Raw genomic sequence first — 144,179 nt, 5'->3', positions numbered from 1 at the left:
AAGGCCAGCATACCAAAAGCTTTCGTCACCACCCTATCCACATGAGATTCTACCTTCAGGGATAAACTATGCCCCATTATTCCTAGATCACTCTGTTCTACAGTATTCCGCAATGCCCTACCATTTACCATATATGTCCTATTTAGATTATTCCCACCAAAATGTTGCAACTCACACTTATCAGCATTAAACTCCATCTGCCATCTTTCAGCCCATTGGCCTAAATCTCTCTGCAAGCTTTGAAAACCTACTTCATTATCCACAACGTCACCTACCTGAGTACCAGTACTTAGTAATCCTAATTTACCGACGGGATGCGAGCAGTAGGGAGGAGTTTGGGCCTCAAATAAGATGTTGAATCAGCCATGATGAACTGCCGGAGCAGACTCAATGGATCAAACAGCCTCTTTCTGCTACTCTGTCGATGGGTCTTATAGCTTTCCACCCCGGTGTTTATCAATCATCCAGATCTTCATTATAATCAAAAAAATCTTTACTTCCACCGGCCACCGAGATGGGACTCAAACAATTACAATCTACCCGAACAGAATAAAAGAAACAAATATATATCGATGTATTCACCTGAAATAACGTATTTTGAAAATCGTGCAGGATCGGGCTGTACAGCCGTCGCATGAAACGTTTATTGCTGATTCTGGAACAGTTCTTAAACTTGATATAAGGTGTGGAAAAATCCCAGCATGTGAACACAACCTCAGGGATACAAACACCAGCATGGCGAGAAGAAGTTTATCACTGAGCTAACGAATTCTTGATCACTGATACAACCCGCAGGCTGTAGTCTGGTTGGAAATGAAAAACTGAAAAAAATATTAACAATGTTCTATTTCCTTGTGGGAATATTTCCAAGTAATGGCCTTCGCCCTTCATTTCAAACAATGAGCAGAGGAATATTTGGCTGGTTTAGGAGTTGTGGGTTAGCGATAAGGTTAATTCCTGATGAAAGCTCTCGGCCCGAAATGTCGACTCTTTGCTGTTTTGTGTTTCTTCAGAGTTTTGTGTGTGTTGCTCTGGGTTTCCGAATCAGAAGATCTTCCTAAGTGCAGGACGTTGCCGGTTGCGTTTCTGTGAAACTCAGAGCTCCTTGTCTCTGTGCAAGCTGCGGCCCTGTATGTTGGCCAAGTTCCCCCACGTACGCATTTCTCAGAACAGGGTGCGGCCTTTCTGCTGAAATCAGTTCAACCGGTTGGACAGTCGCCGCCCACATGCAGATGTGAGCCAAGATAGCATGATGTTATGTTTAACCATTTCTGTTTTCAGCAGACTCCATGACACAATGGAATATAAAATATGATGCAAGGTAATTCTTACAGTTGCTTCCCAAATTTCTGCGAGTCTTACACCATTTCTTCAAATAAATCAGTAGGAGACATTCTCCTTTCTAAACACCATCGTCATTCAGTGTCCTTTCTTCTTATAGAGAGAGAGAGAGCGACCGGTGACGGGAGCCCCAGGCAATTTGAGACCTGTGCAGACATGCTGGTTTGCGATGAACTGGAAGGTGTCTAATACCATAGTGGGAACGTTTGCTTATGGTGTACGTGATGTGGTTGGGGGTTTAAACCGGAGTGGAAGAGGGCTGATATTCGTAGAGCCGGGGCTGATACTGGAGAGTTGTCACAGCTAGATATTTAGACCTTTGGCAAATGTTTGAGCACAGTTCGACTAATGTTCGACTGGGCTGCGGACAGTTGGATGATAGAATCATAGTAGAAAAGTTTAGGAGGCACAGGAGGGGACTTCAACTAGATTTAAAGGCGGAGGGGTACCAGAGTATTAGAGCAGATAGTGAGGTGGAGGAGGATGAAGGTCGTGCGAGTACTGCAAGTATAGTGCATGGAGTAAAGTCAGATCTAACATATAGACAGGCTTTGAGCAAAGAGAAGCAGAATAAATGGTATAAAGTTAGTAATGTAGCAGGGCTAAACTGTTTGTTCTTCAATGCAGGAAGCTTCAGGAACAAAGGTGATGAACTGAGAGCTTGGATACGTAAATGGAATTCGGGTGTAATGGCCATTACAGAGACTTGTCTGGCACTAGGGCAGGAATGGATTCTCAATTTTCCTGGATTTCAGTGCTTTCAAAGGGATAGAGTGGGAGGGGGAAGGGGAGTGCGGGTGTCATTACTGGTCAGGGATACTATTACAGCTACTGAAAGGGTGGGTAATGTAGCAGCTTCCTCTTTTGAGTCAGTATGTGTAGAAATCAGGAACAGGACGGGAGCAGTTACACGACTGGGGGTTTTCTACAGGCCCCCTGGAGCGGCAGAGATACCAAGGAGCAGATTGGGAGGCAGATTTTGGAAAGGTGCAAAAATAAGAGGGTGGTTATCATGGGTGACTTTAACTTACTTAATATTGATTGGCATCTGATTAGTTCCAATGATTTAGACGGAGCAGAGTTTGTTAAGTGTGTCCAGGATGTTGACAGGGCGACCTAGGGTAATGCCTTACTAGATCTAGTGTTAGGTAACGAACCGGGTCAGGTCACAGATCTGTAGTTGGGTGAGCATCTGGGGGACGGTGATCACCTTTCCCTGGCCTTTAGCATTATCATGAAAAAGGATAGAATCAAACAAGACAGGAACATTTTTAGTTGGGGAAGGGCAAATTATGAGGCTATAAGTCTAGAACTTGCGGCTGTGAATTGGGATGATTGTTTTTACAGGGAAATATACTATGGACATGTGGTCAATGTTTAGAGATCTCTTGCAGGATGTTAAGGGTAAATTTGTCCCAGTGAGGAAGATAAAGAATGGTAGGGTGAAGGAACCACAGGTGCAATTGAGGAGGAAAATCTACTCAGATGGAAGAAGGCAGCATACGTGAGGATTCGGAAGCAAGGATCAGATGACTCTATTGAGGAATATAGCGTAGCTGGAAAGAAGATTAAGAAGGAGCTGAGGAGAGAAATAAGGGGCATGAGACGGTCTTGGGGAGTAGGGTAAAGATAAATACGAAGGCATTCTTCAATAATGTGAAGAACCAAAGGTTGACAGGAGTGAAGAAAGGACCGATTAGAGATAAAGGTGGGAAGATGTGCTTGGAGGGTGTGGAAGTGAGCGAGGCCCTCAATGAATACTTACTTAACCATATATCCATATAACAATGACAGCACGGAAACAGGCCATCTCGGACCTTCTAGTCCCTGCCGAAAGCTTACTCGCACCTAATCCCACCGACCAGCATTCAGCCAATAACCATCCATTCCTTTCCTGTCCATATACCTATCCAATTTTACTTCAGGTAACAATATAGAACCTGCCTCTAACTCTTCTACTGGAAGCTCGTTACACACAGTTACCACTCTCTGAGTTAAGAAGTTGCCCCTCGAGTTACTCCTAAACTTTTGCCCCTTAATTCTCAACTGATGTCTTCTTTGAATCTCCTCGGTTCTCAGTGGAAAAAAGCCGATCCACGTCAACTCTATCTATACCCCCCATAATTTTAAATGCCTTCATCAATACCCCCTCAACCTTCTACACTCCAAAGAATAAAGACCTAACTTACTCCAAATTCCAACTTACATCATTATCCTCAACGCCACCTATCTTAGTACCAGTAGATACTAATCCTAATTTACTGACGTGATACGAGCAGTAGTGAGGAGTTTGGGCCACAGATAAAAATTTGAATCAGTCATGATGATCTGGCGGAGCAGTCTCAATGGACCAAACAGTCCCATTCTACGACTACATCTTTCGGTTTTATAGCTTTCCACCCCGGTGTTTATCAAGCACCCAGACCTTCAATATAATCAAAAAAAATCTTAACTCCACCGGCCACCGAGAAGGGATCCAAACAATTACAATCTACCCGAACAGAATAAAAGAAACAGATATATATCGAAGTATTCACCTGAAGAAATGTAGTTTGAAAATCGTGCAGAATAGGGCTGTACAGCCCCCGCATGAATCGTTATTTGCTGATCGGGGACAGTTCTTAATCTTGATATAAGGTGTGGAAAAATCCCAACATGTAAACACAACCTCAGTGAGTCAAACACCAGCATGGCGAGAAGAAGTTTTTAACTGAGCTACTGATTTCTTGATCACTGATACAAACCGCAGACCATAGTCTGGTTGGAAATGAAAAGCCAGAAAAATATGGTATCAATATTCTATTTCCTTGTGGGTATATTTCCAAGTAATGGCCTTCGCCCTTCATTTCAAACAATGAGCTGAGCAATATTTGGCTGGTTCAGAAGCTGTGGGTTAGGGATAAGGTTAGTTCCTGATGAAAGGTCTCGACCCAAAATGTCGACTGTTTACTGTTTTGTGCTGTTCTGAGTTTCTTCAGAGTTTTGTGAGTGTTGCTCTGGGTTTCCGAATCAGAAGATCTACCTAAGTGCAGGACGTCGCCGGTTGCGTTTCTGTGAAACTCAGAGCTCCTTGTCTCTGTGCAAGCTGCGGCCCTGTATGTTGGCCAGGTTCCCCCACGTACGCATTTCTCAGAACAGAGTGCGGCCTTTCTGCTGAAAACAAGTTCAACCGGTTGGACAGTCGTCGCCCACCTGCAGCTGTGAGCAAAGATAGCATGAACATATGTTTAACCCTTTCTGTTTTCAGCAGACTCCATGACACAATGGAATATAAAGTATGATGCAAGGCAATTCTTGCAGTTGCTTTCTGCGAGTCTTACACCATTTCTTCAAATAAATCAGTCGGAGACAGTCTCCCTTCTAAACGCCATGTTCATGCAGTGTCCTTCCACATCCACTCTATATGTGTCCTCCGGCCCTAGACTCCCCCACTATAGGAAACATCCTCTCCACGTCCACTCTATCTGTGGCCTCTGGCCCTAGACTCCCCCACTATAGGAAACACCCTCTCCACGTCCACTCTATCTGTGGCCTCTGGCCCTAGACTCCCCCACTATAGGAAACATCCTCTCCTCATCCACTCTATCTGTGTCCTCTGGTCCTAGACTCCCCCACTACAGGAAACATCCTCTCCACATCTATTCTATCTGTGATCTCTGTTCCTAGATTCTCCCACTATAGGAAACATCCTCCCCACATCCAATCTATCTGTGTCCTCTGGTCCTAGACTTCCCTACTTCAGGAAACATCCTCTCCACATCCACTCTATCTGTCTCCTCTGGTCCTAGGCTCCCCCACTATAGGAGACATCCTCTCCACATCTATTCTATCTGTGATCTCTGTTCCTAGATTCTCCCACTATAGGAAACATCCACTCCACATCCACTCTATCTGCGTCCACTGGTCCTTGGCCCCTCAGACGGCGTTGGCACGTTTCTGCCAAAGGAACATAAGAACATAAGCAATATGAACAGGAGTTCGCCATCAGACCCGTAGTGCCTGCCCAGGGCCGCTTCTGGCTCTCAAAATTCCATTTTGGGGCGACTTCGTATTCAGAATTCGCGACCGTGAGATGATTGAATTCTTTCACAGCAGTTACACTCGAACCCACACCCCGCACCTCCGCTGGCAGACACGCTTCAACACTATCTGAGTGAAGAGGCTCCGCACAGCGTGTTATCCTCTGCCTCTCCATTGCCCACCCTTGTCATTTTCTCGAAGAACTCTCGCAGATTTCCGTATTCAGAAACCATGCTGACTTTGACATCATTGATCTATGGTCTTCTGGAATCCCGAAACATCGTCCTCAATAATGCACTCTAACACGTTCCCAGCGACTGAGGTTCAGCTGGTCCATGTGACGTACACGCCGGAAGACCTTTCGTTTCTCTCACAGGTTTTCCTTCGTAATAGCAATGGCACTTCCTCCTCTGTCCCCTGATCCTCACCGACCACCGCCAGCTAGTGGCCTCCCCAGTGAAGAATGACACAGTGCCCATTAAGTTAGAACATGGAACATAGAACAGTACAACACAGTACAGGTTTGTACCGACCCTTAAACCCTGCCTGCAACGTAACCCCCCACCTTCAATTCCTCCATATATCTGCCCAGTAGTCTCTTAAAGTTCACTGGTGTATCTGTCTCCATCACTGACTCAGGCAGTGCATTCCACGCACCAACCACTCTCTGAGTAATCCCATCCCTTAACTCAAAGCCATGTCCTCTTGTACTGAGCAGTGGTGCCCTGCGGAAGAGGCGCTGGCTGTCCACTCTGTCTCTTCCTCATAATATCTTGTATACCTCTATCAGGGGAGAAAAATACCAGAGGTCGTGGGTTAAGGGTGAAGGGAGAAAAGTTTAAAGGGAACATGGTCGGGAGGGTTTCTTCACACAGAGAGTAGTGGGAGTGTGGAATGAGCTGCCAGATGAAGTGGTGAATGCGGGCTCACTTGTGACATTTAAGAAGAACTTGGACAGGTATATGGATGAGAGGGGTTTGGAGGGATATGGCCCAGGTGCAGGTCAGTGGAACTAGGCGGAAAAATGGTTCGGCACAGCCAAGAAGGGCCAAAAAGCCTGTTTCTGTGCTGTAATGTTCTACGGTTCTATGGTTCTATGTCTCCTCTCATCATCCTTCTCTGCAATGTGTAAAACACTACCTCCATTAATCTCTTGATCATAATCCCATACTCTCTAAACCAGGCATCATCCTGGTAAATCTCCTCTGTAGCCTTTCCAATGCTTCCACATCCTACCTATAGTGAGGCGACCAGAGCTGGATACAGTACTCCAAGTGTGGCCTAACCAGAGATTTATAGAGCTGCATCATTCCCTCGTGACTCTTAAACGCTATCCATTGACTTAAAAAATCTCCTCCGCACTACCAAGTGTACTGCCCATTTAGTTGTAATCTGCCTTGAAGTTTGTCCTTCCAAAGTGTACCAATTCTCCGGGTTGAATTCCATCTGCCACTTCTCAGACCGCTTCGGCATCATATCGATGTCCATTTGCAATCTTCGACAATCCTCTACACTATCTACAACACCACCAACCTTTGCGCCGTCTGCAAACTTGCCAACCCACCCTTCTACCCCCACATCCAGGTCATTAATAAAAAACACAAAAAGTAGAGGTCCCAGAACAGATCCTTGTGGGACACCACTAGTTACAAACCTCTATTCTGAATGTACTCCCTCCACCACGACACTCTGCCCCCTGCAGGCAAGCCAATTCTGAATCCACCTGGCCAAACTTCCCTGGATCTCACGCCTTCTGACTTTCTGAATAAGCCTACCGTGTGGAACCTTGTCAAATGTCTCACTACTATCCATGTAGATCACATCCACTGATCTACCCTCATCTGTATGCCTGGTCACTCCCTGAAAGAACTCCCACAGGCCTGTTAGACACGATCTTCCCTTCACAGAGCCATGCTGACGGTCCCATAGATCCTGTCTCTAAGAGTCTTATCCAACAACTTTCCCACCACAGACGTAAGGCTCACTTGTCTATAATTACCTGGACTATCCCTACTAACTTTTTTGAACAAGGGTACAACATTCTCCTCCCTCCAATCCTCCAGTACCATTCCTGTGGACAACGAGGACATAAAGATCCTAGCCAGAGGTTCAGCAATCTCTTCCCTTGCCTCGTGAAGCAGCCTGGGGAATATTCCGCCAGGCCCCGGGGACTTATCCGTCCTAATGTATTTTAACAACTCCAACACCTCCTCTCCCTTAATATCAATTAGCTACAGAACATCACCCTCACTCATATTGTCCTCACCGTCAACAGGTTCCCTCTCAGTGGTGAATACCGGAGAAGCATCCATTGAGGACCTTTGGTAGCAAAAACAGGAAGGCAGATTACTATCTGAATGGTGTGAAGTTCGGACAAGAAGAAAACATCGAAATCTAGGTATTCTTGTTCATCAGTCACTGAAAGTAAGCATGCAGGTACAGCAGGCAGTGAAGAAAGCTAATGGCATGCTGGCCTTTATAACAAGAGGAATTGAGTACAGGAGTAAAGAGGTCCTTCTGCAGCTGTACAGGGCCCTGGTGAGACCCACCTGGAGTATTGTGTGCAGTTTTGATCTCCAAATGTGAGGAAGGACATTCTTGCTATTGAGGGAGTGGAGCGTAGGTTCACGGGGTTAATTCCCGGAATGGCGGGACTGTCGTATGTTGAAAGATTGGAGCGACTGGGCTTGTACACACTGGAATTTAGAAGGATGAGAGGGGATCTGATTGAAACAAAGACCATATGTCACCGCTTTCTATTAATTTCATTTCAAGTTTTACCGACAGAAGGACGCCGCCCACTCTGCCTTCCCGCCCGTCCTTCCGATGCAATGTGCACCCTTGGGCATAAAGCTCCCAGATATAATTTCCTTTCAGCTGTGATTCCGTGATGCCTACGACATCATACCTGCCAAACTGGAACGGCGTGACGTCCATCTACCTTACTCCGAAAAGGGCGACATAACCGAGAGGAAAGAGTGGCAGAGAGAGTGAGGCGGAAGTTAGAATTATACCTATGAGACTGGGTTGGTTAGCGCAGGGGGAAAACGGGACAGGAAGGGCGAAGGGGATTGGCTAAGAGGATGGGGAGGGACAGATAGTGCAGAGGCGTGGAGGGAAGGTATGAGGCGTGGGGAGGCAGGAAGGGGAGGGTCTATAAAAGCAGAGACGGGAGCATTGGAAGACAGACAGAGAAGGAGAGAGAGAGAGACGCTGACGGAAGGATTGCAGAAAGACACAGAGCAGCTGAAGATGTCAAGCACAGTGCTGAAGGCTGATGATAAAGTGAAGGATATCCTCACAAAGGTGATTTGTCAGACCTCCTGCACTCGCTGTTATTGAGGAGTGGGGGTGCGCGGAAGAGACGGGGGTGATGGGCAACGGGTCTGGGGGATGGGGATAGAGGAGGTTGAGGGAGCTGGGAGAGGATAGGGCCAGAGAGAGTCACGGGAGAGACAAGGGAAAGACTGGTGGGTTAGTCAGGGGCATGGAGAGAGAGAGAGAGAGAGTGAGAGAGAGAGAGAGAGAGAGAGAGAGAGAGAGAGAGAGAGTGTGTGAGAGAGAGAGAGAGAGAGAGAGAGAGAGAGAGAGAGAGAGAGAGAGAGAGAGAGAGAGAGAGAGAGAGAGAGGAAGTGGGAGTGAAGGGGGAGAGGGGAGAGACACAGGTGGGAGACGGGGCGAGATAAACGGTGGATACGAAGGGTGAAAGAGCTTGACAGAAATAATGGAGTAGAGACAGGTCTCGGGGAGAGTTCATTCAGCCCCGGCACCAGATCCTGAACGCGGTCAGTGAGATCCAGCGGCCGGAAGCCCCTCTTGCAGGCGGGGACGGTAGTGGCATTGGGGGTGTGGATGCATTCCCGTCAGTTGTGAAGACTGAAAGCGTAGACCATCTGCCTACTGGAGAGAAGAACTAAAATCTGAGGAGCCAAGGGAATGGGGCGTCCTCATGCAGGATGCCGTCCTGGTGAATTTGCAGGTTGGGACGGCAATGGCCGCTTTCGTTTGGAGAGGATTGATAGATAAATCATGAGCGTCCATCAAACTGTTCCAACATCACCTGTCTGTCTCGGAAGCTCTGTCTCTCAATAACCGTGCAACTTTTCAGCAACCGTCGTATTCTGCAGTTCCTGCTTGTGTTTCATCTTCTCATCCCTGGTTACAGCTTCGAGAGGACTGGGACATGGAAGGTGACATGTTCCCTCAGAGAGCAGACAAAGAGTACGGCGTGGCTCCGCTGGCAAAGCATGGCATTAAATCATTAGGAAGATTGTCATCGGATTAGAAGACATAGAAACATGGAACGCCCACATCACAATCCAGGCTCTCCAACCCACAAAGTTGTGCTAAACATCTACCAACCTTAGAAATCACCGGGCTTACCCATAGCCCTCTATTTACCTAAACTCCATGTACCCGTCCAAAAGCCTCTTAAAAGCCCCTATCGTATCCGCCTCCACCACCGTCTCCGGCAGCCCATTCCACACACCCACCACTCTCTGAGTGAAAAACCTACCCCTGACATCTCCTCTGTACCTACCCCCCAGCATCTTAAACCTGTGTCCTCTTGTGGCGACCATTTCAGCCCCGGGAAAAGCCTCTGACTATCCACACGATCAATGCCTCTCATCTTCTTATACCCCTCCATCTGGTCACCTCTCATCCCCCGTCGCTCCAAGGAGAAAAGGCCGAGTTCACTCAACCTATTCTCATACGCCACCCTCCCCAATCCAGGCAACATCATTGTAACTCTCCTCTGCACCCTTTCTATCGTTTCCACGTCCTTCCTGCAGTGAGGCGACCAGAACTGAGCACAGTACTCCAAGTGGGGTCTGACCAGGGTCCTATATAGCTGTAACATTACCCCTCGGCTCCTAAACTCAATCCAGGCAACATCCTTGTAAATCTCCTCCGCACCCTTTCTATGGTTTCCACGTCCTTCCTGTAGTGAGGCGACCAGAACTGAGCACAGTACTCCAAGTGGTGTCTGACCAGGGTCCTATAGAGCTGTAACATTACCTCTCGGCTCCTAAACTCAATCCAGGCAACATCCTTGTAAATCTCCTCCACACCCTTTCTATGGTTTTCACATCCCTCCTGTAGTGAGGCGACTAGAACTGAGCACAGTACTCCAAGTTCGGTCTGACCAGGGACCTATATAGCTGCAACATTACCTCTCGGCGTCTAAACTCAATTCAAAGTTTGGTGAAGGCCAATTCACCATATACCTCAATAAGCCTTGCATGGGGAACCTTATAAAATGCCTTGCTAAAATCCATGTAACCATATAACAATTTAAACACGGAAACAGGCCATCTCGGCCCTTCTAGTCCGTGCCGAACGCTTACTCTCAACTAGTCCCACCGACCTGCACTCAGCCCATAACCCTCCATTCCTTTCCTCTCCATATACCTATCCAATGTTTCTTTAAATGACAATACCGAACCTGCCTCTACCACTTCTACTGGATGCTCTTTCCACACAGCTACCACTCTCTGAGTAAAGAAATTCCCCCTCGTGTTACCCCTAAACTTTTGCCCCTTAACTCTCAACTGATGTCCTCTTGTTTGAATCTCCCCTACTCTCAATGGAAAAAGCCTATTCATGTCAACTCTATCTATCTCCCTCATAATATTAAATACCTCTATCAAGTCCCCCCTCAACCTTCTACGCTCCAAAGAATAAAGACCTAACTTGTTCGACCCTTCTCTGTAACTTAGGTGCTGAAACCCAGGTAACATTCTAGTAAATCTCCTCTGTACTCTCTCTATTTCATTGAAATTTTCCCCATAATTCGTTCAACCAGAACAGTAAACAATACTCCAAATTTGGCCTCACCAATGCCTTGTAGAATTTTAACACTACATCCCAACTCCTGTACTCAATGCTCTGATTTATAAAGGCCAGCATACCAAAAACTTTCTTCACCACGCTATCCTCATGAGATTCCACCTTCAGGGAACTATGCACCATTATTCTTAGATCACTCTCGTCTACTACATTCCTCAATGCCCTACCATTTACTAGCTATGTACTATTTTCATTCTTCCTACCAAAATGTAGCATCTCACATTTATCAGCATTAATCTCCATCTGCCATCTTTCAGCCCAATCTCCTAACTGGCCTAAATCTCTCTGCTAGCATTGAGAACCTACTTCATTATCCACAACGCCAACTATCTTAGTATCATCTGCATAGTTACTAATCCAATTTACCATCCCATCATCCAGATCATTAATACATATCACAAACAACCCTGGACCCAGTTCAGATCACTGAGACACACCACTAGTCACCGGTCTCCAACCTGACAAACTGTTATCCACCACTACTCTCTGGCATCTCCCATCCAGCCACTGTTGAATCCGTTTCACTACTTCAGTATTAATACCTAACGATTGAACCTTCCTAACTAACCTTCCGTGTGGAACCTTGTCAAAGGCCTTACTGAAGTCCATATAGACAACATCCACTGCTTTGCCCTCGTCAACCTTCCAAGCAACCTCTTCAAAAAATTCATTAAGATTTGTCAAACATGACCATCCACCCACAAATCCATGTTGACTGCTGCTAATCAGACCCTGTCTATCCAGATAATTATATATACCATCTGTAAGAATACTTTCCATTAACCTACCCACCACTGACGTCAAACCGACAGGCCGATAATTTCTAGGTTTACTCATAGAACCATTTTTAAACAATGGAACCACATGAGAAATACGCCAATCCTCTGGCACCATCCCCGGTTCTAATGACATTTGAAATATTCCTGTCAGAGCCCCTGCTATTTCTACACTAACTTCCTGTCAGGACCTGGAGATTTATCCACTTTTATGTTCTTTAAAAGCGCCAGTACTCCCTCTTCTCTAATCATCATAGTTTCCATAACTTCCGAACTTGTTTCCCGTACCTTACACAATTCATTATCGTTCTCCTTCGTGAATACCGAAGAAAAGAAATTGTACAAAATCTCCCCCATCTCTTTCGGCTCCACACATAGCTGTCCACTCTGATTCTCTAAGGGACCAATTTTATCCCTCACTATCCGTTTGCTGTTAATAAAACTGTAAAAAGCCTTTGGATTTATTTTCAACTTACTTGTCAAAGCAACCCGGTATCTTCTTTCAGATTTTCTAATTTCATTTTTAAGATTCTTCTTACATTCTTTACATTCCTCAAGCGCCTCATTTACTCCATGCTGCCTATATTTATTGTAGATATCTCTCTTTGTCTAAACCAAGTTTCCAATAACCCTTGAAAACCAATGCTCTCTCAAACTTTATCCAGTCCTTTCAAACTAACAGGAAAATAAAGATTCTGTAACCTCAAAATTTCACCTTTAAATGACCTCCATTTCTCTACTACATCCTTCTCATAAAACAAATTGTCCCAATCCTCTCCTACTAAATCCTTTCGCACCTCCTCAAAGTTAGCCTTTCTCCAATCAAAAATCTCAACCCTGGGTCCAGTCCTGTACTATGTACTTGATGATACTAAGGCAGGTGGTGCTGTGGATAATGAAGTAGGTTTTCAAAGCTTGCAGAGAGATTTAGGCCAGTTAGAAGAGTGGGCTGAACGATGGCAGATGGAGTTTAATGCTGATAGGTGTGAGTTGATACATTTTTATAGGAATATTCCAAATAGGACATACATGATAAATAGTAGGGCTTTGAAGAATGCAGTGGAACAGAGTGATCTAGGAATAAGGTGTACACTTACCTGAAGGTGGAATCTCATGTGGATAGGGTGGTGAAAAAAGTTGTTGGTATGTTGGCCTTCATAAATCAGAGCATTGAGAACAGGAGTTGGGGTGTAATGTTAACATTGTAGAAGGCATTAGTGAGGCCGAATCTGGAGTATTGTGTACAGTTCTCGTCACTGAATTAGAGGCAAGATGTCAACAAATTGGAGAGAATACAGAGAAGATTTACTAGAATGTTACCTGGTTTTCAGCACCTAAGTTACAGGGAAAGGTTGAACAAGATAGGTCTCGATTCATAGTAGCGTAGTGGGTTAAGGGGGTCTTGATAGAGGTATTTAAAATACAGAGGGTGATAGATGGAGTTGACGTGGATAGGCTTTTTCCACTCAAAATAGGGGAGATTCACACAAGAGTACATGAGTTGAGAGAGAGGGAGCAAACGTTTAAGGGTAACACGAGGGGGGAATATCTACTCAGAGAGTGGTAGCTGTCTGGGAATCTATATTTGGGGAGTATGGGATCAGAGGACACTGATAGAGTCGATGTGGAGAGGATGTTTCCTGTAGTGGGGGAGTCTAGGACCAGAGGACACAGATAGAGTGGATGTGTAGAGGATGTTTCTTGTAGTGGGGTAGTCTAGGACAAGAGGACACAGATAGAGTGGATGTGGAGAGGATGATTCCTATAATGGGGGAGTCTAGGACCAGAGGACACAGATAGAGTGGATGTGGAGAGGATGTTTCCTATAGTGGGGAGTCTAGGACCACAGGACACTGATAGAGTGGATGTGGAGAGGATGTTTCCTGTAGTGGGGGAGTCTAGGACCAGAGGACACAGATAGAGTGGATGTGGAGAGGATGTTTCCTGTAGTGGGGGAGTCTAGGACAAGAGGACACAGATAGAGTGGATGTGGAGAGGATGATTCCTATAATGGGGGAGTCTAGGACCAGAGGACACAGATAGAGTGGATGTGGAGAGGATGTTTCCTATAGTGGGGAGTCTAGGACCACAGGACACTGATAGAGTGGATGTGGAGAGGATGTTTCCTGTAGTGGGGGAGTCTAGGACCAGAGGACACAGATAGAGTGGATGTGGAGAGGATGTTTCCTGTAGTGGGGGAGTCTAGGACCAGAGGACACAGACAGAGTGGATGTGGAGAGGATGTTTCCTATAGTGGGGGAGTCCGGGACCTGAGGACACAGATAGAGTGGATGTGGAGAGGATGTTTACTATAGTGGGGGAGTCTAGGACCAGAGGACTCAGATAGAGTGGATGTGGAGAGGATGTTTCCTATAGTGGGGAGTCTAGGACCACAGGACACTGATAGAGTGGATGTGGAGAGGATGTTTCCTGTAGTGGGGGAGTCTAGGACCAGAGGACACAGATAGAGTGGATGTGGAGAGGATGTTTCCTGTAGTGGGGGAGTCTAGGACAAGAGGACACAGATAGAGTGGATGTGGAGAGGATGATTCCTATAATGGGGGAGTCTAGGACCAGAGGACACAGATAGAGTGGATGTGGAGAGGATGTTTCCTATAGTGGGGAGTCTAGGACCACAGGACACTGATAGAGTGGATGTGGAGAGGATGTTTCCTGTAGTGGGGGAGTCTAGGACCAGAGGACACAGATAGAGTGGATGTGGAGAGGATGTTTCCTATAATGGGGGAGTCTATGTCCAGAGGGCACAGATAGAGTGAATGTGGAGAGGATGTTTACTGTAGTGCGGGAGTCTAGGACCTGAGAACAGAGATAGAGTGGATGTGGAGAGGATGTTTCTTGTAGTGCGGGAGTCTAGGACCAGAGGACACAGATAGAGTGGATATGGAGAGGATGTTTCCTATCGTGGGCGAGTCTAGGATCAGAGGACACAGATAGAGTGGATGTGGAGAGGATGTTTCCTGTAGTGCGGGAGTCTAGGACCAGAGGACACAGACCGAGTGGATATAGAGAGGATGTTTCCTCTAGTGGGGGAGTCTAGGATCGGAGGACACAGAGAGAGTGGATGTGGAGAGGATGTTTCCTGTTGTAGGGGAGTCTGGTACCAGAGTACACAGATAGAGTGGTTGTGGAGAGGATGTTTCCTATAGTGGGGGAGTCTAGGACCAGAGGACACAGATAGAGTGGATGTGGAGAGGATGTTTCCTGTAGTGGGGGAGTCTAGGACCAGAGGACACAGAGAGAGTGGATGTGGAAAGGATGTTTCCTGTAGTGGGGGAGTCTAGGTCCAGAGGACCCAGTGAGAGTGGATTGTCGATGACCCCTTTAGGGATTACGGATTGTTCTGTACACCTATATTTTCTGAGCGGGTCTGAATTCCTTCGTGATCCCGGGTGTATCTGAGCGGCCGGTGCCATCTCTTCTTCGCTCTGGTTCCTCGTCTGGTGAAACTCAAGCCGCTTACCGTGAGCAATTTCACTCCTTCAGGACTCTGTGTTGATTGCCTCAGCTCTTGTTAGTTTATTTAGGTGTGATCTTTGTAAGAAATGTTTAGTTTGGTTTATGATGCCGAAGTATCTGTGATTCCTCTCGTTGTGTTCGCACTTGCACTGGCCGTCTGCATCAGCTGTCAATCCACCTCGCCGCCACTAGAGGGGGCCGGAGTTCATTCAGCCCCGGCACCAGATCCTGAACGCGGTCAGTGAGATCCAGCGGCCGGAAGCCCCTCTTGCAGGCGGGGACGGTAGTGGCATTGGGGGTGTGGATGCATTCCCGTCAGTTGTGAAGACTGAAAGCGTAGACCATCTGCCTACTGGAGAGAAGAACTAAAATCTGAGGAGCCAAGGGAATGGGGCGTCCTCATGCAGGATGCCGTCCTGGTGAATTTGCAGGTTGGGACGGCAATGGCCGCTTTCGTTTGGAGAGGATTGGTAGATAAATCATGAGCGTCCATCAAACTGTTCCAACATCACCTGTCTGTCTCGGAAGCTCTGTCTCTCAATAACCGTGCAACTTTTCAGCAACTGTCGTATTCTGCAGTTCCTGCTTGTGTTTCATCTTCTCATCCCTGGTTACAGCTTCGAGAGGACTGGGACATGGAAGGTGACATGTTCCCTCAGAGAGCAGACAAAGAGTACGGCGTGGCTCCGCTGGTAAAGCATGGCATTAAATCATTAGTAAGATTGACATGGGATTGGAAAACATAGAAACATGGAACGCCCACATCACAATCCAGGCTCTCCGACCCACAAAGTTGTGCTAAACATCCCAACCTTAGAAATCACCGGGCTTACCCATTGCCCTCTATTTACCTAAGCTCCATGTACCCGTCCAAAAGCCTCTTAAAAGCCCCTATCGTATCCGCCTCCACCACCGTCTCCGGCAGCCCATTCCACACACCCACCACTCTCTGAGTGAAAAACCTACCCCTGACATCTCCTCTGTACCTACCCCCCAGCATCTTAAACCTGTGTCCTCTTGTGGCGACCATTTCAGCCCCGGGAAAAGCCTCTGACTATCCACACGATCAATGCCTCTCATCTTCTTATACCCCTCCATCTGGTCACCTCTCATCCCCCGTCGCTCCAAGGAGAAAAGGCCGAGTTCACTCAACCTATTCTCATACGCCATCCTCCCCAATCCAGGCAATATCATTGTAACTCTCCTCTGCACCATTTCTATGGCTTCCACATCCTTCTTGTAGTGATGCGACCAGAACTGAGCACAGTACTCCGAGTGGGGTCTGACCAGGGTCCTATAGAGCTGTAACATTACCCCTCGGCTCCTAAACTCAATCCAGGCAACATCCTTGTAACTCTCCTCTGCACCCTTTCTATGGTTTCCACATCCTTCCTGTAGTGAGGCGACCAGAACTGAGCACAGTACTCTAAGTGGGTTCTGACCTGGGTCCTATAGAGCTGTAACATTACCTCTCGGCTCCTAAACTCAATCCTGGTAACATCCTTGTAAATCTCCTCCGCACCCTTCCTCTGGTTTCCACGTCCTTCCTGTAGTGAGGCGACCAGAACTGAGCACAGTACTCCAAGTGGGGTCTGACCAGGGTCCTATAGAGCTGTAACATTACCCCTCGGCTCCTAAACTCAATCCAGGCAACATCCTTGTAACTCTCCTCTGCACCCTTTCTATGGTTTCCACATCCTTCCTGTAGTGAGGCGACCAGAACTGAGCACAGTACTCTAAGTGGGATCTGACCTGGGTCCTATAGAGCTGTAACATTACCTCTCGGCTCCTAAACTCAATCCTGGTAACATCCTTGTAAATCTCCTCCGCACCCTTCCTCTGGTTTCCACGTCCTTCCTGTAGTGAGGCGACCAGAACTGAGCACAGTACTCCAAGTGGGGTCTGACCAGGGTCCTATAGAGCTGTAACATTACCCCTCGGCTCCTAAACTCAATCCAGGCAACATCCTTGTAAATCTCCTCCGCACCCTTTCTATGGTTTCCACATCCTTCCTGTAGTGAGGCGACCGGAACTGAGCACAGTACTCCAAGTGGGGTCTGACCAGGGCCCTATATAGCTGCAACATTACCTTTCGGCTCTTAAACTCAACCCCACGATTGATGAAGGCCAATACACCGTAAGCCTTCTTAACCACAGAGTCAACCTGCGCAGCTGCTTTGAGTGTCCTATGGACTCGGACCCCAAGATCCCTCTGATCCTCCACACTGCCAAGAGTCTTACCATTACTACTATATTCTGCCATCATATTTGACCGACCAAAATGAACCGCTTTTAACTTATCTGGGTTGAACTCCGTCTGCCACTTCTCAGCCCTGTTTTGCATCCTATCAATGCCCCGCTGTAACCTCTGACAGCCCTCCACACTATCCACAATACCCTCACTCTTTGTCATTATCAAATTTACTAACACATCCCTCCACTTCCCCATTCAGGTCATTTATAACATTCAGGGGTCCCAGAACAGTTGCCGGATGCACACCAATGGTCCCCGACATCCATGCAGAATATGACCCGTCTACAACCACTTTTTCTGTGGGCAAGCCAGTTCTGGATCCACAAATCAATGTCGCCTTGGATCCCATGCCTCCTTATTTTCTCAATATGCCTTGCATGGGGAACCTTATAAAATGCCTTTCTAAAATCCATATAACCATATAACAATTACAGCACGGAAACAGGCCATCTCGGCCTTTCTAGTCCGTGCCGAACGCTTACTCTCTCCTAGTCCCACTGACCCGCACTCAGTCCGTAACCCTCCATTCCTTTCCTGTCCATATACCTATCCAATTTTACTCTAAATGACAATACCGAACCTGCCTCTACCACTTCTACTGGAAGCTCGTTCCACACAGCTACCACTCTCCGAGTAAAGAAATTCCCCCTCGTGCTACTCCTAAACTTTTGCCGCTTAACTCTCAACTCATGTCCTCTTGTTTGAATCTCCCCTACTCTCAATGGAAAAAGCATATCCAAGTCAACTTTATCTATCCCCCACATAATTTTAAATACCTCTATCAAGTCCCCCCTCAACCCTCTGCGCAACAAAGAATAAAAACCTAACTTGTTCAACTTTTCTCGGTAACTTAAGTGCTGAAACCCAGGTAACATTCTAGTAAATCTCCTCTGTACTCTCTCTATTTTGTTGACCTTTTCCCTATAATTCGGTGACCAGAACTATACACAATACTCCAAATTTGGCCTCACCAAATCCTTGCAGATTTTTAACATTACATCCCAACTCCTGTACTCAATGTTCCGACTTATAAAGGCCAGCATACCAAAAGCTTACTTCACCACCCTATCCACATGAGATTCCACCTTCAGGGAACTATGCACCATTATTCCTAGATCACTCTGTTCTACTGCATTCCTCAATGCCCTACCATTTACTATGTATGTCCTATTTTTTCATTATTCCTACCAAATGGTAGCACCTCACACTTATCAGCATCTGCCATCTTTCAGCCCAATTTTCCAACTGGCTTAAATCTCTCTGCTAGCATTGAGAAACTACTTCATTATCCACAACGCCACCTATCTTAGGATCATCTGCATACTTACTAATCCAATTTACCACCCCATCATCCAGATCATTAATACATATCACATACAACACTGGACCCAGTACAGATCCCTGAGACACACCACTTGTCACCGGCCTCCAACCAGACACCACTACACTCTGGCATCTCCCATCCAGCCACTGTTGAACCCATTTCACTACTTCAGTATTAATACCTAACGATTGAAACTTCCTAACTAACCTTCCGTGTGGAACCTTGTCAAAGGCCTTACTGAAGTCCATATAGACAACATCCACTGCTTTGCCCTCGTCAACTTTCCTAGCAACCTCTTCAAAAAATTCATTAAGATTTGTCAAACATGATCATCCACCCACGACAATTATTCCTCTGAATAGCAATGACTTGCTGCCCGTCGCCGCCTGACCCCAGTCCCACAGTGTTACATGTCTCTCATCTGTTAATCACTGGGTTACTTGGCATCACTCACAGCCGGGGCTCTGCTCAACTCATCGGCTTGACAATAATGAATGTGTTCCCTTTGCAAGTTATACTTGGCATCGACAGCCTCATCTTCTGCTCACTTACCTCTTCAGATCACTGTAAACAGATCGATCGCCCAGAACCAGTCCCTGTTAAACGTGAGTAAATCGTTGTGATTAGCAAAAGTTAATAACAAACGCAGTCTGTGATAGAGGAGAATTGGCAGAACACCGAAAAGGACTTCCTCACATGTAACAAATCGGCTCGGAAAGACCGTGGGACAGAGGGATCAGGGTTAAGAGAGATCTTATTAGGTATCAGAGGAATCGGGAGAGATCGGGAAGACCATGTGACACAGGAGAATAATTTGGCCATTCGGCCCCCGCAGGATGCTTCACCATTCCATCGTAGCTGATTCGTTACACCTCTCAACCCCAATCACTTGCCTCTATATCTAATGTTTGACACCGTGTTGACGTGGATAGGCTTTTTTCCATTGAGAGCAGGGGATTCAACTGTGGCTGGATGGGAGATGCCAGAGAGTAGTGGTGGATAACTGTTTGTCAGTTTGGAGGCCGGTGACGAGTGATGTGCCACAGGGATCTCTACTGGGTCCAATGATTGACATGTACAGTAACGATCTGGATGATGAGATGGTAAATTGGATTAGTAAATATGCAGATGATCCTAAGATAGGTGGCGTTGTGGATAATGAAGTAGGTTTTCAAAGCTTGCAGGGAGATTTAGGCCAGTTAGAAGAGTGGGCCGAAAGATGACAGATGAAGTTTAATGCTGATAAGTGTGAGGTGCTTCATTCTGGTAGGAATAATCCAAATAGGATATACATGGTAAATGGTAGGACATTGAGGAATGCGATAGAACAGAGTGATCTAGGAATAATGGTGCATAGTTCCCTGAAGGTGGAATCTCATGTGGATAGGGTGGCGAAGAAAGCTTTTGTTATGCTGGCCTTTATCAATCAAAGCATTGAGTATAGGAGTTGAGATGTAATGTTAAAATTGTACAAGGCATTGGTGAGTACGAATTTGGAGTATTGTGTACAGTTCTGGTCAGCGAATCATAGGAATGATGGCAACAAAATAAACAGAGTACAGAGGAGATTTACTAGAATGTTACCTGGGTTTCAGCACCTAAGTTACAGCGAAAGGTTGAACAAGTTAGGTCTTTATTATTTGGAGCGTATAAGGTTGAGGGGGACTTTATAGACGTATTTAAATTATGTGGGGGATTGATAGAGCGGAATAATCAATCTTCCCTTTAAAACTGAGAGAAACTTCTCCAGCCAAAGAGTGGTCGATCTGTGGAGTTTGTTGCAACAGATGGTGATTGGGGCTGTCACTGGATATATTTCCGGCAGAGTTTAATATATTATTGATCGCTAGCTATTGTCATTTTTGTTAGCCAGAACTATCAGAGGATTATTGAATACAGCATGTTAAAAGCAGACTTTACAATTTTAGATTCTTCATTTCAAAATGGCTGCAGTGTTAACCTTTTTCAAAATTATACTCACAGCATACGATGTTGAGTTTGTTATTTCCCTTTTCGGTTATTTTCGGTGAGCCACTTCCTCCGTTTCCAGGGTAACGGCCCACCAGAGCTGCAAGAAGAGTTGCACAATGTTTTTATCGCTCTGTGGTCACCGCCTCTCAGCGTAGAGACAGTGGCCTCGGGAGCAAATGTAACAGAGTGATAGTGGGAGGAAAGGATGCTGTGAGCATTGGCTGTATGGAATGAACTGAGAACATAGAATCAGAGAAACATAGAGAACCCATAGCATAATACACAGGCCCTTCGTCCAACAGTGCTCTCCCAAACATGAACATACGTTAGAGATCTCCTAGGGTTAACCACCAGCCTCTTCTTTTTATCTCCATGTACCTATCCAAAAGTCTCTTTAAAGGCCCTGATGTATCCGCCACCACCGTCGCCGGCAGCCCATTCCACGCACTCACCACTCTCTGCCTAAAGAACTTACCCCTGACATTGCCTCTGTAACTTCTCCCCAAGCATCTTAAAACTGTGCCCTTTCGTGTTAGCCATTTCAGCCCTGAGAAAAAGCCTCTGCCTATCCACACGATCTATGCCTCTCATCATCTTATACACCTCTATTAGGTCACCTCTCATCCTCCATCTGTCCAAGAAGAAAAGGCCAAGTTCACTCATCCTGTTCTCATAAGGCATGCTCCGCAATCCAGAGAAATCCTTGTAAATCTCCTCTGCACCCTTTCTATAGCTTCCACACCCTTCCTGTAGTGAGGCGAACAGAACTGCACTCCAAGCACAGTACTCCAAGTGGGGACTAACCAGGGTCTTATATAGCAGTAACATTACCTCTTGGCACTTGAACTGAATCACAAGGTTGATGAAGGCCAATACACCGTATGCCTTCTGAACCACACAGTCAGTCTGCGCAAATGAAATCAGACCCCAAGATTCCTCTGATCCTCCACACTGCCAAGAGTCTTACAATTCATACTATATTCTGCCATCGTATTTACCTTCTAAAGTGAACCACCTCACACTTGTCTGGGTCAGACTCCATCTTCCACTTGTCAGCCCAGTTTCGCTTCCAATCGAGGTCCTATTATCACCTCGACAGCTCTCCACACTATCCACCATACCTCTGACCTTTGTGTCATCAGTAAATGTACTGACCTATCCCTCCACTTCCTCATCCAGGTCCTTTATAAAACTGACGAAGAAAAGTGGTGCCAGAACAGATCCCTGAGGAACAGCACTAGTCAGCGACGTCCAGGCAGAATATGACCCATCTACAAACAATTTTGCGTTCTGTGGGCAAAGCCATTTCTGAATCCACAAAGCAAAGTCCGCTTGGATCCCATGCCTCCTTACTTTCTTAATAAGCCTTGCATGGGGTACCTTATCAAGTGCCTTGCTGAAATCCATATTCACGACATCAACTGCTCTACCTCCATATATGTGTTTAGTCACATCCTCAGAAAATTCAATCAGGCCGGTAAGGCACGAGCTGCCCTTGACAAAGCCAAGCTGACTATTCCTGATCATGTTATGCCTCTCCAAATGTTCATAAATTCATGAAACAGGGCATGTGAAGTTGAATTCCTTACTTCCTATTTTCAGTTAGCTCTGCTGAGCCCGTTCCTCCATCACCTCCAAAAGCCCAGCAGAGCTCCAGAGTGTTGAACATATTTATCGCTCTCTGGTCACCGCCCCTCAGTGACCTCAGGAGCCGGTGTGGGTGCCCGGATGCCTTGAGCATTCACTGTATGGAATATATAACGTTTCTATCGCAGTAAAGAGATAACTAATGAATGTAGGGATTGCATCCATGCAAATCAGTTTAGGAAGTCACAAACAGGGTTCAACAGGGATCACTCCCTCCACAATTCCCTTGTTCATTCATCCCTCCTCACTAATCTTCTTCCAGATACTTATACCTGCATAAGCCTAAGTGCTACACCTGCCGTACCCCTCCTCCCTCATCTCCATTCAGAGACACAAAGCAGTCCTTCCGGATGAGGCAACGCTTCATCTGCGAATCTATTGCTGGGGTCATCTATTGTGTCCCGTGCTCCCAATGCGGCCTCCTTCACACTGGTGAGACCCGCCATAAACTGGGAGACCGTTATTTTTTAGCATCTCTGTATCATCTGCCACAAGGGGGACTTTGCAGTGGTCAAACGTTTTAATTCTGATTCCCAATCCGACGTTTCGATCAGACCGCCCTCAGGGTGGAGGAGCAACACCTTAGTGATCGTTTTCACAAAAAAAAAGGCCGGCAGGTGTGTGGAGACGGAAGGGATGGAGGAAATATGGATCGGACAGAAACATGTGGCTGAGATGGGAGAGCAGCCGCCATCTTGTTGATGGTTAGAGGGGCTGAATGGCCTCCTCCTGCTGTTTTTCACTTGATGTTTCAGTGTTCCTGTCCAGTGAGGCTCCGGAGGAATGTGAATAGAAAAAAAGTGTTTAGAAACATAGAAGTGATTTCAATGAAACCTGCACAATTCCTTTCCGGGTGGGAATTGTATGTCGTACCGGGATGGGAATCGAACCCTTAACTCTGAGAACCGGAAGATGGTGCCATGGGGACGGGAAAGATCCAGAGGAAAACACTAAAAACGTAGCTGGTGTAAATATGGAATAATGTGGGGAATGCGGCAGGTAGGTCGGACAGTGTGTGAGGGGCGAGGAGCAGAGTCACCGGTTTCTCGCTCCCATTTCAAACGCAGATCTGCAGCATCTCAGGTTTTCGCTTCCGAGGCCCCGCCCCCGCTCTCACAGTCTCCGGATGGGCGGGGTTTTCTTTCCGTTCTCTGTTGAAGCTGATCGTCTGTGGGGAGCCGGTGGACGGATCTCGCTGCTCTCCGGACAAATTGATGAACTTCTCATCGGTCAGTTTTGAGGCCGGTCACTGGGGTTGAACGCAACCGACAATTTCCCATCGGTGAGTACTGAAGTCGATCCCGGGGGCGGGGAAGCTCATGTTGGGCAGAGAGTCCCGTTAACTTCCTCGAACTGGCGGCCTCGTCCCGCTTCCTGGATACAACCTGTCGTTGTCGGTCCGGGTTTTGGGACCTTCACACCGAACCGCCTGAGATGAGCCGCCGCTCAGCCCCTGGTGTTCTGGTCCCAGGTCCGGGATGAGGTGGTGATGCCGAGACTGAACCCATCCATTAAGATGTACCTGGTGAACTTTACCTCCATCACCCGGCCCGCTATCGGATCCAAACTCCACCTGGATCGACGCTTGGAGACGATAATTGTTTTACATATTTCCAGCACACTGGAAGCGGCCGTTCGACCCGGTGTGTTCTTGCAGACAGAGGGTTAAATTAAGCCATCGCACCCTCGGGACACTGCTCCACGTGTATGAGAAGTTTCATCTTTCCCCGTTCAGACAGGACAGTAAGATCCAGATATATATCAACCTTCTTGTTCAACCTATGTCCAGCCTGTATCCCACTACCTCAATGATATATATCAACCGTCTTGTTCAACCTCTGTCCAGCCTGTATCCCACGACCTCAATGATATATATCAACCATCTTATTCAACCTCTGTCCAGTCTGTATGCCACCAGCACAATGATATATATCAACCTACTTGTTCAACCTCTATCTAGCATGTATCCCTCCACCTCAATAATATATATCAACCATCTTGTTCAACCTCTGTCCAGTCTGTATCCCACTACCTCAATGATATATATCAACCATCTTGTTCAACCTCTGTCCAGCCTGTATCACACCACCACAATGATATATATCAAGCATCTTGTTCAACCTCTGTCCAGTCTGTATCCCACCACCTCAATGATATATATCAACATCTTGTTCAATCTCTGTCCAGCCTGTATCCCACCACCTCAATAATATATATCAACCATCTTGTTCAACGTCTGTCCAGCCTGTATCCCACTACCTCAATATGTATCAACCATCTTGTTCAACCTCTGTCCAGCCTGTATCCCACTACCTCAATGATATATATCAACCATTTTGTTCAACCTCTGTCCAGTCTGTATCCCACTACCTCAATGATATATATCAACCGCCTTCCTCAATGTTTGTCCAGCCTGTATGCCACCAGCTCAATGATATATATCAACCATCTTGTTCCACCTCTGTCCAGTCTGTATCCCACCAGCACAATGATATATATCAACCTTCTAGTTCAATCTCTGTCCTGCCTGTATGCCACCAGCTCAATGATATATATCAACCTACTTGTTCAACCTCTGTCTAGCATGTATCCCACCACCTCAATAATATATATCAACCTTCTAGTTCAATCTGTCCTGCCTGTATGCCACCAGCTCAATGATATATATATCAACCTGCTTGCTCAATGTTTGTCCAGCCTGTATCCCAATGCTGCAATGTTATATTTCAGCAATCTCTCTTCTAATCTTTGTCTTCATTGTGAAGTTTAGTATTGCCCCTTTCTAATTATTTAGTTATTTATTTGTGTGCCTGCCTGTTTGTTTATTTATTTATTTATTTATTTAGTTAGTTATTGTTCGCTCGGAATACCAGAGGTTTAGTTGGACACAACACGTGGCAGGGTAAAAGCAACCATTTCAATTTTAGATTCACCTTTACAAAATGGCTGCAGTGTTAATCTTTGTCATAATGGAACTCATAGCATCTGATGTTGAGTTTGTTATTTCCTTTTTCGGTTATTTTAGTTGAGCCACTTCCTCTGTTTCCAGGGTAACGACCCGTCAGAGCTGCAGCAAGTGTTGCACTTTTTATCGCTCTGTGGTCACCGCCTCTCAGCGTAGAGACAGTGGCCTCGGGAGCAAATGTAACAGAGTGATAGTGGGAGGAAAGGATGCTGTGAGCATTGACTGTGTGGGATGTGTTACACCAGCGTCAGAATGAACTCAGAACTAACAAATTGTTTGGGGTGGGGTGGCATTTACAGTTCAGGGTGGCAATCAGTTACTATCTGTGCATTAAAATGAAGAGGGAGAAAATACTACAGTTGCAGGAAATTTAAAGTAAGGAAGGGAAAATACTGGAGACGCTCAGCAGATCGGCAGCATCTTGGACAGTCTCAGTTCTGGAACTGGGTCTTCCACCATTTGTCCTTTCAGAGACGTAGTCTGATGTACTGAGCTCCCAGCATTTTCTACTTAATAATTTTACATTTTTTTCCTGCTACACTGCAGGAAACATGGCAGCCCGCTCTGCTGGGCAAGATCCCACGCAGCGATGACATAGAGATCAAATGTGCTCTGTTTAGCTGCTGGGGTCAGGCTGAAGTGTATCCGCGTCCTCTATACAGACCGGGGAACCAGCCTGAGCACCGGACCCGGCAGAGGGTCATTAGGTTCCAATTCCACCTTAGTTTGTGAATCGGAAATGGCAGGAACTCCACGGCAAATTGCCGGCACCAAGGCGTCTTTGTATGGGTGATAATATTGGGCTGATGAATCTGATGATATGAAATTGCCAGAAAACGGGCTACAGTCCAGGCTGGTAATTCTGCAGCTGGGATCGGAATTTTCTCAGTCTGCAGTGAAGCTGAAATCCCGGGCGGTTGGGCATTGGTTATGGGGAAATCACCGTCAACACTGTCCAATAGGATATCATATCTGTCAAGTATTTTGGAGATTATTTAAGAATGAACTAGGGCGTTAGGTGAAGTTGGGCAGTGATGTTGTTCATCTGAACTTTGGTAAAGTCTGTAACAAGATCCTGCATGGCAGCTGATCGGGGAGGTTCGGTCACGTGGGATTCACAGGGGGCTGGCGAGGAGGATTCACACCGGGCAAGAGAACAAGAAGGAGAGGGGGATGAATGTAGATGGTTCTAACGAATGGAGGTCTGTGACGAGTGGGATGTGAGTGTCAGTGTTGAGATCTCTGTAATTTACTATTCATGCCATTGATTTGTATATGAATGTACATGGCTACACAGAGTATTATGTACCGTTGTGTTCACCCTACTGTAGTAAATATATTATCAAGCTGGAGAGGGTGCAGAAGAGATTGCTGAAGATGTTGCCTGGACTACAGGGCCGAGTCATAGGAAGCATTTGGCTGAGCTGGATCTTTAGTTCAGATGAGAATGAGGGTGACATTGTAGGAGTTCATGAAATCAAGATGGAATATAAATAATGAGGTTGGTCGTAGCATTTTCCCCAGGATTCAAGATTCAAAAATGATTGATGTCATTCTAGTAATGAAGAGTAAAAGAGAACAAAATAATTCATACTCTGGATCCAAAGCAAGACAGAAAATAAATAATGATAGAGACCACAATAATAAACAAAACACAATACATCAAGTATGATAGTTTAAAACGATTGATTGTCTGTCCATAAAGTGACGTTAATCACAGAAGTGTCTGGACATATGAGGCTGACATTGATAATTCTTCTGCATGTGTCTTGCGCGTTACACGCTTGGGCGATCATGGGTCTCCACATCCGATGACTCCTCACAGCGTCAATGATATCTTGCACACTTAGATCTGTTAGTTCTTTCACAGTGTCCATATATTTTCTTCTTTATCTTCCTCTTCCGTGTTTCCCAGGCATAGGGCCTTGCAATGTAAGGCATTCTATTTCGCCCTTTCTGATGACATGGTCCAGGAATTTCAGTCTCCTCTCATTTAATGTTCTCATTAAAGATCTTTTTGCATGTGCACGTTGGAGTACCGCCTCATTAGTTACCCTATCTCTGTATGATATTTTCAGCATTCTTCTAAATAAAAACACATTTCTGTTGCTTCTAAGTTTTTTTGGAGTTCAGGTGTTACAGTCCATGTTTCGGAAACATACAGAAAGATTGACCAGATGTAACACTTTAGTAGCCTAAGCCTTGTTTTCATAGAAATGTGTCTGTTGGTAAAAATGGGTTTCATTTTTTTGGAAACACGAGTGAATCTGCAGATGCTGGAAATAAATAAAAACACAAAATGCTGGCAGAACTCAGCAGACCAGACAGCATCTATGGGAGGAGGTAGAATGATGAAGGGTTTCGGCCCGAAACGTCATCACTACCTCCACCCATAGATGCTGTCTGGCCTGCTGAGTTCTGCCAGCATTTTGTGATTTTATTCATTTTTGGACGTTGGTTTTGGCAATGGCAATTCTTCTTTTTATTTCTACTTTACTTCTAGCATCTTGTGATATAAAGCTACCAAGGTAATTAAAGCCGAACTTTTGTTCAATCGCTTGGTTACCGATGGACAATTGGCAGTTGGGAGTATCCTGCCCTTTTTATATTTCCATATATGTGTTTTATTTTACCGTTGATGGTTAGACCAAAATCTGCACTTGTTTGTACTAATTTGTCTGGGAGGATTTGTAAGCCTTCTGCAGCACTTGCTATTAGGGGGATATCGTCTGCATATCTTATATTGTTGATGCAAACACCTCCAATTTTTATCCCATCTATGTCTTCTATTTCTCTGAGAATCTTTTCAGTATAAATATTAAATAATTCCGGTGAGGCAACGCATCTCTAACTCCCCTTTGAATTTTAGTCTAACTGCTTATATTATCATCAATTTTTACAGCCACTGTTTGATTCCAATATAAATTTTGAATAAGTTACTGGTCCCTTCCCTCAATGTTTAGTTAAATGAGAATTTGAAAAAGTTTTTCATGTTACACTTTGCCGAATCCTTTAGTGAAATCAATAAAAAATGAAAAGACATCAATTTGACACTCAATTGCCCTTTCTGAAAGCATTTGTAGTATGAAAATTGTGTTCCTTGTTCCTCTATCCTCCATCAGCCCATATTGCAGTTCAGAAGTTTCTGGCCTTAACTTGTTTTTAATTCGACTCAGAACAATTATCAACAAAATCTTTATTATGTGACTCATAAGACTGATTGTTCTATAATTTTCGCAGTCAATAGTTCCAGGAATTTTAGGCAGAATTGTAAATACTGATTTCAAGAGATCGTCGGGCAATTATCCAGACTCATATATGCCATTAAACTCTTCAAAATGAATATCCATGCCCAGATCTTCCGGGGCTTGTATCATTGCCACTGAAATTTCATCAGGTCCAGAGACATGGTCAACCTTTGCCCCTTTTCCACTGAACTCTCACATGGTTAGCTTGCTCACCAGTGTGGAATAGGCCTTCACATACTCCTTTCATAGGATTTATCTTATCACCAATGTTTTCCAAACTTAGCCCATTCTCTGAACTTCCACACACTTCTTTATTTCTGAGCAAGTCATTAATTCTATCTTCAGGACCTTCATTCTATTAGTTTTCATTTTAACATCTGCAAGCGATCCCCCTTTGTCCAACCAACACTTTTGGTTCAGTCTCTCCAAATCACCTCCTTGAATAACATCAGGCAGTTGTTCACCTTCAAATTCCAAAACAAACTGTAATAGATTCACAGGCACCTTGTTAACAAGCGATTTTTCCTTCAGCCTGGTTACTGCTTCTCAAACCAATCCAGACATTAAATTTTCTTTATTCAATTTAGGAACAACACCTTTCCCTTCTCCTTCAATAATATTCACATCACCAGCTTTCATCTCCTCACTAACTTTTAACACATCTTCTAATACAAACAACAGAGAATTCTCACTTTCCACTGGTACCAAGTTTAACCCTTTCTTCACTAAACCTAGTCCATCTGACCCAGAAGGACTGCATTCCTTTTCAACTGAATCAGATACCTCAGACTTTTTCTGAGCTTCAACACTAGGTTCAGTATCCTGTGACTCCACAGGTACTTCAACAACCTGAACACAAGCAAACGGGACATCTAGGCTTCCAATATCAGTCCCCTTTTCAAATTCTAAGTTCCCCTGATCCTCCCAGTTACTTTCTGGGCAATTCCCATCCGGAGTAAACTCAACCCTGCGGGTTAAAACAACTCCATCTGCTAACCCAGCAGACTCCTTCAAGGTAATGGCATCCTTTTCATCTAGGACTGCCCTTATATCATTATCGGGAACACATTTAAATTTTTCAACTTCTTCAAACAGTTCTGCCAAGCCAGACAGATCATCGGTGTCCAACCCTGGACCTTCTTACTGCCTCAACTGTTTCTCATCCTTACTCTGTGCCTCTATAAATTCCCTCTTGGCAAAGGTTAAATCTACCTCCTCTCCTTTACCTTCTTTCACCTCCCTATTCTCCGATTTACCATCCCCTAACCCCTCTAGATACAGGGTCGGTAAAAACGTCTCAGCCAAATCAACAGTGGACTCATTTAAACTGTCTTCTTTCTCAGCCGCCTTTCTCGACATGCTGCGAGTGATTGCGCATGCGGGAGAGATCTGAGAATTTAGGGCCGGGTCCTCAGCACTCACAGGCTTGCCTGTCAGCTTCACTGCTGAACACACGTCACCACCTGTTAAATCATTACAAGAAGGACGTCCACGCCGTCTCTCGGTAATTCTCAACGCACCCCTACTTCGACTGGTCCAGATACCAGGTCACATTGTAAAATGATCCTGTGCAAAGGTACAGCTTCTGTCCCTTTTCCTATGCCTCTTAATACCACCTCTCCAGTTTCTGGACCGAAATCCAGCACCTTACTTAGGATCAATGACTGGTCAGCCCCAGTATCCCTCCAGATCCTCACTGGAACTGGGGTTTCTCCTTCTTTCACAGACACCGTCCCTTCCGAAATAAATTTCTGACGGCCCTTTCGGACTCTTATCTACCTTTGCCTTCCTCGTTGATCTGCTGACCGACTCAATGCATCCTGTAGGGATTGCTGTTTTCCCTTTTCCCGTCTCCTTCTTCGGAGCAAAGCACTTAGATGCAATATGACCAACCTTTCCACAATTATAACAGGTCAAGCCAGGAACCTTCCTGCCAGCTTGCTTGTCCTCCTCCTTACCTTTACCACTAGCTCCCTGCTTATTCTCTACCTTAGCCCGTGGACTTTCTCTACCGTCTCTACTGCCTTTCTGGTAACTCTTATTTGGGGGAAACTTTGTCTTGTGGTTTAGGGCATATTCATCTGCTAACCTGGCAAATTCCGTTATAGACTTATTCGACTTCTCGTTCAGATACATCCGGATATTATCCGAAACACAACCTTTAAATTCTTCAATCAGAATTAACTCTCTTAAACGATAGAAATCCTCCTCCACCCTTTCTGCAGCGCACCAACGATCCAAGAGCACACCCTTCTCATAGGCAAACTCTGTATACGTCTGATTCCACTGTTTCTTTAAATCACTGAACTTTTGTCTATACGCTTCAGGTACAAACTCATAGTCCCGAAGGATAGCCTGCTTTACTTCCTCATAATCCTCAGACTCTTCCATGGACAATGCCACATATGCCTGTTGAGTCTTTCCTTTTAATACACTTTGTAACAACGCCACCCACTGATCTCTGGGCCACTTCTGATTCACGGCCACCTTTTCAAAATGCAAGAAGTAACTATCAACGTCCGTCTCTCGAACGGAGGTACTAAACTAAACTCCCTACTTACATTAAACTTATCCGCTCGATCTGCCCCGCTACCCATATGTTGCCATCTCTCCCTCTCGAACTGCCGTTGTTTCTCTTCCTCCTCCATCCTCCTTTCAGATTCCTCTTTCCTCCTTCCAGCTGCCTCATCTGAAGTTCATTCTGCCTCTGCTTCTCCTTCTCAACCAACTCAGCTCTTCCTTTCTCCCTTTTCGCCTCCAACTCCTTTAGCAGGATCTCATACTCCATTTTCCTCTTCTCCATCTCCAACCTTATTTTTTCTATCTCTAACTGAGCCGCCCGATCGACTGGTTTCTTCTTAGGAAACAGGTTCAATGTATCAAGCGCGAACACAGCCTTGGATATATTATGCTGGGCTATGGCTCTCTGTATCTCCCACTTTCTCATCGACGATTTCACCGCCGAGAGACTTAATCGTCTTGCAACACTCACCAAATCCACCTTCCTGGCATTCTCCAATGCCCCCAAAGTCGGGTTCTTTATAAATTTGTCTATTCCCATCTCTGCTGGTTCCCGTCTGGTTACTCACGCAAACAGATCAGATAACGGACATAGCCGATTTCTCTGCCCCCCACCCCCAATTTTGGAATCAAATCCCGGACGAGCCCCCAATTTGGTTATGTACCCCGTAACTGGGTGTCTAACCAGCAGAGAAAGAAGTATCCATTGGAGTCTGGTGGTACTATTTTCAAACAGTGTTTATTAGTAAAATACGCAACTCAATATCAATAATGCAAATATATAGATAATACACGTTAGCAATACTAAACCGAAAAGTGTGGGTATAATAATAAGCAATAATAAACAAGCTCTATCAATGTCTAGTGGATAATGAATTGTCATATGTGAATATAACATACAGTTCAGTTCATACTTGCTGAGGTAGATGTTGGTCGTTGTGTTGTAATTGTTGGAGAGAGAGAGAGAGAGAGAGAGAGAGAGAGAGAGAGAGAGAGAGAGAGAGAGAGAGAGAGAGATGTAACAGCTACAGGCAGGCAAACCTTCCTTTACGTTCTTGATCCGTCGATGTGTTGTGGCCATTCAGGTATGACCCCTCTGTCCTTCTGTGGTGGACTCGTCACTCTGTCATGAGTGGGCACACACACAAGCCCCCACCGGCCCTGCTATAACACTGTGAGTTAAACTGACCGATCCTTTGTTCGGTCTCCGATGCCCCACACCTTCACGTGGGTTCCAACATTCAAGCAGTGCTCAATAGTGTGTTCCTGGTGTGTCTGAAGGGAGTCTCCCCAGACCTCACTTTTATCCCTTCTCAGGGGGTTTCAGTTGTACATCAATTTTGAATGACTGTGTCCATCAAACCAGCCCACTCCAGCTGTCCACTGAGGAATTTTAATGAACAGAATGGTACAAGGTGAACAACCCTCTCAGAAGCCATGTCTTTCAGAAGTCAGAATATGGTGGATCAACAAGTCTCACTCCCCTGCTTTATCTCTCTCTCTTATCTGTAGCAGATGTTCCAATTCCAGCATGTTTTCTCTTACATCTCTCTCTCTCATTAACAGCATAGCAACAGTAACGGTTTGTGATTCTCCAAAAGGCGGGGGGGGGGAGATGGGCAACTCTGCACCCTTCTGCCCATCAGAGCTGTTCATCCTTCGTAACACTGGCAAGTCCACATCTGACATGTGGAGGGTGTTTAAAGTCCATCTGCACGGAGTATAGGGTATTTTGAAGTACGGGAGGAGACAGTGTTGGGTCTCTATGTTCGGTGCTCAGTGACGCTCTCTTGCTCTCCGCTGTTGGAGTGCGTGGTTATTTGAGTTCTTGCCGCTTTCCTGTCGGATTTAATCAGTCTGCCCAATCTCACTGAGTTCTCTCATTAACGGGGCCTTTAGAACCGCTGTTCACTGGATTTTCCTTTGGTTTGATTCCGGACCATTCTCAGTAAACCGAGAGATTTATACTTGAGAATCCAAGCTGCTGATCAGTTTCCGTAACCCTCATACCACCCGGTCTGGCACCAACGATCATTCCACGGTCAACGTCACTTACCTCACATTTATTTCCTATTCAGATGTTTGGCCTGAATAACAACTGAACCCGTTGACCATATCTGCATGTGCTTGTGCTTTGAGTTGCAAGCAGATGATTAACAGATTCGTATTAATGAGCTGGAATAGAGTTGTACCTAACAAAGAGGCCATTTAAAACATTTCCCATTTAAGCAAACCCTCACCCATCTCGAATATGCACACGGATGAGATCTGGGCCTGATTGTTGATGATCTGCATGTTTGTAACAACAGGTTGTCGCTGGCAAGGCAGTGTTATAAGGTGGGGAATATCTGGAGAGAGAGACCCGTCACTGTTCCCTCTAAACTGCGCGTCTGCGTAACCACAATGCTCCCACGAACGGAGCCTTTGTTGCAGCGCAGATGGAATTAAACACTGTCGTATAAACGTTTATGAAACCTGAGTTTTTCTTTGTTGTACTACATTTTTATCCTATCCTTTAATTAGTAATTAAAATCAATAGCATGTTTTTTTTCTCTTGTCTGTCTTAATCCTAAAATATTCATGGATGCATTTTACAAAAGAGGACGCATCTATGGTGTTGTGCTTTTCTCAGTCCGTGTGAAAAGTTCCATCTCAGAGCAATGGCTGATCCACGCAGCTGCAAACATAGTCATTAGATGGAACATTGGAGACCGACCCACATTACATTCTATGCATATTAATCACGATTGAATATGGTACATTATCGTGCTTCCTGTTATAGAGGAGATGTTATAAGTCAATAGAGTGGACAAAACAGTTTCACCGGGAGCCTCTCTGGTATCCAGGAAATAGTAATGAACAACACAAGAAAAATTAATAAGTGTGTCATGTTGTAGTGATTGTAGAAATGTGGAATTACCATGAACTGCAGCAACATGCCCTTGATCCCATTGGCTGTTGCAATCTGCAGTGATATACTTACCCTCGAATATATCGTCGCGTCGGCTTCTGCAGAGAACAGACCATTTATAAAGGAAAATATCCCAACACTGCATTTTATTCAGTCCAAACTAGCACATGGCAACCCATAATTTAGCTTGACAGACCTTGGCCTCATCAAGTACTTTTCTGCTAATTACATTGTCAGAACCTGTGAACGTGACATTAAGCAGAGGTGGAAATTCAAAGTTATGCTCCCATGGATGTTGTGCAAGGGCCTTCAGCAAAGCATTTGACAAGGTGCCACATGGCAGCTTGGTCTCGATGATCAGGTTCCACGCTGTCCGGAGAGAGCAAATTGGATGTATTCAAAATTAGCTTCAAGGTAGCAAGCAAAGAGTGCTGGTTGAAGATTTCTCCTCGCAATGGAGGCGTGTAATTAGCAGTGTGCCGTGGGGCTACAAGTTGGGACCTTTGATATTCGTTATTTTATAGCAATGATTTGGATGCGGTTGCACAAGGATTACTTGACTGGTAAGTTCGCAGAATGCACAACGTTAGTATTTGTTGTTCACAGAGAAGATTATCGTAGCATCTAGGGGATCTAAATGGACAGGGTCTGGTAAAGAGATTGCAAACCCAATCTGATCAGCAGCGGATTCATGCAGATGTTGGGGATCATGTGGAGGAAACAGCCAGAGGAAGTGGATGAGGCAGGTGCAGTTCCATAAATCAAAAAGCAGTTGGGGTGTGTAGATGGAGTGAAGAGGCCAGAAGGGAGATGGCCCTATCACAGGAAATTCTGACCATCTCAGTGGGCACTGTGGTTGGCATTGTGTCGTTGGGCTGAACGCTCTGAATTTGCATTTTCTTGCTCTGTGACTCTGTCAGTAGATGCACCAGGTATCAGTGGACAGATATGGTGTGGAAGTGGTTACTAACAGGGAATGTTTGGTCCCCATGCCAAATGCTACAGGGGATGGAAATACTGTCATATTTGCAAAGCAGTCGTACTCTCTGACTCACTGTCTGCTTGTTGTGAAATTTAGAGCCTCACCACCAGGTGGAGCTGTCCTGCAGAGCGACCAAAGTGTGAACAAGACGACGACAATCAACAATCGTCAGTCAGAATCAGAATGGACAAAGGTATGATCACAGGGGTCTTTGAATTAAACTTTTATCGCGTTTGTACAGAATAGTTCAGATGAAAGAACTGACAGAGGTGTTAACAGTGCATAGAAGAGTTTCATCCAGCAGTGTCATTTATCCCACTGGTAAAGCGGCCTTGAGTAACTGATCAACCTAACAGTTCCAGCGCAGGGACCTGACACCAGTAATGATCGAATCACTCCGCTCACCGCACAAACCTTCAGCTGAGTGAAGGGAGCAGGGACTCCTGAATCAGGTGGTCGTGAGTGAAACACAGACAGGAATGTGACAGTGATCTTGTGGTTTATGTGAATGTTCAGGGTCAGGGTCCGTTTCACCTCCAGACAGGCCCTGACGTGTAAGACATCTTCAACTTTCACTTATAAAATTCAAAAGCAGATGATAGGAGCATTTCAGGGATTACCGAGATTCTATGATAACACAGTATTTCAGGTTTTGGAGGGAAAGCTACCAACTCACCCTGGTTTTTCTTGCCTGCTACGCAAAGGAGGAGGGGTGTCACCGAAATCTGTTTTCTGTAGCGGAGCGGAGATCATTGCCGGTGCTGGGAATGGCTGAGGATCAGAAGGCAGCTCATTGTAGATACATTTGTGAACTGCTTCGCAGTTTTAACACCCCAATGAATGTCTGGGCTGTGGAGAAATGGTGAACCTGAGTTTCTAAATATTTCCCTCCTGATATGACGTTCTACCTGAATTTAAATTCCCAGGATCTTGGCTGGAAAACCCGGCATAACCAATGACCAAATGTCTATGTCACCTGTAGACATTGTGATTGTGCTCAAATCTGAGATTCCAGTTGGAATAAAAACAATGCTCCAGCCTGGAAACGGGTCCTTCGGCCCATATAATTCATGCTGATCTAAATGCCCCACTTTCCTGCAGTTTTCCCAAACTTCCCTCGTAAACTTCCTCTCCCCTTTTTCCTGCCCAGATGCTCTCAATTTTGTAATTTTATTTGTGTTTGCGGCCTCCTCCGGATGCATGTACTTTATACCCATCAGCCACCACGTGGAAAAATGCCCCTTTGGTCCCTTTTAAATCTCTGTCCTCGAGTCTCAGACTCCCTTACCCGGGCAAAAAGACTGTGACCATCTACCCTATCTGCACCCCTGATTACTGTATGTGTGTGTATATGTGTGTGTGTGTGTGTGTGTGTGTGTGTGTGTGTGTGTGTGTGTGTGTGTGTGTGTGTGTGTGTGTCTGTATGTGTGTGTGTGTGTGTGTGTGTGTGTGTGTGTGTGTGTGCGCGTGTGTGTGTGTGTGTGTGTGTGTGTGTGTGTGTGTGTGTGTGTGTGTGTGTGTGTGTGTGTGTGTGTGTGTGTGTGCGCGTGTGTGTGTGTGTGTAAGATCACCCTTCAAGCTCCTGAGCTCCTGGGCAAGCTGTCCCAGCCCAACCATATAACACTAAAAACAACACCCTAGCCCAGTACCGTAGTGTTCATTCTTCACTTCACACTTTCCAGCTTCATCACCTCCATCCTATAGATTAGCAACTGCAACTACACACAAAGCTCTAGAACCAAGACTTTGCCAATGACATGCATAGTTGTTACATGATGATCTGCGGGTGGGGAACAAGATGGGAACCAGGGGAGAGGACAGCATAGATCGCAAGGAAATGATCAGCCTGCGACCCAGGGGACCGGAGGACGTGCGTCTCAAGGGAATGGTCAGTCTGTGACCAAAGGGACTGGAGAAAGCAACTCCAGTCCCCTTGTCCAGTCTCCAGCCCCTCGTGTGACAAAGCAAGTGGAGAATGTGTGATCCAGCAGACTGGACCATGTGTAATCCCGTTGCTGGTCTTTGCGTGACACAGACTCCTGCACAGTTAGTGACCGAGGGAGATTTTAGCTTGTGGAAGATGATCACAGTGATATTTCCCAGTATCACCGGACACGGGTGCATTATGATCCCGTGGTCATCCGGGCGTTCAACTGCTGTGATTAGTATTACTGTGCCGATTGTGCTATTTTACTGGGAGTAAATGTGTCCGGTCACCGGCTTATCGGGATGGTCACCTGACAGGATGTTCGGTTCACATTAACCAGCTCAGTTCCACTCCAAATCTGGTCAGCCAGAGTCTCGGCTCCTTTGCAATCTGAATCAGTTTTGCTCAGATTTAAATCACACTTGTATAACCTGCAATTCATCACCAATTTCAGGTGGGAAATTGAAACGAGCAGCGAAAAGACTGAAGAGGATTTTACCAGGCAGATCATCGAGGGAAGATGATCTGAACACGGGAAGCAAGGTACCAAAGCAGGGTCAGATTGAGAGCGATGTCCCAATGGAATGCGGTCTGGCCGCAGAGGAGGAGGAGCAAATTCAGCCCAGAGAGAGTGGCGTCAGAGACACCAATCAGGACCCTGGAACCGGCACAAGTGAGGCGACTACCTGTCAGCCCAGAGACAGTGACGTCAGAGACACCGATCCAGACCCTGGAACCGGCACAAGTGAGGTGACTGTCTGTCAGCCCAGAGACAGTGACGTCAGAGACACTGATCAGGACCCTGGAACCGGCACAAGGGAGGCAACTATCTGTCAGCCCAGAGACAGTGACGTCAGACACACTGAGCAAGACCCTGGAACCGGCACAAGTGAGGCGACGGCCTGTCAGCCCAGAGACAGTGACGTCAGAGACACAGATCAGGACCCTGGAACTGGCACAAGTGAGGCGACTGTCTGTCAGCTCGGAAGCTCATTGAACACAGAACTGTCAAGTCCCCAAGAAGGAGCAGGTGAGTGAAATATGAGGGAGATGTGTTCACAGAATGCGGCAGGGTGGAGGGTAAAGGTGTGACCTTGTTGGAGGGTTGGTCAGAGGAGAGGGAAAATGTGTGGGTGTGGTACATGTGGTGCACTGGGCAGCCGTTACCCCACGACAGGAAATGTACTACCTGCTCTGAGGATTTTCAGGATGTGAATTGGAGAAAATGCAGCTGTCCAGATGAGGAGAGTGTTTCCGGGATGTGAATCAGGGGAAATGTATTCGCCAGGATGGAGAGAGTATCTCTGGGAAGCGAATATTACCAACAGTCCCAACATTTATGCCCATCCAAATTGAAATAGGTGAATGGGTTGGATGGGGGATGGACTGGTTTATATTAAATATTGTCCTTCTATTATGTAATGCCTAGAACACTGTTGGGTAGGCTTTAAGGCAAGTGTTAAGTTACATTCAAGTCAAGTCAAGCCTTTTATTGCCATTTCGACCGTAACTGCTGACACAGTACATAGTAAAAATGAGTTGCTTTTCAGGACCATGGTGTTACATGACACATTACAAAAACTAGACTGATCTATGTAAGAAAACAGAGGAAAAGAAAAAAAAACACACAACAACTACACTAAACTACACACCAATCTAGGACGGCATAAAGTGCACAAAACAGTGCAGACATTACAATAAATAATATACGTGACAATCGGGCAGTAAGGTGCATGCCAGACTCTGGGTATTGAGGAGTCGGATAGCTTGGGGGAAGAAACTGTCTCATAGTCTGTCGGTGAGATCCCGAATGCTTCGGAGCCTTTTCCCAGACGGCAGGAGGGACAAGAGATTGTTTGAGGGGTGCATGGATCCTTTATAATGCTGCTGGCTTTACGGATGCAGCGTGTGGTGTAAATGTCCGTGATGGCGGGAAGAGAGACCCCGATGATCATCTCAGCTGACCTCACTATACGCTGCAGAGTCTTGCGATCTGAGATGGTGCAATTTCTGAACCAGGCAGTGGTGCAGCTGCTCAGGATGCTCTCAATACAACCCCTGTAGAATGTGATGAGGATGGGATGTGGGAGATGGACTTTCCTCAGCCTTCGCAGAAAGTGGAGACGCTGCTGGGCTTTCTTTGCTATGGAGCTGGTGTTGAGGGACCAGGTGAGATTCTCCGCTAGATGAACACCAAGAAATTTGTTTTGTTCACATTGAGAGACAGTTTGCTGGCTCTGCACCAGTCTGTTAGCTGCTGCACCTCCTCTCTGTAAGCTGACTCGTCGTTCTTGCTGTGTGTTGCAGCACAGTCGTGGGTCAGCAGAGTGAACAGCAGTGGTCTGTGCACACAGCCGTAGGGGGACTCCGTGCTCAGTGTGATGGTGTTGGAGATGGAGAATTAATCCTATTTTGTATCTGGAGGCAGGTTCAAGACACGGTTTTTTTGTTGAGTTGGGTGAGAGCAGTGGAGACGAGGGATATCTGAGTTCAAGCCTACATTTTCCTTTTTATATTCACAGAGCCAGAGTTTATAATCTCCGACCTCCTGGCACAAGGGGAGGAATATCGACTGTACCAGCTGACAAAGTTCTACAGGGACAGACTCAAACAAGCAATTGAAGAAAAGGTTGAGAGACTGGGTTGGATGTTGACAAAGGAGGGACATTTCAGTAGAGAAGAAAATGAGGTGAGTGCAGTTCGTGTATTGTCACTGATCTGCTGGTATCAGAGGGAATAGTGATCAACATTAATCTCCTGCACGTTTTTGGAGATCGGCTTGGGAATGGAGACTTTGATCTCTGACTTGTCTCTCGCAGATCTGGTTTCAGTTTTTAAGGTGGGGAGCACTGGGAACTGCAGGTTTAGCATCACCTTTTCCTGTATCACCTGCTGTATTTATCAGTGTGAAGTAAGAGCAGTGGCTGCATATCAGGACTTCCAAAAGGCATCCGGTCTGAAACTAATTTCAAATCTTGGCTGAACCGTCGGGTAGCTTCACCTCATCTCATTAATCCAGAATGAGTATTAAACTGTCAATTGGGCCAACCGGCTTCACTGCGGTACCTGAGGGAGGGAAACCAGCTAACCACAGCTTGTCTTGGTTCCGTGAGTTCCCAAACAATGTGTGGCTGACTTGTCATAGTCGCAGCAAAGTACAGTACAGAAACAGGCCTTTTGGCCCATCTATTCCATGCCAGACTACATAATCTACTTATTCCCTTTGAATGGCCATGGCGCTCTATACACTCATTACGCAAGCATCTATTCAGAATTCTCTTCACTACTACTTGCCCTGCTAGCTAGTTTTGCACTCTCACCACCCTCTGAGTAAACCGGTTTCACTTTTGTACCCTTTGAACTTTTCACCTTTCACCCTTTAGTGATAACCTCTTGTTGTAGTACCTCTTTACCTCAGTACAAAATGCCTGCTTGCATTTATCCCACCTATATCCCAATGTAATTGTGTACACTTGTATCAAATCTCCGCTCAACCTTTCATGTTCCAACGAATAAAGTCCTAATCAGTTCACTCTTTTCTTATAACTTAGGTCTTCCAGTCCAGGTTACATCCTTGTAATGTTTTTTCTGTACTCTTTCAAACTTATTTCCATCTCTCCTGCAGGTAGGTGTGCAGAACTGCACATAATATCCAAATTAGGCCTCTCCTACATCTTATACAACATCATATCGGACACGATATTTTCATTTACCAGGGTTAATCCGCTAAGAAACTTTCTTTTAGAGCCTATCAACATTTGCTGCCACTTTCAATGGCTTATGTACCTGTATTCCCAGATCACCTTGTTCTACCGGTCGCTCAGTAAGATCTACCCTGATTGGTCCATCCAAAGTGCAACATCTTGCACCTGTCTGTATTAAATTGCATCGGCCCTTTTTAAACCCATTCTCCGGTTGGTCCAGATCTCACTGCAAGCTTTTGTACTCTTCCTCTTTGTCCACTGTGCCTTCCCAATGTTGGAGTCATCAGCAAATTTGCTGATGCTCTTAACCATAATTTCATCCAGATCATTGATATAGATGACAAACAACAACAGGCACAGCACCGATCCCCGTGACACTGCACGAGATACAGGCGCCAATCAGAAATGCAACAGTCTATAGTGACACTCCGGATTCTTTCCAAAAAGTTAGTGTCTAACTTTACCTTGAATGCTAAGCAACTGAATCTTCTAGACCAACCTCCTATACGGGACCTTGTCAAATACCGTGCTGAAGTCCATGTAGACAATATCCACAACCTTGCCTTCATCAACGTTCCTGGTAACTTCCTCGAAATACTCTGCGATTGATTGGATGTGAAAGATCACGCACAAAGCTGATATCTTATGACCACAAACATCAATAGTTTGACCTAAAAGGACAGAAGAAAGCACAAAACATAAAATAAATCTGGTGACTTGCTGATATCCCATGATCCCAAAAGATCAACAGGTTCTCCTGAAAGGGAAGAAGATCAATAGGATTTCCTGAAAGGGAAAGGGCAAACAAAAATAAATCTGCTAACTTGCTGAATATCTGACTAATGAGAGACAGGGACACACCATTTCAGGTCACTCTCCTTGGAGCTCACAAACAGTGATTGTCTTGTCCGAGATCTGACCTATTCAGCCATGAGTGGTATTAGAAAACCAACTGTGTTACACCCGTGAGTAACTCTGTTCTTTTTGGGATTCATTGGCGCTGTCTGTAATCAATCACACAGGCATTATCCAAAGGCAAGAGGAAATCTGTAAATATGATGCTGATCGATAAATTTATCATCTGGAGACGTCTGATTTACTGGTTAAATTTCTTTCACAACTGTAACTCCTCAAACCTGGTAGCAGTGAAACTGAAGAATTATTTTACAGTGCAGTGGGCCATCAGGGAATTATGCTGATTTATTTCAGTACAGCACAGTACAGGCCCTTCGGCCCACAATGTTGTGCTCACCCTTAAACGCAGCCTCTCTTATTTCTCAGAGCAAGGTCCTCAGCCCATCCATATTCAGTTACCTTAATTCCATCATAGATGTATGTTGCTTGAAGACTATTCAATGTTTAACTCATAATTCCTCAGTTAATCAGGAAGCCCATGCCGGCATTCAGGAAGTCATTACCATTTCACGGTACTAGTGCCAGGCAGTAACCATCTCCATTATAAGATAGCCGCACTGACATTTATTAATCTTCTTTTGTCTTTACACATCATGAGACCATAAGGCATCAGAGCACAATTGGCCATTAGGCCCATCGATTCTGCTCCGCCATTACATCATGGATGATTTACTATCCCTCTCAACCCCATTCTCCTGCCTTCTCCCAGTGAACTTTGCTGACCAGACGAGTCAAGAAGATACCAACCTCTGTTTTAAATATACCCAATGACCTGGTCTCCACAGCTGTCAGTTCCAATGGATTCTGCAGATTCACTACTCCTAGGTTAAATAATATCCTCTTTTCTGTTCCAAATGGACATCCTTCTAATCTGAGGCTGTTCCGTCTGGTTCTAGACTCCCACACTTAGAAACGTCCTCTCAATGTCTTTCGATATTCCGCAGGTTACAATTAGATTCCCCCTCATCCTCCCACCCTCCAGCTATTACAGGTGCATCCAGGATCAATTCCCATCAAAATCTGGTTTAATATCACTGGTTCTGTTTGTTTAGATTCCTCTCTGGATGTTTCACAATGCCAACACATATTTTCTCTGATCAGGGGATCAAAATATGCGACTGCGGTCTGGCCAGTGCTTGTTCTTATATTCTGATCCTCTCGAAATGAATGCTAGCTTTGTATTTGCCTTTCCTAACACAGACTCAAACTGCACGGAATCCTGCACCGGGTCTCCAGAGATTCTTTACAACTCCGCTTTCTGAATTTTCTCCCAGATTCAAAAATAGTCTACGTCTTCATTATTTCTGCTAAAGTATATGGCCACGTACCTCACTATACTACATTCCAATTGCCACTGATGTGTCCATTTCTTCATAGGTCCATGTCCTCCCGCGAAATCCCTGCTTCCTCAACACATCCCCTCCCTCTCTGATCTTCGTAACACCTACAATAATGGCCATAAAGCCTACAAATCATTGACATAACGGAAAAAGAAACTGTCCCAAAACCAACCACTGCAGAACACCTCTGGTCACCAACATTCGACCAGAAAAAGCCCTATGTGTTCCCATTCTGTGCTTCCTGGCAGTCAGACAAATCTGTCTGGAGAAAATCTTGGATCCTCTATCCATGCCAGTGTCTTTCTTGTCCTACTGTCGGCCATTGTTAAACGGCGCCATGTGGGACACCTGGTCAAAGGTCCTCGGGAAGTCCAAGTAAACAACTTGCACTGACTCTCTGTTGTCGACTCAGCATGCTGTTCTCTCAAAAAATTCCAACAGTTCTGTCAGGCAGGATTCCCTTCCATGGATGTTGGCCTTTTTCTTATCATGTGCATCCAAATACCCCGAAACCTTATCCTCAATTATCGACTGCTGACATCTTCCCAAATGCTGATCAGACTAACTGACCTATAGTTTAAAATGATCAGTCCTCCGGAACCATTCCAAAATCTAGTGATATTTCAGCGATCATTACTAATGTCTCCACAATCTCTTCAGCCACCTCTTTCAGAAGCAATCGGGTGAGTTGATCTGGACTCATCTATCTTCAGAACTTTCAGCTTACCAAACGCCTTCTCCGCAATAATTGCAAATACACTCACTTCTGCCAGCTGACATTCTCAAATATCTGGCACGTTCTAGTGTTTTTACAGTGAGGACTAATGCAAAATGCCGACCAATATCTTCCGGCATTTCCTTGTCCCCTGATAGTGGTCCAATTTTTCCGGTGGTCCAATATCCACTCTCCTCTCTTTCAATCTTCATATATCAGATGTACGTTTTGGTAAGCTATTTTACATCATTCCCTAGCCTGCCTTCCTATTTCATATTTTCTCTACTTACAGTTTTTGAATTGCCTTCTGTTGATTTGTAAAAACATCCCAGTCCTCCAGCTTTCTGCTATATTTTGTAATACTCTGTGCCCTCACCTTTGCTTTTGTGCTGCTTTGACTACCTCGTCAGCCACGGTTGATCATCCTCCCTTTAGAATAATTCTTCATTTTTGTGATCATTTGTCCTGCACCTTCTGAATTGCTCCGAGAAACTTCAGCCATTCCTGCTCTGCCATTGTCCCCGTTAGTGTCATTTTCGAATTTATTATTGCCCAGCTCCTCTCTCATGCTGAAGTATTTCCTTTATTCTACTATAGCACTGATATCTCTAACTTCACCTTCTCCCTTTCAACTTGCTGGCTGAGTTTTGCTATTTTATGATCACTGCCTCTGAAGGGTTTATTCAGCTGAAGCTCCCTAATCAAATCTGGTTCAATTCACAACACAGAATCCAGATCTGCCTTTCCTATAGTGGGCTCAACCATAGGCTTCTCTCAAAAGCCATCTCATAGGCATTCTACAAATTCCCTCACTTGGGATTCAGCACCGACCTGATTTTCCAAAGCTACCTGAATATTGAAATTCCCTGTGACAATTTTAGCATTGACCTTTTTCCATGCTCTTCTCTCCCCCGTTGTAATTTGTAGCCCACACCCTGGCTACTGTTAACATGCCTGTATATAATTTCCATCAGGGTCATTTTACCTACGCAGTTTCTTAACATCCACATCGTCTAATCCGACATCACCTCTTTCTCAGGACTTTTCATTTTTAATGACAGCAGCTTCGACCCAACACTTTCACCTACCTGTGTATCCATTTGATTCAATATTTATCCTTGGGTTTAAGCACCCAACTATAAAATTTTGTCAGCCACGATTCAGTGATGCCCGCCATCCACTTGTTTTTGCTCTCTCTCTCCCCTCTCTCCCGTTCTTGTTGTCACATCTTGTTGATATAATGCTGCACATTGACAGATCAAGGAAATTAATCACATTGCATCTACTGTAGGGTGTCAGGAAATCCTTATTCTTACACACTATTGATTTAGAATTTCCTTCAGTTACTGTTTCTCTGTTAATGACTGAACCCAGGGAGGATGAGGAGCAGCCCAGTGACTGCATCTGTTCTGAAGCTACCAGGGCCATGAACAGATACTTTCCTGCACATTCTCCATGTCTGTCTGTCTGCTCCACAGTAAGTCCATTGTTTCCATTTGTAGAAAGTCACTGAGCTGACAGAGAAGGGAAACCGGGCAGAGAGTTCCAGACTCTTCCTCAGTCTGGTGAATGGCAAAGGCTCCCGGGCCCGGAGGGCGATGTGGGAATCCTTTCTGATGTGGAGGACTGAGTTACCGAAGTTGGACAGAATACTGAGGGAAATACAGGAACTCGGTATGTTAAAACCACGCTCTGAACACAAAGGCACATTGAGATAAACATTTTAGTTATTTTAATTATTTTAGCTCTGTTTCCATGGATTTTTTTTTTCATATTTAAACAGGTCCTGATCCACAAGAATACTTCAACATCGGCCAAGGTTTATATGAATTACCCACTCAGCTGATGGGTGAGTGATCAAATGCACAGTTCAAACCACATCTCAAGTGTTAGTCTGTGACTTGGCAAAACCTGGGAATCAAAGTTCGCCATTAATCATTCACTGATCTCTGGATTTTAGTAACAGTTCAACGAGTGTCTCTTTGCAGCCTGAATATTCTACAATATACTTTTCTATTAATCCAGCTGTTGGTTCTGCTGAAGCCTTCACTCCAGGTCCTCACGCTCTGGGAATCCCAACACACCCCAGGCAGGCTCCTGATACACTGTATGACCCAGTCCAGGTGACTTTTCTATCTTCAGACCTTTCATCTTCCAAGCCCCTTTTCCTTTGTAATAGGCCTACACGCAATTCTGTTCGCTGATGTTCTTTACCTTTTGGAATTCTGCCAGTGCCTTGCACAGAGTTTGTCTGGCATTTCCTTTTCACCCGTTACTGCAACTACAACAGCAGTTTCTAGTGGTCCGATATCGACCCTCTCCCATTTTCCACTCTTTATATATCCGGGAAAGAAAGGAAAAATACTTTGGTATCCTTTCTTATATTATTGACCATTTCCTTGCATTTCCTGCACATTCATGTATAACTAGAAGCATCTATAACATAGTTGCCTCTGACATGACCCTGGTCACTAGACCCTAGACACTAGAATACTACAGCACAGTACAGGCTCTTCCACCCTGGATGTTGTGCCGACCCATGTATTCCTTTAAAAAGAGTACTAAACCCACACTGCCCCGTGACCCTCTATTTTTCTTTTATCCATGAGTCTGTCCAAGAGGTTCTTAAATACCCTTAATGTTTTAGCCTCCACCACCATCCCTGGCACGTTGTTCCAGGCACCCACAACCCTTTGTAAAAAACTTACCCCTGATGTCTCCCCTAAACTTCCCTCCCTTAACTTTGTACATATGCCCTCTAGTGTTTGCTATTGGTGCCCTGGGAAACAGGTTCTAGCAATCCACCCCATCTATGCCTCTCATAATTCTTTAGACCTCTATCAAGTGCCCTCTCATCCTTCTACGCTCCAAAGAGAAAAGTCCCAGCTCTGCTAACCTTGCTTCACATGACTTGTTCTCCAAACCAGGCAGCATCCTGGTAAATCTCCTCTGCACCCTCTCCATAGCTTCCACATCCTTCCTATAATGAGTTGACCGGAATTGAACACAATACTCTAAGTGTGGTCTCACCAGAGATTTGTAGATTTGTAACTTGGCCTCTCTACTCTTGAGCTCAATCCCCCTATTAATGAAGCCGAGCATCCCACAGGAGTTTTTAACTATCCTTTCAACCCGTGCAGCGACCTTAAGGGATGTATGGATTTGAACCCCAATGTCCCTCTGTTCATTCACACTCTTAAGTAACCAACGATTAAACTTGTACTCAGCATTCTGGTTTGTCCTTCCAAAATGCATCACCTCACACTTATCCGGATTGAACCCCATCTGCCACTTTTCCGCCCAAATCTGCACCCTGTCTATATCCTCTTGTAACCTTCAACAACCAGCTCCATCCACAACACCTCCAATCTTCATGTCATCCACAAGTTCACTCACCCATTCTTCCACCTCTACATCCAGGTCATTTATAAAAATCACAAATAGCAGGGGTCCCAGGACAGATCACTGCGGCACTCCATTAGTCACCGACCTCCAGGCAGAATACGTTCTTCCACTACTAAACTCTGCTTTCTTCCAATTATTTATTATTTATCCAAACAGCCAAGGTTCCAATTATCCAGTGCCTCATGATTTTCTGGATGAGTCTCTCGTAAGGGACCTTGTTAAATGCCTTGCTAAAATCCATCTAGAGCACATATTACACCGTACCTTCATCAATTGCTATTTGTTACCTCGTCAAAAAACTCAATTAGCCTCGTGAGGCACGATGTTCCCTTCACAAAGCCATGTTGACCCAGACAATAAATTCCAGGCGTCCACAACTCTGTTAAAAAACTACCCACAATTGCTGTAAATTTACCCCATCTCACCTTAACCAAATGCCCTCTGGTATTAGACACCAGTCATATGAAAACAAAAACAACAAGCAAAATACAGGCTATCGACCCAGACTTATATCTCTCAAACTTGTACACCTCAGTCAGATCTCTATTCTAACTCCAGAATAAACAAACCAAGTTTATCAAAACTCTACTTGTAGCACATGTCACCGAATCCAGGCAACATCCTGATGAACCCATTCTGCACCCTCTCCAATTCTTCCAAGAGCTGGACAATCAGAAGTGAACACAATACTCCAGATGCTCCCTAAAACCATAAGACCTAGTAGCAGAATTAAGCCATTTGGCTCAGTGAATTTGCTCTTCAATTTCTCCCAGTTTGTCCCCGGCAGCCAGGACAATTCCCCACAGTTCTCAAGCATGTTAATATTCTGTATGAGTCTCCCTTGTGGGACTTTGTCTAACACTCTCACAATATACAAGTAGACAATATCCATGTGTAATTACATGCATCACCTTTGTCACCTCCTGGAGGAAGTCAATCAAGCTGGCAAGACACAAACCCGACTCAAAGCCTTTCTACTTAACCCCAAACCACCTCATATATCCTCTCTGTCATACTCCCATGGGGGAGAACATATAAAAGGCTGAAGGTATGTACCACCAGTCTCAACGACAGCTTTATTCTGCATTTCTAAGACTACTAAATGGTCACTTACTATGTTATTATTGGCTGTTAATAATAATAAGACAATTTTATATCTAAAATTATAGCATCTTACGTCTTGTAACTAATAACAACTCAGATAACAACTTAGATAACCACAATATACTCACAGGAGAGCAGACAGAATACAATAATTCTAAACAGATTATGTAATTCTATTTCAAACGCTGTGGAAAGCAGAAAACTTTCACTGTTATATTGTCAATCAGAAAAAAATCACATCTGATTCTGTTCCTCGTGTGTTTAAGAGAAGTTCCAAATTTATATACAATTCATACAATGCTTGTGAAATTTCTAGAAATGATGAAGCATTCGCTTAAAATAATCGTCCCAGTAACAACCAGAGAGGAACAACGACCACTATCAAAATAAATGGAGGGATTTTCCAGAGCGACTCACTGAGCCCACTATGGTTTTGTCTCGCTTTAAGCCCACTCATAATTTACTGAAACAGATAAAAATCAGGTATCTAATCAGAAAAAAATACGAATTATACCTTGACACAGCTATACATTGATGATTTGAAATTATTTGCTCGCATCAGTAAAGCTGAAATAAACAATTCAAATAATGGAACTAATTTCCATATATACAAGCATGAACTTTAGACTAGAAAAGTACAGAACATGATTAAACATAAAGAAAGGTACAATAGAACCGGTAGAATATCAAACAGAGCATCAGGATGCAATGCAACAGAATATGAAATGAATATTTAGGATATCAATAAGCAAAGAAGATAGATCATCGTGTGATAAAGGAAAACCTTCCAACAAAATTTACTTCAAGGCTGAAGAAAATCTGCATTTACTGCAAGGCTGAACAAACTTTGAATTTACATCAAGGATCAAGAAAATCTGCAAAACAGAGCTGAACAGTAAAAATATAACAAAGGTAGTAAACGCTCACTGTGCCCATATTGATGTATAATTTTGGTAAAATCTCCTGGTCTGAAACAGATCTGGAAAATATGCAAAAAAATAAGAACTTAGATAACAATTTCTGGAAAATACCATGTGCACTGGAGCGCACTTGGATTGATATGAACGAGGATGATGAATAACAGATCTAAAAAAAAATGTGACAACAGCCAGATAAAAAATTTCAGGATCAGGGTTAATATCATGGACATGTCGTGAAAATTGTTTTTCTGCTCCAGCAGCACGATTACGATAAAGTGTGGGCAGTGAGTCTGTATTTATGTATACAATTGTGGAAATAGAATTGTATCAGCGTGAATTAATCAGTCTGATGGCCTGGTGGAAGAAGCTGTTCCGGAGCCTGTTGGTCCTGGCTTTTCCGCTGCGGTACCATTTCCCGGATGGCAGCAGCTGGAACAGTTTGTGCTTGGTGTGCCTTCAGTCCAGAATGATCCTTCGGGCACTTTTTACCCCGTCACTGAAATTACCTGAATAGTAGGAAGTTCACACCTACAGGTGCACTGGGCTGTCCGCACCACTCTCTGCAGAGTCCTACGATTGAGAGAAGTACAGTTCCTATGCAAGGCAGTGATGCAGCCAGTCAGGATGCACAAATTGTGCTCATATAGAAAATCGTTAGCATTTAGGAGCCCATTCCAAACGTCCTCAACCATCTCAGCCATCTGTTTTTCTGTTTTCCTTTTTTTTGTTCAGACTAGAGAATATGCCAGGCAGGATGTTGGAATGCTCCTCTTGCAGGATGTGGGAAGTCAGGGAGACCTCCAGTGTCCCTGACAACGATACCTGCAAGAAGCGCATCCAGCTGCAGCTCCTAACAGACCGTGTTAGGGAACTGGAGCAGGAGCAGGATGACCTCCGTATCATCCGAAAGACTGAGCAGATTATAGATAGTAGCTTCCAGGAGGTAGTTACACCTAAGGAACAGGGCACAGGTAATTGTGTTACCGTCAGGTGAGTGAAGGAGAAAGGGCAGTTAATGCAGAGATCTTCTGTGGCCATTCCCCTCCAAAGTAGGTATTTGGATACTGTTGGGGGGCGGGGTGAGGATGGCTTACCTGGGACAAGCTGTGGCAGCCGGATCTCTCGCACTGAGTCTGGCTCTGCAGTGCAGAACGGAGGGAGGAGGAAGAGGAGAACAGCAGTGATAGGGGACTCCATAGTCAGGGGTTCAGACTGGAGATACTGTGGTTGTGACAGAGACTCCCGGATGGTATGTTGCCTCCTGGGTGCCATGGTCAGGGATGTCTCTGATCGCGTGCACAGCATTCTGAGGTGGGAAGGTGATCAGCCAGATGTTGTGGTACACATCGATACCAATGACATAGGTAGAAAGAGTCAGCATGTCCTAAAGAGTGAGGACAGAGAGCTTGGTAGGAAGTTGAAAAACAGGAGATAGAGGGTAGTAATCTCCGGATTGCTGCCTGCGCCACGTGCCAGTGAGGGTAAGAGTGCGATGCTCTGGCAGATGAACACGTGGCTGAGAAACTGGTGTAGGGGGCAGGGTTTCAGATTTCTAGATCATCGGGACCTCTTCAGGGGCAGGTGGGACCTGTACAAGAGAGACGGGTTACATCTGAACTACAAGGGACCAATATACTTGCAGGGAGGTTTGCTAGTTTTATTGGGGAGGGTTTAAACTAGATGGGAACCAGAGTGCCAGAGTAGATAGTGGAACGGGGGTAAAAATAAATGATGCTGGTAGTTCATGCAAAGTCACAAATAGCAAGGTTGTGTGTGCCGGTAATAATCTTCTGAGGTGTGTATATTTCAAAGCGTGGAGTGTTGTGGGAAAGGCAGACGAGCTGAGGGCCTGGATTGACGCATGGAGTTATGACATCATAGCCATTACTGAAACTTGGCTACAGGAGGGGCAGGACTGGCAGCTCAATGTTCCAGGGTTCTGATGTTTCAGACGTGATAGAGACAGAGGGATGAAGGGTGGGTGATGGCTTTGCTAGTCAGGGAATATATTAAAGCAGTGTTTCGGCAGGACAGATTAGATGGCTTGTCTACTGAGGCCATATGGGTGAAGCTGAGAAACAGGATGGTACGACCACATTAATAGGGTTGTATTATGGACTACCCAATAGTCAGGGAGAATTGGAGGAGCAAATCTGCAAAGAGATAACAGACATCTGCAGGAGACAGAAATATGTGATTGTAGAGGATTTTAATTTTCCACACATTGATTGGGACACCCATACTGTTAAACGTCTTGATGGGTTAGAGTTTGTAAAATGTGTTCAGAAAAGTTTTCTAAATCAACATATAGATGTACCAGTTAGGGAGGAATCAATATTAGATCTTCTATTTTGAAATGAGTTAGGGCAGGTGACGGAAGTCTGTGTTGGGGAACACTTTGGTTCCAGTGATCATAACGTCATTAGTTTCAACTTGATCATGGATAAAGACAGATCTGGTCCTCGGGTTGACGTTCTAAACCTGAAAAGGGCCAAATTTGAAGAAATGAGAAGGGATCTAAAAATCGTAGATTGGGACAGGTTGTTCTCTGGCAAGGATGTGATTGGTAAGTGGGAGACCTTCAAAGGAGAAATTATGAGAGTGCAGAGTTTGTATGTTCATGTCAGGGTTAAAGGCAAAATGAATAAGAATAAGGAGCCTTGGCTATCGAGGGATATTGGAACTGTGATAAAGAAGAAGCGAGACGTATAACATGTATAGGCAACACGGAGGAAATAAGATGCTTGAGGAGTATAAAAAGAGTAAGAAAATACTTAAAAAAGAAATCAGGAGGGCTAAAAGAGGACATGAGCTTGCTCAGGGTAAAAGATAATTTTAATAACTTCTACAGGTATGTTAAGAGCAAAAGGATAATAAGGGATAAAATTGATCCTCTTGAAGATCAAAGTGGTCGGCTATGTATGGAACCAAAAGAAATGGGAGAGATATTAAATAGTTATTTTGCATCTGTATTTACTAAGGAAACTAGAAAGGAGTCTATGGAAACAAGGCAAACAAGTCGGGAGATCATGGAACTTATACAGATTAAAGAGGAGGAGGTGCTTGCTGTCTTGAGGCAAATCAGAGTGGATAAATCCCCAGGAGCTGATAGGGTACTCCATCGGACCTTGAAGGAGACTAATGTTGAAATTGCAGGGGCCCTGGCAAAAATATTTAAAATGTCGATATCCACGGATCGTGTGCCAGGGGAATGGAGGATAGCTCAAGTAGTTCTGTTGTTTAAAAAAGGCTCAAAAAGTAAGCCGTGAAATAATAGGCCAGTAAGTTTGACATCCATAGTAGGTAAATTATTGGACTAAGAGATAGGATCTCCAGGTATTTGGATAGACAGGGACTTATTAAAAAAAATGTCTGTATGGCTTTGTGCGTGATGGATCATGTTTAACCAATCTATTAGAATTTATCGATGAAGTTACCAGGAAAGTGGATGAAAGGAAAGCAGTGGATGTTGTATACATGGACTTCAGTAAGGCCTTTGGCAAGGTCCCGCATGGGAGGTTAGTTAGGAAGATTCAGTCGCTAGGTATACATGGAGAGGTAGTAGATTGGATTAGACATTGGCTCAATGGAAGAAGCCAGAGAGTGGTAGTGGAGGATTGCTACTCTGAGTGGAGGCCTGTGACTAGTGATGTGTCACGGGGATCAGTGCTGGATCCATTGTTATTTGTCATCTATCTCAATGATCTGGATGAGAATCTGGCAAATTGGATCAGCAAATTCACTGATGATACAAAGATTGGAAGTGTAGTGGACAGTGAGGAAAGTTTTCAAAGCTTGCAGAGGGATTTGGACCAGTTGGAGGAATGGGCTGAAAAACGGCAGATGGAGTTTAATGCGGACAAGTGTGAGGTATTGCACTTCGGAAGTTAGAATATACAAGGTAAATGGTAGGACTCTGATGAGGGCAGTAGAACAGAGGGATCTGGGAGTATAGATACATAATTCCCTAAAAGTGGCGTCATTAGTAGATAGGGTCGTAATGAGAGATTTTGGTAAATTGGCCTTTATAAATCAAAGTACTGAGTATAAGAGTTGGAATGTAATGGTGAGGTTGTATAAGACATTGGTGAGACCGAATTTGGAGTATTGTATGCAGCTTTGGTCACCTAATTACAGGAATGATATTAATAAGGTTGAAAGAGTGCAGAGAAGGTTTACAAAGATGTTGCCAGGACTTGAGAAACTGAGTTACAGGGAAAGTTTGAATAGGTTAGTACTTTATTCCCTGGCATGTAGAAGAATGAGAGGTGATTTGAGAGAGGTGTATAAAACTATGATGGGTATTGATAGAGGGAAGACGAGCAGGCTTTTACCACTGAGACAAGGGGAGAAAAAAAAAACAGAGGCCATGGGTTAAGGGTGAAGGGGGAAAAGTTTAAAGGGAACATTGGGGAAGGTGCTTCTTCACACAGAGAGTGGTGGGAGTGTGCAATGAACTGCCAGATGAAGTTGTGTATGCGGTCTCACTTTTGACATTTAAGAAAAACCTGGACAGGTATATGGATGAGAGGTGCATGGAGGGATGTGGGCCAGGTGCAGGTCAGTAGGACTAAGCAGAAAAATGGTTCGGCACAGCCAAGAAGGGCCGAAAGGCCTGTTTCTGTGCTGTAATGTTCTATGGTTCTGTCTGAGGTGAAAGAGGTGCTGTTGTGCCTTTTTTCACCACACAATTAATGTGGGCAGACCACATGAGGTCCTCAGTGATGTGAATGCCGAGGAACTTGAAGCTGTTCACTCTCTCAACCCCAGATCCATTGATGTCAATAGGGGTTGGCCCGTCTCCATTCCTCTTGTCTTTGCAACATTGCATCCAGCTCCTTTGTTTTTGCGACATTGAGGGAGAAGTTGTTTTCTTGTCAACACTGTGTCAGGGTGATGACTTCTTCTGTGTAGGCTGCCTCGTTATTATTTGAGATTTGGCCAATAAATATAGTATCCTCAGCAAATTTAATTAGCAGATTGGAGCTGTGGGTAGCGACACAGTCATGCGCATACAGAGAGTAAAGGAGGGAGCTTAGGACACAGCCCTGAGCGGCTCCTGTGTTGAGGGTCAGAGAGGCAGAGGTGAGGGAGCCCACTCTTACCACTTGCCGGTGATCTGACAGGAAGTCCAGGACCCAGCTGCACAAGGCAGGGTGAAGGCCGAGGCCTCTGAGCTTCTTGTCAAGCCTGGAGGGAATGATGGTATTGAATGCTGAACTGTAGTCTAATAACATCATTCTCACACAAGCATCCCTCTTCTCCAGATGTTTAAGGAGGTGTGCAGAGCAATGGCTGTTGTGTCATCTGTTGATCGGTTGTGTCGGTAGGGGAATTGTAGGGGGTCCAGTATGGGTGGTAACAAGCTGCAGATGCAGTCGTTGACCAGTCTCTCAAAGCATTTGCTTATTATTGAGGTGAGTGCGACAGGACGCCAGACGTTCAGATATGTTGCCTTAGTCGTTTTAGGTACAGGAACAATGGTGGATGATTTGAAGCAGGAGGGAACTCTACACTAGGAGAGGGTGAGATTAAAAATATCCATAAATACACCTGCCAGTTGTGCCGCGCGCATCCTGAGTACCCGCCCTGGGACGCCGTCCGGTCCCGCAGGCTTGCGACTGTCCACTCGTTGGAAACACCTGCGAACTTCAGCCTCAGAGATGACCAATGTGCAGGTCGCTTTGTCGGCTCTCCCCGGGGTCTCAGTGTTGGCGATATCGAACCGAGCGTAAAGAGACTTAGATCCTCTGGGAGACAGGCAGCGATGTTGGCAGCACCACTGCACTTAGCTCTGAAGTCTGCATTGGGGTGCAGAGCTTGCCATAAGCTGTGTGTGTTGTTGGTGGAGAGCTGTGCCTGAATACGATCTCTGTATTGTCGTTTCGCTGCCTGGATGACTTTGCACAGTTCGGAGCTGAATTTCTGGAGCTCCTGCTGATCACCGGCAATGTAAGCAGTCAGTCACACGGCAAGTGCTGTTCACACGGAACTGTTGGTACAAATTTTGTGGTTTGGGCAGTCCTGACCGATTTCTGAAGGAAATCATCTCCCCTCTGTGACAATAACACAGAAATGGGGGATGTTGTTATTACACAGCTGTGATAATAACAGCCGGGAACTCCATTGACAGCCGGAAAGGTTTACACAACAGCACCAGGTACTCCAGATCCGGGGAACAAAAGGGTTTGAGGGCATGGACATTCCGGGGTTCCACCAAGCATTAATGATCATGAAACATACCCTAAATCCTGTTCTCTTCCCAAATAGGGTGTGTGTGTGTGTGTGTGTGTGTGCGTGTGTGTGTGTGTGTGTCTGTGTGTGTGTGTGAGTGTGAGTGTGTGTGTGTGTGTGTGTGTGTGTCTGTGTGTGTGTGTGTGTGTGTGTGTGTCTGTGTGTGTGTGTGTGTGTGTGTGTGTGTGTGTGTGTGTGTGTGAGTGTGTGTGTGTGTGTCTGTGTGTGTGTGTGTGTGAGTGTGTGTGTGTGTGTCTGTGTGTGTTTGTGTGTGTGTGTGTGTCTGTGTGTGTGTGTGTGTGTGTGTGTGTGTGTGTGAGTGTCTCTGTGTGTGTGTGTGTGTGTGTGTGTGTGCTTGTGTCTGTGTGTGTGTGTCTGTGTGTGTGTGTGTGTGTGTGTGTGTGTGTGTGTGGTGTGGTGTGTGGTGTGTGTGTGTGTGTGTGTGTGGTGTGTGTGTGTGTGTGTGTGTGTGTGTGTGTGTGTGTGGTGTGTGTGTGTGTGTGTGTGTGTGTGTGTGTGTGTGTGTGTGTGTGTGTGTGTGTGTGTGTGTGTGTGTGTGTCTGTGAGTGGGGGTTGGTGGTACTGGATGACGATACGATTGTTGGTGACGGTAGGGGCCAATTCCGAATCTGTGGACTCGGGAGCAGTTGGGACAGAGGGACAGCTGGGATGCAGGCGCTTGGGTTGTTGGAATCTTCTTGTATCCCCTCTTCTTTTCAGCAGTAGCTCTTCTGGGTTCCTCAAAATTCTTGGCTTTTCCGTGGATCAGCGGCTGCCACTCGTTGACCTCCATATTTGCCTGAGAGAGCCTCTGCTTAATTTGGCCCTTGTACCTCCTGCGCGGGGCACCACGATCTCTCTTGCCCTGAGAGAGTTCTCCGTAGTGTACTGCTTTCGGTAACCTGGAGTTGTCCATGCGAGACATGTGGCCTGTCAGACGGTGGATCTGGCTGAGCAGCGAAGTGGCTTCAGGGCCTGGAAGTTGAACATATATAGCTGTGCATGTCTGTGTGATTATATGAAATATTATACTAAATAAGTAGTGCAGAAATAGAAATTTAAAAAGAGATTAGTGAGGCAGTATCGATGGGTTCAATGTCCATTCGGAAGCTGCATGGTAGAGGAGAAGTTGCTCCTGAATCGTTGAGTTTGCACCTTACTCCGTTCCTCGTGAACCAGACGGTGATGCAGACAGTTACAATGCTCTGCAAGTTACACCTGTAGAAATATTCAAGTGATGTTGAAAACTCCTGATGAAATATTGCCACTGTTGTGCCTTCTCTGTAGCTGCATCGATATATTGGGTCCAGGTTAGATACTCGGAGATATTGACAGCCAGGAATTTGGAATTGCTCACTCTTTCCACATCAAATCCCTCTGTGAGGACTGGTGTGTCGTGCTCCCTCATCTTGCCTTTTCTGAAATCCACAATTAGCTCCATTGACATAGACGTCGACAAGGAAGCGTCGAGCTCCTGTCTCAGATTTGGAGACTTCTTCCCAGAAACAGAAGGGATCATTGTAGCAATACAGGACAAGGTTGTTGACACATGTAGTTATCAATAATACAGAATAAACGACTAATAGGTCCAAGACGATATATGCTGAAAATTATAAGAGTAACTACAAACAATCCGACTTTAAAAGATCCTGCAGTTCAGCTGAATCTCATTACTTGCACAAGCAAAATAAAATGGCGAACAACATTCACAAAAAGATTGCTTAAACTACAACTGATGAAAAACCCTATAATTTACTAAACGTACAAGCCTCTTCCACTTTTGGAGTTAGAGTCCTTCATATCACACTGCATCCGATCATTATTTCAGATAGGATAATATATGATCTGTGTTCGGATGTAATTTTACAGGATAAACAAGCAAAAGCAACCTTTTCAATATATATAGCCATTCCAAACACACATAACTTACAGAAATGAATTAGTAAAAAAAAATATACCAGAAATATATTGAATTGAAAGGGCAAAATGAAAGACTATGGAACACGAACAGGGTATTATTTATCCCAATCGTAATATCGATAACTGGTATCATCCTAAAGGCTTTACAGAATAGTATTAATAAATTAGGCCCACACGGCGATTCTTGTGTAAATCTTCGAAAACCCATAACACTATACACCACGAGAATAGTCTGAAATCTCCTATCAATTGAGACATGTGTGTGCTTGGCTATGCCTGTACCTCAAGTTTTACCAGTTTAGGCTAAGATAATAATAATAATAATAATAATAATAATAATAATTATAATAATAATAATAATAATAATAATAATAATAATAATAATAATAATAATAATAATAATAATAATAATAATAATAATAATAATAATAATAATAATAATAATGACTTATTTATAAAGCACCTTCCATCCAGACGATGCCATTCAAACCGCATCACAACGGGATAAAGTGCAAACTAGAAAACAAAAGACAGAATGTGTCAGTCCTAATATACACCTCAGACTTCTGCACAGTACTGTAGTCTAAGCTGTTGAATTCTACAGTTTAGGAACATAGTCCCAAAAAAACTCAACGCTGACATCCCAATGATCCTTTGGCCTTCTACCTTATCGTCTGCCTGCACTGCATTTTCTCGGCAACTGAAACACTGTTTCCCTGAACTATTCTGTTCCATTTTGCCTTGTACAACCTCATTGCACCGATGTGATGTAATGATCTATTTGGATCGCATGCAGAAAAGTTTTCCATTTTACAGTGGTGCATGTCACAATAATAAACCAATTTACCGATTCAATGTCAATACTACAGCGCCCCTTGGTTGCTTAAGATTGTTATAACCGGGGGGGAGGGGGGGTGACAGTGCGGATGAGCTGCCACGACCTATTAAATACTCCCTGTGTCGAGTAGCCTCTGTCCAGCTCTTGGCCTTCACGTGCGGTTTAGCCACTAATACCGGTGGAAGCGTTTCTTCTGACAGGAGAAGAGGCAGAGGTGGGTTACTGGTGCCTTACAACCAGTCACTTTAGGCAGATGGGGCTTGTCGGCTGTGATTGGCAGCTCACCCAGGAACAAGAAAACTCTGATCTCAAAACTCCACTGCTTTGCAACTGTAACCCCTCATGGGGAAGAGTTTGGGAGTAAACCCAGTGGAAAAGCCTGGAGCTGGAGTCCCTGAGTCAGTGTTAAATGGTGTTCAACGCAGACTGGCATCTCCTGCGACACCTCTGGTGCCAAGCTGTGTCAGTCTATGTCGTTCCTTTGTGCACAACAGATGCATGGAGAGAGGGAGCTTGCTACTTCGGCAGAAGCTTCCTCTCCATATCGGAGTGTCCCGGCTTGCAGGGGCAGGACATCCATGGTCGACTCTGACAGACAGAGGCCTCATTAGACAGAGCCCCATACCCCTACAGCAAGACTGATGAGTAGCAGTTGCCAAGACTTCACCACCCTCTCCCACAGACACAATGTACATCACTGAGACAGACCCTTGTGGCTTCTTCCATTAACAGAGATTCCATCTTTCCACCAATCCTCCATCACTGCGATTGAAAACTACCCATTTTCATTCCTGTCATTCCGATGGGTTATCGATCCGCAACTTCACTGTGATTCTCGCCCAGACGTTGCCCGACTTGAGTATTTCCCGCGTATTCTGCTCCTGTTTTGATGCAAGAGCAGTGGACACCTGTGACTCCCCAGTGTGCAGCCTTGCCAAAATGCACAGTGACCTGCAACAGATCAACATTAACATCCTCTGTTAATGAGGCAGACAATGCTTTAAATATAGTGAAATGTTGTTGTAACGGGAGTGCAGTCAGGATTGCAATAGGGTATTCAAGATTCAAAAACTTTATTGTCGTTCCAACCGTACATCAGCACTGCAGGGCAGAATGAGACAGCGGTTCCCAGGAGCAGTGCAATCATAACATAACAAACACAACACTAAATAATAAACACAACAATAAATAATAAAACACAACAACCACATGTCGCTTTAAATCAAGTTATAAGTGTCCGGTGCAAGTTAAAAGTGTCCAAAGCAGAGTCAGATAGAGCAGCTATTTAGCAGTCTGACTGCCTGTGGGAGGAAGCTGTTTAGTAGCCTTGTGGTATTAGTTTTGATGCTCCTGTAACGTTTGCCTGACTGCAGAAGAACAAACAGTTCATGGAGAGGGTGTGAGGGGTTTTTAATTATGTACCGTGTCTTCTGGAGGCATCGACGTTGAAAGAGGTCTTGGAAGAAGGTAGGGATACCCCAGTGACCTTCTCTGCTCCCCTAACCACACCCTGCAAGGCATTGTTGTCAGCAGCACTGCAGCTGGAGTCCCAGGTTGTGATGCAAAAGGTCAGCACACTCTCAACCACGCCTCTGTAGAATGTAGTTAAGATGTTAGTGGGGAGTGATGCTTGTTTAAACTTCCTCAGAAAGTGCAATCAGGGGAATGTACACCTTCACAAATAACTAGAACCAGAACATGAGGATTGGACATTTTCAGGGACATCCATTGCTGTCAATTCCGTGTCTGTGAACAGAATTTTACTTTCTGTCCGAATATCCATGGAAGCATTGAATTTATTCATGTAATCTCAAACACTGAATGCTGAAATACCATTATAAAGTTCTTTGTCAGATAAGCCATTTAACGTTTTGAATATGTTCTCTGTTCCCATGGAAGATGTTCAACAGAAACACAAGGAGACTCTGCGGACACGAACTGAAACACTGAGAGTGAACACGATCCTGATGACGGAGAAGGTGAAGGTTTTCCAGCTGGCTGATCGATACGCTGAGCTCACGGTCATTTCTACTGTTCGAGATCGGACACTGGTGGAACATGAGCTGCTGGCAAGAGGCAGAGACCATGAGGATTATAGAGAGGAACAACTCCGCAGACACCTGGAAAAAATCCGTACTGATCAGTTATTCCAGAGCAGCTTTTCCCGGAGTAAATCCAAATCTGGGAGTTCAGCAGCAATGGCCGGAGTCCCGGGGATCGGGAAAACAACGATGGTACAAAAGATTGTTTATGACTGGGCCACGGGGGAAATATACCAACAGTTCCAGTTTGTCTTCAGTTTCAAATTCCGAGATTTAAACACCATTAATTGTAGAATAAACCTGAGGGAGCTGATTCTGGATCAGTATCCTTACTTTGGGAATATCCTGAGAGAAGTCTGGAAGAATCCAGAAGGATTACTGTTTATATTCGATGGTTTAGATGAATTCAAACACAAAATCGATTTTGCGGACAGTCGGAGGGATACAGAACCAAAGCACCAGTGCCCAGATCCCGAGTGGTGGTGTGAAGTGTCTGACATTGTGTACAGTTTAATCCAGGGCAATCTGCTCCCAGGGTGTTCAGTGCTGGTGACCACCCGCCCCACTGCGTTACATTTATTGGAAAAGGCGGATATCAGTGTCCGGGCTGAAATCCTGGGCTTTGTTGATGAGGAACGGAAGGAATATTTCATCAGACATTTTGAAGATCAGACGGTGGCCGAAGCTGTTTTCAAACATGTGAAGGAGAACGAGATCCTGTACACCATGACCTACAACCCCTCCTACTGCTGGATCCTCGCTCTGGCACTGGGCCCCTTCTTCATACAAAGAGTCAGGGACCCACAGCGAGTTCCCAAGACCATCACCCAACTGTACTCCTACTATATTTACAACATCCTGAAAAACCACGGCCGTGCGATTGAGAGACCCCGCGATGTGTTACTCAGGGTTGGTCAGATGGCCTTCAAAGGAGTGTCCGAGAAGAAGATTGTGTTTACAGATGGAGATTTGATCAAGTACAATCTTCAGCCTTCCCAGTTCCTGTCCGGGTTCCTGATGGAGCTTTTGGAGAGAGAGGATTCTGCCCAGAGCGTGGTGTACACATTCCCACACCTCACCATCCAAGAGTTTGTAGCTGCGGTCGCACAATTCCTGAATCCACATCCCGGGAATATCCTGAAATTCCTCACTGAAGCCCACAACACGACAGATGGGCGATTTGAGGTATTTCTCCGTTTTGTTGCTGGTCTCTCCTCCCCAATGACAGCTCGGGGCCTGGTGGAGTTTCTGGGTCCATTTCCTCATGAAACAACCTGCCGGGTGATTGACTGGGTGAAGGAGGAGGTTAAACGTCAGAGTGGAAACACGGAGAGTGAAGCTGGTAAAAGGAGCCTCCTGAACACATTGCACTACCTGTTTGAGTCTCAGAATCGTGGACTGGCTCAGGCCGCACTGGGATCTGTGGAAACACTTTCATTCAGTAGAATGACACTGACCCCGATTGACTGCGCGGTCCTGTCTCATGTCATCGGATTCTGTGATACAATAAAGCACCTCGACCTGGAGTACTGCCACATTCAGTGTGAAGGAATCCAGCGGCTGGGACCTGGGCTGCACAAGTGCCAGGATTTGAGGTAACTTGATTTATCTCTCACTCGGAACTGTGAAACTGTTCTATTGTGTCATTTCAATGTAAAGTGATTTGGGTTAAACTGTGATAAATCAGATTGCTATGAACTGTGACTAATGCCCAGGGGATCGGTCAGTAATTCCCCAAGGACGTGTGGGTTCTGTGGTTGCTTGTGAAGGGATGTTGAAGACTTCATCAGATCAGTGAACAACGACCATTGGTTTAATGGTAGTAAATCACAGGAATGGCCGTGTTTCCTGCTGCCTGTGACACGTCCATTGACAATGTTCCTTCTCACTGTTACTGACACCCAGACTGACACTGACTGCAGCAGGTGGGTCAGAGATTCACACCCCCTTCCCGGTGAGGGACAAGAGACCGTCTGCAGACTGTCCCAGTGAGAAGGAAATAAATACCATTGTGAGGTTGTCCTCCCCTGCCATTGATAGTGTGTGACTTTACTCACTACCAGATACACAGAAAGCGAGGCCCCATCACCTCTGGGTCTCTGTTCAGACCCAACACACACGTACAAATATTTTCTGCATCCTCTCGTCTTGTCGGATTATCGTTTACCCTTGGAATCCTCCTGTGGGACCTCTTATCCCAATCGCCCTTCGATTCTTAGGGATCTCGTCCCCATCCCCATTCCTCCTGTGGGCTCTCTATTACCCTTTGCTCATCCTCCAGTGGAATGTCTTTTCCACAACCCCCTTCCTGCCGTATCTTTCTTCTCCATTCCCCTTCCTTCTGTGGGTTCTCACTTCCCCATCCCCCTCCCTCCTATTGGATCTCTCTTCCACATACCCCTTCCTATTGTCAGATCTCTTTTCCCCATCCCCCATCCGTCTATGGGATCTCATTTCCACATCCGCCTTCCGCCTGTGGGATCTCTCCTGCCCATTCCCCTTCCTCCTGTCGGATCTCTCTACCCCATCTCCCTTCCTACTGTGGGATCTCTCTCCCCCATTCCGCTTCCTCCTGTGGGATCTCTCTTCCCCATCCCCCTTCTTCCTGTGGGAACTGACCTCCCCATATTCCTTCATAGAATTGTAAAATCATAGAACACTAGAGCACAGAAAACAAGCCATTCGGCCCTTCTGCTCTGTGCCAATACTTTATTCCGCTAGTCCCATTGACCTGTACCCTGTTCATAGCCCTCCAGACCTCTCCCATCCATGGACCTATCAGATTTATTCATAAAACGTAAGAGTGTGTCCGCATTTTCCACATCAGATGGCAGCTCGTTCCACACTCTCACAACTCTTGGAGTGAGGACGTTCCCCCTAAGCCTTTCCCCTTTCACCCCGAAGCAAAGTCCTTTAATAATTTATCTCTCCAAATCTGTGTGGAAAGAGCCCATTCGCATCTACCCTGTCTATACCCCTCATAATTATGTAAACATCTATCAAATCTCCCCTCATTCTTCTGCGCTCCAAGGAATAAAGTCCTAACCTGTTCAATCCTTCCTTGAAACTCAACTCCTGAAGAGCTGGCAACAACTTCGCAGATCTTTTCTGCACACTTTCAGTCTTACTGATATCCGTAATATAGTTCAGTGACCGGAACTGCAAACAACACTCCAAATTTGGCCTCACCAATGTCTTATACAACCTCACCATAACATTCCAACTCCTATACTCAACTTAGATTTATGAATGCCAGGATGCCAAAAGCCTTCTTTACAACCCTGTCTCCCTGTGACGCCACTTTCAGGGAATTATGTATCTGAACTCCCAGATCCCTTTCTTCCTGCGCACTCCTCAGTGCCCTACCATTTACTGTGTATGTTCTACCTTGATTTGTCCTTACAAAATGGAACACCTCACACTTGTCTGCATTAAATTCCATCTGCCATTTTCTGGCCCATGTTGCCAGTTGGTCCAGATCCCTCTGCAAGCTTTGAAAGCCTTCCTCGCTGTCCACAACGCCTCCAGTCTTAGTGTCATCAGCAAACTTGATGATCCAATTTATCACAGTATCATCTAGATCACTGATATGATTACAAACAACAATGGTCCCAGCACAGATCCCTGAGACACACCACTAGTCACAGGCCTCCAGTCTGAGAAGCAATGATCCACTACCTCTCTCTGTCTTCTCCCACACAGCCAATTTCGAATCCAATCTACAACCTCCCCATGGATACCTACTGTCTGAACCTTCTGAACTAACCTCCCATGTGGGACCTTGTCAAAAGCCTTACTAAAGTTCATGTAGACAACATCCACAGCATTCTTCATGTGCATTCTTGGTAACCTCCTCGAAAAACACTACAGGATTCATTAAACACGATCGGCCATGAACAAAGCCATGCTGACTATCTTTAATCAGCCCTTGGTTGTCCAAATCCTTGTATATCCGATCTCTCAGAACACCTTCCAATAATTTACCTAATACCGATGTCAGGCTCACTGGCCTGTAATTACCTGGTGCACTTTTGGAGACTTTTTCAAACAATGGAACAACATGAGCTACCCTCCAATCCTCCGGCACCGCACTTGTGGCAAAATGCATTTTAAATATTTCTGCCAGGACCCCTGCAATTTCTGTACTAGTCTCTCTCAAGGTCCGAGAAAATATCATGTCAGGCCTGGGGGATTTAATTACCCTTATTTGCTGTAAGGCAGTAAGCACCTCCTCCTCTTTAATCTCTATATGTTCCATAAAACATAGAATAGTACAGCACATTACAGGCCCTTCGGCCCACAATGTTGTGCCGACCCTCAAACCTGTCTGCCATAAACCCCCCACCTTAAATTCCTCCATATGCCTGTCTAGTAGTCTCTTAAACTTCACTAGTGTATCCACCACTGAGTCAGGCAGTGCATTCCACGCACGAACCACTCTCTGCGTGAAAAACCTTCCTCTAATATCCCCCCTTGAATTTCCCTCTCCTTACCTTAAAGCCATGTCCTCTTGTACTGAGCAGTGGTGCCCTGGGGAAGAGGCGCTGGCTGTCCACTCTGTCTATTCCTCTTAATATCTTGTACACCTCTATCATGTCTCTTCTCATCCTCCTTCTCTCCAAAAGTAAAGCCCTAGCTCCCTTCATCTCTTATTATAATCCATACTCTCTAAACCAGGCAGCATCCTGGTAAATCTCCTCTGTACCCTTTCCAATGCTTCCACATCCTTCCTATAGTGAGGTGACCAGAACTGGATTCAGTACTCCAAGTGTGGCCTTACTAGAGTTTTATAGAGCTGCATCATTACATCGCGTCTCTTAAACTCCATCCCTTGACTTATGAAAGCTAACACCCCTTAAACTTTTTTAACTACTCTATCTACCAGTGAGGCAACCTTCAGGGATCTGTGGACATGTACCCCCAGATCCCTCTGCTCCTCCACACTACCAACTATGCTGCCATTTACTTTGTACTTTGCCTTGGAGTTTGTCCTTCCAAAGCGTACCACCTCACACTTCTCCGGGTTGAACTCCATCTGCCACTTCTCAGCCCACTTCTGCATCCTATCAGTGTCTCTCTGCAGTCTTCGACAATCCTCAACACTGTCCACAACACCACCAACCTTTGCGTCGTCTGCAAACTTGCCAACCTACTCCAACAACCAGGTCGTTAATTAAAATTACAAAAAATAGACGTCCCAGAACAGATCCTTGCAGGACACCACGAGTCACAACCCTCCAATCCGGTTGTTCTACTTCCACCATGACCATCTGCCTTCCGCAGGCAAGCCAACTCTGAATCCACCTGGCCAAGCTTCCGTGGATCCTATGCCTTCTGACTTTCTGAATAAGCCTACCGTGTGGAACCTTGTCAAATGCTTACTAAAATCCTTGTAGATCACATCCACTGCACTACTCTCATCTATAGGCCTGGTCAGCTCCTCAGAAAACTCTATCATCTAGTTAGGCACGATCTGCCCTTCACAAAGCCATGCTGACTGTCCCTGATCAGACCATGATACTCTAAATGCCCATAGATCCTATTTCTAAGAATCTTTTAGAAAAGCTTTCCCACCACAGATGTAAGGCTCACTGGCCTTTAATTACCTGGACTAGCCCTACTACTTTTTTTGAACAAGGGGACAACATTCGCCTCCCTCCAATCCTCCGGAACCACTCCCGCGGACAACGAGGACATAAAGATCCCAGCCAGAGGCTCAGCAATCTCTTCCCTTGCCTCGAGGGGCAGCCTGGGGAATATTCCGACAGGACCCGGGGACTTATCCAGCCTAACAGCTCCAACACGTCCTCTCCCTTAATATCAACATGCTCCAGAACATCAAACTCACTCATATTGTCCTCACCGTCATCAAGTTCCCTCTCATTGGTGAATACCGAAGAGATGTATTCATTTAGGACCTCGCTCACTTCCACAGCCTCCAGGCACATCTTCCCACGTTTATCTCTAATCAGTCCTACCATCATTCCTGTCATCCTATTGTTCCTCACATAATTGAAGAATGCCTTGGGGTTTTCCTTTCCCCTACTCGCCAAGGCCTCTCAGCCCCCTTCTTGCTCTTCTCAGCCCCTTCTTAAACTCCTTTCTTGCTACCCTATATTCCTCAATAGACCCATCTGATTCTTGCTACCCTATATTCCTCAATAGACCCATCTGATCCTTGCTTCCTAAACCTCGTGTACGCTGCCTTCTTCCACCTGACTAGATTTTCCACTTCACTTGTCACCCATGGTTCCTTCACCCTACTATTCGTTATCTTCCTCAGCGGGACAAATTAATCCCTAACATCCTACAAGAGATCCTTAAACATCGACCAAATGTCCATAGAACATTTCGCTGCAAAAACATCATCCCAATTAACACCCGGAAGTTCTAGTCTTATAGCCCCATAATTTGCCCTTCCCCAATTAAAAATTTTCCTGTCCTCTCCGATTCTATCCATTTCCATGATAATGCTAAGGCAGGGTGCGGTGATCACTGTCCCCCAGATGCTCACCCACTGACAGATCTGTGACCAGACCCGGTTCGATACCTAATACTAGATCTGGTATGGCATTCCCCCTAGTCGGCCTGTCAATATTCTGCGACAGGAATCCATCCTGGACACACTTAACAAACTCTGCCCCATCTAAACCCTTGGAACTAATCAAGTGCCAATCAATATTAAGGAAGTTAAATTCAGCCATGATAACAGCCCCGTTACTTTTTCACCTTTCCAACATTTGCCTCCCAATCTGCGCCTCGGTATCTCTGCTGTTACCAGGGGGTCTATAGAATACCCCCGGTAGAGTAACTGCTCCCTTCCTGCTCCTGACTTTCACCCATACTGACTCAAAAGAGGATCCTGCTACATTACCCACCCTTTCTGTAGCTTAATAGTATCCCTGACCAGTAATGGCACCCGTCCTCCACTTTCCCCCCCCCCCCCCCCCCCGTCTCTATCCCTTTGAAAGCACTGAAATCCAGGAATATTGAGAATCCATTCCTGTTCTGGTGCCAGCCAAGTCTCCGTAATGGCCACTACATCATAATTCCATGTATGTATCCAAGCTCGCAGTTCATCACCTTTGTTCCTGATGCTTCTTGCATTGAAGTACACACACTTTAGCCCTTCTATCTTACTGCCTTTCTACCCTTTATTCTGCTGCTCTTTCCTCAAGGACTCTCTGTGTGTCAGATCTGGCTTTACTCCATGCACTTTTTTCACTGCTCTATCGCTCCGGGTTCCATCCCCCTTGCAAATTAGTGTAAACCCTCCCGAACCATGCTAGCAAATCTACCAGCAAGGATATTGCTCCCCCTTGAGTTCAGGTGCAACCTATCCAATCTGTACAGATCCCACCTTCCCCAGAAGAGACCCCAATGGTCCAAAAATCTAAAACCCCGTCCCCTGCAGCAACTCCTCAGCCCCGCATTCAACTGCCATCTCATCCAATTCTTACCATCACTATCACGTAGTACTGGCAACAATCCTGAGAACGCCACCCTTGAGGTCCTGTTCTTCAGACTTCTGCCTAGTTCCCGAATCTCACCCTTCAGGACCGCATCCCTCTTCCTGTCTATGTCATTGGTACCAATATGTATCACGACTTCTGGTTGCTTTCCCTCTCGTACCAGAATGTCATGTACCCGGTCAGAGACAACCCGGACCCTGGTACCCGGGAGGCAACAAACCATGCGGGTTTCCTTCTCACGTCCAAAAAATCTCCTGTCTGCCCCCCTGACTATAGAGTCTCCAATGACGACAGCTCTCCTCCACTCCGTCCCACCCTTCTACACCACAGGGTCAGACTCAGTGCCAGAGGCCCTGCCACCGTGGCTCACACCTGGTCGGTCGTCCTCACCAACAGCATCCAGGACGGTAAACTTATTATTCAGGGGAATGGCTACAGGGATGCTCTGCACCTCCTGTCTACTCTCCTTCGCTTTCTCCCCTCGGACTGTCACCCAACGACCTGCTTCCGGCAGCCTAGGTGTGACTACCCCCCTGTAGCTCTCATCTATGGCAGCCTCATTCTCCCTTATGAGTCGAAGGTCATCCAGCTGCTGCTCCAGATTCCTCACACGGTCTTCCAGATCGCCCAGCCGCATACACTTCTGGCAGATGTGACTCTGCGGGAGCGGGGAGATCCCCCAGGACTACCACATCTCACAGGAAAGGCAAATCACCGTCTCAGGAGGCGGTAAAGACATGTTAAAGCCTCAAATCTCCACTCACTCACTGGCTGCTTTCCACGGGCCGCTCAGCTTGAGCTACCCCTCTATTTATTTGTTCGAGCTTTTCAAACTGCTTGGATAATCAGCTGTTTTCTGCTGAGTCTGAGCTATTCAAATCTTGGTTGTCCTGATTTGCACATTCCAACTGCCAAAACTGCCAGAATCTCTCGAGTCAAAGCCTCAGATTTCCACTCCTTCACTGGCCCACTAACTCATGGCCGCATTCCATGACACTACTGTTTGTTTCCTTTAATTCCATATCCGCTCTGCCAGTTTCCTGAGTAGACACTGACGCAAAAAAAAAACTGTTTAAGATCTTCCCCATCTCATGATACTCCACACATAGACCACATAGACAACCGCTCTGATCTTCTACGGGACCAATTGTGTCCTTCACTATCCTTTTACTCTTAATATACTTGTAGAAACCCTTCGGGTTTACCTTCACATTATCTGCCAACACAACCTCATGTGTTCTTTTTGCCTTCCTGATTTCCTTCTTTAGTATTCCCTTACAGTTTCTACACTCCTCAAGTACCTCATTTGTTCCTAGTTGCCTGTACCTGCTAAACACGTACTTAACCAGATCGCCAATATCCCTATTCCTGTTAACTTGGCCTTTACTCCTGGCAGGAACAAGCAAACTCCTGATGTAAGCGCAGTTCTGTAACTCCACTTACTGAATACATCACTGCCAGAAAACAACTTATCCCAATCCACTCTTCCCAGATCCTCTCTCATTTCCACAAAATTAGCCCTTCTCCAATTCAGAACCTTAACTGGTGGACCAGTCCTATCCTTATCCATAATAATCTTGAAACTAATGACATTATGGTCACTGGACCCAAAATGTTCGCTTTCACATAATTCTGTCACCTGAATTAGATCAGTTACTGAACCCTCTCTCGTTGGTACCTCAATATATTGATTTAGAAAACTTTCCTGAAAACTCCACGCCATCTAACCCTTTCTCAGAGTGGGAGTCCAGGTCAATATGTGGGAAGTTAAAATCCTCTACGATTACAAATTTCTGTTTCTTACATTGGTGTGCTAACTCTCTACAGATTTGCTCCTCCAACTCTCTCTGACTATTGGACCGTATATAATAATACCCTATTCCTGTGGTCACACCTTTCCCGTTCCTCAGCTCCACCCATACGGCCTCTGTAGACGAGCCCTCCGGGCTGTCCCGTCTACGCACAGCTGTGAGATTCCCCTGACTAGTAATGCCACTCCTCCCCCTTTCATCCCTCCCCCTCTATCACGTCTGAAACAACGTAACCTCGGAACATGAAGCTGCCAGTCCTGCCCCTCCTGCAAACCAAGTCTTACTAATAGCAATAATGTCGAAATCATCCTGTGCCAATCCACGCCCTAAACTCATCTGCCTTACACACAATACTCCTTGCATTGAAATAGATGCACCTGAGAACATTTCTATCACGTACAAACCATTGATATCTGTCGAAACAGGCAGTCCTCGCATGACCATTATTCTCCTCCACATCACTATCTGCTCTAAAACTCTGCCCCGTCCCCCTGCAACCTTGTTTAAAACCCCCGGAGCAGAACTTGCTAACCTACCGGCAAGGATGTTAGTCCCCCTCCAGTTCAGGTGCAAACTGCCCAATTCGAACTGGTCCCACCTCCCCTGGAAGAAAGCCCAATTGTCCAGAAACATGAACCTCTCCATCATGCACCATCCCCTCAGCCACGTAATTAGCTACATTATTTCTAGCCTCACTAGCACGTGGCACGGGTAGCAATACATCTGTGGGATCTCAGTTTACCATCCCCATTCATCCTCGGGGTCTCTGTACCCACTCCCCCTTCCTGCTGTTGGATCTCTCATCCGCATCCCCATTCCTTCTGTGGGATCTCTCTACCCATCCCCATTCCTCCCATGGGATCTCGCTTCCCCATCGCCCTTCCTCCTGTGGGATCTCTGTTCCCCATCCGCCTTCCTCCTGTGAGTCATCCGCTCCTTTGCCCCCTCTTTCTGTCGGATCTCACTTTCCCATGCTCCTTCGTCCAGTGGGATCTCTATTCTACATTCCCCATCACCTTCCTCCTGTGAGACCTCTATTCCCCATCACCTTCCTACTGTGGGTCCTCACTTCCCCATCCCTTTACCCCAGTGGGATCCTTCATCTCAATTCCGCCTGTGGGACCTCTCTCCCTCATCCAACTTCCTCCTGTGGGATCCCTCTCACACATCCGACTTCCCCCTGTGAGACCGCTCTCCCCCATCACCCTTCCTCCTGAGGTATCTCTCTTCCACATCTCCCTTTTCTCCTGTAGGATCCGACCCCCCATCCCCCTTCGGCCTGTGGGACCTCTCTCCACCATTCCCCTTCCTCCTGAGGGATCTCTCTTCTCAATTTCCCTTCCTGATGTGGGACCTCTATTCTCGATGCCTTCCTCCTGTGGGATCTCCCATCCCCAACCCTTTCCTCCTGTGGGATCTTTCTTCTCCATCCCCCTTCTTCTTGACATATCCCTCTCACCCATCCCCCTTATTCCTGTGAGAACTGTCTTCACGATCCCTTACCCCTGTGGGATCTTTCTTCCCCATCAACTTTCTCGTGTGAAATCTCTCTTCCACATAGCCCTTCCTCCTCTATTCCCCATCCCTTTCCTATTCTGGGATTCTTCTCCTCCATCTCACTTCCGCCTGTGGGATCCCTTTCCCATATCCGCCTTCCCCCTGTGGGACCTCTCTCCCCCATCTCCCTTCCTCCAGTGGGATGTCTCTTCTCAATCCCCATTCCTCATGTGGGACCACTATTCCCCATGACTTCCTCCTGTGGGATCTCTCTACCCCTCCCCCATTCCTCCTGTCGGATCCTCCTCCACCATTCCCTTTCCTGCTGGGGGACCTCTCTGCCCCATCCCCCTTCCTCGTGGGATCTCTCTTCCACATTCCCCTTCCTCCTGTGTGATCACTCTCCCCCATTCCCCTTGCTCCTGTGGGATCTCTCTGCTCCATACCCCTTCCTCCTGTGGGATCTCTCTCCCCCATCCACCCTTCTCCTGTGGGATCTTTATTCCCCATCCCCCTTCCACCTGTGGGATCTCTCTTCCACTTGCCCCTTCCTCCTGTGGGATCTCTATACCCCATCCCCCTTCCTCATGTGGGACCTCTATTCCCCATGCCTTCCTCCTGTGGGATCTCTCTTCTCCATCTCCCTTCCTCGTGGGATCCCTCGTCCTTATCCCCCTCCCCCTGTAGGACCTCTATTCCCCCATCCCCCTTCCTCCTGTGGGACCTCTATTCCCTATGCCTTCCTCCTGTGGGACCTCTCTTCCTCATCCCTTTCCTACTGTGGGATCACTCTCCCCCATCCTCCTTCCGCCCGTGCGATCTCTCTTCCCCCATCCCCCTTCCTCCTTTGGGGTCTCTATTCCACAACCGCCTTCCTCCTTTAGGATCTCCCTTCTTCATCCCCCTTCCTCATGTGGGACCTCTATTCCCCATGCCTTCCTCCTGTGGGATCTCTCTTCTCCATCCCCCTTCCTCTTGTGGGATCCCTCTTCCCCATCACTATTCTGCCTGTGGGACCTCTCTCCCCCATCCTCCTTCCTTCTGAGGTAACACTCTTCCCCATTCCCCTTGGTCCTGTGGGATCACTCTTACCCATCCCCCTTCCTCCTGTGGGATCTCCTTTCCACATCCCTTTCCTACTGTGGGATCCCTCTCCCCCATACCCATTCCCCATCACACCTCATTCCCATTCCTCCTGAGGTATATCTCTTCCCTAATCCCCTTCCTCCTTTTGGACCTCTCTTCTCTATCTCCCTTCCTCCTGTCGGATCTCTCTTCCACATCCCCCTTCCTCCTGTGGGATCTCTCAACCCCATCCTCATTCCTCTTGTGGGTACCCCCTCCCCCATACCCCTTCCTCCTGTGGGATCTCTCTGCCACAGCCCCGTTCGTCATGTGGGATCACTCTCCCCCATCCCTTTCCCCCTGTGGGATCACTCTCCCCCATCCCCCTCCCGCTGAAGGGCCTCTCTTCCCCCATCCAGCATCCTCCTATGGGATCTCCCTTTCACATCCCCTTCCTACTATGGGACCTCTATTCCCCATGCCTTCCTCCTGTCGGATCTCCCTTCCCCATCCCTTTCCTACTGTGGGATCCCTCTCCCCCATTCCCCTTCCCCATCTCACCCCATTCCCCTTCCTCCTGAGGTATCTCTCTTCCCCATTCTCCTTCCTCCTGTAGGACATCTCTTCTCCATCCCCCTTCCTCCTGTCGGATCTGTCAACCCCTTCTACGTGGGATCCCTCTCCTCCATCCCTTTATTCCTGTGGGATCCCTCTCCTCATCCCCCTCCTTCCTGTGGGATCTCTCTGCCACATGTCCCTTCCTCCTGTGGCATCTCTGCCTCCATCCCCCTTACTCCTGTGGGATCCTTCTCCTCCATCTCCCTTCCACTTCTGGGATCTCTCTTCCACAACCCTTACTCCTGTGGGATCTCCCTTCCCCATCCCTTTCCTCCTGTGGGACCTCTTTCCCCCATCCTCCTTCCGCCTGTGGGACCCCTCTCCCCCATCCGCCTTCCTCCTCTGGGATCACTCTCACACATCCCCCTTACTCCTGTGGGATCTCTCACGCATCCCCCTTCCTCCTGTGGGATCTCTCTCCCCCATCCTCCGTCCTCTTCTGTGATCTCTCTTTCCCATCTCTTACTCCTGTGGGATCTCTCGTCCCAATCCCTTCATCCTATGGGATCTCTGTTCCCCATCCCCTTCCTCCTGCTGGACTTCTATTTCCCATGCCTTCCTCCTGTGGGATCCCTTTCAGCCAACCCCCATTACTCCTGTGGGATCTCTCTTCCACATCCCCCTCCCTCCTGTGGGATCACTCAAACCCATCCCCCTTCCTCTTGTGGGATCCCTCTCCCCCATCCACCTTCTTCCTGTGGGATCTCTCTGCGACATCATCCTTCCTCTTGTGGGATCTCTCTTCCCCATCCCCCTTCCTCCTGTGGGATCTCTCCCCCCATCCCCCTTCCTCCTGTGGGATCTCTCTTCCTCATCCCCCTTCCTCCTGTGGGATCTCTCTTCCCCAACCCCCTTCCTCCTGTGGTATCTCTCTCCCCCATCCCCCTGCCTCCTGTGGGATCTCTCTTCCCAATTCCCCTTTCTCTTGTGGGATCTCTCTTCCACATCCGCTTCCTTCTGTGTCTTTCCATCCTTTACCTTAGGTGATGTCTCTTCCTCCATCTCCCATCGACATTTCCCGATTCTCAAATCTTCCTCACTGTTTGACTTTCTCCCCTTCACCCCTGCCCTTTCCGACTGTCTCACGTCAGGAACACTTTTCTAAACATTGGGGAATGAGAGAGAATATGTGGAGTTTACAGGGTCACACCGCCAGACGAAATTACTGACATTCGGTGAATTCATTGGAGCTGGGCAGTGAGGGACATTGACAGTGATGGGATCTACGATCAGTGAATTACTGAAGGGTTTAATGTTTCCTGAAATATCCGGGTGAGAGAAATGCCCTCAGACGGACGATTTTAATCACAATGTTCCTCAATTTGTCTGTTTGTGTTTAGTCTGAACAATAATAAACTGGGGGATTCAGGAGTGAAACTGGTGTCTGCGGCTCTGAGGAACCCGGAGTGTAAAATACAGAGACTGGGGTAAGTACCAGACTGTGGGAGATTGTGTTTACAGTCGCTGGGTGTCTGACACTGAACATTAATGTGATCAGTAATTGTGTTACTGATAAACACTGGGGATTTGTACCGTCTCCTGTCTCTCTCTGTCCTTCACCCTCACTCTCTCTCATCTCCAGGCTGATCCGTGTCGGTCTCATAGATTCTGGTGCCGAGGATCTCGTCTCCGCTCTCAGTACAAAACCATCACTGACGCTGCTGAACCTGTTATCAAACTCGCTGAGAAACTCGCCTTATAATCTTCCAGATTCATATCATTACCTAGTTTTTGAACCTTTCGTAAGCTCTTCTTTTCTTCTTCACTAGATTTACAACAGCCTTTGTGCACCACAGATCTTGTACCCTACCATCCTTTCCATGTCTCATTGGAACGTACCTACTCAGAACCCCACACAAATATCCCTTCCACCTTTTCGACATTTCTTTGGTCCGTTTCCCTGAGGACATCAATTTCCAATTTATGCTTACAAGTTCCAGTCTGATAGGCTCATAGTTCTCCTTACTCCAGTTAGAGGTTTCCCTAGCTTGCCTGTTCCTATCCCTCTCTAATGCTATGGTAAAAGAGATAGAATTGTGGTCACTGTCTCCAAAATACTCTCCCACTGAGAGACCTGACACCCGGCCAGGTTCATTTCCCAATACCGGATCAAGTACAGTCTCTCCTCTTGTCGGCTTATCTACGTATTTTGTCAGGAAACCTTCCTGAACACACCTAACAAACTCCACCCCGTCACAAAACTTAACTCTAGGGAGATGCCAATCAATATTTGGGAAATTAAAATCTCCCACTTCAACAACCCTGTTATTGTTACTCCTTTCCAGAATCTGTCTCCCTATCCGCTCCTCGATGTCCCTGTTACTGTTGGGAGGTCTATACAAAAGACCCAGTAGAGTTATTGACCCCTTCCTGTTCCTAACCTCCACCCACAGAGACTGTAGACAACCCCTCCATGATGTCCTCCTTTTCTGTAGCCGTGACACTATCTCTGATCAACAGTGCCATGTCCCCACCTCTGTGGCCTCCCTCCCTGTCCTTTCTGCAACATCTAATGCCTGGCACTCGAAATAAACATTCCTGTCCCTGCACCATCCAAGTCTCTGTAATGGCCACCACATCATATCTCCAAGTACTGATCGACGCTCTGAGCTCATCTGCTTTCTTCACAACTCTCCTTGCATTAAAATAGGCACACCTCAAACCATCGGTCTGAGAGCGTCCCTTCTCTATCACCTGCCTATGCTCCCTCTCGCGCTGTCTCCAAATCTTCTCAATTTGTGAGCCAACCTCCCTTTCCGCCATCACTTCATTTCAGTTCCCACCCCCTCCCAGCAATTCTAGTTTAAATTCTCCCCAATAGCCTCAGCAAACCTTTCCAACAGGATATCGGTTTCCCTGGCATTCAAGTGCAACCCGTCCTTTTTGTGCAGGTCACAGATGCCCCAAAGGAGGTCCCAGTGATCCGGAAATCTGAATCCCTGCCTACTGCTCCAATCCCTCAGCCACACATTCATCCTCCACCTCGTTCTGTTCCTGTACTCACTGTCACGTGGCACAGGCAGTAATCCCGGGATTACTACCTCTGCCGGTCCTGCTTCTCAACCTCCTTCCCAACTCCCTGTAGTCTGTTTTCAGGACCTCTTCCCTTTTCCTACCTATGTCACTGGTACCAATATGTACCACGACCTCTGGCTGTTCTTCCTCCAACTGCAGGATATCTTGGAAGTGTTCTGAATCATCCCAGACCCTGGCACCTGGGAGGCAAACGAGCATCCGCGTTTCTTTCCTGCGTCCACAGAGTCGTCTATCTGGCCCTCAAACGACAGAGTCACCTCTCACTACTGTCTTCCTCTTCCTTTCCCTGCCCTTCTGAGCCACAGGGCCACTGTTGCCTCCACCAGGTGGGCTGTCCCCACCCCTCTCCAGCAGTACTTGACCAGGGGTACTTATCGTCAAGGGGAATAGCCACAGGGGTACTCTCTAGTACCTTCCTCTTCTCCTGACAGTGACCCACTTCTTCAGTCTCCCGTGGCCCCGGTGTGACCACCTGCCTGCAACTCCTCTCTATCACCTCCTCGCTCTCCCTGACCAGACGAAGGTCATCGAGTTACATCTCCAGTTCCCTAACTCGGTCCCTAAGGAGCTGCAGCTCGACACACCGGGTGCAGATGTTGCCGTCCGGGAGGCTGGGAGTCTCCAGGATCTCCCACATCTGACACCGAGCACAGAAAACCAGCCTCACACACACACTCTCTGTCTGTATTGTAAACAGATAACCTACCTCGCCTCGACCCTTTATCGCCGAAGCCCCGTTGAGCCAAAGCCTTCCTACTCTGTCTCCCGCTCCTCTGACGCTCGCTCTGTAAATCTGTCTTCCTTTTATACACTTCTCGCTGTTCTCACTGGCCGACCTGCCCAGTCGTGCTGAATAAAAAAATCAGTAAATGTGTTACTGATAAACACTGGGGATTTGTACCGACTCCTGTCTCTCTGTGTCCTTCACTCTCACTCTCTCTCATCTCCAGGCTGAGGGGTGTCGATCTCACAGACTCTGGTGCCCAGGATCTCGCCTCCGCTCTCAGTACAAACCCATCACTGACCGATCTGGACCTGAGTTATATTAAACTGGGAGATTCAGGAGTGAAACTGGTGTCTGCGGCTCTGAGGAACCCGGAGTGTAAAATACAGACACTGGGGTAAGTACCAGACTGTGGGAGATTGTGTTTACAGTCACTGGGTGTCTGACACTGAACATTAATGTGATCAGTAATTGTGTTACTGATAAACACTGGGGATTTGTACCGTCTCCTGTCTCTGTGTGTCCTTCACCCTCACTCTCTCTCATTTCCAGGCTGTGGGAGATTGTGTTTACAGTCACTGGGTGTCTGACACTGACATTAATGTGATCAGTAATTGTGTTACTGATAAACACTGGGGATTTGTACCGTCTCCTGTCTCTCTGTGTCCTTCACCCTCACTCTCTCTCATCTCCAGGCTGATGAATGTCGGTCTCACAGATTCTGGGGCCGAGGATCTCGTCTCCGCTCTCAGTACAAACCCATCACTGACGCTGCTGAACCTGATATCAAACTCGCTGACAGACTCTCCTTATAATCTTCTAGATTCTTATCATTACCTAACAAACTCCACCCCATCAAAACCCTTCGCTCTAGGGAGATGCCAATCAATATTTGGGAAATTAAAATCTCCGACTCCAACAACCCTGTTATTGTTACTCCTTTCCAGAATCTGTCTCCTTATCTGCTCCTCGATGTCCCTGTTAGTGTTGTTGCCTCCGCCAGGTGGGCTGTCCCCACCCCTCTCCAGCAGTACTTGAACAGGGGTACTTATCGTCAAGGGGAATAGCCACAGGGGTACTCTCTAGTACCTTCCTCTTCTCCTGACAGTGACCCACTTCTTCAGTCTCCCGTGGCCCCGGTGTGACCACCTGCCTGTAACTCCTCTCTATCACCTCCTCGCTCTCCCTGACCAGACGAAGGTCATCGAGCTGCATCTCCAGTTCCCTAACTCGGTCCCTAAGGAGCTGCAGCTCGACACACCGGGTGCAGATGTTGCCGTCCGGGAGGCTGGGAGTCTCCAGGATCTCCCACATCTAACACCGAGCACAGAAAACCAGCCTCACACACATACTCTCTGGCTGTATTGTAAACAGATAACCTACCTCGCCTCGACCCTTTATCGCCGAAGCCCTGTTGAGCCAAAGCCTTCCTACTCTGTCTCCCGCTTCTCTGACGCTCGCTCTGTAAATCTGTCTTCCTTTTAAACTCTTCTCGCTGTTCTCACTGGCCGACCTGCCCAGTCGTGCTGAAGAAAAAAATCAGTAATTGTGTTACTGATAAACACTGGGGATTTGTACAGTCTCCTGTCTCCCTGACTCCTTCACCCTCACTGTCTCTCATCTCCAGGCTGATCCGTGTCGGTCTCACAGATTCTGGTGCCGAGGATTTCGCCTCCGCTCTCCGTATAAACCCATCACTGACGCTGCTGAACCTGATATCAAACTCGCTGACAGACTCTCCTTATAATCTTCCAGATTCTTATCATTACCTAACAAACTCCACCCCATCAAATCCCTTCGCTCTAGGGAGATGCCAATCAATATTTGGGAAATTAAAATCTCCGACTCCAACAACCCTGTTATTGTTACTCCTTTCCAGAATCTGTCTCCTTATCTGCTCCTCGATGTCCCTGTTAGTGTTGTTGCCTCCGCCAGGTGGGCTGTCCCCACCCCTCTCCAGCAGTACTTGAACAGGGGTACTTATCGTCAAGGGGAATAGCCACAGGGGTACTCTCTAGTACCTTCCTCTTCTCCTGACAGTGACCCACTTCTTCAGTCTCCCGTGGCCCCGGTGTGACCACCTGCCTGTAACTCCTCTCTATCACCTCCTCGCTCTCCCTGACCAGACGAAGGTCATCGAGCTGCATCTCCAGTTCCCTAACTCGGTCCCTAAGGAGCTGCAGCTCGACACACCGGGTGCAGATGTTGCCGTCCGGGAGGCTGGGAGTCTCCAGGATCTCCCACATCTAACACCGAGCACAGAAAACCAGCCTCACACACATACTCTCTGGCTGTATTGTAAACAGATAACCTACCTCGCCTCGACCCTTTATCGCCGAAGCCCTGTTGAGCCAAAGCCTTCCTACTCTGTCTCCCGCTTCTCTGACGCTCGCTCTGTAAATCTGTCTTCCTTTTAAACTCTTCTCGCTGTTCTCACTGGCCGACCTGCCCAGTCGTGCTGAAGAAAAAAATCAGTAATTGTGTTACTGATAAACACTGGGGATTTGTACAGTCTCCTGTCTCCCTGACTCCTTCACCCTCACTGTCTCTCATCTCCAGGCTGATCCGTGTCGGTCTCACAGATTCTGGTGCCGAGGATTTCGCCTCCGCTCTCCGTATAAACTCATCACTGACGGATCTGGACCTGAGTTATAATAAACTGGGGGATTCAGGAGTGAAACTGGTGTCTGCGGCTCTGAGGAACCCGGAGTGTAAAATACAGACACTGGGGTAAGTACCAGACTGTGGGAGATTGTGTTTACAGTCACTGGGTGTCTGACACTGAACATTAATGTGATCAGTAATTGTGCTACTGATAAACACTGGGGATTTGTACCGTCTCCTGTCTCTGTGTCCTTCACCCTCACTCCCTCTCATCTCCAGGCTGAGCAATGTCGGTCTCACAGATTTTGGTGCCGAGGATCTCGCCTCCGCTCTCAGTACAAAATCATCACTGATGGAGCTGAACCTGAGTTATAATAAACTTGGAGATTCTGGAGTGAAACTGGTGTCTGCGGCTCTGAAGAACTCGGAGTGTAAAATACAGAGACTGTTGTAAGTACCAGACTGTGGGAGATTGTGTTTACAGTCACTGGGTGTCTAACACTGAACATTAATGTGATCAGTAATTGTGTTACTGATAAACACTGGGGATCTGTACCGTCTCCTGTCTATCTGTGTCCTTCACCCTCACTCTCTCTCATCTCCAGGCTGAGGGAGGTCGGTCTCACAAATTCTGGTGCCGAGGGTCTCGTCTCCGCTCTCAATACAAACACATCACTGACGGAGCTGGGCCTGATATTAAACTCTCTGACAGACCGATCTGTCCCCGCTCTCCGCCGCCTCATACAGACCCTCCCGAGTCTGGAGTGGATCCGGTGAGTGTTTGTGTTAATGTTCAATGTGATAAAATATCAGCGGATCCGCGGGTTTTCTGGTGATATTTGTCTGTGAGTGTTATTGAAACATTAACCCCGGTCCCCTGTTACTGACACTGTTGTATAATTCTGTTTATTTCATCTTTATTCTCCCATCTGTTTTAGCCTGGAGCGGAATCGGTTCAGTGAGACCGGGATGAAGGAACTGAGATCTCTACAGGGAGTCAGACCCGGACTGAGAGTGGTCCTGTGAAGATCTGAATGTGTGAACATCCTCGCCCGCGGGATGGGGACATTTGGCCGACTCCCCGCCCTCCCCTTTAATTCCAGCCCTTACCTTTAACGGCCGCGCGCCGGGGCTGATTCCCAACGGATTTAACGGACTCGGCTCGGGCCGCGCGCTGTGGGCGTCGCTCGCAGCAGCCCCGCAGTGACGTGTTTCCGCCTGATGGCCGGCGGGGCAGCTTCCGCCGGATGTGCGTGTTGGAGACTCCCCACGTGGCTACCCGGGGAATTACCCGGACAGGAAGAGCCCGGGGTCCGGGGCTCAGTCTGGGACACCGGTGTCCCGGGGTGGGGGGGATGGTCCCGGGAGAGAATCCTTTTGCCCCCTTTGCTGAGGACGGTGCATTCGGCAGCCTGGCCGATATAATGATGTTAAATGGACAAATCCCTCGGCAGTGACCCTGGATCTGCAGCGATCCCGGACACGGCCCCGAAGTGTGATTTTATAATCAGTTTTATAATTTTATAATCAGTTCCCCGATGCAGAGTGACGGTGAGAAACGGGACTGATTATTCAAACGGTCACTTCTTGTCGCCGGTCAGTTATATCGTTTTGAAGTCTGACGTAAAAAAATTAAATGAAGGTTTCTTATTGCTGTATTGCTGTATTCACACTTACGGATAATAAAATTTGCTGTAAATTACCAAAAGATTTGTGATAAAGAAAGGATTATTTCTCATGTAACCATATAACACTTACAACACGGAAGCAGGTCATCTCTGCCCTTCCAGTCCGTGCCGAACGCTTATTCTCACCTCGTCCCACCGACCTGCACACAGCCCATAACCCTCCATTTCATTCCTGTACACATACCTATCCAATTTTACTTTAAATGACAATGTCGAACCTGCCTCTACCACTTCTACTGGAAGCTCGTTCCACACAGCTACCACTCTCTGAGTAAAGAAATTCCCCCTCGAGTGACCCTTAAACTTTTGCCGCCTAACTCCCAACTCATGTCCTCTTGTTTGAATCTCCCCTACTCTCAATGGAAGAAGCCTATCCACATCAACTCTATTTATCCCCCTCGTAATTTTAAATGCCCCTACCAAGTCCCCCCTCAACCTTCTATGCTCCGAAGAATAAAGACGTAACTTGTTCAACCTTTCTCTGTAACTTAAGTGCTGAAACCCAGGTGACATTCTAGTAAATCTCTTCGGTACTCTCTCTATTTTGTTGACATCTTTCCTATAACTCGGTGACCAGAACTGTACACAATACTCCAAATTCGGCCTCACCAATGCCTTGTACAGTTTTAACATTACATCCCAACTCCTATACTCAATGCTCTGATTTAGAATGGTCAGCATACCAAAATCTTTCTTCACCACCCTATCCACATGAGATTCCACCTTCAGGGAAATATGCACCATTATTCCTAGATCACTCTGTTCTACTGCATTCTTCAATGCCCTACCACTTACCCTGCATGTCCTATTTTGATTAGTCCTACGAAAACATCAACCCTAAATGTTTTAGCACATTCACGGTCCCAAAACAGATGAAATAAACCACAACCAGAAGTCAATAGACAATAGTGCAGGAGTCGGCCATTCGGCCCTTCGAGCCAGCACCGCCATTCACTGTGATCACGGCTGACCGTCCACAATCAGTACCCTGATCCTGCCCTCTCCCCATATCCCTCGACCCCGCTATCTATAAGAGCTCTATCTAACTCTTTCTTGAAAGCATCCAGAGACTTGGCCTCCACTGCCTTCTGGGGCAGAGCATTCCACATATCCACCACTCTCTGGGTGAAAAAGTTTTTCCTCAACTCCGTTCTAAATGGCCTACCCCTTATTCTTAAACTGTGGCCTCTGGTTCTAGACTCCCCCAACATCCGGAACATTTTTCCTGCCTCCAGCGTGTCCAATCCATTAATAATCTTATATGTTTCAATCAGATCCCCTCTCATCCTTCTAAATTCCAGTGTATACAAGCCCAGTCGCTCCAATCTTTTAACATATGACAGTCCCGCCATTCCGGGAATTAACCTCGTGAACCTACGCTCCACTCCCTCAATAGCAAGAATGTCCTTCCTCAAATTTGGAGACCAAATCCGCACACAATACTCCAGGTACTCCAGGTCTCACCAGGGCCCTGTTCAGCTGCAGCAGGACCTCTTTACTCCTATACTCAATTCCTCTTGTTATAAAGGCCAACATGCCATTAGCTTTTTTCGCTGCCTGCTGTACTTTCATGCTTACTTTCAGTGACTGATGAACAAGGACTCCTAGATCTCGTTGTACTTCCCCTTTTCCTAACTTGACACCATTCAGATAGTAATCTGCCTTCCTGTTCTTGCCAACAAAGTGGATAACCTCACATTTATCCACATTAAACTGCATCTGCCCACCCACCCAACCTGTCCAAGTCACCCTGCATTCTCCTAACATCCTCCTGACATTTCACACTGCCACCCAGCTTTGTGTCATCGGCAAATCTGCTAATGTTACTTTTAACCCCTCCATCTAAGTCATTAATGTATATCGTAAATAGCTGCTGTCGCAGCACCCAGCCTTGCGGTACCCCACTGGTCATTTCAAAGGGAATAGAATATAAAAGCAGACAGATAATACTGAGCTTTTATAAGACACTAGTCAGCCGCACTTGCAGTATTGTCAACAGTTCTGGGCCCTGCGTCTCAGAAAGGATGTGTTGTCGTTGGATAGAGTCCAGAGGAGGTTTGCGAGGATGATTCAGGGAACGAAGGGGTTAACATACGAGGAGCGTTTGGCAGCTTTGAGCCCGGACTCACTGGAATTTAGAAGAATGCCGGGGTGTCTGTGTGTGTGGGGGGGGGGGGGGGTGGGATCTCATTGAAACTACCGAACGTTGAAAGGAGTGGATAAGGTGGGCATTGGAGAGGATTTTCCCTATGGTGGGGGATATCCAGATCTAGATCTCGTTGTACTTCCCCTTTTCAGCAAGAACGACGAGCTTACAGAGAGGAGGTGCAGCGGCTAACAGACTGGTGCAGAGCCAACAACCTGTCTCTGAATGTGAACAAAACAAAGGAGGTGTTTGTTTACAAACAAAGAAGGGCGCGGAGTGACCACTCCCCGCTTTAAGGTGAGGGGAGGGAAGTTCAAGGGGGATATTAGAGGAAGGTTTTTCACTTAGAGAGTGGTTGGTGCGTGGGATGCACTGCCTGAGTCAGTGGTGGAGGCAGATACCCTGGTGAAATTTCAGAGACTACTGGACAGGTATATGGAGGAACGTAAGGTGGGGGTTATATGGGAGGCAGGGTGTGAGGGTTAGCACAACATTGTGGGCCGAAGGGCCTGTAATGTGCTGTAGTGTTCTGTGCGTTTCTGGAGCAGCCCCTGTAGAGCTATTCTGGATTGGGCGTTGCTCAGTGAACCGGAATTGATCAGAGGGCTCAGTAGTTGGAGGCGGTGGTGTGGCTCTGCCGGTGAAGACTGGCATTATATCAGTAGAAAGATGTGACATCGGATCGGAAGATGTTGAGTCCTTGTGGGTTGAGTTAGGACACTGCACGGGTCAAAGGACGTTGATGGCGGTTATACACAGGCCTCCCAACAGTAGCTAGGATGTGGGCCAAAGGTTACAATGGGAATGGACCCTGGTCAGACCCCACCTGGAGTACTGTGCTCAGTTCTGGTCTCCTCACCACAGGAAGGACGTGGGAGCCATAGAAATGGTGCAGAGGAGATTTACAAGGATGTTGCCTGGATTGGGGAGCATGCCTTATGAGAATAGGTTGAGTGAACTCGGCCTTTTCTCCTTGGAGTGACCTGATAGAGGTGTACACGACGTTGAGAGGCATTGATCCTGTGGATAGTCAGAGGCTTTTCCCCAGGGCTGAAATGGATGCCACAAGAGGACGCAAGTTTCATGTGCTGGAGGGTAGGTACAGAGGAGATGTTAGGGGTGACTTTTTTACTCAGAGAGTGGTGAGTGCGTGGAATGGGCTGCCGGCAACGGTGGTGCTGACGGATACGATAGGGTCTTTTAAGAGACTTTTGGATAGGTACACGGAGCTTAGAAAAATAGAGGGCTATGGGGAAGCCGAGTAATTTCTAGGGTAGGGAAATGCTCGGCACAACCTTGTGGGCCGAAGGGCCTGTATTGTGCTATAGGTTTTCTATGTTTCTATGAAATAGAAAAGCTGTTTAAAAGGGCAATGTTATGATAGTCATGGGAGATTTTAACATGCAGGTCGATTGGGAAATTCAGGTTGGTAATGGATCTCAGGGGAGAGAGTCTGTTGAATGCCTAAGAGATGGCGTTTTACAGTAATTTGTCACTGAGCCTAGACACTAGATTGGGTGTCGTGTAATGAACCGGGGGTGATTAGTCAGCTTGAGGTAAAAGAACACTTTGGACCCAGTGACCCCTGAGGAGCCTTGTCCACGTGACCTTTAATGTTGTGCCCAATCAAAAGCCCATCAGCCTCTGTCTTAGATACACCCAACGGCCCGGACTCCACTGAGCCAGCGGTAATTCATTCCACACGATCACCACCTTCCGGCCAAAGAAATTTCTCCGCATCTCTGTTTTAAATGGACGCCCCTCTATTCTGAGTCTGTGCCCTGTTGTCCTAGACTCCCCCACCATGGGGAGCATCCTCTTCACATCGACTCTGTCCCGGCCTCACTCCTCTGATAACCCTTTCATTCCCAGAATCATCCTCGCGGACCTCCTGTGAAATCCTTCTGAAGCCAGCACGACTTTTCGTAGGCGAGGGGCCCAAAGCTGTTCACGGTGCTCGAGGCGAGGCCTCGCCAGTGCCTTATAAAGCCTCGGCATCACGTCCCTGCTCCAAGAGTCTGGACCTCTTCAGATGAACACGGACATGGCGTTTGCCACCCTCACCACTGCCTGCAAGGTGAACTTTCTGCGCACGGACTCCCGCCTCCCTTCGCATGTCAGACTTTCCGATTTTCGCCCCAGTTAGAAAAGAGTCTGCTCAGTTACTTCAACTACCAACGTGCATGACCCCGTGCATTCTCCGACATTGTGTTTCCTCTGCCACTCTCTCGCCCGTTCTCCTCATCTAAGCCTCTGCATCCTACCTGTTTCCTCAACACTACCTGCCCCTCCACCGACCTTCGCATCGCCTGCAAACTTGGCAACAAAGCCGTCCATTCCGTCGTCTGAATCATTGATATACGGCACAAAAAGAAGAGGCCCCAACATCGACCCCTGCAGAACACCACCAGTCACCGGCGTCCGACCAGAAAAGGATCCTTTCATTCCCACTCGCTGCCTCCTACCAATCAGCCGATTCCCTAACCGTGTTAGAAACTTCCCTGTAATGCCACGGGCTCTTAACTTGGTGAGCACCTTGTTAAAGGCCTTCTGAAAGTCCAGATATACAGCATCTGCTGCATCCCCTTTACCTGTCCTACCTGTAATCCCCACAAGGCATTCCGACAGACTCATCAGACAAGATGTTCCCTGAAGGAAACCCTGCTGACTTTGTCCTATCTTGTCCTGTGTCACCAAGTACTCCATCACCTCACCCCTAACAATTGACTCCAACGTCTTCCCAACCGCTGGGGCCAGGCGAACTGGTCTGTAATTTCCTTTCTGCTGCCTTCCTCCTTTCTTAAAGAGCAGAGTGACGTTTGCAGCTTTCCAGCCCTCCGGCACCATGACAGAGTCCGACGAGTTTTCAAAGATCGTTTCTAATGCCACCACAATCTCCACCGCTAATTGTTTGCAGTTTTGGTCCCCTGATCTGAGGAAAGACATTCTTGCCATAGAGGGAGTACAGAGAAGGTTCACCAGATTGATTCCTGGGATGGCAGGACTTTCATATGAAGAAAGACTGGATCGACTAGGCTTATACTCACTGGAATTTAGAAGATTGAGGGGGGATCTTATTGAAACGTATAAAATTCTAAAGGGATCGGGCAGGCTAGATGCGGGAAGATTGTTTCCGATGTTGGGGGAGTCCAGAACGAAGGGTCACAGTTTAAGGATAAAGGGGAAGCCTTTTAGGACCGAGATGAGGAAAAACTTCTTCACACAGAGAGTGGTGAACCTGTGGAATTCTCTGCCACAGGGAACAGTTGAGGCCGGTTCCTTGGCTATATTTAAGAGGGAGTTAGATATGGACCTTGTGGCTAAAGGGATCGGGGGTATGGAGAGAAAGCAGGTACGGGGTTCTGAGTTGGATGATCAGCCATGATCATACTGAATGGCGGTGCAGGCTCGAGGGGCCGAATGGCCTACTCCTGCACCTATTTTCTATGTTTCGATACCTCTTTCAGAACCCCAGGGTGCAGTTCCTCTGGTCCGGGTGACTTATGTACCTTCAGGTCTTTCAGTATTTTGAACAACTTCTCTCTTGTAAGAGTAACTGCACCCACTTCTCTTCCTTCACTCAGTACAACATCAGGCTCACTGCTAGTGTCTTCCACAGTGAAAACCGATACAAAATACTCATTCAGATCCTCTGCCATCTCCTTGGCCCCCAATGTTATTTCTTAGGCCACAGTCATCTCTCTTTTGACTTTTTCATACTTGAACAATCTTTTACTGTCAAATCTGACTATTGTTTGTGAGCTTGTTTCCATGTTTCACCTTTTCCCTTCTGATGATTCTTCAGTTGCTCTCTGTCGCGTTTTGAAAGCTTCCCAACTCTCTGTCTTCTCGCCATTTTTTGCTTTGTTGGATGCCCGCTCTCTTTTTGCTTTAACATTAGCTTTGACTTCCCTCGTCAGGCCCGGTTGTACTATTTTGCCATTTGAGCATTTACTTTCTTTGTTTCTGGAATACATCTTTCTGGCACCTTCCTCATTTTCCCCCAGAAACTCACCCCGTTGCTGCTCTGCTGTCATCCCTGCCAGCATCTCAACCCTATAACCATATAACAATTACAGCACGGAAACAGGCCATCTCGGCCCTTCTAGTCCGTGCCGAACTCTTAATCTCACCTCGTCCCACTGGCCCATATAACCATATAACAATTACAGCACGGAAACAGGCCATCTCGGCCCTTCTAGTCCGTGCCGAACGCTTACTCTCACATAAACACACCGACCTGCACTCAGCCCATAACCCTCCATTCCTTTCCTGTCCTTATACCTATCCAATTTTACTTTAATTGACAATACCGAACCTGCCTCTACCACTACTACTGGAAGCTCGTTCCACACAGCTACCACTCGCTGAGAAAGAGGTTCCACCTCGTGTTACCCCTAAACTTTTACCCCCTCACTCTCAACTCATGTCCTCTTGTTTGAATCTCCCCTGCTCTCAATGGAAAAAGCCTATCCACGTCAACTCTATCTATCCCCCTCATAATTTTAAATACCTCTATCAAGTTCCCCCTCAACCTTCTACGCTCCAAAGAATAAAGACCCAACTTGTTCAACCTTTCTCTGTAACTTAGGTGGTGAAACCCAGGTAACATTCTAGTAAATCTCCCCTGTACTCTCTCTACTTTGTTGACATGTTTCCTATAATTCGGTGACCAGAGCACCTTAAAACTCTGCCTCCCCGTGCTAGCCACTTCAGCCCCGGTGAAAAAGCCTCTGACTATCTGCACGATCGATGCCTCTCATCGTCTTGGACCCTGTTCCAGGCCTATTTCATTTTCCAGTTTTGATTTCATATATGTCGAGAGGATCGGAGTTGACGACACTGATGATTTTGTATTTTTGTGAGATATTATAAACAGCCCTTTTTTCTCTTTTTAACTTTTTTTTCTCTTATTTGTGTTTTTTCTACTAGTAGTTATTAGATTTTTAGATTAGTTTTTTGCATAATGATTTTTTTCTTTTTTCCTTTTTCTTTTTTCTTTTTATTCTATTTTATGATACACCAGCGTTTGCCTTGTCTATTTGTATATTGTGTCATTTACGATGTGGGAATACTCATTTATACTGTAATCATTGTTCTTGTAATCTTTTATAGTTAGTTGAAATATGTACGCTTGCAATCCCATTATCTATGTGCCAATTTTGTTTAGTTGTTATTAATAATGATTATAAAAAGATGGAAAAAGAAAGATGCCTCTCATCGTCTTATACGCCTCTATTAGGTCACCTCTCATCCTCCGTCTCTCCAAGGAGAAAAGGCTGAGTTCACTCAACCTATTCTCATAAGGCATACTCCTTAATCCAGGCAACATCCTTGTAAATCTCCTCTGCACCCCTTCTATGGCTCCCACATCCTTCCTGTAGTGAGGCGACCAGAACTGAGCACAGTACTCCGAGTGGGGTCTGACCAGGGTCCTATATAGCTGCAACACTACCTCTCGGCTCCTAAACTCAATTCCACGATTGATGAAGACCAATGGACCGTACGCCTCCTTAATCACAGAGTCAACCTGCACAGCAGCTTTGAGTGTCCTATGGACTCGGACCCCAGGATCCCTCTGATCCTCCACACTTAATTTCTCAATAATCCTTGCATGGGGTACCTTATCAAATGCCTTGCTGAAATCCATATACACGACATCTACTGCTCTTCCTTCATAATGTGTTTAGTCACATCCTCACAAAATTCAATCAGGCTCGGAAGGCACGACCTGCCTTTGACAAAGCCATGTTAACTATTCCTAATCATATTATGCCTCTCCAAATGTTCATCAATCCTGCCTCCCAGGATCCTCTCCATCAACTTACCAACCACTGAAGTAAGACTGACTGGTCTATAATTTCCTGGGCTTATTGTGTAGATGTACAAAACAAATACAAATTCAATTTTTCTACTCCAAAAGAAAGTTATACAAAATTGTAAATAAGACAAGTTATTATGAGCCAACCAATCCACTATTTATTCAACTAAACACTTCAAAATTCAGAGATTTTGTGGTTTTAAAAAAATAAACTCCCCCAAATGCTGTTGCCAACTTCGACAGAGACACAATACATCATCTGCAGCTTGATGTGAAAAAGACTATGGAGCTGGTGGTGGACCTGAGGAAGGCTAAGGCAACGGTGACCCCTGTTTCCATCCAAGAGGTCAGTGTGGACATGGTGGAGGATTACAAATACCTGGGGATACGAATTGACAGTAAAATGGACTGGTCAAAGAACCTTGAGGCTGTCTGCAAGAAGGGTCAGAGCCGTCTCTATTTCCTGAGGAGATTGAGGTCCTTTAACATCGGCCGGACGATACTGAGGATGTTCTACGAGTCTGTGGTGGCCAGTGCTATCGTGTTTGCTGTTGTGTGCTGGGGCAGCAGGCTGAGAGTATCAGACACCAACCGAATCAACAAACCCATTCGTAAGGCCAGTGATGTTGTGTGGGTGGAACTGGACTCTCTGACGGTGGTGTCTGAAAAGAGGATGCTGTCCAAGTTGCATGCCATCTTGGACAATTACTCCTATCCACTCCATAATGTACCGGTTAGGCACAGGAGTACATTCAGCCAGAGACTCATTCCACCGAGATGTAACACTGAGCGTCATAGGAAGTCATTCCTGCCCGTGGGATCAAACTTTACAACTCCTCCCTCGGAGTGTCAGACACCCTGAGCCAATAGGCGGGCCCTGGACTTATTTCCACTGGGCATGATTAACTTATCATTATTTAATTATTTATTGTTTCATAGTGCTATATCTCTACACTATTTTTGGTTGGTGCGGCTGTAACGAAACCCAATTTCCCCTCGGGATCAATAAAGTCTGTCTCTGTCTGCCTGAAACCACCCTGACCAACAGCGCCACCGTGTGGTCCGCCGGCTGCACCGCCGCTGAGGGCGGCCCAGCGAATCGTCGGGATGGAGCTCCCGGGACTGGACGCCATCTATCCCAGCGGACTCAGTGACCCGCTGCCGTCCAGCCAAAGGTTCGGGACACTGAAAGCCGGAGCAAGTAGACTGAGGAACGGCCTCCGTCACACCACTCCCACAGAACAGTGACGGAAACTGTGAGCACACACACCGACCCAAATACTCGCACTGGCGGCACTTTGTGCATCACTCTGATAATCTGGTGCGGCGGCAACTTATTTTCTGCTACTTATCTATTTAATACTGTTTTTCTATCACTGTCTTGTTTTTATCTACCGTTTTATTTAATTGCCCGAGGAAGCTAAACAGAGTTTCACTGTACCAAGGTGTAATGGCAATAAAGATCATTCGATTCAACACAAATTATGTATAAAGTCAGAATGGATGTTCACCATAAAGTATTCAAAGTTTGTTTAAAATGAGAGAGAGAGACTGGGGGAGAGAGAGAGGGGGACTGGAGAGAGAGAGGGAGGGACTGGGGGAGAGAGCGAGGGACGGGGAGAGAGGGGGGACTGGGGGAGAGAGAGGGGGACTGGAGGAGAGAGAGGGAGGGACTGGGAGAGAGAGCGACTGGGGGAGAGAGAAGGGGACGGGGAGAGAGCGAGGGACTGGGGGAGAGAGAGCGAGGGACTGGGGAGAGAGAGGGGGGATGGGGAGAGAGAGGGGGACGGGGAGAGAGAGGGGGACGTGAGAGAGAGGGAGGGACTGGGGAGAGAGAGAGGGGGACGGAGAGAGAGAGGGAGGGACTGGGGGAGAGAGAGGGAGGGACTGGGGAGAGAGAGAGGGAGGGTCTGGGAGAGAGAGCGACAGGGGGAGAGAGAAGGGGACTGGGGGAGAGAGCGAGGGACTGGGGGAGAGAGAGCGAGGGAATGGGGAGAAAGAGGGGGGACGGGGAGAGAGAGGGGGACTGGGGGAGAGAGAGGGGGACTGGAGAGAGAGGGAGGGACTGGGGAGAGAGGGGGACGGAGAGAGAGAGGGAGGGACGGGGAGAGAGAGGGAGGGACTGGGGAGAGAGAGAGGGGGACGGGGAGAGAGAGGGAGGGACTGGGGAGAGAGAGAGGGGGACGGAGAGAGAGAGGGAGGGACTGGGGGAGAGAGAGAGGGGGACTGGGGGAGAGAGATCTAGGGACTGAAGGAGAGAGAGGGAGGGACTGGGAGAGAGAGTGACGGGGAGAGAGAGGGGGACGGACGAGAGAGGGACTGGAGGAGAGAGAGAGGGGGTCTGGGGGAGAGGGACTGGGGGAGAGAGAGCGAGAGACTGGGATAGAGAGGGGGGACGGGGAGAGAGAGGGGGACTGGGGGAGAGAGAGGGGGACTGGAGGAGAGAGGGGGACGAGGAGAGAGAGAGGGAACTGGGGGAGAGAGAGAGGGGGACTGGAGGAGAGAGAGGGGGACTGGGAGAGAGAGCGAGGGACGGGGAGAGAGAGCGAGGGACTGGGGAGAGAGAGTGGGGACTGGGGGAGAGAGACGGGGACTGGAGAGAGAGGGAGGGACTGGGGGAGAGAGAGAGGGGGACGGAGAGAGAGCGGGAGGGACTGGGGGAGAGAGAGGGAGGGACGGGAGAGAGAGAGTGGGGGACGGGGAGAGAGAGGGAGGGGGACGGGGAGAGAGAGGGAGGGACGGGGAGAGAGAGGGAGGGACTGGGGGAGAGCGACTGGGGGAGAGAGAAGGGGACTGGGGGAGAGAGCGAGGGACGGGGAGAGAGCGAGGGACTGGGGAGAGAGAGTGGGGACTGGGGGAGAGAGACGGGGACTGGAGAGAGAGGGAGGGACTGGGGGAGAGAGAGAGGGGGACGGAGAGAGAGCGGGAGGGACTGGGGGAGAGAGAGGGAGGGACGGGAGAGAGAGAGGGGGACGGGAAGAGAGAGGGAGGGACTGGGGGAGAGAGAGTGGGGGACGGGGAGAGAGAGGGAGGGGGACGGGGAGAGAGAGAGAGGGGGACTGGGGGAGAGAGAGGGGGACTGGAGGAGAGAGGGGGACGAGGAGAGAGAGAGGGAACTGGGGGAGAGAGAGAGGGGGACTGGAGGAGAGAGAGAGGGACTGGGAGAGAGCGAGGGACGGGGAGAGAGAGCGAGGGACTGGGGAGAGAGAGTGGGGACTGGGGGAGCGAGACGGGGACTGGAGAGAGAGGGAGGGACTGGGGGAGAGAGAGAGGGGGACGGAGAGAGAGCGGGAGGGACTGGGGGAGAGAGAGGGAGGGACGGGAGAGAGAGAGGGGGACGGGAAGAGAGAGGGAGGGACTGGGGGAGAGAGAGTGGGGGACGGGGAGAGAGAGGGAGGGGGACGGGGAGAGAGAGGGAGGGACGGGGAGAGAGAGGGAGGGACTGGGGAGAGAGAGGGAGGGACGGGGAGAGAGAGAGGGGGACGGGGAGAGAGAGGGAGGGACTGGGGAGAGAGAGGGGGAGGGACTGGGGAGAGAGAGTGGGGGACGGGGAGAGAGAGGGAGGGGGACGGGGAGAGAGAGGGAGGGACGGGGAGAGAGAGGGAGGGACTGGGGAGAGAGAGTGGGGGACGGGGAGAGAGAGGGAGGGACTGGGGAGAGAGAGGGGGACTGGGGGAGATATGCAGGCTGATAGAGTGATAGGGAGATGGATACGGGGCTGAGATTGCGAAAGACTGCGGGAGAGGAAGAGGGGAGCTTTTTCGGTTTGAACTGGCCTGGGGGGGGGGATGATTGTGTTGAACGCTGAGCTGTAATCTACAAACGGCAGCCCGGCCGAGGTATGAGGGCCAGTGAGATCGGGTCCGTCGTCGTTTTTCAACCATCTGGGTGGCAATGTGATTTGCAGATGACACCAGGCATAGAGGACAGTGAGGGAGACTATCACGGCTTCTAAGGGGATCTGGGGGTGTTTGGACTGTGAGGGAGTCCATCACAGCTCACAGTGGGATCTGGACCGGCTGGTCAACATGGCTGACAAATGTCCGATGGAATTTAAAGCAGACGAGTGTGAGGTGTTGAACTTCGACAGGACCAGCTAGGGTGGGTCTCACACAGTGAACGGGAGGCACCGAGGAGTGTGGTAGGGCGAAGGGATCTGGGAATACAGGTCCACGATCCATCGAAAGTGGGGTCACGGGTAGACGGGGTCGTAGAGAAAGCTTTCGGCACATTGGCCTTCACAAATCCAAGTGTTGAGAACGGGAGACGGGAGGTTGTGTTGAAGACGTTGCTGGGGTCTAATCTGGAGTATTGTGTGCAGTTTTGGTCACCGACCTACGGGGAAGATGGAAACGAGGTTGAAAGAGGACAGGGAAAATCTACAAGGACGTTGCCGGGTCTGGAGGGCCTGAGTTATCAGGAAAGATCGAACAGGTTAGGACTTTATTCCCGGGAATGGAGAAGATTGAGAGGAGATTTGATAGAGGGATACAAAATTATGAGGATATTAATAGGGTAAATACTAGCAAGATTTTTTCACTCAGCCAGAGGTCAGGGGTTAAGGGTGAAAGGCGAGAGGTTTAAGGGGAACGTGAGGGGAGACCCAGGGAGGTGAGGGTGTGGGACGAGCCGCCAGCACAAGGGGTGAACGCGAGCTCGGTTTCCGCGTTGGAGGGAGGTTTGGACGGGTACCCGGACGGGAGGGAGTGCGGAGGACAGTGGTCCCGGTGCAGGTCGATGGGGGTCGGCAGGTTAAACGGTGTTAGCATGGAAGAGATGGGCCGGATTCACTGCTGTCGTGTGCCAGGACTGTACGTACAGACGCAGAGATACTCACCTTCCCGGTCCAGAGAAATGGATGCTGATCGGAAGTACAGAGGGTTCAGCAAAACTCAGCAAAACCTCTGAGAGAGAGAGGGAGAGTGAGGGAGGGAGAGTGAGAGAGGGAGAGTGAGGGAGGGAGAGTGAGAGAGGGAGAGTGAGGGAGGGAGAGTGAGGGAGGGAGAGTGAGAGAGGGAGAGTGAGGGAGGGAGAGAGAGAGAGGGAGAGAGAGAGAGGGAGAGTGAGGGAGGGAGAGTGAGGGAGGGAGAGTGAGAGAGGGAGAGTGAGGGAGGGAGAGTGAGGGAGGGAGAGAGAGAGAGAGAGGGAGAGTGAGGGAGGGAGAGAGAGAGTGACAACGGGAGAGAGGGAGAGTGAGGGAGGGAGTGGGAGAGTTAGGGAGAGAGAGTGACGACGGGAGAGTGAGACAGGCAGAGTGAGAGAGGGAGTGTGATGGAGGGAGAGAGAGAGTGAGAGAGGGAGAATGACAATGGGAGAGAGGGAGAGTGAGGGAGGGAGAGTGAGAGAGGGAGAGTGAGGGAGGGAGAGTGAGAGAGGGAGAGTGAGGGAGGAAGAGGGAGGGAGGGAGAGAGAGAGAGGGAGAGAGAGAGAGGGAGAGTGAGGGAGGGAGAGAGAGAGTGACAACGGGAGAGAGGGAGAGTGAGAGAGGGAGAGTGAGGGAGGGAGAGAGAGAGTGACAACGGGAGAGAGGGAGAGTGAGGGAGGGAGTGGGAGAGTTAGGGAGAGAGAGTGACGACGGGAGAGTGAGACAGGCAGAGTGAGAGAGGGAGTGTGATGGAGGGAGAGAGAGAGTGAGAGAGGGAGAATGACAATGGGAGAGAGGGAGAGTGAGGGAGGGAGTGGGAGAGTTAGGGAGAGAGAGTGACGACGGGAGAGTGAGACAGGCAGAGTGAAGACAGGGGACTGAGAGTGAGAGAGGGAGTGTGAGAGGGAGAATGACAATGGGAGAGAGGGAGAGTGAGAAAGGGAGAGTGACGGAGGGAGAGTGACGACAGGAGAGAGGGAGAGTGAGCGAGGGAGAGGAATGGAGGGAGACGGAGAGTGACGACGGGAGAGTGGAAGAGGGAGAGTGATGGAGGGAGAGTGAGACAGGGAGAGTGACGGAGGGAGAGTGTGAAAGGGAGAGTGACGGAGGGAGAGTGAGAGAGGGAGAGTGATGCGGGAGAGAGTGATGGGGAGAGTGAAAGGGGTAGACTGAACGGGAAAAGAGTGACAGGGAGAGTGATGGGGAGAGTGACGGAGAGAGTGATGGGGGAGAGTGACGGGAGGAGAGTGACGCGGCAGTGACGGAGCAAAGTAACGAGGGTTAGTGCCGGGGGGGGGGAGTGGTGGGGGGAGAGTGACGGGGGTCTAGTGACGGGGAGAGTGATGACAGGAGAGGGAGAGTGAGACAGGGTGAGAGAGAGAGAGGGAGAGTGAGAGTGAGGGAGTTAGAGTGAGACAAGGAGAGTGCAGGAGGGAGAGTAACGAAGGGAGAGAGGGAGAGGGAGACTGAGGGCGGGAGAGTGAGAGGGAGAGTGACGGATGGAGAGTGAGATAGGGAGAATGACAGGGAGAGGGAGAGTGAGGGCGGGAGAGTGAGACAGGGAGAGCGGAGGGATAGTGACGAAGGGAGAGAGGGAGAGGGAGACTGAGGGCGGGAGAGTGAGACAGGGAGAGTGACGGGGAGAGTGACGGGGAGAGTGACGGCGGAGAGTGACGGGGGAAAGTGATGACAGGAGAGAGGGAGAGTGAGAGGGTGAGAGAGAGAGAGAGGGAGAGTGAGAGTGAGGGAGTTAGAGTGAGACAAGGAGAGTGCAGGAGGGAGAGTAACGAAGGGAGAGAGGGAGAGGGAGACTGAGGGCGGGAGAGTGAGACAGGGAGAGTGACGGATGGAGAGTGAGATAGGGAGAATGACGGAGGGAGAGAGGGAGAGGGTGAGGGCGGGAGAGGGAGAGGGGGAGCGACGGGGAGAGTGACGGGGAGAGTGACGGCGGAGAGTGACGGGGGAAAGTGATGACAGGAGAGAGGGAGAGTGAGACAGGGTGAGAGATAGAGAGGGAGAGTGAGAGAGGGAAAGTGAGAGAGGGAGAGTGAAAGGGGGGGAGTGATGGGAGGAGTGACGGCGGGAGAGTGATGGGGGATTGAGACAGGGCGGAGAGTGACGGGGTAGCAACGGAGGGAGAGTGATGACAGGAGAGAGGGAGAGAGAGGAGAGTGAGACAGGGAGAGCGACGGGGAGAGTGACGGGGGAATGTGATGACAGGAGAGAGGGAGAGTGAGACAGGGTGAGAGATAGAGAGGGAGTGAGAGTGAGGGAGGGTGAGAAAGGGAAAGTGAGAGAGGGAGAGTGACAGGGGGAGAGTGATGGGAGGAGAGTGACGGCGGGAGAGTGATGGGGGATTGAGACAGTGCGGAGAGTGATGGGGTAGTAACGGAGGGAGAGTGATGACAGGAGAGAGGGAGAGAGAGGAGGGAGAGTGACAGGGGAGAGTGAAAGTGAGAGAGGAAGAGTGACGAGGGGTGGGAGGGAGGGAGGGAGAGTGATGGAGGGAGATTGATGACGGGAGAGTGATGGAGCAAGTGTGACGATGAGAGAGTGACGCCAGGAGACAGGGAGAGTGAGGGAGGGAGAAAAATGGTGGGAGATTGAGAGAGGGAGAGTGATGGAAGGAGAGTGCCGACGGGAGAGAGGGAGAGTGAGACAGGGAGAGTGACGGAGGGACAGGGGGAGTGGGGGAGGGAGAGTGAAGACGGGAGAGAGGGAGAGTGAGTGAGGGAGCGAGAGTGAGACAGTGAGAGTAACGCAGGTAGACGGAGAGTGACGATGGGAGAGTGGAAGAGGGAGAGTTTGGGAGGGAGAGTGACGGAGGGAGAGTGAGAAAGGGAGAGTGACGGAGGGAGAATGAGACAGGGAGAGTGATGCGGGAGAGAGTGATGGGTAGAGTGAGAGAGGTGGACTGAAAGGGGGAGAGTGTAAGGGGGAGAGTGACAGGGAGAGTGATGGGGAGCGTGACGGAGAGAGTAATGGGGGAGAGTGACGGTGGAGAGTGAGGGGGGAGAGTGACGGGTCTGAGTGACGGGGCAATGTAACGAGGGAGAGTGCCGGGGGGAGAGTGACGGGGGTAGAGTGACTGGAGACAGTGACGAGGAGAGTGATGACAGGAGAGGGAGAGAGAGGGAGAGTGAGAGTGAGGGAGGGAGAGTAAGATAGGGAGAGTGACGGGGAGAGTGTCGACGGGAAAGAGGGAGAGGGGGAGTGAGGGAGGGAGAGTGAGAGAGGGAAAGTGAGAGAGGGAGAGTGACAGGGGGAGAGTGACGGAAGGAGAGTGACGGGTGGGGGAGAGTGATGGGGGAGAGATACGGCGGAGAGTGACGGGGGAGTAATGGGGGAGAGTGACAGGGAGAGTGATGACAGGAGAGAGGGAGAGTAGAGGGAGAGTGAAGAGGGAGAGTGACAGGGGAGAGTGACACGGTGAGATTGACATTGAGAGAGGGAGACTGACGAGGGGAGGGAGGCAGAGGGAGAGTGATGGAGGGAGAGTGATGACGGGAGAGTGACGAAGGGAGACTGATGGAGCAAGAGTGACAATGGGAGAGTGACGACAGGGGAGAGGGAGAGTGAGACAGAGAGAGTAACGGAGGTAGACGGAGAGGGACGACGGGAGAGTGGAACACGGAGAGTGAGGGAGGGAGTGTGAGACCGAGAGAGTGACAAAGGGAGAGTGAGACAGGGAGAGTGACGGAGGGAGAGTGATGGGGGAGAGTGACGGGAGGAGATTGACGGGGGGAGAGTGACGGGGCAGTGACGGGGAGAGTGACGGGGAGAGTGACGGGGGAGCGTGACAGGGAGAGTGATGACAGGATAGAGTGTGAGTGAGAGAGGGAGAGTGAAGAGTGAGAGAGGGAGAGTGACGAGGGGAGGGAGGGAGAGGGAAAGTGACGGAGGGAGAGTGATGAAGGGAGAGTGATGGAGCAAGAGTGACGATGGGAGAGTGACGGCAGGAGAGAGGGAGGTTTAAAATGAGGGAGAGTGAGACAGGGAGAGTAACGAAGGGAGAGTGACGGAGCAAGAGTGACGATGGGAGAGTGACGACAGGAGAGAGGGAGATTTAAAATGAGGGAGAGTGAGACAGGGAGAGTAACGGAGGTAGACGGAGTGTGACGACGGGAGAGAGGAAGAGGGAGAGTGAGGGAGGGAGAGTGACGGAGCGAGAGTGAGCGGGTCAGAGTGACGGGGGTGAGTGACAGGGGGAGAGTGACGGATGGAGAGTGACGGAGGGAGAGTGATGACAGGAGAGAGGGAGAGTGAAGAGGGTGACAAGGGGAGAATGACACGGGGAGAGTGAGTGAAAGAGGGAGAGTGACGAGGGGAGGGATGGAGAGGGAGAGTGACAGAGGGGGAGTGATGACGGGAGAGTGACGAAGGGAGAGTGATGGAGCAAGAGTGACGATGGGAGAGTGACGGAGGAAGAGGGAGACTGACGAGGAGAGGGGGAAAATGTTGAATTTCCCCTTGGGGTTGAATAAAGTATCTATCTATCTATCTATCTATCTATCTATCTATCTATCTATCTATCTATCTATCTATCTATCTAAGAGTGACGATGGAAGAGTGACGACAGGAGAGAGGGAGAGTGAGCGAGGGAGAGGAACGGAGGGAGAGGGAGAGTGAGAACGGCAGAGTGTGGGAGGGAGAGTGATGGAGCGAGAGTGAAGACGGGAGAGATAGAGAGTGAATGTGAGGGAGGGAGAGTGAGACAGAGAGAGTAACGGAGGTAGACGGAGAGTGACGACGGGAGAGTGGAAGAGGGAGAGTGAGGGAGGGAGAGTGAGACAGGGAGAGAGTGATGGAGAGAGTGAAAGGGGTAGACTGAACGGGGAAAGAGTGACAGGGAGAGTGATGGGGAGAGTGATGGAGAGAGTGATGGGGGAGAGTGACGGGAGGAGAGTGATGGGGAGAGTGACGGAGAGAGTGATGGGGGAGAGTGACGGGAGGAGAGTGACGCGGCAGAGTGACGGGGCAAAGTAACGAGGGAGAGTGCCGCGGAGAGAGTGATGGGGGGAGAGTGAAGGGGAGAGTGACGGAGGTAGAGTGACGGGAGAGAGCGACGGGGGTCTAGTGACGGGGAGAGTGACGGGGGAGAGTGACGGGGAGAGTGATGACAGGGGAGGGAGAGTGAGACAGGGTGAAAGAGAGAGAGGGGGAGTGAGAGTGAGGGAGTTAGAGTGAGACAAGGAGAGTGAAAGAGGGAGAGTGACGAAGGGAGAGTGACGGGGAGAGTGACGATGGGAGAGAGGGAGAGGGAGAGTGAGGGAGGGAGAGTGAGAGAGGGAATGTGAGAGAGGGAGAGTGACAGTGGGAGAGTGACGGGAGGAGAGTGACGGCGGGAGAGAGACAGTGCGGAGAGTGACGGGGTAGTAACGGAGGGAGAGTGATGACAGGAGAGAGGGAGAGTGAAGAGGGAGAGTATCAGGGGGAGAGTAAAAGTGAGAGAGGGAGAGTGACGAGGGGAGGGAGGGAGGGAGGGAGAGTGATGGAGGGAGATTGATGACGGGAGAGTGATGGAGCAAGAATGACGATTGGGGAGTGACGACAGGAGACAGGGAGAGTGAGGGAGGGAGAGTAACGGTGGGAAAGTGAGAGTGACAACGGGAGAGAGGGAGGGCGAGGGGGAGTGAGATAGTGAGAGTGAGGGAGGGAGAGTGAGACAGGGAGAGTGATGGAAGGAGAGTGCCGACGGGAGAGAGGGAGAGTGAGACAGGGAGAGTGACGGAGGGACAGGGGGAGTGTGGGAGGGAGAGTGATGGAGGGAGATTGAAGACGGGAGAGAGGGAGAGTGAAAGTGAGGGAGCGAGTGTGAGAGTGAGAGTAACGGAGGTAGACGGAGAGTGACGATGGTAGAGTGGAAGAGGGAGAGATTGGGAGGGAGAGTGAGAGAGGGAGAGTAAGAGAGGGAGAGTGATGCGGTAGAGTGTGATGGGGAGAGTGAGGGGGTAGACTGAAAGGGGGAGAGTAACAGGGAGAGTGATGGATAGAGTGATGGGGAGAGTGACGCGGTAGAGTGACGGGGCAGAGTGACGAGGCAAAGTAACGGGGGAGAGTGCCGGGGGAGAGTGACGGGGAGAGTGACGAGGAGAGTGACGGGGGAGAGTGAGGGGGGGAGAGTGACGGGAAGAGTGTTGACAGGATAGCGAGAGTGTGACAGGGTGAGAGAGAGAGAGTGGGAGATCTAGTATTAGGTAACGAACCGGGTCAGGTCACAGATCTCTCAATGGATCAGCATCTGGGGGACAGTGACCACCGCTCCCTGGCATTTTACATTATCATTAAAAGGATAGAATCAGAGAGGACAGGAAAATTTTTAATTGGGGAAGGGCCAATAATGAGGCTATAAGTCTAGAACTTGCGAGTGTGAATTGGATTGATGTTTTTGCAGGGAAATGTACTATGGACATGTGGTTGATGTTTATGGATCTCTTGCAGGATGTTAGGGATAAATTTGTCCCGGTGAAATAGACAAGGAATGGTAGGGTGAAGGAACCATGGGTGACAAGTGAGGTGGAAAATCTAGTCAGGTGGAAGAAGGCAGCATACATGAGGTTTAGGAAGCAAGGATCAGATGGGTCTATTGAGGAATATAGGGTAGCAAGAAAGGAGTTTAAGAAGGGGCTGATAAGAGCAAGAAGGGGGCATGAGAAGGCCTTGGCGAGTAGGGTAAAGGAAAACCCCGAGGCATTCTTCAATTATGTGAGGAACAATAGGATGACAGGAATGATGGTAGGACCGATTAGAGATAAAAGTGGAAAGATATGCCTGGAGGCTGTGGAAGTGAGGGAGGTCCTCGATAAATACTTATATAACCATATAACTATATAACGATTATAGCACGAAAACAAGCCATCTCGGCCTTTCTAGTCCATGCCGAACGCTTACTCTCACCTAATCCGACTGACCCGCACTCAGCCCATGACCCTCCATTCCTTTCCTGTCCATATGCCTATCCAATTTTACTTCAAATGACAATACCGAACCTGCTTCTACCACTTCTACTGGAAGCTCGTTCCACAAAGCTACCACTCTCTGAGTAAAGAAATTCCCCCTCGTGTTACCCTTGAACTTTTGCCCCCTAACTCTCAACTCATGTCCTCTTGTTTGAATCTCCCCTACTCTCAATGGAAAACGCCTATCCACGTCAACTCTATCTATCCCCCTCATAATTTTAAATATCTCTATCGTCCTCCCTACGCTCCAAAGAATAAAGACCTAACTTGTTCAACCTTTCCCTGTAACTTAGGTGCTGAAACCCAGGGAACATTCTAGTAAATCTCCTCTGGACTCTCTCTATTTTGTTGACATCTTTCCTATAATTCGGTGACCAGAACTGTACACAATACTCCAAATTCGGCCTTACCAATGCCTTGTACAATTTTAACATTACATTCCAACTTCTGTACTCAGTGCTTTGATTTATGAAGGCCAGCGTTCCAAAAGCCTTCTTCACCACCCTATCTACATGAGACTCCACCTTCAGGGAACTATGCACTGTTATTCCTAGATCTCTCTGTTCCTCTGCATTCCTCAATGCGCTACCATTTACCATGTATGTTCTATTTGGATTATTCCTGCCAAAATGTAGAACCTCACACTTCTCAGCGTTAAACTCCATCTGCCAACGTTCAGCCCATTCTTCTAACCGGCATAAATCTCCCTGCAAGCTTTGAAAATCCACCTCATTATCCACAACACCTCCTACCTTAGTATCATCAGCATACGTACTAATCCAATTTACCACCCCATCATCCAGATCATTTATGTATATTACAAACAACATTGGGCCCAAAACAGACCCCTGAGGCACCCCGCTAGTCACCGGCCTCCATCCCGATAAACAATTATCCACCACTACTCTCTGGCATCTCCCATCTAGCCACTGTTGAATCCATTTTATTACTCCAGCATTAATACCTAACGACTGAACCTTCTCAACTAACCTTCCATGTGGAACTTTGTCAAAGGCTTTGCTGAAGTCCATATAGACTACATCCACTGCCTTACCCTCGTCAGCATTCCTCGTAACCTTTTCAAAAAATTCAATAAGGTTTGTCAAACATGATCTTCCACGCACAAATTCATGCTGGCTACTCCTAATCAGATCCTGTCTATCCATATAATTATTAATACTATCTCTAAGAATACTTTCAATTAATTTACCCACCACTGATGTCAAACTGACAGGTCTATAATTGCTAGGCTTACTTCTAGAACCCTTTTTAAACAATGGAACCACATGAGCAATACGCCAATCCTCCGGCACCATCCCCATTTCTAATGACATATTAAAGATCTCCATCAGAGCTCCTGCTATCTCTACACAAACCTCCCTCAAGGTCCTGCGGAATATCCTATCAGGACCAGGAGATTTATCCACTTTTAAATTTCTTAAAAGCGCCAGTACTTCCACCTCTTTAATTGTCATAGGTTCCATAACTTCCTTACTTGTTTCCCACACCTTACACAATTCAATATTTGAGGGTGTAACAAGGATGTTATACGAGGGTAAGCCAATGGATGTTGTGTACCTAGATTTTCAGAAGGCATTCGATAAGGTGCCACATAGGAGATTGGTGAGTAAAATCAGAGCTCATGGCATTGGGGGCAGGGATTCAACATGGATAGAAAACTGGTTGGCAGATAGAAAGCAAAGGGTAGCAGTGAATGGGTGTTTCTCGGACTGGCTGGAGGTGACTAGTGGGGTACCACAGGGCTCTGTATTGGGACCACAGCTCTTTACGATTTATGTCAATGATTTAGATGAGGGCATTGAAAACTATATCAGCAAGTTTGCTGACGATACTAAACTGGGTGGCAGTGTGACATGCGAAGAGGACGTTAGGAGAATACAGGGAGACTTGGATAGGCTGGGTGAGTGGGCAGATACTTGGCAGATGTCATTCAATGTGAATAAATGTGACGTTATCCACTTTGGAAGCAGGAACAAGATTGCAGAGTATTGTCTGAACGGTGTCGAGTTAGGTAAGGGAGAAATGCAAATGCAAAGAGACCTAGGAGTCCTAGTTCACCAGTCAATGAAGGTGAATGAGCAAGTGCAACAGGCAGTGAAGAGGGCAAATGGAATGTTGGCCTTTGTTACAAGGGGAATTGAATACAAGAGCAAGGATGTCATTTTGCAGTTGTACAGGGCCCTGGTGAGACCACACCTGGGATATTGTGTACAGTTTTGGTCTCCACATTTAAGGAAGGACATTCTGGCAATTGAGGAGGTGCAGCGTAGATTCACTAGGTTGATTCCTGGGATGGCAGGGCTGTCTTACGCAGAGAGATTGGAGAGATGGGGCTTGTACACGCTGGAATTGAGGAGATTGAGAGGGGATCTGATTGAAACGTTTAAGATAATTAAATTGATTTGATATGATTGAGGCAGTAAATATGTTCCAGATGTTGGGAGAGTCCAGTACCAGAGGGCATGGATCGAGAATAAGAGGTCAGTTATTTAAAACAGAGTTGAGGAAGAACTTATTCTCCCAGAGAGTTGTGGAGATGTGGAATGCACTGCCTCGGAAGACGGTGGTGGCCAATTCTCTGGATGCTTTCAAGAAGGAGCTGGATAGATATCTGATGGATAGGGGAATCAAGGGATATGGGGACAAGGCAGGGACTGGGTATTGATAGTGAATGATCAGCCATGATCTCAGAATGGCGGTGCAGACTCGAGGGGCCGAATGGTCTACTTCTGCACCTATTTTCTATTGTCTATTGTCTAATATCCTTCTCCTTAGTGAATTCAGCTCCATGTATCCTTCCAGAAGTCTCTTAAAAGACCCTATAGTTTCCGCCTGCACCACCGTTACCAGCAGCCTATTCCACGCACTCACCAATCTCTGTGTAAAAAACTAACCCCTGACATTTTCTCTGTACCTACTTCCAAGCACATTAAAACTGTGTCCTCTTGTGGCAACCATTTCAGCTCCTGGTGGAAAAGCCTCTGACTATCCACATGATCAATTCCTCTCATCATCTTGTACACCTCTATCAGGTCACCTCTCGTCCTCCTTCGCTCCAAGGAGAAAAGGCCGAGTTCACTCAACGTATTCTCATAAGGCATCCACCCCAAATCCAGGAAACATCCTTGTAAATCTCCTCTGCATCCTTTCTATGGTTTCCACATCCTTCCTTTAGTGAGGTGACCAGAACTGAGCACAGTACCCCAAGTGGGGTCTGACCAGGGTCCTCTGCAGCTGCAACATTACCTCTCGGCTCTTGAACTCAATCCCACGAAAGAAGAAAAGCAAACTTCAGTCACTGAAAGCAAGCATGCAGGTACAGCAGGCAGTGAAGAAAGCTAATGGGATGTTGGCCTTTATAACAAGAGGAATAAAGAGGTCCTTCTGCAGCTGTACAGGGCCCTGGTGAGACCCCACCGGAGTATTGTGTTCAGTTTTGGTCTCCAAATTTGAGGAAGGACATTCTTGCAATTGAGGGAGTGCAGAGTAGGTTGAAAAGGTTAATTCCCGGAATGGCGGGACTGTCATATGTTGAAAGATTGGAGCGACTGGGCTTGTACACATTGGAATTTAGAAGGATGAGAGGGGATCTGATTGAAACATATGAGATTATTAAGGGATTGGACACGCTGGAGGCAGGAAGCATGTTCCCGCTGATGGGTGAGCCCTGAACCAGAGGCCACAGTTTAGGAATAAGGGGGAGGCCATTTAGAACAGAGATGCAGAAAAACTTTTTCACCCAGAGAGTGGTGGATATGTGGAATGCTCTGCCCCAGAAGGCAGTGGAGACCAAGTCTCTGGATGCATTCACGAGAGAGTTAGATAGAGCTCTTATAGATAGCAGGGTCAAGGGATATGGGGAGAGGGCAGGAACGGGAGGAAGCCTACAGACGGTCGGAAAACTGCCAACACACACAGAATGATGGAGGAACTCCTGAAAGATGCATTTGACAAGGTTCCACACAGTAGGCTTATTCAGAAAGTCAGAAGGCGTGGGATCCAGGGAAGTTTGGCCAGGTGGATTCAGAATTGGCTTGCCTGTAGAAGGCAGAGGGTCGTGGTGGAGGGAGTACATTCAGATGGGAGGGTTGTGACTAATGGTGTCTCTCAAGGATCGGTTCTGGGACCTCTACTTTTCATGATTTTGTGATTTTTGTTAACGACCTGGATGTCGGGGATAGAAGGGTGGGTTAGCAAGTTTGCAGATGACACAAAGGTTGGTGGTGTTGTAGATAGTGTAGAAGATTGTCGAAGATTGCAGAGAGACATTGATAGGATGCAGAAGTGGGCTGAGAAGTGGCAGATGGAGTTCAACCCGGAGAAGTGTGAGGTGGGACACTTTGGAAGGACAAACTCCAAGGCAGAGTACAAATTAAATGGCAGAATACTTGGCAGTGTGGAGGAGTGGGTACATGTCCACAGATCCCTGAAAGTTGCCTCACTGGTAGATAGGGTAGTTAAGAAAGCTTATGGAGTGCTAGCTTTCATAAGTCGAGGGATAGAGTTTAAGAAACGCGATGTAATGATGCAGCTCTATAAAACTCTGGTTAGGCCACACTTGGAGTACTGTGTCCAGTTCCGGTCGCCTCACTATAGGAAGAATGTGGAAGTATTGGAAACGGTACAGAGGAGATTTACCAGGATGCTGCCTGGTTTAGATTATGATCAGAGATTAAGGGAGCTAGGGCATTACTCTTTGTAGAGAAGGAGGATGAGAGGAGACATGGTAGAGGTGTACAAGATATTAAGAGGAATAGACAGAGTGGACAGCCAGTGCCTCTTCCCCAGGGCACCACTGCTCAGTACAAGAGGACATGGCTTTAAGGTAAGGGGAGGGTAGTTCAAGGGGGATATTAGAGGAAGGTTTTTCACTCAGAGAGTGGTTGGTGCGTGGAATGCACCGCCTGAGTCAGTGGTGGCGGCAGATACACTAGTGAAGTTGAAGAGAGTACTGGACAGGCATATAGAGGAATTTAAGGTGGGCCTTATACGGGAGGCAGGGCTTGAGGATAAGCACAACATTGTGGGCCGAAGGGCCTGTGATGTGCTGTACTATTCTATGTTCAATGTAACTCAGCACATCATACAGCATGTATGGGGGAAAAAAAAGGTTCAGTCGACGTTTGGGACCATGACAGGGTTAATGTGTGACTATCTGGGCATTGGTAAAAATATCCTCCCTGTGTTCGTGTATCTGGTGATGAAATTTCAGTTCCGCATCAACCCGCCGCTTCGGAATGCCCCAAGCATTCATCATACTGTGTCAGGTGCGCCTGTCCTTCTTGCGATCGAAGCGTCTCAATAACTTACTTGCTCAGGGGTATTTGTCCTGGCAGATGTCATATTCCGCAGTTCCAGCTTCTTTTTAACCATCCCATTGATTGCTGCCTCTTTGTTTTTTTTTTGTAATTCAATAATTTATTATTTATTCTTATTTTACAAAGCAGCACAGCATATCATAGAGCAGATACAGTACAACATATCTACACAGCCATCCCATGGCAGGTAAACATATCAAGCTAAGAAATAGAAAAATAACTTCTAATTTAATTTTAAATTAACAGAAAACCGAAATTGACCCCAGGCGTCCTGCACTTTTCCCTCACTGTTAATTCTTCCCAACATGTTGGTATGAAGAAATCTTAACCATTTCCTCAGTCCATTCCCTCACAGTGGGATATCTGTTTTTTTTTAACCAGTTTTACAATAAAATTATTGACCTGTGACGACACCCGCCTTTAAAATAGTAAATGTGTCATTGTTCGCATTAGGTATCATTGTCCTGTCAGCCAGGAGGCAAACGGCTGTTTGTTATCTTATGACACTGGCTTTATATTGTCGAGTCTGAGAACCCCGCAGCACAGAAATATGACCTTCGGATCTTGTCGCCCGCGTCCATCTCTTGCGCAGCCTCGGCCAATCGATCCGCGCCAAAACCACAGCCCTCCGTGACGTGTCCATGACGCCATACATCTCTTTCACAACTTCTGAAATGGAACCCACGTCCGCCGTTTCCTGTTAAACTCAGCATTCCACTGCGAGGGGAGACAGGGTCGGCAGAAGTCGTCCGAGCCGGAATTCAGACCTGTCAGCGGAGATCTTATTGACGCTTATAAAATTGTGAAAGGGATAGAGAAGATAGAGGCCGGACATCTGTTTCCACTGTTGGGTGAAACTAGAACCACGGGTTTCTCATCCGCATGATTCGAGTGGTGTAGATTTAGGACGGGTATGAGGATGAAGGGATTTTCCCAGAGAGAGGTGAATCTGTGGAATTCTCTGCCGAATGAGGCAGTGGGGACTCCCTCAGTGAACATATTTAAGACAGATTTGAACGGAGATTTGCATCGAAGGGGAACTAAGGGTCGTGGGGGAAAGGCAGGGAGGCGGAGTTGTGCCCTTGACCACATCAGCAATGAGTTCATTGAATTTCGGAGCAGGCTGAATGGGCCCGATAGTCCTCTCCGGTTCCTGTTTCTTATGTTTTATTGCTCCGCACCCTCAGAGAGAAGTTCCACATAACATCGCCAAAGGACAAAGAGGGCAACATGTGCGTGGAGGCGGAGGAGGTCGGGGAGGTCCTAAATGAATACTTTGCTTCAGTACTCACAAGCGAAAAGGATTTGGATCAGAGTGAGGTCGAAGTAAAGCGGGCCTGTGCTGGACTATGTGGAGATTAGGGAAGAAGAAGTGCTGGATCTTCTTAAAAACATCAAGATTAGTAAATCCCCAGGACCCAGTGGATACACCCCAGGTTGTTATGGGAATTGAGAGAAGAGATCGCAGGAGCATTAGCTATGATATTTGAATCCTGTTTGGCAGGGGAAGCGCCGGAGGGCTGGAGAATGGCAAATGTAGTTCCCTTGTTTAATAAAGGTAATAGGGAGAAAACTGGGAACTATAGACCGGAGAGTCTTGCATCAGTGGTATGCAAACAACTGGAAAGGATTCTTAAGGATAGGATCCTCAAGTATTTGGAGAAGTCTACTCATGGATAATCAACATGGCTTTGTGTAGGGAAGATCATGCCTCACGAGCCTGATTGAGTTTCTTGAAGAGGTAACAAAAGAAATTGATGAGGGTAGGGAAGTGGATGTGGTCTACATGGATTTTAGTAAGGTATTTGTCAAGGTCCCTCACGAGAGACTCATCCAGAAAGTCATGAGGCACGAGATAAGTGAAACCTTGGCTGTTTGGAAAAAAAATTGGCTTAAAGGAAGAAAGCAGAGGGTAGTTGTGGAAGGAAAGTAGTCTTCCTGGAGGTCGGTGACGAGTGGAGTGCCGCAGGGATCTGTCCTGGGACTCCAACTATTTGTGATTTTTATAAATGACCTGGATGTTGGGGCGGAAGGATGGGTGAGTAAGTTTGCAGATGACACGAAGATTGGAGGAGTTGGATTGAGCTGCAGATTGTAGAAGGTTACAAAGGGATATAGACAGGCTGCAGAGTTGAGCAGAAAAATGGCAGATGGAGTTCAATCCGGACAAGTGTGAGGTGATGCATTTTGAAAGGACCAACCAGAAGACTGAGTACAGGATTAATGGTCAGTTACTTAAGGGTGTGCATAAACAAAGGGAAATTGGGGTTCAAATGCATACATCCCTCAAGTTCGCTGCTCAGGTTGATAGGGTAGTTAAGAAGGCCTATGGGATGTTAAGCTTCATTAACAGGGTGATTGAGTTCAAGAGTAGAGAGGTCATGTTGCAACTCTGGTGAGACCGCACTTAGAGTATTGTGTTCAATTCTGCTCACCTCATTGGAGAATGAGGTGGAAGCTATGGAGAGGGTGCAGAGGAGATTTACCAGGAACTGTCTGCTTTGGAGAACAAGGTTAGCGTGGCTGGGACTCGCATTAATGTTAGCAGAGCTGGATCTCAAGAGAGAGAATTTGTAGAATGTCTACGAGATGAGTTTTTAGAACAGCCGGTTGTTGAGCCCACTCGGGGATCGGCTGTATTGGATTGGGTATTGTGTGATGAAACAGAGGTGATGAGAGAGGGACTAGCCAAGGTTGACTGGAAAGGGACACTAGCGGGAAGGACGGCCGAGCAGCAGTGGCTGGAGTTTATGTGAGAAGCGAGGAAGGTGCAAGATAGATATATTCCAAAGAAGAAGGAATTTTCGAATGGAAAAGGATGCAACCGTGGCTGACTAGAGAAGTCAAAGCCAATGTAAAATCAAAGCAGAGGGCATACAAGGAAGCAAAAATGATGGGGAAGACAGAGGATTGGGAAGTTTTAAAAAGCATACAAAAGGAAACCAAGAAGGTCATTAAGAGGGAAAAGATGAACTATGAAAGGAAACTAGCAAATAATTTCAAAGAGGATACTAAAAGCTTTTTCAAGTATATAAAGAGTAAAAGACAGGTGAGAGCAGATATAGGACCGATAGAATATGATGCTGGAGAAATGGTAATGGGAGATAAGGAGATGGCGGAGGAACTGAATGAGTATTTTGCATCAGTCTTCACTGAGGATGACTTCAGCAATATACCGGACATTCAAGGGTGTCAGGGAAGAGAAATATGCGCAGTCACAATTACGGCAGAGGAAGTGCTCAGGAAGCTGAATAGACTAAGGGCAGATAAATCTCCTGGACCAGATGGAATGCACCCTCGTGTTCTGAAAGAAGTAGCAGTGGAGATTGCGGAGGCATTAGCAATGATTTTTCAGAAGTCGATAGATTCTGGCCTGGTTCTGGAGGACTGGAAGATTGCAAAGGTCACTCCGCTATTTAAGAAGGGGGCAATGTAGCGAAAAGGAAATTATAGACCTGTTAGCTTGACATCGGTGTTGGAGTCGATTGTCAAGGATGAGGTTACGGAGTAACTGGAGGCATATGACAAGATAGGCTGAACTCAGCATGGGTTCCTTAAAGGAAAATCCTGCCTGACAAACCTAGTGCAGTTTTTTGAAGATATTACAAGTAGTCCAGACAGGGAACATGCAGTGGATGTTGTATATTTGGATTATCAGAAGGCCTTTGACAACGTGCTGCACATGAGGCTGAATTATGTGAAGAAAAGAGCCCATGGAATTATGGGGATCTTACATACGTGGGTAGAGCGTTGGTTGATCGGAAGGAAGCAGAGAGTGGGAATAAAGGGATCCCATTCTGGTTGGCTGCCGGTTACCAGTGGTGTTCCACAGGGTTCCCTGCTGGGGCCGCTTCTTTTACGGTGTATATCAATGGCCGACTTCTGCCCCTGTCTTATGTCTTATGGTCTAAGATTCTGAGAGGCAGGATTAATGAGAGACATGACCTGATTAGGGATAGTTGGGATAGCCTGATCAAGAGCTTACGAACCTGACCGCATTCATTGAGGAAGTCACAAAGCAAATTGATGAGGTGAGAACAGTGGATGTAGTGTATATGGATTTCAGTACAGCATTTGATAAGGGTCCCCGCGCAGGGCTTACTCAGAAAGCAAGGTGGCATGAGATCCAGGGAGATCTTGCGTTGTGGATCCAGAATCGACGTGCACACGCTTGTAGATAGTTTGTTTTCCCCATGGAGGTCGGTGACCAGTGGTTTTCCGCCGGGATCTGCTGTGGGACCCCTCCACTTTGTGATGTTTATACATCACCTGGATGAAGAAGCAGAAGGGGCGGGTTAATACGTTTGCTGATGTTGAGGGTGTTGTAGATAGCCTGGAGGGTGAAATTGAGGGTAGGCAGCCTGGAGGGCTGTCAGAGTTTACAGCGGGACATCGACAGGATGCGGAACCGGGCTGAGCAGACGGGGTTCATCCCAGATCAGTGTGAACTGTTTTCATTTGGTGGGTCAAACTGCTGGTATGTCTCTTGGCAGTGTGGAGGATCTGGCAGATCTTCATGTCTGTGTCGACAGGACACTGAAAGCTCCTGCGTAGGTTGACGGTGATGTTACCCCTGTAACCAGATAACAATTACAGCACGGAAACAGGCCATCTCGGCCCTTCTAGTCCGTGCCGAACGCTTACTCTCACCTAGTCCCACCGACCCGCACTCAGCCCATAACCCTCCACTCCTTTCCTGTCCATATACCTATCCAATTTTACTTTAAATGACAATACCGAACCCGCCTTTACCACTTCTACTGGAAGCTCGTTCCAGTTGTTGTTTAGATCTTTATCAAATGGTTGAGCACAGTTCGACTAATGATCGACTGGGCTGCAGATAGTTCGATGCTAGAAGCATAGTGGAAAAGTTTAGGAGGCACAGGAGCGGGCTTGAACTAGATTTGAAGGGGGAGAGGAACAGGAGCGTTACAGCAGATAGTGATGTGGAGGAGGATTCAGGTCATGCGAATACTGCAAGTATAGTGCATGGAGTAAAGTCAGATCTAACATATGGAGAGACTTTGAGCAAAGAGAAACAGAATAAAGGGTGTAAAGGTAGTAATGCAGAAGGGCTAAAGTGCATGTACTTCAATGCAGGAAGCATCAGGAACAAAGGTGATGAACTGAGAGCTTGGATACGTACATAGAATGATGATGTAGTGGCCATTACGGAGACTTGTCTGGAACCAGGGCAGGAATGGATTCTCAATATTCCTGGATTTCAGTGCTTTCAAAGGGATAGTGGGGGGGGGGGGGGGAAGGGGAAGACGGGTGGCATTACTGGTCAGGGATACTATCACAGCTATAGAAAGGGTGGGTTATGTAAAAGGATCCTCTTTTTAGTCAGTATGTGTGAAATCAGGAACCGGACGGGAGCAGTTACACGACTGGGGGTATTCTACAGGCCCCCCTGGTAGCGGCAGAGATACCGAGGAGCAGATTGGGAGGCAGATTTTGGAAAGGTGCGAAAATAACAGGGTGGTTATCATGGGTGACTTTAAATTACTTATTAATGATTGGCATCTGATTAGTTCCAATGCTTTAGACGGAGCAGAGTTTGTTAAGTGTGTCCAGGATGGATTCCTGTCACAGTATGTTGACAGGGCGACGTAGCGTAATGCCATACTAGGTCTTTTATTAGGTGACGAACCGGATCAGGTCACAGATCTCTAGATGGGTGAGCATCTGTGGGACAGTCATCACCGTTCCCTGGCCTTTAGCATTATAATGGAAAAGGATAGAATCAAACAGGACAGGAACATTTCTATTTGGGGAAGGGCAAATTATGAGGCTATAAGTCTAGTACTTGCGGCTGTGAATTAGGATGATTTTTATTTGCAGGGATATGTACTATGGAAATGTGGTCGATGTTTAGAGATCTCTTGCAGGATGTTAAGTATAAACCTGTCCCAGTGAGGAAGATAAAGAATGATAGGGTGAAGGAACCACAGGTGACAATTGAGGTGGAGAATCTACTCAGATGGAAGAAGGCAGCATACGTGAGGTTTAGGAAGCAAGGATCAGATGGGTCTATTGAGGAATATAGGGGAGCTGGAAAGGAGCTTAAGAAGGAGCTGAGGAGAGGAACAAGGGGCATGAGAAGGTCTTGAGGAGTAGGGTAAATATAAACACCAAGGCATTCATCAATTATGTGAAGAACCAAAGGTTTACAGGAGTGAAGATAGGACCGATTAGAGATAAAGGTGGGAAGATGTGCTTGGAGGCTGTGGAAGTGAGCGAGGCCCTCAATGAATACTTATTTAACCATATATCCAGATAACAATTACAGCACGGAAACAGGCCATCTCGGATCTTCCAGTCCGTGCTGAAAGCTTACTCTCACCTACTCCCACCGACCTGCATTCAGCCCATAACCTTCCATTCCTTTCCTGTCCATATACCTATACAATTTTAATTCAAGTGATAATATAGAACCTGCCTCTAACTCTTCTACTGAAAACTCGTTACACACAGTTACCACTCTTTGAGTAAAGTTGCCCCTCTTGTTACCCCTAAACTTTTGTCCCTTATTTCAAAACTGATGTCGTCTTCTTTGAATCTCCGATTCTCAGTGGAAAAAGCCGATCCATGTCAACTCTATCTATACCACCCATAATTTTAAATACCTTTATCAATACCCCCTCAACTTTCTACACTCCAAAGAATAAAGACCTAACTTACTCCAAATCCCAACTTACACCAATGCCTTGTAGAATTGTAACATTACTTCCCAATTCCTATACTCATTGCTGCGATTTATAAGGCCAGCATACCAAAAGCTTTCATCACCACCCTATCCACATGAGATTCTGCCTTCAGGGAACTATGCCCCATTATTCCTACAGTATTCCTCAATGCCCTACCATTTACCATATATGTCCTATTTGGATTATTCCTACCAAAATGTAGCAACTCACACTTATCAGCATTAAACTCCATCTGCCATTTTTCAGCCCACTCGTCTAATTGGCCTAAGTCTCTCTGCAAGCTTTGGGAACCTACTTCATTAACCACAATGCCACTTATCATAGTACCAGTACTTACTAATCCTAATTTACTGACGGGATGCGAGCAGTAGGGAGGAGTTTGGGCCTCAAATAAAATGTTGAATCAGCCATGATGAACCGGCGGAGCAGACTCAATGGACCAAACAGCCTCTTTCTGCTGCGCTGTCGTTGGGTCTTATAGCTCTCCACCCCGGTGTTTATCAATCATCCAGACCTTCAATATAATCATAAAAAATCTTTACTTCCACCGGACACCGAGATGGGATCCAAACAATTACAATCTACCAGAACAGAATAAAAGAAACAGATATATATCGATGTATTCACCTGAAGTAACGTATTTTGAAAATCGTGCAGGATAGGGCTGTACAGCCGTCGCATGAAACGTTTATTTCTGATTCTAGAACAGTTCCTAATCTTGATATAAAGTGTGGAAAAATCCCAGCATATGAACACAACCTCAGGGATACAAACACAAGCATTGCGAGAAGAAGTTTATCACTGAGCTACTGATTTCTTGATCACTGATACAAACCGCAGGCTATAGTCTGGTTGGAAATGAAAAGCCGGAAAAAATATTAACAATGTTCTATTTCCTTGTGGGCATATTTCCAAGTAGTGGCCTTCACCCTTCATTTCAAACAATGAGCAGAGGAATATTTGGCTGGTTTAGGAGTTGTGGGTTAGGAATAAGGTTAATTCCTGATGAAAGCTCTCGGCTCGAAATGTCGACTGTTTACTGTTTTGTGCTGTTCTGTGCTTCTTCAGAGTTTTGTGAGTGTTGCTCTGGGTTTCTGAATCAGAAGATCTTCCTAAGTGCAGGTCGTCGCCGGGTGCGTTTCTGTGAAACTCAGAGCTCCTTGTCTCTGTGCAAGCTGCGGCCCTGTATGTTGGCCAGGTTCCTCCACGTACGCATTTCTCAGAACAGGGAGCGGCCTTTCTGCTGAAATCCGGTTCAACCGTTTGGACAGTCGTCGCCCACCTGCAGATGTGAGCCAAGATAGCATGATGTTATGTTTAACCATTTCTGTTTTCAGCAGACTCCATGACACAATGGAATATGAAATATGATGCAAGGCAATTCTTACAGTTGTTTCCTAACTGTCTGCGAGTCTTAAACCATTTCTTCAAATAAATCAGTCGGAGACATTCTCCTTTCTAAACACCATGATCATTCAGTGTCCGTTCCTCTTATAGAGAGAGTGACAGCGAACGGTGACTGGACCCCGCCCCTGGCAATTTGAGACCTGAGTAGAAAAGATGGTTTGCGATGAACTGGAAGGGGTCTAATACCCTTGTGGGAAAGTTTGCTTGTGGCATACGGGATGGGGTTGGGGGTTTAAACCGGAGTGGAAGGGAGTTGATATACGGAGAGCCAGAACTGATACTGGAGAGCTGTCGCAGCTAGATGTTGTTTAGACCTTTGTCAAATGGTTGAGCACAGTTCGACTAATGTTCGACTGGGCTGCGGATAGTTCGATGCTAGAAGCGTAGTGGAAAAGTTTAGGAGGCACAGGAGCGGGGCTTGTACTTGATTTGAAGGGGGAGGGGAACAGGAGCGTTACAGCAGATAGTGATGTGGAGGAGGATAAAGTTCATGCGAGTACTGCAAGTATAGTGCATGGAGTAAAGTCAGATCTAACATATAGAGAGGCTTTGAGCAAAGAGAAACAGAATAAAGGGTACAAAGGTAGTAACGTAGAAGGGCTAAAGTGTGTGTACTTCAATGCAAGAAGCATCAGGAACAAAGGTGATGAACTGAGAGCTTGGATACGTACATGGAATTATGATGTTGTGGCCATTACAGAGCCTTGGCTGGCACCAGGGCAGGAATGGATTCTCAATATTCTTGGATTTCAGTGCTTTCAAAGGGATAGAGAGGGGGAAGGGGAAGATGGGTGGCATTACTGGTCAGGGATACTATCACAGCTATAGAAAGGGTGGGTTATGTAGAAGGATCCTCATTTGAGTCAGTATGTGTGAAATCAGGAACCGGACGGGAGCAGTTACACGACTGGGGGTATTCTACAGGCCCGCTGGTAGCGGCAGAGATACCGAGGAGCAGATTGGGAGGCAGATTTTGGAAAGGTGCGAAAATAACAGGGTGGTTATCATGGGTGACTTTAACTTCCCTAATACTGATTGGCACCTGATTAGTTCCAATGATTTTGACGGAGCAGAGTTTGTTAAGTGTGTCCAGGATGGATTCCTGTCACGGTATGTTGACAGGGCGACGTAGCGTAATGCCATACCAGATCTAGTGTTAGGTAACGAACCGGATCAGGTCACAGATCTCTAGATGGGTGAGCATCTGTGGGACAGTCATCACCGTTCCCTGGCCTTTAGCATTATAATGGAAAAGGATAGAATCAAACAGGACAGGAACATTTTTAGTTGGGGAAGGGCAAATTATGAGGCTATAAGTCTAGAACTTGCGGCTGTGAATTGGGATGATTGTTTTTACAGGGAAATATACTATGGACATGTGGTCAATGTTTAGAGATCTCTTGCAGGATGTTAAGGATAAACCAGTCCCAGTGAGGAAGATAAAGAATGGAAGGGTGAAGGAACCACAGGTGACAATTGAGGTGGAGAATCTACTCAGATGGAAGAAGGCAGCATACGTGAGGATTCGGAAGCAAGGATCAGATGGGTCTATTGAGGAATATAGGGGAGCTGGAAAGGAGATTAAGAAGGAGCTGAGGAGAGGAACAAGGGGCATGAGAAGGCCTTGGGGAGTAGGGTAAAGATAAACCCCAAGGCATTCATCAATTATGTGAAGAACCAAAGGTTGACAGGAGTGAAGAAAGGACCGATTAGAGATAAAGGTGGGAAGATGTGCTTGGAGGCTGTGGAAGTGAGCGAGGCCCTCAATGAATACTTACTTAACCATATATCCAGATAACAATTACAGCACGTACATGGAATTATGATGTAGTGGCCATTAGGGTGTCACAATGTCCCACTGTCTCCTCACGGCCCGTGTCAGTCACCGAACTAATCACATTGTCCCACTCTCTCCTCACGGCCCGTGTCAGTCCCTGAACTAATCACACTGTCCCACTCTCTCCTCACGGCCCGTGTCAGTCCCCGAACTAATCACACTGTCCCACTCTCTCCTCACGGCCCGTGTCAGTCCCTGAACTAATCACACTGTCCAACTCTCTCCCGACGGCCCGTGTCAGCCCCCGAACTAATCACACTGTCCCACTCTCTCCTCACGGCCCGTGTCAGTCCCTGAACTAATCACACTGTCCAACTCTCTCCCCACGGCGCGTGTCAGTCCCTGAACTAATCACATTGTCCCACTCTCTCCGACGGCCGGTGTCAGTCCCTGAACTAATCACATTGTCCCACTCTCTCCTCACGGCCCGTGTCAGCCCCTGAACTAATCACACTGTCCAACTCTCTCCTCACGGCCCGTGTCAGTCCCTGAACTAATCACACTGTCTAACTCTCTCCTCACGGCCCGTGTCAGTCCCCGAACTAATCACACTGTCCAACTCTCTCCTCACGGCCCGTGTCAGTCCCCGAACTAATCACAGTGTTCCACTCTCTCCCCACGGCCCGTGTCAGTCCCTGAACTAATCACACTGTCCAACTCTCTCCTCACGGCCCGTGTCAGTCCCCGAACTAATCACACTGCCCAACTCTATCCTCACGGCCCGTGTCAGTCCCCGAACTAATCACACTGTCCAACTCTTTACCCACAGATCCTGTCAGTCCCGAATGAATCACACTGTTCAACTCCCTCCTCACGGCCCGTGTCAGTCCCCGAACTAATCACAGTGTTCCACTCTCTCCCCACGGCCCGTGTCAGTCCCTGAACTAATCACACTGTCCAACTCTCTCCTCACGGCCCGTGTCAGTCCCCGAACTAATCACACTGCCCAACTCTATCCTCACGGCCCGTGTCAGTCCCCGAACTAATCACACTGTCCAACTCTTTACCCACAGATCCTGTCAGTCCCGAATTAATCACACTGTCCAACTCCCTCCTCACGGCCCGTGTCAGTCCCTGAACTAATCACACTGTCCCACACTCTCCTCACGGCCCGTGTCAGTCACCGAACTAATCACATTGTCCCACTCTCTCCTCACGGCCCGTGTCAGTCACCGAACTAATCACACTGCCCAACTCTCTCCCCACGGCCCGTGTCAGTCCCTGAACTAATCACACTGCCCAACTCTCTCCTCACGGCCCGAGTCAGTCCCTGAACTAATCACACTGTCCAACTCTCTCCCCACGGCCCGTGTCAGTCCCTGAACTAATCACAACGTCCAACTCTCTCCCCACGGCCCGTGTCAGTCCCTGAACTAATCACACTGTCCAACTCTCTCCTCACGGCCCGTGTCAGTCACCGAACTAATCACATTGTCCAACTCTCTCCCCACGGCCCGTGTCAGTCCCTGAACTAATAACAGTGTCCAACTCTCTCCACACGTCCCGTGTCAGTCCCTGAACTAATCACACTGTCCAACTCCCTTCCCACGGCCCGTGTCAGTCCCCGAACTAATCACATTGTCCCACTCTCCCCTCACGACCCGTGTCGGTCCCTGAACTAATCACACTGTCCAACTCTCTCCTCACGGCCCGTGTCAGTCCATGAACTAATCACACTGTCTAACTCTGTCCTCATGGCCCGTGTCAGTCCCCGAACTAATCACACTGTCCCACTCTCTCCTCACGGCCCGTGTCAGTGCCTGAACTAATCACACTGTCCAACTCTCTCCTCACGGCCCGTGTCAGTCCCTGAACTAATCACACTGTCCCACTCTCTCCTCACGGCCCGTATCAGTCCCCGAACTAATCACACAGTCCCACTCTCTCCTCACGGACCGTGTCAGTCCCTGAACTAATCACACTGTCCAACTCTCTCCTCACGGCCCGTGTCAGTCCCTGAACTAATCACACTGTCCCACTGTCTCCCCAAGGCCAGTGTCAGTCCCTGAACTAATCACACTGTCCAACTCCCTCCTCACGGCCCGTGTCAGACCCTGAACTAATCACACTGTCCCAAGCTCTCCTCAGGGCCCGTGTCAGACCCTGAACTAATCAAACTGTCCCACTCTCTCCTCAGGGCCCGTGTCAGACCCTGAACTAATCACACTGTCCCACTCTCTCCTCACGGCCCGTGTCAGTCCCTGAACTAATCACACTGCCCAACTCTCTCCTCACGGCCCGTGTCAGTCCCTGAACTAATCACACAGTCCCACTCTCTCCTCACGGCCCGTGTCAGTCCCCGAACTAATCACACTGTCCAACTCTCTCCTCACGGCCCGTGTCAGTCCCTGAACTAATCACACTGTCTAACTCTGTCCTCATGGCCCGTGTCAGTCCCCGAACTAATCACACTGTCCCACTGTCTCCCCAGGGCCAGTGTCAGTCCCTGAACTAATCACACTGTCCAACTCCCTCCTCACGGCCCGTGTCAGTCCCTGAACTAATCACACTGTCCCACTCTCTCCTCAGGGCCCGTGTCAGTCCCCGAACTAATCACACTGTCCAACTCTCTCCTCACGGCCCGTGTCAGTCCCTGAACTAATCACACTGTCCAACTCTCTCCCGACGGCCCGTGTCAGCCCCCGAACTAATCACACTGTCCCACTCTCTCCTCACGGCCCGTGTCAGTCCCTGAACTAATCACACTGTCCAACTCTCTCCTCACGGCCCGTGTCAGTCCCTGAACTAATCACACTGTCCAACTCTCTCCCGACGGCCCGTGTCAGTCCCTGAACTAATCACACTGTCCAACTCTCTCCCCACGGCGCGTGTCAGTCCCTGAACTAATCACATTGTCCCACTCTCTCCGACGGCCGGTGTCAGTCCCTGAACTAATCACATTGTCCCACTCTCTCCTCACGGCCCGTGTCAGCCCCTGAACTAATCACACTGTCCAACTCTCTCCTCACGGCCCGTGTCAGTCCCTGAACTAATCACACTGTCTAACTCTCTCCTCACGGCCCGTGTCAGTCCCCGAACTAATCACACTGTCTAACTCTCTCCCCACGGCCCGTGTCTGTCCCCGAACTAATCACATTGTCCCACTCTCTCCTCACGGCCCGTGTCAGTCCCTGAACTAATCACACTGTCCAACTCTCTCCTCACGGCCCGTGTCAGTCCCCGAACTAATCACAGTGTTCCACTCTCTCCCCACGGCCCGTGTCAGTCCCTGAACTAATCACACTGTCCAACTCTCTCCTCACGGCCCGTGTCAGTCCCCGAACTAATCACACTGCCCAACTCTATCCTCACGGCCCGTGTCAGTCCCCGAACTAATCACACTGTCCAACTCTTTACCCACAGATCCTGTCAGTCCCGAATTAATCACACTGTTCAACTCCCTCCTCACGGCCCGTGTCAGTCACCGAACTAATCACACTGTCCAACTCTCTACCCACGGATCCTGTCAGTCCCGAATTAATCACACTGTCCAACTCCCTCCTCACGGCCCGTGTCAGTCCCTGAACTAATCACATTGTCCCACTCTCTCCTCACGGCCCGTGTCAGTCACCGAACTAATCACACTGCCCAACTCTCTCCCCACGGCCCGTGTCAGTCCCTGAACTAATCACACTGCCCAACTCTCTCCTCACGGCCCGAGTCAGTCCCTGAACTAATCACACTGTCCAACTCTCTCCCCACGGCCCGTGTCAGTCCCTGAACTAATCACAACGTCCAACTCTCTCCCCACGGCCCGTGTCAGTCCCTGAACTAATCACACTGTCCAACTCTCTCCTCACGGCCCGTGTCAGTCACCGAACTAATCACATTGTCCAACTCTCTCCCCACGGCCCGTGTCAGTCCCTGAACTAATAACAGTGTCCAACTCTCTCCACACGTCCCGTGTCAGTCCCTGAACTAATCACACTGTCCAACTCCCTTCCCACGGCCCGTGTCAGTCCCCGAACTAATCACATTGTCCCACTCTCCCCTCACGACCCGTGTCGGTCCCTGAACTAACCACACTGTCCCACACTCTCCTCACGGCCCGTGTCAGTCACCGAACTAAACACATTGTCCCACTCTCTCCTCACGGCCCGTGTCAGTCACCGAACTAATCACACTGTCCAACTCTCTCCCCACGGCCCGTGTCAGTCCCTGAACTAATCACACTGCCCAACTCTCTCCTCACGGCCCGAGTCAGTCCCTGAACTAATCACACTGTCCAACTCTCTCCCCACGGCCCGTGTCAGTCCCTGAACTAATCACAACGTCCAACTCTCTCCCCACGGCCCGTGTCAGTCCCTGAACTAATCACACTGTCCAACTCTCTCCTCACGGCCCGTGTCAGTCACCGAACTAATCACATTGTCCAACTCTCTCCCCAAGGCCCGTGTCAGTCCCTGAACTAATAACAGTGTCCAACTCTCTCCACACGTCCCGTGTCAGTCCCTGAACTAATCACACTGTCCAACTCCCTTCCCACGGCCCGTGTCAGTCCCCGAACTAATCACATTGTCCCACTCTCCCCTCACGACCCGTGTCGGTCCCTGAACTAATCACACTGTCCAACTCTCTCCTCACGGCCCGTGTCAGTCCATGAACTAATCACACTGTCTAACTCTGTCCTCATGGCCCGTGTCAGTCCCCGAACTAATCACACTGTCCCACTCTCTCCTCACGGCCCGTGTCAGTCCCTGAACTAATCACACTGTCCAACTCTCTCCTCACGGCCCGTGTCAGTCCCTGAACTAATCACACTGTCCCACTCTCTCCTCACGGCCCGTATCAGTCCCCGAACTAATCACACTGTCCCACTCTCTCCTCACGGCCCGTGTCAGTCCCCGAACTAATCACACAGTCCCACTCTCTCCTCACGGACCGTGTCAGTCCCTGAACTAATCACACTGTCCAACTCTCTCCTCACGGCCCGTGTCAGTCCCTGAACTAATCACACTGTCCCACTGTCTCCCCAAGGCCAGTGTCAGTCCCTGAACTAATCACACTGTCCAACTCCCTCCTCACGGCCCGTGTCAGACCCTGAACTAATCACACTGTCCCAAGCTCTCCTCAGGGCCCGTGTCAGACCCTGAACTAATCAAACTGTCCCACTCTCTCCTCAGGGCCCGTGTCAGACCCTGAACTAATCACACTGTCCCACTCTCTCCTCACGGCCCGTGTCAGTCCCTGAACTAATCACACTGCCCAACTCTCTCCTCACGGCCCGTGTCAGTCCCTGAACTAATCACACAGTCCCACTCTCTCCTCACGGCCCGTGTCAGTCCCCGAACTAATCACACTGTCCAACTCTCTCCTCACGGCCCGTGTCAGTCCCTGAACTAATCACACTGTCTAACTCTGTCCTCATGGCCCGTGTCAGTCCCCGAACTAATCACACTGTCCCACTGTCTCCCCAGGGCCAGTGTCAGTCCCTGAACTAATCACACTGTCCAACTCCCTCCTCACGGCCCGTGTCAGTCCCTGAACTAATCACACTGTCCCACTCTCTCCTCAGGGCCCGTGTCAGTCCCTGAACTAATCACACTGTCCAACTCTCTCCTCACGGCCCGTGTCAGTCCCTGAACTAATCACACTGTCCAACTCTCTCCTCACGGCCCGTGTCAGTCCCTGAACTAATCACACTGTCCAACTCTCTCCCGACGGCCCGTGTCAGCCCCCGAACTAATCACACTGTCCCACTCTCTGCTCACGGCCCGTGTCAGTCCCTGAACTAATCACACTGTCCAACTCTCTCCCCACGGCGCGTGTCAGTCCCTGAACTAATCACATTGTCCCACTCTCTCCGACGGCCGGTGTCAGTCCCTGAACTAATCACATTGTCCCACTCTCTCCTCACGGCCCGTGTCAGCCCCTGAACTAATCACACTGTCCAACTCTCTCCTCACGGCCCGTGTCAGTCCCTGAACTAATCACACTGTCTAACTCTCTCCTCACGGCCCGTGTCAGTCCCCGAACTAATCACACTGTCCCACTCTCTCCTCACGGCCCGTGTCAGTCCCCGAACTAATCACAGTGTTCCACTCTCTCCCCACGGCCCGTGTCAGTCCCTGAACTAATCACACTGTCCAACTCTCTCCTCACGGCCCGTGTCAGTCCCCGAACTAATCACACTGCCCAACTCTATCCTCACGGCCCGTGTCAGTCCCCGAACTAATCACACTGTCCAACTCTTTACCCACAGATCCTGTCAGTCCCGAATTAATCACACTGTTCAACTCCCTCCTCACGGCCCGTGTCAGTCACCGAACTAATCACACTGTCCAACTCTCTACCCACGGATCCTGTCAGTCCCGAATTAATCACACTGTACAACTCCCTCCTCACGGCCCGTGTCAGTCCCTGAACTAATCACACTGTCCCACACTCTCCTCACGGCCCGTGTCAGTCACCGAACTAATCACATTGTCCCACTCTCTCCTCACGGCCCGTGTCAGTCACCGAACTAATCACACTGCCCAACTCTCTCCCCACGGCCCGTGTCAGTCCCTGAACTAATCACATTGTCCAACTCTCTCCTCACGGCCCGTGTCAGTCCCTGAACTAATCACAATGTCCAACTCTCTCCCCACGGCCCGTGTCAGTCCCCGAACTAATCACATTGTCCAACTCTCTCCTCACGGCCCGTGTCAGTCCCTGAACTAATCACAACGTCCAACTCTCTCCCCACGGCCCGTGTCAGTCCCTGAACTAATCACACTGTCCAACTCTCTCCTCACGGCCCGTGTCAGTCACCGAACTAATCACATTGTCCAACTCTCTCCCCACGGCCCGTGTCAGTCCCTGAACTAATAACAGTGTCCAACTCTCTCCACACGTCCCGTGTCAGTCCCTGAACTAATCACACTGTCCAACTCCCTTCCCACGGCCCGTGTCAGTCCCCGAACTAATCACATTGTCCCACTCTCCCCTCACGACCCGTGTCGGTCCCTGAACTTATCACACTGTCCAACTCTCTCCTCACGGCCCGTGTCAGTCCATGAACTAATCACACTGTCTAACTCTGTCCTCATGGCCCGTGTCAGTCCCCGAACTAATCACACTGTCCCACTCTCTCCTCACGGCCCGTATCAGTCCCCGAACTAATCACACAGTCCCACTCTCTCCTCACGGACCGTGTCAGTCCCTGAACTAATCACACTGTCCAACTCTCTCCTCACGGCCCGTGTCAGTCCCTGAACTAATCACACTGTCCCACTGTCTCCCCAAGGCCAGTGTCAGTCCCTGAACTAATCACACTGTCCAACTCCCTCCTCACGGCCCGTGTCAGACCCTGAACTAATCACACTGTCCCACTCTCTCCTCAGGGCCCGTGTCAGACCCTGAACTAATCACACTGTCCCACTCTCTCCTCACGGCCCGTGTCAGTCACCGAACTAATCACAATGTCCAACTCTCTCCTCACGGCCCGTGTCAGTCACCGAACTAATCACACTGCCCAACTCTCTCCTCACGGCCCGTGTCAGTCCCTGAACTAATCACACAGTCCCACTCTCTCCTCACGGCCCGTGTCAGTCCCCGAACTAATCACACTGTCCAACTCTCTCCTCACGGCCCGTGTCAGTCCCTGAACTAATCACACTGTCCAACTCCCTCCTCACGGCCCGTGTCAGTCCCTGAACTAATCACACTGTCCAACTCCCTCCTCACGGCCCGTGTCAGTCCCTGAACTAATCACACTTTCCAACTCTCTCCTCAGGGCCCGTGTCAGTCCCTGAACTAATCACACTGTCCAACTCTCTCCTCACGGCCCGTGTCAGTCCCTGAACTAATCACACTGTCCAACTCTCTCCTCACGGCCCGTGTCAGTCCCCGAACTAATCACACTGTCCCACTCTCTCCCCACGGCCCGTGTCAGTCCCTGAACTAATCACACTGTCCAACTCTCTCCACACGGCCCGTGTCAGTCACCGAACTAATCACACTGTCCAACTCTCTCCTCACGGCCCGTGTCAGTCCCCGAACTAATCACAATGTCCCACTCTCTCCTCATGGCCCGTGTCAGTCCTTGAACTAATCACACTGCCCAACTCTCTCCTCACGGCCCGTGTCAGTCCCGGAACTAATCACACTGCCCAACTCTCTCCTCACGGCCCGTGTCAGTCCCTGAAGTAATCACACTGTCCAACTCTCTCCTCACGGCCCGTGTCAGTCCCTGAACTAATCACACTGCCCAACTCTCTCCTCACGGCCCGTGTCAGTCCCTGAACTAATCACACTGTCCAACTCTCTCCCCACGGCCCGTGTCAGTCCCCGAACTAATCACACTGTCCAACTCTCTCCCCACGGCCCGTGTCAGTCCCCGAACTAATCACACTGTCCCACTCTCTCCCCACGGCCCGTGTCAGTCACCGAACTAATCACACTGTCCCACTCTCTCCTCACGGCCCGTGTCAGTCACCGAACTACTCACACTGTCCAACTCTCTCCTCACGGCCCGTGTCAGTCCCTGAACTAATCACACTGTCCAACTCTCTCCTCACGGCCCGTGTCAGTCACCGAACTAATCACACTGTCCAACTCTCTACCCACGGATCCTGTCAGTCCCGAATTAATCACATTGTCCAACTCTCTCCCCACGGCCCGTGTCAGTCCCTGAACTAATCACACTGTCCCACTCTCTCCCCACGGCCCGTGTCAGTCCCGGAACTAATCACACTGTCCAACTCTCTCCCCACGGCCCGTGTCAGTCACTGAACTAATCACACTGTCCAACTCTCTCCTCACGGCCCGAGTCAGTCCCTGAACTAATCACACTGTCCAACTCTCTCCCCACGGCCCGTGTCAGTCCCTGAACTAATCACAACGTCCAACTCTCTCCCCACGGCCCGTGTCAGTCCCTGAACTAATCACACTGTCCAACTCTCTCCTCACGGCCCGTGTCAGTCACCGAACTAATCACATTGTCCAACTCTCTCCCCACGGCCCGTGTCAGTCCCTGAACTAATAACAGTGTCCAACTCTCTCCACACGTCCCGTGTCAGTCCCTGAACTAATCACACTGTCCAACTCCCTTCCCACGGCCCGTGTCAGTCCCCGAACTAATCACATTGTCCCACTCTCCCCTCACGACCCGTGTCGGTCCCTGAACTAATCACACTGTCCAACTCTCTCCTCACGGCCCGTGTCAGTCCATGAACTAATCACACTGTCTAACTCTGTCCTCATGGCCCGTGTCAGTCCCCGAACTAATCACACTGTCCCACTCTCTCCTCACGGCCCGTGTCAGTCCCTGAACTAATCACACTGTCCAACTCTCTCCTCACGGCCCGTGTCAGTCCCTGAACTAATCACACTGTCCCACTCTCTCCTCACGGCCCGTATCAGTCCCCGAACTAATCACACAGTCCCACTCTCTCCTCACGGACCGTGTCAGTCCCTGAACTAATCACACTGTCCAACTCTCTCCTCACGGCCCGTGTCAGTCCCTGAACTAATCACACTGTCCCACTGTCTCCCCAAGGCCAGTGTCAGTCCCTGAACTAATCACACTGTCCAACTCCCTCCTCACGGCCCGTGTCAGACCCTGAACTAATCACACTGTCCCAAGCTCTCCTCAGGGCCCGTGTCAGACCCTGAACTAATCAAACTGTCCCACTCTCTCCTCAGGGCCCGTGTCAGACCCTGAACTAATCACACTGTCCCACTCTCTCCTCACGGCCCGTGTCAGTCCCTGAACTAATCACACTGCCCAACTCTCTCCTCACGGCCCGTGTCAGTCCCTGAACTAATCACACAGTCCCACTCTCTCCTCACGGCCCGTGTCAGTCCCCGAACTAATCACACTGTCCAACTCTCTCCTCACGGCCCGTGTCAGTCCCTGAACTAATCACACTGTCTAACTCTGTCCTCACGGCCCGTGTCAGTCCCTGAACTAATCACACTGTCCAACTCTCTCCTCACGGCCCGTGTCAGTCCCTGAACTAATCACATTGTCCAACTCTCTCCTCACGGCCCGTGTCAGTCCCTGAACTAATCACACTGTCCAACTGTCTCCTCACGGCCCGTGTCAGTCACCGAACTAATCACAATGTCCAACTCTCTCCTCACGGCCCGTGTCAGTCCCTGAACTAATCACATTGTCCAACTCTCTCCTCACGGCCCGTGTCAGTCACCGAACTAATCACACTGTCCAACTCTCTCCCCACGGCCCGTGTCAGTCCCTGAACTAATCACACTGTCCAACTCTCTCCTCGCGGCCCGTGTCAGTCCCTGAACTAATCACACTGTCCAACTCTCTCCTCGCGGCCCGTGTCAGTCCCTGAACTAATCACACTGTCCAACTCTCTCCTCACGGCCCGTGTCAGTCCCTGAACTAATCACACTGTCCAACTCCCTCCTCACGGCCCGTGTCAGTCCCTGAACTAATCACACTGTCCAACTCTCTCCCCACGGCCCGTGTCAGTCACCGAACTAATCACACTGTCCCACTCTCTCCTCAGGGCCCGTGTCAGTCACCGAACTAATCACACTGTCCAACTCTCTCCTCACGGCCCGTGTCAGTCCCTGAACTAATCACACTGTCCCACTGTCTCCTCAGGGCCCGTGTCAGACCCTGAACTAATCACACTGTCCCACTGTCTCCTCAGGGCCCGTGTCAGACCCTGAACTAATCACACTGTCCAACTCTCTCCCCACGGCCCGTGTCGGTCCCTGAACTAATCACACTGTCCAACTCTCTCCTCACGGCCCGTGTCAGTCCCTGAACTAATCACACTGTCCAACTCTCTGCTCACGGCCCGTGTCAGTCCCTGAACTAATCACACTGTCCAACTCTCTCCTCACGGCCCGTGTCAGTCCCTGAACTAATCACACTGTCCAACTCTCTCCTCACGGCCCGTGTCAGTCCCTGAAATAATCACACTGTCCAACTCCCTCCTCACGGCCCGTGTCAGTCACCGAACTAATCACACTGTCCCACTCTCTTCTCAGGGCCCGTGTCAGTCACCGAACTAATCACACTGTCCAACTCTCTCCTCACGGCCCGTGTCAGTCCCTGAACTAATCACACTGTCCCACTGTCTCCTCAGGGCCCGTGTCAGTCCCCGAAATAATTACACTGTCCAACTCTCTCCTCACGGCCCGTGTCAGTCCCTGAACTAATCACACTGTCTAACTCTGTCCTCATGGCCCGTGTCAGTCCCCGAACTAATCACACTGTCCCACTGTCTCCCCAGGGCCAGTGTCAGTCCCTGAACTAATCACACAGTCCAACTCCCTCCTCACGGCCCGTGTCAGACCCTGAACTTATCACACTGTCCCACTCTCTCCTCAGGGCCCGTGTCAGTCCCTGAACTAATCACACTGTCCAACTCTCTCCTTACGGCCCGTGTCAGTCCCCGAACTAATCACACTGTCCCACTCTCTCCTCACGGCCTGTGTCAGTCCCCGAACTAATCACACTGTCCAACTCTCTCCTCACGGCCCGTGTCAGTCCCTGAACTAATCACACTGTCCAACTCCCTCCTCACGGCCCGTGTCAGTCACCGAACTAATCACACTGTCCCACTCTCTCCTCAGGGCCCGTGTCAGTCACCGAACTAATCACACTGTCCAACTCTCTCCTCACGGCCCGTGTCAGTCCCTGAACTAATCACACTGTCCAACTCTCTCCCCACGGCCCGTGTCAGTCCCTGAACTAATCACATTGTCCCACTCTCTCCGCACGGCCCGTGTCAGTCCCTGAACTAATCACATTGTCCCACTCTCTCCCCACGGCCCGTGTCAGCCCCTGAACTAATCACACTGTCCAACTCTCTCCTCACGGCCCGTGTCAGTCACCGAACTAATCACACTGTCCAACTCTCTCCTCACGGTCCGTGTCAGTCCCCGAAATAATCACACTGTCCCACTCTCTCCTCACGACCCGTGTCAGTCCCCGATCTAATCACACTGTCCAACACTCTCCTCACGGCCCGTGTCAGTCCCCGAACTAACCACACTGTCCCACTCTCTCCTCACGGCCCGTGTCAGTCCCCGAACTAATCACACTGTCCAACTCTCTCCTCACGGCCCGTGTCAGTCCCTGAACTAATCACACTGTCCCACTCTCTCCTCACGGCCCGTGTCAGTCCCTGAACTAATCACACTGTCCAACTCTCTCCTCACGGCACGTGTCAGTCCCTGAACTAATCACACTGTCCAACTCTCTCCTCACGGCCCTTGTCAGTCACCGAACTAATCACACTGTCCAACTCTCTCCTCACGGCCCGTGTCAGTCCCTGAACTAATCACACTGTCTAACTCTGTCCGCATGGCCCGTGTCAGTCACCGAACTAATCACACTGTCCAACTCTCTCCCCACGGCCCGTTTGAGTCCCCGAACTAATCAGACTGTCCAACTCTCTGCCCATGCCCCGTGTCCGTCCCCGAACTAATCAGACTGTCCAACTCTCTACCCACAGATCCTGTCAGTCGCGAATTAATCACACTGTCCAACTCCCTCCGCACGGCCCGTGTCAGTCCCCGAACTAATCACATTGTCCCACTCTCTCCTCACGGCCCGTGTCAGTCCCCGAACTAATCACACTGTTCCACTCTCTCCCCACGGCCCGTGTCAGTCCCTGAACTAATCACACTGTCCAACTCTCTCCTCACGGCCCGTGTCAGTCCCCGAACTAATCACACTGCCCAACTCTATCCTCACGGCCCGTGTCAGTCCCCGAACTAATCACACTGTCCAACTCTCTACCCACAGATCCTGTCAGTCCCGAATTAATCACACTGTTCAACTCCCTCCTCACGGCCCGTGTCAGTCACCGAACTAATCACACTGTCCAACTCTCTACCCACGGATCCTGTCAGTCCCGAATTAATCACACTGTCCAACTCCCTCCTCACGGCCCGTGTCAGTCCCTGAACTAATCACACTGTCCCACACTCTCCTCACGGCCCGTGTCAGTCACCGAACTAATCACTTTGTCCCACTCTCTCCTCACGGCCCGTGTCAGTCACCGAACTAATCACACTGTCCAACTCTCTCCCCACGGCCCGTGTCAGTCCCTGAACTAATCACACTGCCCAACTCTCTCCTCACGGCCCGAGTCAGTCCCTGAACTAATCACACCGTCCAACTCTCTCCCCACGGCCCGTGTCAGTCCCTGAACTAATCACACTGTCCAACTCTCTCCTCACGGCCCGTGTCAGTCACCGAACTAATCACATTGTCCAACTCTCTCCCCACGGCCCGTGTCAGTCCCTGAACTAATCACACTGTCCCAATCTCTCCTCACGGCCCGTGTCAGTCCCTGAACTAATCACACTGCCCAACTCTCTCCTCACGGCCCGTGTCAGTCCCTGAACTAATCACACAGTCCCACTCTCTCCTCACGGCCCGTGTCAGTCCCCGAACTAATCACACTGTCCAACTCTCGCCTCACGGCCCGTGTCAGTCCCTGAACTAATCACACTGTCTAACTCTGTCCTCATGGCCCGTGTCAGTCCCCGAACTAATCACACTGTCCCACTGTCTCCCCAGGGCCAGTGTCAGTCCCTGAACTAATCACAATGTCCAACTCTCTCCTCACGGCCCGTGTCAGACCCTGAACTAATCACACTGTCCCACTCTCTCCTCAGGGCCCGTGTCAGTCCCTGAACTAATCACACTGTCCAACTCTCTCCTCACGGCCCGTGTCAGTCCCTGAACTAATCACACTGTCCAACTCTCTCCTCACGGCCCGTGTCAGTCCCTGAACTAATCACAATGTCCAACTCTCTCCTCACGGCCCGTGTCAGTCCCTGAACTAATCTCATTGTCCCACTCTCTCCCCACGGCCCGTGTCAGTCACCGAACTAATCACACTGTCACACTCTCTCCCCACGGCCCGTGTCAGTCCCTGAACTAATCACAATGTCCAACTCTCTCCACACGGCCCGTGTCAGTCACCGAACTAATCACAATGTCCAACTCTCTCCTCACGGCCCGTGTCAGTCCCTGAACTAATCACACTGCCCAACTCTCTCCTCACGGCCCGTGTCAGTCCCTGAACTAATCACACTGTCCAACTCTCTCCTCACGGCCCGTGTCAGTCCCCGAACTAATCACAGTGTCCAACTCTCTCCTCACGGCCCGTGTCAGTCCCTGAACTAATCACACTGTCCCACTCTCTCCTCAGGGCCCGTGTCAGTCACCGAACTAATCACACTGTCCAACTCTCTCCTCACGGCCCGTGTCAGTCCCTGAACTAATCACACTGTCCCACTGTCTCCTCAGGGCCCGTGTCAGTCCCTGAACTAATCACACTGTCCCACTCTCTCCTCACGGCCCGTGTCAGTCCCCGAACTAATCACACTGTCCAACTCTCTCCTCACGGCCCGTGTCAGTCCCCGAACTAATCACACTGTCCCACTCTCACCTCACGGCCCGTGTCAGTCCCTGAACTAATCACACTGTCCAACTCTCTCCCCACGGCCCGTGTCAGTCCCTGAACTAATCACACTGTCCAACTCTCTCCTCACGTCCCGTGTCAGTCCCTGAACTAATCACACTGTCCAACTCTCTCCTCACGGCCCGTGTCAGTCACCGAACTAATCACAGTGTCCAACTCTCTCCTCACGGCCCGTGTCAGTCCCTGAACTAATCACACTGTCCAACTCTCTCCTCACGGCCCGTGTCAGTCCCTGAACTAATCACACTGTCCAACTCTCTCCTCACGGCCCGTGTCAGTCCATGAACTAATCACACTGTCCAACTCTCTCCTCACGGCCCGTGTCAGTCCCTGAAATAATCACACTGTCCAACTCTCTCCTCACGGCCCGTGTCAGTCCCTGAACTAATCACACTGTCTAACTCTGTCCTCATGGCCCGTGTCAGTCCCCGAACTAATCACACTGTCCCACTGTCTCCACAGGGCCAGTGTCAGTCCCTGAACTAATCACACTGTCCAACTCCCTCCTCACGGCCCCTGTCAGACCCTGAACTAATCACACTGTCCCACTCTCTCCTCAGGGCCCGTGTCAGTCCCTGAACTAATCACACTGTCCAACTCTCTCCTTACGGCCCGTGTCAGTCCCCGAACTAATCACACTGTCCCACTCTCTCCTCACGGCCTGTGTCAGTCCCCGAACTAATCACACTGTCCAACTCTCTCCTCACGGCCCGTGTCAGTCCCTGAACTAATCACACTGTCCAACTCCCTCCTCACGGCCCGTGTCAGTCACCGAACTAATCACACTGTCCCACTCTCTCCTCAGGGCCCGTGTCAGTCACCGAACTAATCACACTGTCCAACTCTCTCCTCACGGCCCGTGTCAGTCCCTGAACTAATCACAATGTCCCACTGTCTCCTCAGGGCCCGTGTCAGACCCTGAACTAATCACACTGTCCAACTCTCTCCTCACGGCCCGTGTCAGTCCCTGAACTAATCACATTGTCCCACTCTCTCCTCACGGCCCGTGTCAGTCCCTGAACTAATCACACTGTCCAACTCTCTCCTCACGGCCCGTGTCAGTCCCCAAACTAATCACAATGTCCCACTCTCTCCTCACGGCCCGTGTCAGTCCCTGAACTAATCACACTGTCCCACTCTCTCCCCAGAGACCCTGTCAGTCCCTGAACTAATCACACTGTCCCACTCTCTCCTCACGGCCCGTGTCAGTCCCTGAACTAATCACACTGTCCCACTCTCTCCTCACGGCCCGTGTCAGTCCCTGAACTAATCACACTGTCCAACTCTCTCCTCACGGCCCGTGTCAGTCCCTGAACTAATCACACTGTCCCACTCTCTCCTCACGGCCCGTGTAAGTCACTGAACTAATCACACTGTCCAACTCTCTCCTCACGGCCCGTGTAAGTCACTGAACTAATCACACTGCCCAACTCCCTCCTCACGGCCCGTGTCAGTCACCGAACTAATCACAGTGTCCAACTCTCTCCTCACGGCCCGTGTCAGTCCCTGAACTAATCACACTGTCCAACTCTCTCCTCACGGCCCGTGTCAGTCCCTGAACTAATCACACTGTCCAACTCTCTCCTCACGGCCCGTGTCAGTCCCTGAACTAATCACACTGTCCCACTGTCTCCTCAGGGCCCGTGTCAGTCCCCGAAATAATTACACTGTCCAACTCTCTCCTCACGGCCCGTGTCAGTCCCTGAACTAATCACACTGTCTAACTCTGTCCTCATGGCCCGTGTCAGTCCCCGAACTAATCACACTGTCCCACTGTCTCCCCAGGGCCAGTGTCAGTCCCTGAACTATTCACACTGTCCAACTCCCTCCTCACGGCCCGTGTCAGACCCTGAACTAATCACACTGTCCCACTCTCTCCTCAGGGCCCGTGTCAGTCCCTGAACTAATCACACTGTCCAACTCTCTCCTTACGGCCCGTGTCAGTCCCCGAACTAATCACACTGTCCCACTCTCTCCTCACGGCCTGTGTCAGTCCCCGAACTAATCACACTGTCCAACTCTCTCCTCACGGCCCGTGTCAGTCCCTGAACTAATCACACTGTCCAACTCCCTCCTCACGGCCCGTGTCAGTCACCGAACTAATCACAATGTCCCACTCTCTCCTCAGGGCCCGTGTCAGTCACCGAACTAATCACACTGTCCAACTCTCTCCTCACGGCCCGTGTCAGTCCCTGAACTAATCACACTGTCCAACTCTCTCCTCACGGCCCGTGTCAGTCCCCGAACTAATCACAATGTCCCACTCTCTCCCCACGGCCCGTGTCAGTCACCGAACTAATCACACTGTCCAACTCTCTCCTCACGTCCCGTGTCAGTCACCGAACTAATCACACTGCCAAACTCTCTCCTCACGGCCCGTGTCAGTCCCTGAACTAATCACACTGTCCCACTCCCTCCCCAGAGACCCTGTCAGTCCCTGAACTAATCACACTGTCCAACTCTCTCCTCACGGCCCGTGTCAGTCCCGAACTAACCACACTGTCACACTCTCTCCTCACGGCCCGTGTCAGTCCCTGAACTAATCACACTGTCCCACTCTCTCCTCACGGCCCGTGTCAGTCCCGAACTAACCACACTGTCCAACTCTCTCCTCACGGCCCGTGTCAGTCCCTGAACTAATCACACTGTCCCACCCACTCCTCACGGCCCGTGTCAGTCCCTGAACTAATCACACTGTCCAACTCTCTGCTCACGGCCCGTGTCAGTCCCTGAACTAATCACATTGTCCCACTCTCTCCTCACGGCCCGTGTCAGTCCCTGAACTAATCACATTGTCCAACTCTCTCCTCACGGCCCGTGTCAGTCACCGAACTAATCACATTGTCCAACTCTCTCCTCACGGCCCGTGTCAGTCACCGAACTAATCACACTGCCCAACTCTCTCCCCACGGCCCGTGTCAGTCCCTGAACTAATCACATTGTCCCACTCTCTCCTCACGGCCCGTGTCAGTCACCGAACTAATCACACTGCCCAACTCTCTCCTCACGGCCCGTGTCAGTCCCCGAACTAATCACACTGTCCAACTCTCTCCTCACGGCCCGTGTCAGTCCCTGAACTAATAACACTGTCTAACTCTCTCCTCACGGCCCGTGTCAGTCACCGAACTAATCACACTGTCTAACTCTCTCCTCACGGCCCGTGTCAGTCACCGAACTAATCAGACTGTCCAACTCTCTCCTCACGGCCCGTGTCTGTCCCCGAAATAATCACACTGTCCCACCCTCTCCTCACGGCCCGTGTCAGTCCCCGAACTAATCACACTGTCCAACTCTCTCCTCACGGCCCGTGTCAGTCCCCGAACTAATCACAGTGTCCAACTCTCTCCTCACGGCCCGTGTCAGTCCCTGAACTAATCACACTGTCCAACTACCTCCTCACGGCCCGTGTCAGTCACCGAACTAATCACACTGTCCCACTCTCTCCTCAGGGCCCGTGTCAGTCACCGAACTAATCACACTGTCCAACTCTCTCCTCACGGCCCGTGTCAGTCCCTGAACTAATCACACTGTCCCACTGTCTCCTCAGGGCCCGTGTCAGACCCTGAACTAATCACACTGTCCCACTCTCACCTCACGGCCCGTGTCAGTCCCTGAACTAATCACACTGTCCAACTCTCTCCTCACGGCCCGTGTCAGTCCCTGAACTAATCACAATGTCCCACTCTCTCCTCACGGCCCGTGTCAGTCACCGAACTAATCACACTGTCCAACTCTCTCCTCACGGCCCGTGTCAGTCACCGAACTAATCACAGTGTCCAACTCTCTCCTCACGGCCCGTGTCAGTCCCTGAACTAATCACACTGTCCAACTCTCTCCTCACGGCCCGTGTCAGTCCCTGAACTAATCACACTGTCCAACTCTCTCCTCACGGCCCGTGTCAGTCCATGAACTAATCACACTGTCCAACTCTCTCCTCACGGCCCGTGTCAGTCCCTGAAATAATCACACTGTCCAACTCTCTCCTCACGGCCCGTGTCAGTCCCTGAACTAATCACACTGTCTAACTCTGTCCTCATGGCCCGTGTCAGTCCCCGAACTAATCACACTGTCCCACTGTCTCCCCAGGGCCAGTGTCAGTCCCTGAACTAATCACACTGTCCAACTCCCTCCTCACGGCCCGTGTCAGACCCTGAACTAATCACACTGTCCCACTCTCTCCTCAGGGCCCGTGTCAGTCCCTGAACTAATCACACTGTCCAACTCTCTCCTTACGGCCCGTGTCAGTCCCCGAAATAATCACACTGTCCCACTCTCTCCTCACGGCCTGTGTCAGTCCCCGAACTAATCACACTGTCCAACTCTCTCCTCACGGCCCGTGTCAGTCCCTGAACTAATCACACTGTCCCACTCTCTCCTCAGGGCCCGTGTCAGTCACCGAACTAATCACACTGTCCAACTCTCTCCTCACGGCCCGTGTCAGTCCCTGAACTAATCACAATGTCCCACTGTCTCCTCAGGGCCCGTGTCAGACCCTGAACTAATCACACTGTCCAACTCTCTCCTCACGGCCCGTGTCAGTCCCTGAACTAATCACATTGTCCCACTCTCTCCTCACGGCCCGTGTCAGTCCCTGAACTAATCACACTGTCCCACTCTCTCCTCACGGCCCGTGTCAGTCCCTGAACTAATCACACTGTCCCACTCTCTCCTCACGGCCCGTGTCAGTCCCTGAACTAATCACACTGTCCAACTCTCTCCTCACGGCCCGTGTCTGTCCCTGAACTAATCACACTGTCCCACTCTCTCCTCACGGCCCGTGTCAGTCCCTGAACTAATCACATTGTCCCACTCTCTCCCCACGGCCCGTGTAAGTCCCTGAACTAATCACACTGTCCCACTCTCTCCTCAGGGCCCGTGTCAGTCCCTGAACTAATCACACTGTCCAACTCCCTCCTCACGGCCCGTGTCAGTCACCGAACTAATCACAGTGTCCAACTCTCTCCTCACGGCCCGTGTCAGTCCCTGAACTAATCACACTGTCCAACTCTCTCCTCACGGCCCGTGTCAGTCCCTGAACTAATCACACTGTCTAACTCTGTCCTCATGGCCCGTGTCAGTCCCCGAACTAATCACACTGTCCCACTGTCTCCCCAGGGCCAGTGTCAGTCCCTGAACTATTCACACTGTCCAACTCCCTCCTCACGGCCCGTGTCAGACCCTGAACTAATCACACTGTCCCACTCTCTCCTCAGGGCCCGTGTCAGTCCCTGAACTAATCACACTGTCCAACTCTCTCCTTACGGCCCGTGTCAGTCCCCGAACTAATCACACTGTCCCACTCTCTCCTCACGGCCTGTGTCAGTCCCCGAACTAATCACACTGTCCAACTCTCTCTTCACGGCCCGTGTCAGTCCCTGAACTAATCACACTGTCCAACTCCCTCCTCACGGCCCGTGTCAGTCACCGAACTAATCACACTGTCCCACTCTCTCCTCAGGGCCCGTGTCAGTCACCGAACTAATCACACTGTCCAACTCTCTCCTCACGGCCCGTGTCAGTCCCTGAACTAATCACACTGTCCAACTCTCTCCTCACGGCCCGTGTCAGTCCCCGAACTAATCACAATGTCCCACTCTCTCCCCACGGCCCGTGTCAGTCACCGAACTAATCACACTGTCCAACTCTCTCCTCACGTCCCGTGTCAGTCACCGAACTAATCACACTGCCAAACTCTCTCCTCACGGCCCGTGTCAGTCCCTGAACTAATCACACTGTCCCACTCCCTCCCCAGAGACCCTGTCAGTCCCTGAACTAATCACACTGTCCAACTCTCTCCTCACGGCCCGTGTCAGTCCCGAACTAACCACACTGTCACACTCTCTCCTCACGGCCCGTGTCAGTCCCTGAACTAATCACACTGTCCCACTCTCTCCTCACGGCCCGTGTCAGTCCCGAACTAACCACACTGTCCAACTCTCTCCTCACGGCCCGTGTCAGTCCCTGAACTAATCACACTGTCCCACCCACTCCTCACGGCCCGTGTCAGTCCCTGAACTAATCACACTGTCCAACTCTCTGCTCACGGCCTGTGTCAGTCCCTGAACTAATCACATTGTCCCACTCTCTCCTCACGGCCCGTGTCAGTCCCTGAACTAATCACATTGTCCAACTCTCTCCCCACGGCCCGTGTCAGTCACCGAACTAATCACACTGCCCAACTCTCTCCTCACGGCCCGTGTCAGTCCCTGATCTAATCACATTGTCCAACTCTCTCCTCACGGCCCGTGTCAGTCACCGAACTAATCACACTGCCCAACTCTCTCCCCACGGCCCGTGTCAGTCCCCTGAACTAATCACATTGTCCCACTCTCTCCTCACGGCCCGTGTCAGTCACCGAACTAATCACACTGCCCAACTCTCTCCTCACGGCCCGTGTCAGTCCCCGAACTAATCACACTGTCCAACTCTCTCCTCACGGCCCGTGTCAGTCCCTGAACTAATAACACTGTCTAACTCTCTCCTCACGGCCCGTGTCAGTCACCGAACTAATCACACTGTCTAACTCTCTCCTCACGGCCCGTGTCAGTCACCGAACTAATCAGACTGTCCAACTCTCTCCTCACGGCCCGTGTCTGTTCCCGAAATAATCACACTGTCCCACCCTCTCCTCACGGCCCGTGTCAGTCCCCGAACTAATCACACTGTCCAACTCTATCCTCACGGCCCGTGTCAGTCCCTGAACTAATCACACTGTCCCACCCTCTCTTCACGGCCCGTGTCAGTCCCTGAACTAATCACAATGTCCCACTCTCTCCTCACGGCCCGTGTCAGTCCCCGAACTAATCACACTGTCCAACTCTATCCTCACGGCCCGTGTCAGTCCCTGAACTAATCACACTATCCCACTCTCTCTTCACGGCCCGTGTCAGTCCCTGAACTAATCACACTGTCCAACTCTCTCCTCACGGCCCGTGTCAGTCCCTGAACTAATCACACTATCCCACTCTCTCCTCACGGCCCGTGTCAGTCCCTGAACTAATCACACTATCCCACTCTCTCCTCACGGCCCGTGTCAGTCCCTGAACTAATCACACTGTCCAACACTCTCCTCACGGCCCGTGTCAGTCCCCGAACTAATCACATTGCCCAACTCTCTCCCCACGGCCCGTGTCAGTCCCTGAACTAATCACATTGTCCAACTCTCTCCTCACGGCCCGTGTCAGTCCCTGAACTAATCACACTGTCCAACTCTCTCCTCACGGCCCGTGTCAGTCCCTGAACTAATCACATTGCCCAACTCTCTCCTCACGGCCCGTGTCAGTCCCTGAACTAATCACACTGACCCAATCTCTCCTCACGGCCCGTGTCAGTCCCTGAACTAATCACACTGTCCAACTCTCTCCTCACGGCCCGTGTCAGTCCCTGAACTAATCACACTGTCCAACTCTCTCCTCACGGCCCGTGTCAGTCCCTGAACTAATCACATTGTCCCACTCTCTCCTCACGGCCCGTGTCAGTCCCTGAACTAATCACACTGTCCAACTCTCTCCTCACGGCCCGTGTCTGTCCCTGAACTAATCACATTGTCCCACTCTCTCCTCACGGCCCGTGTCAGTCCCTGAACTAATCACACTGTCCCACTTTCTCCTCACGGCCCGTGTCAGTCCCTGAACTAATCACAATGTCCAACTCTCTCCTCACGGCCCGTATCAGTCCCCCGAACTAATCACATTGCCCAACTCTCTCCTCACGGCCCGTGTGAGTCCCTGAACTAATCACACTGTCCCACTCTCTCCTCACGGCCCGTGTCAGTTCCTGAACTAATCACTCTGTCCCACTCTCTCCCCAGAGACCCTGTCAGTCCCTGAACTAATCACACTGTCCAACTCTCTCCTCACGGCCCGTGTCAGTCCCTGAACTAATCACACTGTCCCACTCTCTCCTCACGGCCCGTGTCAGTCCCTGAACTAATCACACTGTCCAACTCTCTCCTCACGGCCCGTGTCAGTCCCCGAACTAATCACACTGTCCAACTCTCTCCCCACGGCCCGTGTCAGTCCCCCGAACTAATCACACTGTCCAACTCTCTCCTCACGGCCCGTGTCAGTCACCGAACTATTCACACTGTCCAACTCTCTCCTCACGGCCCGTGTCAGTCCCCGAACTAATCACATTGTTCCACTGTCTCCTCATGGCCCGTGTCAGTCCCCGAACTAATCACACTGTCCAACTCTCTCCTCACGGCCCGTGTCAGTCCCTGAACTAATCACAATGTCCCACTCTCTCCTCACGGCCCGTGTCAGTCCCTGAACTAATTACACTGTCCAACTCTCTCCTCACGGCCCGTGTCAGTCACCGAACTAATCACACTGTCCAACTCTCTCCTCACAGCCAGTGTCAGTCCCTGAACTAATCACACTGTCCCACTCTCTCCGCACCGCCCGTGTCAGTCCCTGAACTAATCACACTGTCCAACTCTCTCCTCACGGCCCGTGTCAGTCCCTGAACTAATCTCATTGTCCAACTCTCTCCTCACGGCCCGTGTCAGTCCCCGAACTAATCACATTGTCCAACTCTCTCCTCACGGCCCGTGTCAGTCCCTGAACTAATCTCATTGTCCAACTCTCTCCTCACGGCCCGTGTCAGTCCCCGAACTAATCACATTGTCCCACTCTCTCCTCACGGCCCGTGTCAGTCCCTGAACTAATCACACTGTCTAACTCTCTCCTCACGGCCCGTGTCAGTCCCTGAACTAATCACACTGTCCAACTCTCTCCTCACGGCCCGTGTCAGTCCCCGAACTAATCACAATGTCCAACTCTCTCCTCACGGCCCGTGTCAGTCACCGAACTAATCACACTGTCCCACTCTCTCCTCACGGCCCGTGTCAGTCCCCGAACTATTCACACTGTCCAACTCTCTCCACACGGCCCGTGTCAGTCCCCGAACTATTCACACTGTCCAACTCTCTCCACACGGCCCGTGTCAGTCCCCGAACTATTCACACTGTCCAACTCTCTCCACACGGCCCGTGTCAGTCCCCGAACTAATCACACTGTCCCACTCTCTCCTCACGGCCCGTGTCAGTCACCGAACTAATCACACTGTCCAACTCTCTCCCCACGGCCCGTGTCAGTCCCTGAACTAATCACACTGTCCAACTCTCTCCACACGGCCCGTGTCAGTCCCCGAACTATTCACACTGTCCAACTCTCTCCACACGGCCCGTGTCAGTCCCCGAACTAATCACACTGTCCCACTCTCTCCTCACGGCCCGTGTCAGTCCCTGAACTAATCACACTGTCCAACTCTCTCCCCACGGCCCGTGTCAGTCCCTGAACTAATCACACTGTCCAACTCTCTCCCCATGGCCCGTGTCAGTCACCGAACTATTCACACTGTCCAACTCTCTCCCCACGGCCCGTGTCAGTCCCTGAACTAATCACACTGTCCAACTCTCTCCTCACCGCCCGTGTCAGTCCCTGAACTAATCACACTGTCCAACTCTCTCCTCACGGCCCGTGTCAGTCCCTGAACTAATCACACTGTCCAACTCTCTCCTCACGGCCCGTGTCAGTCCCTGAACTAATCACACTGACCCACTCTCTCCTCACGGCCCGTGTCAGTCCCTGAACTAATCACACTGTCCAACTCTCTCCTCACGGCCCGTGTCAGTCACCGAACTAATCACACTGTCCAACTCTCTCCCCACGGCCCGTGTCAGTCCCTGAACTAATCACAATATCCAACTCTCTCCTCACGGCCCGTGTCAGTTCCTGAACTAATCACAATGTCCCACTCTCTCCTCACGGCCCGTGTCAGTCCCTGAACTAATCACATTGTCCCACTTTCTCCTCACGGCCCGTGTCAGTCCCTGAACTAATCACAATGTCCAACTCTCTCCTCACGGCCCGTGTCAGTCCCCGAACTAATCACACTGTCCCACTCTCTCCTCACGGCCCGTGTCAGTTCCTGAACTAATCACACTGCCCAACTCTCTCCTCACGGCCCGTGTCAGTCCCCGAACTAATCACATTGCCCAACTCTCTCCTCACGGCCCGTGCCTGTCCCCGAACTAATCACACTGTCCAACTCTATCCTCACGGCCCGTGTCAGTCCCCGAACTAATCACACTGTCCAACTCTATCCTCACGGCCCGTGACAGTCCCCGAACTAATCACACTGTCCAACTCTCTCCTCACGGCCCGTGTCAGTCACCGAACTATTCACACTGTCCCACTCTCTCCTCAGGGCCCGTGTCAGTCCCTGAACTAATCACATTGTCCCACTGTCTCCTCATGGCCCGTGTCAGTCCCTGAACTAATCACACCGTCCCACTGTCTCCCCACGGCCCGTGTCAGTCCCCGAACTAATCACACTGTCCCACTCTCTCCTCACGGCCCGTGTCAGTCCCTGAACTAATCACACTGTCCAACTCTCTCCTCACGGCCCGTGTCAGTCCCTGAACTAATCACAATGTCCCACTCTCTCCCCACGGCCCGTGTCAGTCCCCGAACTAATCACACTGTCCAACTCTCTCCTCACGGCCCGTGTCAGTCCCTGAACTAATCACAATGTCCAACTCTCTCCTCACGGCCCGTGTCAGTCCCTGAACTAATCACAATGTCCAACTCTCTCCTCACGGCCCGTGTCAGTCCCTGAACTAATCACAATGTCCAACTCTCTCCTCACGGCCCGTGTCAGTCCCTGAACTAATCACACTGTCCAACTCTCTCCTCGCGGCCCGTGTCAGTCCCTGAACTAATCACACTGTCCAACTCTCTCCACACGGCTCGTGTCAGTCCCTGAACTAATCACACTGTCCAACTCTCTCCTCGCGGCCCGTGTCAGTCCCTGAACTAATCACACTGTCCAACTCTCTCCACACGGCTCGTGTCAGTCCCTGAACTAATCACACTGTCCAACTCTCTCCTCGCGGCCCGTGTCAGTCCCTGAACTAATCACACTGTCCAACTCTCTCCCCACGGCCCGTGTCAGTCCCTGAACTAATCACACTGCCCCACTCTCTCCTTACGGCCCGTGTCAGTCCCTGAACTAATCACACTGTCCAACACTCTCCTCACGGCCCGTGTCAGTCCCTGAACAAATCACACTGTCCAACTCTCTCCCCACGGCCCGTGTCAGTCCCTGAACGAATCACACTGTCCAACTCTCTCCCCACGGCCCGTGTCAGTCCCTGAACGAATCACACTGTCCAACTCTCTCCCCACGGCCCGTGTCAGTCCCCGAACTAATCACACTGTCCAACTCTCTCCTCACAGACAGTGTCAGTCCCTGAACTAATCACATTGCCCAACTCTCTCCTCACGGCCCGTGTTAGTCCCCGAAATAATCACATTGTCCCACTCTCTCCCCACGGCCCGTGTCAGTCCCTGAACTAATCACACTGTCCAACTCTCTCCTCACGGCCCGTGTCAGTTCCCGAACTAATCACACTGTCCAACTCTCTCCTCACGGCCCGTGTCAGTCACCGAACTAATCACACTGTCCAACTCTCTCCCCACGGCCCGTGTCAGTCCCTGAACTAATCACACTGTCCAACTCTCTCCTCACGGCCCGTGTCAGTCCCCGAACTAATCACACTGTCCAACTCTCTCCTCACGGCCCGTGTCAGTCACCGAACTATTCACACTGTCCAACTCTCTCCACACGGCCCGTGTCAGTCCCCGAACTAATCACACTGTCCCACTCTCTCCTCACGGCCCGTGTCAGTCCCCGAACTAATCACACTGTCCAACTCTCTCCACACGGCCCGTGTCAGTCCCCGAACTAATCACACTGTCCCACTCTCTCCTCACGGCCCGTGTCAGTCCCCGAACTAATCACAATGTCCCACTCTCTCCTCACGGCCCGTGTCAGTCACCGAACTAATCACATTGTCCAACTCTCTCCTCACGGCCCGTGTCAGTCACCGAACTAATCACACTGTCCAACTCTCTCCTCACGGCCCGTGTCAGTCCCCGAACTAATCACACAGCCCAACTCTATCCTCACGGCCCGTGTCAGTCCCCGAACTAATCACACTGTCCAACTCTCTCCTCACGGCCCGTGTCAGTCCCTGAACTAATCACACTGTCCAACACTCTCCACACAGATCCTGTCAGTCACCGAACTAATCACACCGTCCCACTGTCTCCTCAGGGCCCGTGTCAGTCCCTGAACTAATCACACTGTCCAACTCTCTCCTCACGGCCCGTGTCAGTCCCCGAACTAATCACACAGCCCAACTCTATTCTCCCGGCCCGTGTCAGTCCCCGAACTAATCACACTGTCCAACTCTCTCCTCACGGCCCGTGTCAGTCCCTGAACTAATCACATTGTCCAACTCTCTCCACACAGATCCTGTCAGTCACCGAACTAATCACACTGTCCCACTCTCTCCTCACGGCCCGTGTCAGTCCCTGAACTAATCACACTGTTCAACTGTCTCCTCACGGCCCGTGTCAGTCCCGAACTAATCACACTGTCCCACTCTCTCCTCACGGCCCGTGTCAGTCACTGAACTAATCACACTGTCCAACTCTCTCCTCACGGCCCGTGTCAGTCCCTGAACTAATCACAATGTCCCACTGTCTCCTCACGGCCCGTGTCAGTCACCGAACTAATCACACTGTCCAACTCTCTCCCCACGGCCCGTGTCAGTCCCTGAACTAATCACACTGTCCAACACTCTCCTCACGACCCGTGTCAGTCCCTGAACTAATCACACTGTCCAACTCTCTCCCCACGGCGCGTGTCAGTCCCCGAACTAATCACACTGTCCAACTCTCTCCCCACGGCGCGTGTCAGTCCCCGAACTAATCACACTGTCCAACTCTCTCCTCACAGCCAGTGTCGGTCCCCGAACTAATCACACTGTCCCACACTCTCCCCACGGCCCGTGTCAGTCACCGAACTAATCACACTGTCCAACTCTCTCCTCACGGCCCGTGTCAGTCCCTGAACTAATCACACTGACCCACTCTCTCCCCACGGCTCGTATCAGTCCCGGAACTAATCACACTGTCCAACTCTCTCCTCACGGCCCGTGTCAGTCCCTGAACTAATCACACTGTCCAACTCCCTCCCCACGGCCCGTGTCAGTCACCGAACTAATCACACTGTCACACTCTCTCCTCACGGCCCGTATCAGTCCCTGAACTAATCACACTGTCCAACTCTCTCCTCACGGCCCGTGTCAGTCCCTGAACTAATCACAATGTCACACTCTCTCCTCACGGCCCGTATCAGTCCCTGAACTAATCACACTGTCCAACTCTCTCCTCACGGCCCGTGTCAGTCCCCGAACTAATCACACTGTCCAACTCTCTCCTCACGGCGCGTGTCAGTCCCTGAACTAATCACACTGCCCAACTCTCTCCCCACGGCCCGTGTCAGTCCCTGAACTAATCACAATGTCCAACTCTTTCCCCACGGCCCGTGTCAGTCCCTGAACTAATCACATTGTCCAACTCTCTCCTCACGGCCCGTGTCAGTCCCTGAACTAATCACAATGTCCAACTCTTTCCCCACGGCCCGTGTCAGTCCCTGAACTAATCACATTGTCCAACTCTCTCCTCACGGCCCGTGTCAGTCCCTGAACTAATCACACTGTCCCACTCTCTCCCCACGGCCCGTGTCAGTCACCGAACTAATCACACTGTCCAACTCTCTTCTCACGGCCCGTGTCAGTCCCGGAACTAATCACACTGTCCAACTCTCTTCTCACGGCCCGTGTCAGTCCCTGAACTAATCACACTGTCCAACTCTCTCCTCACGGCCCGTGTCAGTCCCTGAACTAATCACATTGTCCAACTCTCTCCTCACGGCCCGTGTCAGTCCCCGAACTAATCACACTGTCCAAC

The 144,179-nt window shown here is 48.9% G+C and overlaps 1 protein-coding gene and 1 long non-coding RNA gene across 2 annotated transcripts; one reads left to right on the top strand and one right to left on the bottom strand.

The window, feature by feature from the left end:
• The first annotated feature begins 35,346 nt into the window (after nucleotides 1–35,346).
• LOC132390309 (NACHT, LRR and PYD domains-containing protein 3-like) lies at nucleotides 35,347–85,047 on the top strand. The gene is made up of 10 exons (XM_059962924.1): nucleotides 35,347–35,479; nucleotides 39,736–39,902; nucleotides 45,390–45,561; nucleotides 45,671–45,736; nucleotides 60,208–61,945; nucleotides 74,154–74,240; nucleotides 76,800–76,970; nucleotides 77,269–77,367; nucleotides 80,116–80,135; nucleotides 84,884–85,047. The coding sequence occupies exons 1-10, from the start codon at nucleotides 35,470–35,472 to the stop codon at nucleotides 85,045–85,047; spliced, it is 2,694 nt and encodes an 897-aa protein (XP_059818907.1). The 5' UTR covers nucleotides 35,347–35,469.
• Nucleotides 85,048–112,950: 27,903 nt separating this feature from the next.
• On the bottom strand, nucleotides 112,951–114,519 carry LOC132390308 (uncharacterized). The gene is made up of 3 exons (XR_009510860.1): nucleotides 114,093–114,519; nucleotides 113,332–113,986; nucleotides 112,951–113,218 (listed from the first exon to the last, which is right to left on the bottom strand). It is a non-coding gene; the product is annotated as an uncharacterized LOC132390308 (long non-coding RNA).
• Between the last annotated feature and the right edge of the window lie 29,660 nt (nucleotides 114,520–144,179).

The sequence above is a fragment of the Hypanus sabinus genome, unplaced genomic scaffold (assembly GCF_030144855.1).
Source record: "Hypanus sabinus isolate sHypSab1 unplaced genomic scaffold, sHypSab1.hap1 scaffold_853, whole genome shotgun sequence".
In the NCBI taxonomy this organism is placed as follows: domain Eukaryota; kingdom Metazoa; phylum Chordata; class Chondrichthyes; order Myliobatiformes; family Dasyatidae; genus Hypanus; species Hypanus sabinus.
Note: the sequence above shows the minus strand (reverse complement) of the source record. Positions and strands in the feature narration are given on the sequence as shown.

Coding starts and splice junctions, on each gene's coding strand:
- LOC132390309 (XM_059962924.1), top strand. Junction 45,562..45,670: donor GAGGGAAATACAGGAACTCG/GTATGTTAAAAC, acceptor ATATTTAAACAG/GTCCTGATCCACAAGAATAC. Junction 45,737..60,207: donor ATTACCCACTCAGCTGATGG/GTGAGTGATCAA, acceptor TTCCCATGGAAG/ATGTTCAACAGAAACACAAG.